The sequence below is a fragment of the Papio anubis genome, chromosome 4, assembly GCF_008728515.1.
Source record: "Papio anubis isolate 15944 chromosome 4, Panubis1.0, whole genome shotgun sequence".
NCBI classification, from domain to species: Eukaryota; Metazoa; Chordata; class Mammalia; order Primates; family Cercopithecidae; genus Papio; species Papio anubis.
This window is the reverse complement of record NC_044979.1, coordinates 116,293,301-116,437,479: the sequence shown is the minus strand read 5'-3', so window position 1 is coordinate 116,437,479 and position 144,179 is coordinate 116,293,301. Positions and strand designations below refer to the sequence as shown.

At 39.2% G+C, this 144,179-nt stretch overlaps 1 long non-coding RNA gene and 1 pseudogene across 2 annotated transcripts; one reads left to right on the top strand and one right to left on the bottom strand.

The window, feature by feature from the left end:
* The first annotated feature begins 29,876 nt into the window (after positions 1–29,876).
* On the top strand, positions 29,877–109,456 carry LOC108584995. Its single transcript, XR_002520939.2, has 3 exons — positions 29,877–33,233; positions 74,215–74,347; positions 108,903–109,456. It is a non-coding gene; the product is annotated as an uncharacterized LOC108584995 (long non-coding RNA).
* LOC101024649 lies at positions 51,505–52,482 on the bottom strand (annotated as a pseudogene). The gene has a single exon (XR_160321.5). The product of XR_160321.5 is annotated as a phosducin-like protein 3 pseudogene (transcript).
* Positions 109,457–144,179: the final 34,723 nt, after the last annotated feature.

Sequence of the window (144,179 nt, the reverse complement as noted above, 5' to 3'; positions counted from 1 at the left end):
TAAATGCTTAACAGAACTGCTAGGCTCAGTGAATGTTTGCTGCCTTGAATAAGCAGAAGAAAATAATGAACAAGGTTGACTTCTGTTAGAGGAAGGAGACATGCATTCATAAAACAAAGGCACTAGGAGACAGCAAAAATAACATAGTAATGTGGTGATAATCATGTACCAAGAACATAATGTATATCATGTACCAAGAACATAAAGTTGTGTTTTATGACATGAGAAAATGGGAAGTTCATTTAACAAACATTTATTAACCATTTGTTTTGTGCCAGACATAGTGCTAGGAATAAATCAGGTATGATCCCTGCCCTCATAGAACAAGGTAGGAGGTTAATCAGTCATTCACCTTAATCAGTAAATGCTCATTGAGCACCAAATGTTAAGGATCTCACAGGTAACATCCTCTAATCTGATGGAGTTTAGAGTCCTGTGGTTTAAATAGTCATTATATATTATTGGCAAGTCCTTCATACTAGAGGTAAGATTTTTGGTGACCTCGAGGTGTTTTGAAGTTATAAATATGGTTGTTTCTCTTTTATATATTTATTTTTTTAGACTTAGAATTAGCAAACTCAGGACTTAGAGTGGAGTTTGAGAGAAAGCAGAAGCATAACCCCTCACTCCCAGAAGGAATTGGGATTAGGACAGTTGAGTCAATATTGTTGCAAGCGTTAGAAAGCAGAGACATGTACTTGTGAAGAGCATGATATGACTACGTGGATCATCAGGGTTATTGTGGACTTTGGAATCTAGATAAGCCATGATAAAACAGTGCCTTGGGGATATTGGTTTTATGTTTCATAGAATGCGCTACATGTAAACAGTGTTCTATGCATGAAGATCAGTTGTGAAATAATGAGCCATGAGAGAATGTTTTAGACAAATAAAATAATAGTCCTTGAAAACACGTTGTAATGTATGATTATGAAATTTGAAGAGTATATTATGGAGTCTTAAAAGCTGAAGACTTAAGCAGTTTAGGGGCATAAGGCTCTGATCTCTATATGTGTGAGGTTAAGGAGGGCTTGAGGAGGAAGTGAAAGCTCCTAGCATGTCTCCATTACCAGTCCCCTGCCTGTCTCTCCTGTCTCAACTCTCATAGCAATAGAGATCAGATTTTAAATTTTGACCATGCCCAATTAGTTTAGTTTCCCAAGGTCATCGTGTGATTTCTACCATAGATTATCTGGTCACGTATCTCCTGAGATCACCTTCTCATTTAGTAACTAGAAACTCTTATTGAACATTTAGACTGTTTTGTGACTAGCACTCTCTAAATTCTTTTCTCATATTCCAGGGAATTATTGATGATGCCGAATCTGTATTCATTTTTACCCTGTATTGAATTATATCATTAACATTCTGATTACCTTATTGCAACTATTTGTTTGTATATGTTCCTTGCTCACTAGAGTATAACTATGAAGACAGGGATACTTTCACTGGATGCATTTTTATAATTTCAACAATTAGCATAGTGCCTGGACAACTGGAAATATCTCCCTTTTTGTTGTATAAAATAATAAATGAGTCACAGCTTGGATGACCAGTTTTGTTTTGGGAGGGTGGGTGTTTGGACAGTATACAAACTTCTTGGATGAGCTTGTTTGTAAAAATTCAGGGCTTATTACAGTTATGGTCTTTTGAAGAAATTCATTGTACTTTGAAAAAAAGAATTGGGCACACCATAAGACTTTCACACCTTGATAGATAATTAGTTCACTTTAGATGAATAAACAACATTTTTAAATGATATTGTTTGAATACATTGATTTCTGGAGTCACTTTTGGCTCAATAAAATTATAGATAAGTGGATAACTTTAGGGAAAGATACAATACTCAATTTTGAGGGGAGGTTTGCCAGTGATTAGTAGAAAGAGTAGCACAAAGGAAAAAAATCATAGTTATGAGACTTCTTGCCCTGTCATAAGCATCCCAGTTGTAATAATGTTCTATTGTTGCTTACAGAAAAGATATTCCATGGTGTGGCTGGATGCCCATGTGGGCCAGTGGCCAGCACATAGGGAACAAGTTGTTCTGTTCTACTTGCTTCAAGTAGCTTCTCTTACTCCAGTGGAAGAAAAAAAAAGCCAACTAGGTCAGAGTGTATAACCAGAGACAAGCTGCTTATTAGCAATACAGGGAAAAGTAATTGTGCAATAGAGTAACGACAATGAAAATTAGTGCTCATCCCCAGGATTCAAGACCATAGCCACTCAGAAATCACAGGGAGCTTCACATGCCATCTATCACAGCCAAGCATTTACAAGCCAATGTTAATATAAACAAGGTACTAAAGAAGAGTGTAAAACTGGATCTATTATATTAGATCCTGGAAAAAAGGATCTTGGGACAGAGGACAGGTGTGGACGAATAAAAAATTTGGCTTTTGGATGAGTTATATTTTTCTTTTCTTTTTTATTGGGTTTTTAATGTTGTGTGTAATGAAATAAAATACAGAAGGACTAAAGGAGTTTTGTTCATTATTAATCTATTAAGAAAAATACATGATATGTAAAAAAGATTTAACGTGTATCTTGGATACTTTTTCGAAATCTATACATTTATAGGAACCAATGAACCAAGAAGGCAGGCGGACTTGCAAGGCCTTCATTACCCTTTGCTATGAGGAGGCTTCAAGTGGGCAGCCTAGATTTTCTGATACAATTATTCTTTTTTTATCTCTTAAAACGCATACATCACAGACACACAAGAACACATAGCCACACACACACTCCTCAAAAGTAATGTGAACATTCGTTAACACGACTTACTGTCTTCTAGTTTGTCTACACCTAGAGCATAATCCTCCCTCAATATATTTGTCTCTCTGTCATCATCCTCAGATGGACTTAACGGTGGAGGAGTTAGTACCAAAAGCCTCAGGCTGCATTCTGGAATTTTCACCATTAGCCCAAGAGGGGAAAAAGAGTAACTTCTGTGTCTATCCTAGAGGCCTCCTTGTTGCAGACCAGACCTATGTGTGGATCCTGAGCATGCCTGCTGCCCCTTTGCTTCACCAGTCCTAGAGGAGTGAGCCGTCTGCCAAACAGCATCCTTTAAAAATGTCCCCCTTTACCCTTACCCAAACCCTGATCCCACCTACCAAGCTCCATGCAGCCAGCTGGAAGGCTGACTATGGGGAGAGAGAGAGAGAGAGAGAGAAAGAGAGAGGAAGGGCTGGCTTGGATTGAGCCTACCTCTTGTTTATATTGCATTACAATTCTTTCAAAAATTGGAGTTTTATGGTATTTATAAATATTTCATTTACTGATTGATTTGAGGCAAAATCAACATGTCTTTGTTTCAACAATGGTTGTGTGAAGTCAGTTGTGTCAAGTTGTATCCTCCTAGAGGCTCCCACAAGTTAACACTCTACTTCTTCAGAATGTAATTCTGAGTAAGTCAATTACTTAATGTCCACTTGTAGGCTTAATTTATTTATCTCACATTCATTTTATTACAGATGTGTTTTAAATGCAAGCTTATGAGCACCTGAGCAACTGTGAAGCTGATTTGCTGTGCGCTGGTCACCAACTTGTCTGAGTTTGGTGAGACAGAACCCTCATGCCCAGAAAGTTACATGAAATGGATTCATTAAGTACAGATTGGCAAGAAGGGCCAACAGAGGCCTAGGATCCATTGTGAGCCGGTCCCCCAAAACTTGAAAAAACTGCCCAGGGCAGATGGTGTCTCCCCTTTATGTGCCCCATTTGCACTGCAGTTTAGGGATTCTGAAAGGCAGCTCACCCTGGATTGTACACTCTGGGGGCTTGTGAACTGGGCTAAAGCATTGAATGACCTCCTATTTGGGGGAGGAGGGGCCGGAACAGAGCACAGATTGTTCTGGCCCGCTCCTTGCTAATTTTAGAATGTTGCATTCTCAGCACATCCTATAGTTATTCTTGAAAACTACAAGTAAAACAAAGGGAGAACTAGGTTGGTCCAAAATCCCCAGAAAATGGTGCTGCAGCAACCACATCCCATTTTCTAGACACCAGTCTCATTTTTCTCTCACTGTGAGTAAGCAGGATTACAAGGTCCCAGAGCTTCAAAGCTTCTCCTCAGTGTTGAGTATAGTATATTTTAGCATTCCTGGCCCTAGGATCCAGGCATCCCCAGAAATTCTGTATCCTTTCAGCCTTAATTCTGTGACTCTTATATGCTACATTTACTATGTATTACACATTTATTCATTTCCATGAAAATGAAACACAACAAAATAAAACAAAAATGTACAAAACACTTTTTGTTTATTGTGAAGTGAAGCCCATATAGAGAAAATATAAGGTAAAAAAAAAATTTCCCCAAACATCCTAAATATACTGATCAATAAATCATCACAGGAGAACACTCACATAGCCATAACAAAAGTCAAACAATCAACACATTGCCGGGGCCTAGAGTCTGCACCTCCCATTTGTGTCCTCTGGATCACTCCTCTTTTATCCTGAGTTCTATCATAGTAGTTCAGCTTTACGTGTTTCTAAACTTTATTGCGCTTGAATAATACAGGATGCATTATTTTGTATGTGAATTATTTTACTTAATATTATCTCTTTAAGTCCCATCTAAATTATCCTACATCAAGGCAGTTTGTTTTTGTGACCAAGTACTATCTTATCACACAGGATAATAAATATACCACAAGGTACTTATCTATTCTATAAATGTCTTTAGATGTTTGGGTTGGTTCCAAGATTGAGATGTTACAGATAACATTTGAATTAACATTTGTTTGTGTGTTTCTTGATGCAAATGTGCATGCATTTCTCTAGAAGTGGATTACTGAGTCTTAGGAAATGTTTGCATTCAAATTTAGTGGTTAATGCGAAACTCTTTTCTAACGATACTGTAATTAATTCTTCCCAAAGTTTCTTTGTCATCTTATTGAAAACCAGTTTTTCTCTAATTGATGTTTATTTACCACTTACAATTTATTTTAATTATAGAATCACATATTTTTAGAGTTATAAAGGAGTTTGCAAACCAAGTAGCTATACTTTTAATCCTGCATGTGAGGAAACCAAAATTCGAGGACAGAAGTAAAATTTCTAAGTATGCCTTTTAATGTAAGTAGCTTTCATCTTCCCTGCTAGATTTCATTATTCTTGGATTTCTTCATAGCCTTTAATACCTGTGTGAAATAGTATGTAAGTACATTATGTGAATTTGGAAGGAAGGCATTTTCTTTGTAGAACTTTACTCATTGTGACCTGACAAGGCTCTTCTAGTTAGAAACTAAGTAAAACATACATATACATTTATCAGTGTTTTCCTCAGATATCATCCCGACACATTCTTAACTTCAAATTTTGTATGTATAACACAGTTTGAATTGCTTAATGTGTAATTTTGTTAGGCTTTTCTGGTGGCATTTTTTCTCACTTACCCATTGTTTGTTCTCCAATGTGAAAAACCCAAACTGTGGGAAAACCAATTATAATCATTTTCTTCACATTTGTTTCTTTTCTGTACTTTGTTTTGTGGGTATCTCACTTATGGAGAAATTATATATATATATATATGTATATATATGTATAAAATATATATTTAAAAAGTGGTTTTAGGACTTAATTAAGGACTTAATTTAGGACTTAATTTAGGACTTAAGAGCAGTTAAAGTGTGGTTATAATGCTGAGAATATTTATTAATATAAGGGAAATTTAATTCAGCTTAACTATAAGCACACTCTAGATTTTAGTTTCATGTTAGAATTAGATATTATAAAAAAACTATTTATATCGCAAGGAAAGCTATTTAGAAAGACATAATTTTTGTTGTTTTCTCTTTATGACACATTTATTTGACTTCTGATCTAATAGAACTTTTAGTCCATCCCTATTGAAGACAGCAATCATTGAGTAACAAATAGAGTGATGACTATTGAAAGTGAAATGCTATAAAGAAACTCACTATTATAAACATCAAGTCCTGTAATAATGAGAGGGAAATCAAATAGTAAGAAGTTATTGATGAATTTTCACCTTGACATACACAGAGCTTGGAAGTCATCCCTCTCATCCTTACACAAGAAAAAGTGGAATAAAGTAAAAATCAATGACTTTATTTAGACCCATTAGAGACTCTAGGTACCAGGGTGAGTTGTCTCCTTGAAATCTCGAGAGATAGGTGAATAGAGAATCAAATCTGAGACAAGCTTACCTGTGTGCCACTAGACTCATAGACTGGTATATAGATGGTAATTTTGACAAACTGCTGGAGGCTGAATGTGAACTAGTATGAGAGTGGGAAATTCCTGGGGGCCACAGTCTTAGGTTGTTCTTTATACTCTCCTGGGATTCATTGTTCATGCCTCTAAGAACCCTACCATGTTCTCATGGTGAAAAGCTAATTAAAAAAATTCTCTTCTGTATCTAGCAGGGGGAGAGTTGAAGTAAATTACTGTGAATTACTCCCACATTCTATTCTGTGATACCTCTCTCCATTATGGAAAGACAAATTCTTAGCACAAAGTGCACCAAATTTGCTATAGCCTAAGACTGTCTCAGAAATCCTGTTTTTTTTTTTTTTTTTTTTTTCTATTAACCAAACACTTGCAGAGGAGAAAAACAGTGATGTTTATTGTTTATCCCCCGCCCCCACCCCCTCCCCCCCCACACACATACACAACACACACATAGAGAGAGAGAGACCAGAAACTTGGCTGGTAAGAATTTTTTACTCTTTTTGCCAGCATACCAGGTTTCCAGGTCTTCTTTCTCTCTAGCTTTTAGAAGAATGGAACAGTTTTTGTTGACCCTGTTCACCATGCCATAATTGTGGGAGGCCAAGCAACATTTCAAAAGAAAATCATCGTCCTCTCTTTTATGAAACCATAGGCAAAGGTTTCTCAATTTTGCAAGATGCTGCCCAATGGCCTGATTAGGGACCCAAATTAACATTTTCCATCCTAGCAGAAGCAAAAGTACACATAACAAAAGACATTAGTCACCTCATTTAACACCCAATATCAACTTGGCAAGGCTTAAACTTTTCCCCATTGGTTCCTGTTGTCTTTGATCTACTCAAGATTGGGAGGGGGTGACTTTAACCAGGAATTCAATGGGTGGTCTCTGGGCAAGATGAAGAGTGGTCATCTTGAATCAGTACTGTTAAACTTCTTTCAGGGATCACTGAATGTGACCTTATAAATAAGGAAGGTTCTCTGAGTTAGGCCTGCTGGACTTCCATCAAGAATTCTGTTATGCACATCCATGTGAAGAGACCACCAAACAGGCTTTGTGTGAGCAATGAAGCTTTTTAATCACCTGGGTGCAGGTGGGCTGAGTCCAAAAAAGGAGTTGGCAAAGGAAGATAGGGGCGGGGTAGTTTTATGCAATTTGGGTAGGTAGTGGAAAATTAGAGGGGGTTGTTCTCTTGTGGGCAGGGGCGGGGGTCACAAGGTGCTAAGTGGGGAGCTCCTGAGATTCATTGTCCAGGAGAAGGAACTTCACAAGGTCAATTGATCAGTTAGGGTGGGGCGGGTACAAATAATCACAATGGTGGAATGTCATCAGTTAAGGCAGGAACTGCCTATTTTCACTTCTTCTGTGGTTCTTCAGTTGCTTCAGGCCATCTGGATGTACATGTACAGGTCACAGGGGATATGATGGCTTAGCTTGGGCTCAGAGGCCTAACAAATTCCTTCAGAGATCCCCTCCACATATAGAAACACACACACAAGGACAAGATGGACAGAAGGTGATATTGTTTAGCTGTGTCCCCACCCAAATCTCATCTTGAATTATAGTTCCCATAATCCCCACATGTTGTGGGAGGGACCCAGTGGGAAAGAATTAAATCATGGGGGTAGTTACAGCATGCTTTTGTAATTGTGAATGAGTTCTCATGAAATGTGATGGTTTTACAAGGGGCTTTCCCCGCTTTGTTCAGCACTTCTTCTTCTGGCTGCCATGTGAAGAAGGACATGTTTGCTTCCCCTTCTGCCATGATTATAAGTTTCCTGAGGCCTCCCCAGCCCTGCAGAATTGTGAGTCCATTAAACCTCTTTCCTTTATAAATTGCCCAGTTTTGAGCAGTTCTTTACAGCAGTGTGAAAATGGACTAATACAGAAGGCTTTCCAAATTAAGATCCCTAACCAAGAATTCCCAGAGTATCCCTTCCAAACTCTCCTCCTATTGTCATCCTGAGAAATCTCCCTGAAATCTTCCTGATAGAGGAGAAGTCTTCTGAACCAAGACTCCTCCTACTAATTAGGGAGGGCCATCTGAGACCCCTGAAAGAGCCAAACCCAGACAGACACCCTGCAATGAGGCTACAGACAGACACTCCACCATGGGGCTACAGAGTCAATCAGGAGAAGGAAGGAGGCATTGGCAATGCCTAGGATACTCACTGAACCAGACATCCCATAATAGGGCTACAGCTATGGACATTTCATGACTGGGCTACAGACTGATACCCTAGAATAGGGCTACAATTATGGAACATATCCCCAGAACAATTTTTCTACTGGAATTAAATCCACGCACAGAGTCAGCAGCACCCCACCAGTAGAGACATTACCAGAGTCAGCCCCCAGTCCAAGAAAACTAAGCAGCCTCTTGGGCTGGCCTCTGAATCCATTACTGGAGGGAAGCTACCAAACCATGGGCAAGTTGCCACAAGGGCAATCCTGGATGAGCTCCCAAAATTTGTAACCACCCAATGGGTTCACCTTGTCTGCTGCTTAGACAGAGCCAATTTATCCAAACAGGGAAATTGCAATAGAGAAATAATAATTCACACAGAGCTGGCTGTGCACGAGACCAGAGTTTTATTGTTACTCATACCAGTCCTCTCACTTGTTATTTGTAAACTTTCTTCCTATAAAGGTTTCAGAGGCTTTTCTCTAGTGCTGTAGTCAGGTTTTATTCAAGAGCAAGTCATAAGAGTGCAGTGAAACTAGCTTTAAAAGAAAGGGACATTATTCCAAGCCTTTCTGAGAGCCTCAGTTGGTCTGTGTTGATATGAGGACATCAGGATGGCTTCTACTCAGCTGCAGGGTCTGCTATGAGATCACATGATTGTATTTTAATTCCACCTTCTGTGGTTTGTCTGATGTGGAAGCATCTGTGGAACCTGTCTAAGCCTCAATATAATTTGAAATCATAGCAGTACCTGGGTGCATGTCTACTGTGAAATCCATAGCATTCTCATGTCACTGAGGCTGATCCATCCAAACCAATGTGATCATTGAGCAGTTGCTGAGTTAAACCTTAGTGTTAGGAGAGAGATGATCATGGGCAGCAAAACAAATGAATGACCCCTGTTGTGAAGGACACATGAGTTCCTCATACTATTAATATTTATTAATATTGTTTCACTAAGTTGTATTAAGTATTAAGTTTTCTCAATGTATTTATACTGTTTAATGAATGTTACCCATTGGATCTAGTAATCAAATACAACTGCCATTTATTGTCTTTACTATATTGTTTGACAATGTGTAGAATATAAATACATGAAAAAAAATCATCTTCAGAGAGCCAAAACCTTGCTGGGTAAACAACATATTAAATAACTAGAGGCTTGAGAATTTGAACTTTTAGGAGATTTGAGCTGCCAGGAACAGGAAATCCAAATCAAAGCGGTCTAAGGGTGATGAGCTTTATGGTTGCCCACAAGCCAACACCCTGAGGTCAGGAGCCGAGTCTCACAGCTGCCCTTCTGCTTCAGGAGTGCTTCTGGTTTGGATTCTCTTTGCTGACTTTGTTCTTAAGTTGGGGGAAAATAACTATGGCAGCCTTAGAGCCCACATCTGTGTAATGCCACTTTCAGAGAGCCTATTTTTTATTTTTTTGTTCAGAGTCAGAAAATATTTCCCAGAGTGTTCAGAAACTGTCCCTTACAGCCAGACCTTATCAATATGTTCTTTCCTGCATAACCCCCACCTCAGGGGGACATCCACGCTGAGTGGCTCCAGCTTGCCATGCACAGGCCTTATAGGGGCAGTGTGCATAGAGTTGCATGGCTGGGACTGTTCAAGGAGGCAGAACTTCCTGGCATGAAGGCCTAGACTTCACGGCATGCTCAGTGTGAGGACAACCCTACTTCATACAACAGCCCACACCTCAGGATATTGGGAGACCCAGTGTTCACAGATTCATGCTCCTTCTCCTTATTGCACATGTAAAAAATCCATCTCCACAAAAAACATACTGAGTTTCTAGTCAAACAGAGAAACCCAAAGCCTCATCCAGTACTGCATCCAAAACCAAGTCCAGAATCTCTGGCTCATGTAGCTTCTGCTCTGTCATGTTCCTCCTATCACCACAAAACCCACCCTGCAACACCCAACATGTAGTGATATTGAAGGAGGAGATCACAGTATCAAAAAGTCACTCATATGAATCAACATGAAAAACACACTCTGATGACCAGTTGTTGCCAGTTCCCCTGCCCAGGTACAGAGTGGACACCTTGTTCAGCAAGTCCAGCCTCCTGGTACTGTTCATTCTGAGAATCTCCACTGCCCTGAGGCCCATGCAGCTCGAGTCTGCCCTGAGAAGGCTCACCTTGCCCACTGAATTGCAGCTGAGGTGCTGGATGTCCTTCCTGATTCTACTTTAATCACCTAAATCTTATTGCTGCAAATTGAGCTGATGGAGATGTTATGCGGGTGCTCAACTTAGAAGTACACAAGCCAAGACTTGGATTTCTTTGGCAGTCTGAATCCTTTAAATGGTTACTATCTTCTTCTAGTCAACTAATGGTCTTGTCTACCCCTTTCCTTTGAGTCTGGAAATTTCTGTCTCTTAGCAACATGCTACTGCCACTGTTCCCCTAGGATCAAGCTTAACAAACTCAGCTTCCTTCTAGCCACAGATATGGGGCATTTAGATGAAAAAAAGATCCTGGAATCAGGATACATTTGAGCTGTATCTTCTCAGAAACTGCCTTGCCCTCTGTCAGGTCAACAGTGCCTAAGAGGGGGTGCTTGGCAGGTGATATGATTTGGCTCTGTGTCCCCAACAAAATCTCATTTCTACTTGTAGTAATCCCCATGTGTTGTGGGAAGGACCTGGTGGGAGATAATTGAATCATGGTGGTGAGTTTTTCCCATGCTATTCTTGTGATAGTGAATAAGTCTCATGAGAGCTGATGGTTTAATAAAAAGGAGTTCTCCTGCACATGCTTTCTTGCCTGCTGCCATGCAAGACGTGCCTTTGGTCTTCCTTTGCCTTCCACTATGATTGTGAGGTCTCCCCAGCCATGCAGAACTGTGAGTCCATTAAACCTCTTTTTTCTTATAAATTACTTGGTCTCAGGTATGTCTTTATTAGCAGCGTGAGAACAAACTCATACAGCAGGGTTCAAATTTGTTTCATATCTCATCTATCTCCTGCTAAACTTTGCACCTACCTACCTAGTCTCCTGACACAGATTTTTACTTGGGATCAAATGGCATCTTTTTACCCCCAAGAAATGGCTTAAGTTTCTTTCTTCCTTTTGAAATGTATTCCACTGACGAAGAGGGTTTTGGTCTTTCTTGCCATTTTACTTTCAGACAGGTCATCTTCAGCCTAAAACCTTGCTGCTTCTTGACTTGTGGTTTGAGGAAGACCACAAATCAACACATGCTGATGACAATGCTGAACTTCAGCTGAGCCTTTGTGCTCCTGGAAATCCCCCTAGCCTGCCCCCACATATTGCCAAATAAGAGCCACCTCTATCCTTCCTTATGGCGCTCATAAGGCTACATTTAACTCACTTGTTTGGCTGCCTTAAAACGTCAGGCAGGACCCTCCCTTTTTTATTAATGAATATTCTCCCTTTCACAATTGCCTGAATACTGTTCTCTCCTAAATGTCTGGTTTCCTGCCATATTCCCAAATGCAGCAGTATTGTTTGGCCCATAACACAGTGCTTTAATCCATTTCCCAACCTAGCAGATAGGGATCCTTGCTGCCTCTCTCCCTAAGTTAGTTCGACATTTTAGTCTATTATGTTAGCACTCCCAATTTTAAGTTCTATGTTGACTTAAAATCTCTATTTTAAGTTCTGTATTGACTTGGAGTTTTTAAGATGAAGGTGATAGAAACAGAAAGGGAAATTGGCATTAATAATGAAAGACACTTATGAGTTTACCACTTGGGGATCTGAGACAGGGAGGCCTCAGCTTGTGCTCAGTCAGGGCCCAGTTCTGATTCTCTGGGATGCTCGAAAGTCTGCCCTCTTATGCACGTCCATTTAAGCCTGGACTGGCAGAGAGATGATCTGTTTTGTATCCATGGGAATAAATGAAGATCGCCCAATGAGAACAGGCAAAGAGGCAATTCACCCAGAGCTGCTCTAGCAAGGGGGCCAGCCACCATCACTGCATTTGGCCAAGAATCATAGGCAGGCAGAGGAGAGGGGAAGCTTCATAGTGGGAAACAGGTGAGCCCTGTTGCAGTACAGACAGCCTGCCTTGGAAAGCTGAGGTGGCGCACTAGGAGAGGGGTTGCCTACGTGATTGGTTAGGGAAGCATATTTAGCTTTCGCTGGTTGGTCCTTAGTTGAAAGCAGGGACAATATCAGGGAAGCTGCCAGTTATTAATGATGTGCTAGCCATTTGGGACTAATTATTACAGGAGTTATTGTTTAGCCTCCTGAACCAGTTGTTAGGGTGATCTGGCTTCCTATGAGTCTGACTCATAGATCTCAGGCTGGTTTCCTGGGCTGGTACTGTAGTGTGTGAGTCGGCTTCCTGAGCAGGTTGCCACAACTTTTGGGTCAGAGTGTTATTTTTATGTCTGGTCTGGCCATTGCCCATTCATATCTCTGCCAGTCATTCTCAGTCTTTCACATCTTTGTGTTAAAACATGGAGAGAGAGAGAGGAGAAGGAGAAGGAGAAGGAGGAGAAGAAGAAGGAAAAGGAGAAAGAAGAGAAGGAGGAGAAGGAGAAGAAGAAGGAAGAAGAAGAAGGAGAAGAAGAAGGAGAAGAAGAAGAAGAAGAAGAAGAAGAAGAAGAAGAAGAAGAAGAAGAAGAAGAAGAAGAAGAAGAAGAAGAAGAAGAAGAAGCAGCAGCAGCAGCAGCAGCAGAAGCAGAAGAAGAAGAAGAAGGAGAAGAAGAAGGGGAGTAGGAGGAGGACGAGGAGAAGGAAGAGGAAGAGAAAAAAGAAGTGGGGGGGGGGGAAGGGAGGAGAAAGAAGGGAAGAGAGAGGGAGGATGAGAACCAAAAGATAATTTTTCTAGAGGCCACAGGGAAATATCTTGATGCTTTTATTTGGCCTTAATTGTTCTACAAGCCCATTGCTAAGACCCACTGATGGGCGACAGGTTGTGACTGTAGTTAAATTCATTGTGCCCAGGGGTCTAAGAAAGAGTTTATGCTTTCCCAGAGGCAAACAGGTTGTCTGGGGGAATAGGTATCTGACTACAATAAAGATTCCATCAGAAGAAGAAAAAATACTGCCACAACATTTTGTCCTTCTGGATAATTGTTTTATATATCCATGTTAAACAATTCAACTTTAAATCTGTCACCAACTATCTGGAACACTTTTGGGAAGAAAAAGATTCCATGTCTAGCGTTCCATTTTCAGAGGTGCCCCCAGAGCACTGTTACACATGGAAGCATTTCAACTTCCCAGTAGAGCTGGTGCTATTATTTACACATGGTGTGACCCATGGGGACTCTGGTGCCCATAGTTGTTGTGAAACAATGGATGTTGCCTAAGGTTTCTGAATTTCATCCACATTTATTTTGTTGTTACAAAGTTAGAAAAAAGATTCCCTAAATAACCAAATCCTTTGCAAAGTGCTTCGGTAAATTTAAGATCCAGTTGTTAAATATTTTCTTATTTGTGCTACAAAACTTGTAAAAGACACCATAAATTAATCTCATTGTTAATTTTTAGATGTTTTCTATAAAAATATTTTAGTCATAAAAACAAATATTTTCTCGTTTATTTGTATATTCACTAGTCTAAAAAACTAGCTACTGAGCAACATCAGCAATGAAAATATATTGTTTTGTCTTTCGTAATATCAAAAACTACATCAACAATTATTCTCGAGAAGGGTTGGAAAATAACTTTAAATATCCATACCTGTTACAACTTTGAGATAAATAAAAATTTTTTTCTTGCTTTGTTTTGGGGAAAATCTGATTCCCACTATGAACGCTAGGCATGTGCGGAGAAAACAGGATGCAGGAACGCCATGAAGTCAACGTATTTAGGCTGCGTATACTGATCAAAATGATTTCAAAATGATCTTCAAGCTTAATGTAATTTAAAGCCGAAATATATTTGTCATTTTTCTTCTACATGGATGTATACATTCATAATATACATAAAACAGATGGAAAAGAAAAATAAACATTGAGTTGCTAGTCCTATGTGTCAGTTAGTCCCCAGATGCACACACTTGTGTTTCTTGGTTTTCCAACCTTTCTAGTACGTTAATTTGCTGTTATCAGCCACTCTCTGCTGAAGAAGGCTCCATGACATCTCCCCAGCTCTTTTTATTCATCTTGATAAGCCAAATCTCTGCCCTCCATTTTCAGGAAACACCTCTAAAATTATTTTAAAATCTGTTATCCTAATGAAGCACTAAGTTTAATATTTGTAGATCATCTATATTTTGCCAGACACTGTAGTAGCTGATGGGTTTAATGATAAACACAGCACATGTGCTCTTAGGACCTTTAAGCCAGTGAGAGAACAATGGTGGTGCACATCAGTAAGTACTAGAGGAACATAAGACATGAGCAGAAGACAGAGAAGGAACACGTGGCTCACGTGTGAAAGACAAAAAGAAATAGCCAAAGTGTGTGGTGTAGAGAAATCTATTCTATATGAGAAAACACATGTCCACAGTGGAGACCCAGAAAACAATGCAGTTCCATGATGGAATACACAGATATTTGATGTGACCCATGTGCAGAATGGACTCAGGAAGCTGGCCAGAGACCTGATAAATGAGAGCACACAGGCGATGGGAGGAGTCCTGGAGACAGACCCCTGAGTGAGGGGAGTTGCTGAAGAGTTCTAATCTGGAGAGGAGATAGAGGTGTAGTGAGGAGCCAAGTGTGTGAAGAAATGTAGGAAGTATCCACTCATTGGTTCTCACATACCTTCAACACACATTAGGTGGTAAGTACTTGTGTTGTAGTTGGAAGTCATTATGAAACTGGAAGGCTCAGAGATACCCAGGGAACTCCTGAAGACACACCCTGAGGGACATAGAGTCTTGTGTGGGAGACTTATGGCATAAGAGGCAGACATAGGTGAACTATCAAAGAGCTGTGCAGGTTAAGAGCCGTGCAAAATCCAAGGAGAGTTAAGTAATGTAAAGTAAGAGGAAGAAGATCTTAATGGAAGGAGGGTCCATGTAGGGTTAAGTACGGAGGTAATGGGTGGGGTAGATTATGGGACTGTAAGAAAATGTGCCTCCATGCAACTTGACTAAATGAAATAGGGCCTGAAAGTTTGGGATTAAAAGTAAGTTACTCAAAATAGCAAATCACATTTGAATGCTATCTTGGGGAAAAAAATAATGACCTTCCTCAGTTACTACATGTTTGGATGTATTAATGTCTTTATTTGTCCTTTATTCAATGCCCAGTATGTGCCAGACCCAGTTCTGGGCCTTGGGACACATCAGTAGATTATTTAATAGACTACCTGCTCTCAAAGAGTGTGAATTCTGGGTAGTATGCACTGCCTAGATCATAAATAGACTTTGTGATCTCCTGAATGTGTAAATTAGAGTTAGTGAATGTCTTTGTATTTGTTACTACATCTATCTGTGAGATAGAGGAATCAAAAGAAATGAATGAATGCTCATTACATGTGTAATGTATACCAAGAATTATGACTTTATACTATATATATTTCAGTTAATAATCAGAAAAAAAGTCTAAGATATAGATACTATATTTTCTAACTTTCTTAAAGAAGAAACTAAAGTTATGCTCAGAGAGGTGTTTTAATCCAGTAACCATTAAAATTAAAATGAAAGTTTATCAGAATCATTGGATATATGATCAAAGCACAAAATGAATGATGTTAGTGTAAACCAGTGAGAAGCAACCAAGAAATACAGATGCAGGAATACACCACTTGTAATGGAAATAAAACTATGGGTTCACCCAGGAATCAAGGTAACAAAGTGTTTATCAAAATATGGAGAACATATATAAAATGATATTGAAGATATTAAAGTATTAAAGAATGTTTTAATTTAAAATGACGTAGTCCATATTTAATTGTGGTAAGAATCAAAGTTATGAGGATTTTATTGATGGACAAATCAATCTATACAACTTATTTCCAAATAAATAATAAGAATTTGACACATGATTCTAGAATGCATTTGGAGTAAGAAAACTCAAATAAGAGAGCAAAGTTTATGAAAAAGTTTAACAAGTAAGGTGGACATGACCTGCTACATATTACATTTATCTTAAAGCTATAACAAGATTAACTTAGTAATGAATACGTACATCAAAGGAATAGAAGAGAGAATCAAGAAAATATGTGTATATCTCAAATGAAAATTGTTAGTAGAACATATAAAAATGTACTTTATGATTTGAAAAGGAAAGTATATATCAGAAAAAATATAAAAAGAACAACTCATAAAGAAAAAAATTAGTCTACATCAATCTAAAAACCTCATTTTGAAAAAACATGCTATAACAGAAGCTAAAATATAGAAAGCATTTGGGAAAAATATTTATAACATCTATAATAAACTGATCAGTATCCAGGATATTAAAGTAATTTATCAAAATGAGAAAGCAAACAAACAATCTGATAGATAAGTTGCCAAAATATAAACAAGAAGTTCACACAAGAGGCATGTGTGACTCATAAACATCTAAAAGATTCTCAGTCTCCCTAGTAATCAGAGTCACAGACATGCAGCCAACACTGAGAAACCTCTTCACACAAATCAGATTGGCAAAAATACAACAATGTCATAATACCAAATGCTGCTGAAGATGTGGAGAGATAGCTTGCTTGCTTGAGGGCCCACAGATTGGCATGACTTTAGAAAGCAATTTAGAAATATCTAGTAAATTTGAAAAGGGGCACAATCTAAGCCCAGCATTTCTGCTTGTGAACACATCCTCTATTCACTCTTGTGCTGACCACAACACTGTGATTAAATATGACATTGTCTGTAATAGTGCAAATGTGGGAACCATTCAAATGCCCATCTATGGAGAATGGTTGCATGTCCAATATTAAGAAAACAAAGGGCTCTTTGAAGCATCCATGAGTTTCCATCATGTGACATTTGCCTCCTTGTGACCAGGGTCATGTAGTTTATAGGAAAGTACAGCTTCCCAGGGGCAAAGAGCAGGGAGGCTGGGGTGGACTGGCTGCCTGCTGTCTCTGACTGGAAGCCACTACCTTTAGGGCAGGGACTCCCACTACTTCATTTGCCACTGGATCATCTGGGTTTTGGTAGGTGGATGGTGGGCAGGTTACAGATGAGAAAGAGTGGAGACGATGGACTCAGTGTTGGGCATGGTGCTCTAGATAGGCCCATTCATCTCGGAGGAGACTTTCAACAGACTCTTGAATATGAGGGTTTGGACTTTTGCAGAAGGGTCCAAGACAGAAATTACATGTGGAAGTCACTAGTATATGTGGGTTTACAGTTGTTACTCCTGTTGTCAGTTTGGAAGAAAGTTGCAGGTAAGTTAACTTTCATGTATGTGTACCAAGGAGAAGGCCTTGGCAGATCTTTCAGTTTTACCCTTTTGGGCACAGACTACAAAGACTCGATTTCCTTCCACTTATTTCCCTCCCACCATCCCTTGTAAATGCCTAACCACAGAAAGGCCAAGGGCTGTGACGTGTCAAGATGTACAAAATGCAAACAGCAGGGCTTTCAGAAACCAGTAACAGAACTGTACTCCCTCAAGCTCTGCTCCTTCCCCAGATCCATGTACCCCTCAGACTCAATTCCAGAGAAAGGTGTTTGATGATTTCAAGGATTGATAAGAAAGAATATAAAGGGAAATTAAACTGAAGATATTTGAAGTTAGATTTTAAGTTTTAATCAGGTACATTTATTAGGGAAAAGAAAGAAAATATTAACATGCAATTTTATTCCAAACATGAACCAGGAAGATTCAAAATTTTAGGCTTCTGAAGATGAGGGAAAATGCAAGATATTAATTTATCAATCTGTGTATTGGTGCCTGTGTGTGAATGTGTAAGGCAGTGTGTGATAAGATTCATATAAGTGAGGGCGCCAACTTGACGGGTATGTTAAGCAGTGCATGGCCATGCTCCCCACCACTTATGAAGTCTCCTAATGTTCTCAAAGTATCACCTGCTGACAGCTTCCATTGGACAGAATGTCTTGAAAATCTTCTTGTCAAAGCACATCACATATACAAATTATTATCACATGACTTGATAGTCAGTCCTTAAATTATGAACACAGTTGTCTCAAAAAGGTCATTTATCAGTTGCTTAGGTCTCAAATACCAATTTTCTAGAAAGATATTTCAAATAATAGTTAGATGCTAAAAGAAGCCTAGCTCAATACTTCATCGATTGTAATTTGAGAAAGAGGAAAGTTTCCATAGTGCTAAAAAGAAGTGAAATTCAAGAACTCTGTGTTTGAGAGCTGAAGCCAGACTCATCAGAACAGGAAGACTTGACCAATGTAATACAAAGAAGCTTCTTTGCCCAGACCCAAGGGCTCTGTCTGCAGTATTATGAAGCGGAAGTGGGGTATCCTGGAGAGGACTTGGGAAGTAGAAAGAGGCCAGGTTTGGGGACCAGGAGATTCACCTCCCAAGCTTAGCCCTGCTACCAACTGGCCAGGTGCCCATGGGTAAATAGCTTTCTCTCTCTGGGTATTTTTAGTTTGTTGTTAGTCCATAAGATCCATAAGATGAAGAGTTCAAATTACATAAATTATAAGATCTGGATCTTGTGTATCTTCCTTTTTTCTTTCCAGCAAATAGTGTTGTGCCTATCATGGGGGATGAAAACTCAACAAAGCTGTGGGCTGAGTATTTACTGGATGTGTTTATTCATGATTTAACTTAATATTTTCTCTCTCCCTCCCTTCCTCTCTTTCTTTCTCCTCTCTTTGTCTCTGTCTCTGTTTTGAAAACTTAAAAATCTTATACAGAGGAGGTACCCCATTCATAACGCTTAGATGTTGGGCTATGTGGGCTTCCAGAAGGCAGCTCATAGGACAAATACCAAGTACCTGATTCCAGGTGTCAGGCTTGCCTGAGGATGGCAAACTGAAACAAACTACAGGGCTAGGCCCCTCCTTTCCTGTCATCGCGGGAATGAGTAAGGATTAATCAGAGTAAGGATTAAGGTTAAATATTCTAAAATAATTGCTTAAAACTGTTCAAGTTTTTAGAGGTTTTTTTTTCAGGTTTAATTGTTATACAAAAATTGCACATATTTCATACATACATTTTGATGAGTTTAGACATCTGCATACACCCATGATACTGTCACCTCAATCAAGGTACTACATTTCCTTGTGCTTTTTTCTTCTTTCAACAAGAATACAACATGAGATCTACCGTCTTAACATATTCTAAAGTACACAATACGGTATTATTAACTATAGGTATTATGTTGTAGACTAGATATCTAGAACTTATTCATTTTTCCTCACTTTTTACCCCTTGAGTGACCATGTGACCTAGCAATCCCACTTCTGCATATAAATCCAAAAGAATTAGAATTAGGATCTTGAAGAAATATCTGTACTTATATGTTCATAGCAGCATTAGTCACAATAGCCAAGATATGGAGGCAATACAAATATCCAACAACAGATGAATTAGTGAAGAAAATGTAGCACATACATGCAATTGAATATTATTCAGCCTTAAAAAGAAAGAAATCCTGACATTTGAGATAACATGGATGAATCTGGAGGACATTGTGCTAAGTTATTCAAGTTCACTACCAGTAAAATCATGTCATGAAATAAGGGCATTGTGAGGGAAAGCACATTCCAGCTCAGTCTCTGAATGTGCACTGGAGGCAGACACACCCTGGGACATCAAGTGTCCCTTCTTTGTTCTTCATGGTATTGTATGAGGTGTGCATTCACACAGGCAGATTTTCATGGGAAGGCCCAGGATGGAGCACGCTTTGATGACCCTAACAAGCAAGCTTAGTTCATTGGTAAAGTAGGGCAAATTATATGATATGCATTTAGTTTATATATATTTATTTTATTTACTTATACTTCTTATGTGCTTTTCAGCAAGTTTCCTTATGAAATTGTCTCTGATTTCGCTTCATTGTTTGGTTGATACTTCTGTGTTTTCAAAAATTATTTTAATTTTTTCTTTTTTTTTTTGAGACGGAGTCTCGCTCTGTCGCCCAGGCTGGAGTGCAGTGGCACAATCTCAGCTCACTGCAAGCTCCGCCTCCCGGGTTTACGCCATTCTCCTGCCTCAGCCTCCCAAGTAGCTGAGACTACAGGCGCACGCCACCTCGCCCGGCTAGTTTTTTGTATTTTTTTTTTTTAGTAGAGACGGGGGTTCACCATGTTAGCCAGGATGGTCTAGATCTTCTGACCTCGTGATCCGCCCGTCTCGGCCTCCCAAAGTGCTGGGATTACAGGCTTGTGCCACCGTTAATTTTTTTCTTCTTTTCAACTTTTATTTTCAAATCAAGGGTACATGTGAGGTTTGGAGCATGGATGAATCCATTACCCAGGTGGTAAGCATTGTACCCAATAGGTACTATTTTAGCCCCTGCCTCCCTCCTTCTCTCCCTTCTCTAGTAGTCCCAGTGTCTATTGTTCCTGTGTTTATGTCCATATGGACCCAACGTTTAGCCCCCACTTGTAAGAGAGAACACGTGGTGTTTGGTTTTCTGTTTCTGTGTTAATTAACTTAGGATTATGGCCTCCAGCTGCATCCATGTTGTTGCAAGAGACATATTTTTTTTATGGCTGCGTAGTATTCCATGGTATGTAGGTATCACCTTTTCTTTATCAATTCACCTTTGATGGGCTCCTAGGATGATTCATGTCTTTGCTATTGTGAATACTGCTGTGATGAACATAAGGGTGTATGTGTCTTTTTGGTAGAATGAACTTTTTTCCTTTGCGTATATACCCAGTAATGGGAATACTGGGTTGAATGGTCATTCTTCTCTTAGTTCTTTGATGAATCTCCAAACTGCTCTCCATAGTGGCTAGATGAATTCACATTCCTACTAGCAGTGTATAAGCATTCCCTTTCCTCTACAGCCTTACCTGCATTATGAAATGTTTTCACTTCACATTTAATAAAAATGAATATAAATAAAGTGTGCACAGAAGTGGGGATATCCAGATTTATAACACATGATTCTTATTCAGGATGAAATTAAAGTAAAAATATTAATAGTTACTGCTTGGAGTATTTCCTACACGTCAGGCCCTCTGCTACATGATTTATCTCTAGCACTATTAATCCCCAAATGACTGTACAGGTTAATACTTTTATTCCTACTGTCAAAGATGAGTGTCTTGGTTAATGTCGTTAGATGTACAAACAAAAATAGAGACTGCCTGTCTAAAATTGAATTTTAGGTAAACAACAAGTAATTCTTATATAAGAATAGGGACATCCTCATACTAAAACATTATTTGTTGCTTGTCTGAGATCTAGGTGCCCTGTATTTTATCTAACAATCTTACACTCAAGGCCACAATTAAAGCCACTTTGCCTGATACCATCCAGCTTATTTCAGTGAAAAATCAGAATCTGACCTGTGTTTGTCTGGTTCTAAAGCTTATTTTTAAATTTTTTTTCAGCCCATTTTCCTCTAAAAAGGAAATAGGTCAATGCAAATCAGAAACATAGGTGGATAAAAAGTCCTGATTTTTATAGAACACACTTTTTTCTTTTTTTTTTTTTCCTTTTCTTCTTCTTTCTTTCTTTCTTTTTTTCTTTTTTTTTTTTTTGGACCTCAGTGATAAAAATAATGTATGTTTTCAGTGTACTGTCCTCAATGTTGAATATTGCCCAGGGGGCTTCACTCCCTTTTTTTCTCCATGTATCCTATGAGATCAGTATCTTTCTCATTCAAAGTTAATTCCAGATGTCCCTTTCTTTACTCTTAAACCATGAAATAATATTATTCTTTTCCATTAGTCTTTGATGATTACATCAAAACAGTAGACTTTCTGAAGATGAGGGATTCGGCATGAGGGTTGGTTGGCCGGGCTGTGGCAGGATTGGTGTGCTGGGAATGCTCACCCTTAAGGGGGTTGCAAGACTCCTGGCGTGAGTCTGTGGAACCCACTTCCTCACTGTCTTGCGCATGAAGTCATCCCATCCCAGCGACTCTGGTTCTGTCTTGTGGATAAAGAAAAAGCAACAACAACAACAACAATCTAGCCTTCTTCTAAATTTGACTTTTGAATCCTTTATTTATTTATTTATTTAATTTTAGTGTAATTTTATTTAACTAGATATCACCTTCTCAAGTGTAATTTCTTTCTTTTTTGCTATGCTTCTTCCATGGCTCAGCATAGATTTCAGATGTTTCCAAGAACCTTTCTTTACTGAGGACTGGGTGTGGGGGACATAGGGATTTTGCCTGGTGTGTTTTGCATAGTCCTGTCCTTTCAGCTGGCCTTGGTTTACCAGTGTAAACAGGGGCTTGGCATTTTTGTCTTATCCATGGCCTATATCCTTGCCTTACAGTCTTATCTTTAGGCTGTGTCTCTATTTAAGCCCAAATTGATGTACTTTATTCATTTGGTTTATTCATGTTTCTTTTCTTCTCCAAAAAATGTTTATTGAGCCTCTATTTGCCATTCCGTGCTATGTTTGATTATGGCTCAAGCTATGTGAAGGACTAGAAAGTGTCTTTCATGAAGCACAATCTGAGTGATGTGTTCCACAAGAGTTTATCCCTCCAAGTACCCAGAAAGAGATATGTATTGTTATTCCCTTCTAAAGGTGATAAAACCGAGGTCCACTGTCTCATGAGTAGCATTTACCAGTGCCAGAATGAAAGCCTAAGGGGAATGACTCAAAGCCCTACTGTGTCTGTGGACTGAACTCACAGCCAGACACAAAGCAGTGCTCCCAAAAGGAGAGAGAAGAAAAACAAACACCAAAAGAAGATTGATTGTTGTAATTCCTTTTTATCTTGCCAACAGAATCTTCACTGACAAGCCCAAGAGGCAGGAGGGGAGACAAAAGGATTTGTTGTGTCTTTCTCTCTATGCTGTCATGTTTCCTGCCTGAGTCCTATGAGGGGACACCACCACAGGGGCCCGGTGAGGCAAGCACCATGATGTCAAAGTCTGCCTTGCATATCTTTGCTCGTGTCACCTCTTCTTTTCTCTACCTCCAAATTCTCTCTATCCACTTCTTGAACTCTTCTTTTTAGCCCACTTTAGCCTGTCATATGCAAGTGCCTTCCCCTGTCCCCATTGCCCCAAGGATCCATTCCCTTGACTTGCAAGTGTCTTTTTGAATTTCCTGCTAATTTGAACTGACGAGATGGAAATGCATCTTAAAGATTGGGTAGGAGGCCAGCCATGACAATGCCCAATGCCCAGACTTGGGAGAGTGGTTGGGTGCTGCAGGAAAGAGGTGGTTCTCGGTCCCAATGTCAGCTTGTGTTTGGAAATGTCTGCATATTTTATGATTTCACTACATTGGACAGATTCTGACATCTGATCAACACTCCTGTGTAGTTCTGGTTGTGTCAGGGCTCCCAAGGAACTCTGTCTTTCTGTCTTCCACTGGACAGTTCGTGGTCCCAGTTGTTAATCTATAATCCCACTCTTGATAAGAGAAATAATAAATAATTTCTCTATCATTATACTCTGTAAAGAATATCAAATACCAGATAAAATTTCCTTTAATAATTTTTTATCACCTGTGCTTTATCCTCACATAATTCTTTCCATTATTTTGCCACATTGTTACATCTACATTTTTAAAGGTACAATGCAATTCCTATTTTTCAAGTGAAGAAATTGGAACTTAGAGAAAATGGGTAAAGCAGCAGCACTGCATTTTGAATCAAGACTGTCTGGTTTCAGAACCTTATATCCTAACTACAAGAAAATGTATTTACTTTGCCTTGTTTGCCTATCCGAGAAGATTCCAACTTGGAAATTTTTGGAAACTATCGTATTATAGCATTCACTGCCCTTCTCAACCAAGCAATAATTGTTTCGTTGTCACTTGTGTGTAAACCAAAGTGAGGCTCATTTTCCTAATTTGCAAAGTGGGATAAGAATACAGATCCTACAGGGTTACTTTGAGTCACAAGTTAAAAGTAAGTAAATGTGCTGTTGGAACTTTGAGTACAGACAGAGCTATGCACCCATAAAGAGTGAAATACCAGATCTTTCTGCACTCAAACATTACCCATGTTGATTTATAAAAAAGAAACAATGATTTCACCCTGCTCGATCACTGCGAGGCTTGATGGGATGGTAGATAAAAAGAAAAAAGAATGAAGTATAGGAAATATGCACTTCCTCTTTATGGTTATTAATTTGTTTTTGTTTTTTTTCTTTCTGTTCAGACTCTTCAATTGTGAGTCAGATCATAAATCACTGCTTCACTTATGGGTTTTGGTGGAGCCAAAGTGTATGACTTGAGAGTCTATTTACAACATCTTTTCCCTTTACCTGGCTCTGTTGGACTTCAAAAGGCTATTTCCATGTGCAGGATAGAATATGGAGCTGGAACACTAGGTATTCCTGGCTTATTTTTGGCATCAAGCCTCTCACTGGAAAAAATAGAAATTATTAAGAGGTTTCAGCACATTTTAAAAGCATATAAAATCAAAGTTATTCAATACTGAATCTAGGGACAACAATATATTTGGAGATTTATTAGGTCCCAACATACATCTTTTAGTTTGCCTTTTTTTATCCCAAATAAGTTTAATTTAAAATATAATCATTATAATTATATTATATAAGAATATGAACCATATTGCCTTGGATCAAGCAGTGTTTCAGCATTGGACATCTTCCAAGAGACTCTGAGTGAGGCACATTCAAGATGTTCTGCAGATGCGTCTCACAGGTTGATCCAGCATACAGAGGTGCTTTAAAAAGATAACTGAGTTGGCCAGACATAGTGGCTCACTCCTGTAATCCCAGCACTTTGGGAGGCATAGGCGGGTAGATCACGAGGTCAAGAGATCGAGACCATCCTGGCCAACATGATGAAACCCCGTCTCTACTAAAAATACAAAAATTAGCTGCGCGTGGCGGCACATGCCTGTAGTCCCAGCTACTCAGGAGGCTGAGACAGGAGAATCGCTTGAACCTAGAGGTGAAAGTTGTAGTGAGCCAAGATCGTGCCACTGCACTCGAGCCTGGCGGCAGAGCGAGATTCCATCTAAAAAAAAAAAGATAACTAAGTCATGGTGCTGTGTAGCCAACATAACCAAAATGTGGGCCTTCAGCCTGAATCCAATTGGCCTTACTCAAGCCTCAGCTTTCAACCTCTTGTCTTCACCACATGTTTTCCCACATACCAATTCACTCTCAAAACTTATTTCATCAAGCATGACTAAACTCTTTGGGACTCAGCATCTCAACAGTGTATTCCATTTCCCTTCTGTGATTTCTGTCATCATTCAGGCTTGAGTGACTTCTTATTACTGTAGGCAATGGCCCTCACTCCTGCGTGGATGTCTGTCTGTTAGATGACCAGGGTCTTAAGTAGATGACCCATGCTGACTTAGGGAATTCTAAAATCAGCTGCATGATTAACTCATGTGCTTTGACTTAGATGCAGGAGACTTTTCTCTCCAAGGGAAAGAGCAATTGCTCTAGGGAGGGTGGGAAGCCTACCTCTTCCACGGGCCAGCTGAGTGACATTGGTAACTTACTTGACATTTCTAGGACATGATTACCTGATCTGCAAAATAATATTCATTACACTTACAATCTAAGGTTGTGTAAAGATTAAATTAGCTTGCTCATACTAAGTGACAGTTCTAACAGATGCTTAACAAATTTCAACACGTCTCACTCCTTTGTAGAATATTTTGTGTCACTCTTTTGGCATTTTACATGTAATGCATCATGGTTAATTATTGGGGTTGTAAATCCTTAGAAAAAAAGAATCAGGTTTTATATTTTTTAATATACTCGAGTGTATTCCAACTTGTGTCTCATACATTACAAGTACTCAATGATTTCCAAATAGACATGTAAAGGAAATTACTGTTCTCTTTTTCTGTGCTCAGTGGAAGTATACTCTACCTGTGTCTCCTTTTCATCCCCTTTAAAACTCTTCATCGTGTGGCTGCAGATTTGCTGCAGTCTTCCAATGTATCTAGTTCACCTGGTGCTGCATGGCCTGTGCTTTCTTTCCATGCCAGCTCTGGTTCCCATCTTGACTCCTTCTTCCCTTGCGCCCACAGCCAAGTCTGATGGGCACAGGAGGAACAGCAGGAGGGAGGACGTGTTCTGGGGTGGTATTCCAGGGAGCAGGAGAATCCTGTGGACTCTCTCTGCATTATGCTACATGGATGGCCCCTTTGCTCCTCAGGTACCTGGATAAAGATTGCCATTTGTTAGGGAGCAAGTTTCTTGAGTGTTCCTGGCTGCAGTAATATTTAGCTTCAGCAATCTCCAAAACAGTACAAAGAGTGAGGCCCCCCCCACCTGCGGGAGCCCTGAAGACGCCTGTGTGAAGAGGCTGTCTTCTCAGCAGCATCAGTCAAGGCCACCGGGAGACCAGCAAGCCTCCTCTTGTTGCACAGGGTCCCTGCGCTCCTTTGGACAGATTCCTCCTCAGGAGCAAGAGTCTGTGTCTCAAAGCATGAGCCATGCAACAGTAACACAGATCATGCCCCACTGCGTCATGCATGAATGTTTTGTCTCATGCCATGTGACACAGGGGAGCATGCAGGCCTTAGCGTCAGCTCTGTAGAGTTCTGCTTTCACTCTAAAGACTGTTATTTCCCTCCTATTTTATCTCCTCGTCTGCTAAAATGAGGCCAATCGCAGTCTGTCTAATCTTCCTTCGCCTCCTCCACAAGCTACAGTCCCCTTTCTCACGTGACTTCCATTGCATTGTAAGTGTTGTTTACATATCTTTCTCCCAAGAAGACCTTATGCTCCTCTGTGGTAGAAATAGTCCTCATTCCCCTCATGGTCCCTGGGCCCAGGCCAGCTCCAGGCCCACAGCATGCAGTCAGTGTGCTAGCCCCATGCCTTTTTCCTTTCCTTGCTTCTACCCACTGAGGGAAAAACACAGCCTTTGCATGCTTATTAAAGGTTGGCTTTCCAGCATATTACCACCACAGCTGGGGATAAGAAGAAGCTGAGTTTATTGTTACCATAGGAAGGAAGACCCACTGATATAGTTTGGTATTTGTCCCCACCCAAGTCTCGTGTTGAATTATAATCCTCAATATTGGAAGTGGGACCTGGCAGCAGGTATTTGGCTCATGGGGGTGGATCCCTCATGGTCTGGTGCTGTCCTCAGATACTGAGTAAGTTCCCATGAGATCCGATTGCTGTAAGGTGTGGTGCCTTCCCTGTGAGGGATGCCTGCTCCTACTTTGCCTTCCACCTTCAGTATAAGCTGCTGGAGGCCTCCCCAGAAGCTGACCAGATGTCGGTGCCATGCTTCCTATACAGCCTGCCAAACTATGAGCCAACTGAACCTGCTATTTATAAATTACCCAGTCTCAGGTATTTATTATAGCAAGAATGGGCTAACACTCCCACTTCAACAGAGTCTTGTTCCATCTCAGAGGGAGAGGGCAAAGTCAGGATATTTACTGAGACTTTAAAGTCTCAACACATTTTTGTTGGTGTCTCCTGTTCCTTCTGCAGGGATGTCCTCAACTGGATCCTCACCCTTCTCTGCGGAGTGTGGGGTACACCCCCCTCCCACCATGTTCTTCTATTTGTTTATGTTTGGGTTGAAAAACAGGCATGAGAAATATGAGTTCCTCTTGTAGTTCAATTATGAAAAGAAGTCTTCCCCCAGACATAAATTCCTGATGGAGGGCTCCTGCCTCACCCCTGCCATCCCTACGCCTCAAAGACACTACAGTTAACCACTCAGTCATGACTTAATGTGGTAAAAACCCATAAAGACACAGATTTCAACTTGGGATGGTCAAGGAAGAGTCAGTTCTAAAACATCTTTTCCCAAAGGATGGTTCTAATTGGTTTGGCCAGCACTGTCTCCCTAATGAGATTTGATTCCTTTCTTTGAGACAGATGTATTTAGCACTCCAGGAGGGAAAATACAACAGTTGCTGCCTTCAAAGATGCAATATTCCTTCCTGTGATGAATTAATATTACCTGGGCAGCCTTTATGCCACTTTTAAACTTTTAGCTTGGATTGAAATTGTGGTAAAGGCACATGTCAATTAGAGAAACTATGACTCTCTTAGGGTTCAGAATACCGAGGACCCCATCACATTTACTTATTTAGTCATTCAAAAGACATTTGATCAATGTCAGTAATGTGCCAGGAACTGTTCTTGGGTGTAGAGGTGCAGCAAAGAATAAGAAGTCAGACAATACATTTTAAACATGGAAATGTATATATTTTCTTCAGATAACAGTGAAAGCTTTGGCAAAAAGAAAAATGGGCTTAAGTGTCGGAAGTGCTGAGCCTGAGGTGGTGGCTGTTTTTTTAGGGTGGTTAGAGGTGTTTTTATTTCTAAGTTGACATTTGAGCAGCCATCTGAGAGGAGAAGTAAACATGATTCAGGAGAAGGTAGAAGTGAGGGCAAGACTCTGAAGCAGGGGGCTCCTAAGGGGGGCTGGTACACCAACAGCAGAGAAGGTGTGTCTGGATGAGATGGAGTTGCAGAGGAAATTAGATAGTGCAGGGGGGTCTTTATGTGAGCTGGGCTCCAAATGCCAAGAATGCAAGGTAAGTAGGAGACCATAAGTTCCTCTCCATCTCTGAAATTCTAACATGCTTTATTTTTATTCATTCCTGATCATACCTAATCAACACAGTTAAACACACCAGCTCCTTTGGGATTATCCACATGGATATTAGCTTTCCAGGTTCAGTACTAAGTGTGAAAAACAAAAGCTTTCTTTAATAGAAAAGATGTCATGCAGGCATAAATTTTCCATGCAAATTCACAAAGGCTGATTGTCAATTTAGTCCTTAAAACCACAATACTGCAACATAGTTCTATTCACTTCTTCCACGGAAACCATACAAAATTGTATACAAGTACTTCTTGTCTAAATGAATGCTCTTTGTAATGAACTCCACTTTGGGAATTCAGGAAGAATCAAGCAATATTTACAAGAAAAAGATAAGAAGAGGATGGGTTACTGGTTTAATTTAAATCTTTTTAGAATTGTTTTGTTTTTCACTTGGTATGTGGGTTAACAATGTGGTTCAGACCTTTCGGGAACCATTTCTTTAAAATGATGTGTGATTGGGAAGGGTGGAATTCCAGAAAGCCACAGATGCTAACAGTAAATCACCTTGACCTTGACCTAACCAGGAAAAAAGTAAAACAAAAACTTACATAGAAAAGGAACTTTGGCAAGCCCCAACATTTCTAGCTTTTAAAGTGTCTCGATACTGAGGTAGCGTAAGTCCTGGTGTGAATGAGAGGTTTCTCCACAGGCCAAGTGTGAACACATTGCTTTCCTGTCCTTTCTCTTGGACAGAGAATCCTCCACTAAGACTGATGTGTGTGTGTGTTTGTGTGTGTGTGTGTGTGTGTGTGTGTGTGTATTGGAATCTCACTCTTGTCACTCAGGCTGGAGGGCAGTGGTACTATCTCTGCTCACTGCAACCTATGCCTCCCACGTTCAAGTGATTCTCCTACCTCAGCATCCTGAGTAGCTGGTTTTACAGGTACCTGCCACCACACCTGGCTAATTTTTGTATTTTTAGTAGAGGTGGGGTTTCACCATGTTGGCAGGCTGGTCTCGAACTCCTGACCTCAAGTGATCTGCCCACCTTGGCCTCCCAAAGTGCTGGGATTACAGGCGTGAGTCACTGCACCCAACCAAGACTGACTTTTATTGTGGTTTTCCTGGGGAGCCAGGATGGAGTTGTGAAAACAGCAGAGATAGCACAGACCCTGACCTGGCCCTGCAGGGATGAGCTCCATCATATTTAGCACATCTGTAAGCACTGACCCTCCAGAGAGTCACAGGAAGTGTATGCACCACCACAAGCACACACACATCGATTCCACTCGCCTCCGTGTGTAGTTCACAGCACATACTTGACAAGGGCCAGTTGTCAAAGAACTTTGCAGGCCAGGTGATTTTTACCCTCACTGGTGTCCAGAGGGAGGAAGGAGGGTGCAGCATGCGGTAGAGGGAGGCTCGTGTGCTCTGACACATCTCCTTGGGGAAGCGACACTTACTATATATTTTGCACCTTGTCTAGTGTGTCTCCTCACATATCACTGCTTTCTTGATAAGCTGAGTTGGCAGACATCCTTAAACACCACCACAAAGTAATGAGAGTTAAGGCTGAGACTACATCCCCGAATTCTGATATGCCTTATCCTCAATCTCATTCTGTGATGGCAAAAGGAGGGCATCTCCTTTGTAGTCAACAGAGTTTAGTTTCTGGAAGTGACCGAGTGACTACACATAGAGGTCAGTGCCACTGAAAGAAAATTTATTGTTTCTGTTTCCCAGGAGGAGGGGCACACCACACTATGCAGGGCCATGCGGGAAGCTCAGGGAGGTCAGGAGACAGAAGATAGAATGAGGAAGGGCCTAGCCAGAGCCTGTATTGAGGCTTCTGTGGGGAAGTAAAGGCAGGGATGGGTACACAGCATAGGGTGGTCTCTGGTCACCTGGTACCTGGCCCTGGGATGATTTAGGGTAGGGGCAATATTGGCTTGTTGTGAGTTAGGGAAGAAGGTGGGGACTCAGCCTTGAACCAGCAGATCTGCACATGAGAAGTGAATACTAGGCAGTGGACTTAAAGGAGAGAGGTGGACACTTTGGCTGAGAGTTGGGCCTTGTGATGAACGGATGGCAAATACACATACAGAATCTAAGAAAGCACAGAACAGAGGTGGTGGTTTTGGGGGAGATAATGTTTCCGTTTTGGAACTTTTCATTGTGGAGCTGTAGGTATCTGGTGGCCACCCAGAGGGCAGTCGGCAGGTGTTTGGACACGTCTGTCTGAAGGTCAGAGCCAGGCCCCGCTGGAAAATTGGATGGGGAAGGAGTCTGCATGCAGCATCGTCCCTGGATGGGCAGGCTTCAGAACACATGGGCAGGAGGGAAAATGTGCTGGAATAAAGACAACATCCCTCAAAATGCTTATTCTTCATTTAGGACCAACTGGACACATGCTATTTTGGACTAACTTTCAAGGTAAAATTATTAATGTTGCTACTGAGGAAATTCAGGTGGGAGGAAACTAAAGGGAATTGCACAGGTGGCCTGGTATAGCAGCACGTGCAAGGTCCAATCCAGAGTCAGCTTGTACCACACTCTGGCAGCCAGAGGTGCTATAGGATCAGGGCTCTGCTGCCTTAGACACCACTGGACACATCATGCCTCCTTCTATTCTGTTGTTCTCTCTGGTCACAAGGTGGATTCTCTTTTCTGTTTGTAGATTATGTTTCCCAAAGCTGCTGATGACCAGTTATACATGATGTTTTATATCTTGCTTGCCAGACCATGCTTCCCACTGAAAAGGTACAACAAAAAAGCTGTGAGCTCTACCCCCATTTTCCAATTTCTTGTGAATTTTCTTTCCATTTTCCTTTAGAAATAGATGTGAGTGTCAGCCTGTTCCATACCATTCCTTGAGAGCTGTTAAATCCTACATGGATTTTATTTACTATTTGATCCTCTGCCTCAAATATGCAGCAATTATTCTTCTGTATCTGGTGACTCACTAGGAAATTTACCACCACTCTTCATTTAAGATTATACTCTCTGTCAACCTCTGACTGTAGCCCATTCTTTTCTTTTACTCAAGAGAATAATCGTAAAGTATTTCTTTATATTCCTTGTAGAGGCGCAGATTTTTCCTGTAGATTATTCATTTTATCCATCAGGTTTTGACTTTTTAAAACCATGTTCAATTTTAAGAAGATACTTTTTTAACATATAACCTGTAGTTTTATACTATCTCTCAGCTAAGCATGCAATTGTCCCCTGTTTACTGAGGTTAGGTACTATTTTTAGCAGTAAAACATATTCTAAACAACCCTCAGTAAAGATGCTGAGATTATGGGTTTGAGACATGCCAAAATCAACAGAATCAGGTGTGGGAACTACCTGACAAGGGTTTTAAAACAGCTATCAAACATTCTATGACAGTCCATTAGAGGCAAATGTATTAGAGAGAATTTCAGCAAGGAAATAGAGTCATAAAAAAAGAACAGGATCAAATTATAAAACTGACAAATACAATAACAGAAAAAATTGCTGGATGTATTCAATAGTAGAGTGCAAATGAAAAAGATAAAACATGTGAAATTGAGTACAGAAAATTAGAATTCACCCAATCTGAACAACAGATAGAAAAAAAATGATACAGTGGAATAATTAATGGCTGAAGACTTGAAAAATTTTGCAAAAGATACACACTTAAAAATTCAAGACACTGAACAAACCCCCATTTCTGGATACTAAGACATATCATAATTGAAGTTCTAAAACAAATAAAAAAATTTAAAAGAAGCCAGAGAGGATCGACATGTTACCTACAAGGGAACGCCAATTAAAATGACATCAGATTTCTCATTAGAACCAAGGAAAAGAGAAGGACATGGCACAATGCCCTTTAAAGACTGAAAGAAAAGAACTGTTAACTGTGTTTATATACCCAATAAAAGTATTTTTCAGGAAAGAAAGAGAAATAAAAACATCTCAGATGTAGAGAAAATAAAGGAATCTGTCTTTAGCAGGTTTATTCTTAAAGATTGCCTAAAAGATGTTCTTCCAACAGAAAAAAATTGATGAAAGAGGGGAACTTGAAGCAGCGGGAAGGAACATGGAACAATGGAAAGAGCAAAATATAGGTACAGTCACATGCTGTATAAAGACATTTCTGTCAATGACAAACTGCTTATGTGATGGTGGTCCAATAAGATCACAATGGAGCTGAAAAATTCCTGTTGCTTAGTGACGTTATAGCTGTTGTGACACTGTAGCAAAATTATTTTTCATGAAATGCAGTGCAGCTTAAGTGTACAGTGTTTGCAGAGTCTACAGTAGTGTGCACTAATGTCCTAGATTTTCACATTTACTCACCGCTCACTGACTAACTCACCCAGAGTAACTTCCACCCTACAGGTGCCATCCATGGTAAGTGCCCTATACAAATGTACCATTTCTTTTTATCATTTATACTGTATTTTTTTCTGTACCTTGTCAATGTTTAGATATGTTTAGATACATAAATACTTGCCATTGTGTTATAATTGCCTACAGAATTCAGAACAGTAACATGCTTTACAGGTCTGTAACCTAGGAGCAATCAGCTCTACCATACAGCCCAGGTGTATAGTAGGCTGTACCATCTAGGTTTGTGCAAGTACACTCTGTGATGTTCATGCAACAATGAAATTGCCTAATAATGCATTTCTTAGAATGTGTCTTTATCATTGACCTATGACTGTAAATACAATTATCCCTTTTATTATAAATTTTATTAATTGTATTTAATTATTTAAGCAAAAGTTATAACACCATCTGATACCCAGGAAAGAAATATCAGAATTTTTTTTTAATGCATGAGGCTGAATAAAAATAAATCTGCAACAGACCAAAATTGTGGGATGGAACTAAAGCAGTACTGACAGAAAAGTGTATACCAGTAGATGCTTACATTAGAAATGAGAAAAATCTTAAATCAATGGCCTAAATATCTACCTTGAGAAAGAAGAACAAAATACAAGGTAAGCAACGAGAAGGAAATAATAAAGATAAGAGTAGAAATTAATATAAATTAAAACAGTAAAACAACAAAGAAAAATCAATGAAACAGAGCTGGTTCTATAATAAGATTAATAAAACTGATAAACCTCTAGCAAGACTGACAAATTTTTAAAAAAGATAATTACTGATAGCAGGAATGAAAGAGGGGTTATTACCAAATACTCTGAAGACATTAAAACAATAATAAAGAAATAGCATGAAGCCGACTATGATACTTCAGGTATACTTAGGCACACAAAATAGCAAAACTCACCTCAGGAGAAATAGGTTAACTGAATGTGTTTGTATCTATTAAAATTAAATCAATAATTTCTACATATTTTTAAAAAATACCAGTCCCAGATGGTTTCATTGGTGAATCTTACAAATATTTAATTAAAAATAACATGAGTTCTACACAATTTATTCTAAAATGTAGACATAAACACTTTTTAACTATTCTATAAGATCAACATTGTCTTTTTAGCAACACAAGATAGTGACATTATTAAAACAAAACTACACACCGAAATCTCTCACGAACATCAATGCAAAGTGCTGGCATCATCAGTGTTTGGGAAATCCCAGTGCCTGGTTCTCAAGCCTTTGTCTCGAGCACAAACTCATTACTTCCAAGGCCAGTGCCTCTAGCTGTGGGGGACTTCTTACGCATCTTGCCTTCCTATTAAAAACCTACGCAGCCTTCCACTGGGTTCTGGGTTTTCTCTCTGGATCTACACAGCACTATCATTGCTCTTTGGTATCTGATAAGCTATGAAAAAAACAACAATATACCTGTTCAGAGTTTTTGTTTTGTTTTGTTTTGTTTCTGTCAGGTTATACTCCTTTAAGTTCATAATCATTGTATGGACAAAATAAAAACAAAATAAAACAAAAATTAAAATGTCAGGCCTTCAGCTTTTTGACATTTATCCAAATACTACAAAATACGTTGGATTGCTTCTCACGGCTCTGGGTCCATTTCCAGGGAATTCCTGCTAAGTTACAGGAATGTCACCTTAAAACGACCTCCTTAGTGGTTAAGTAATTAAACCTTCTTGCACAGAGTCAATACAGTTTTATATTTTCCTACTTTGTTACAGCATAACCTTGAGTTCCCAGAGTTGACGTAAAGGACCATTCCTTATTCTTGTCCCTATTATGTCTTGAAAAAGCCAAACAAAACTTTAAAGATAGCATAGCCTCATTTTCTTACTTTACAAATGAGAAGTATAATTCCAGGAAGATTAAGGGTCTTGAAGTAATTAAGCCAGGGCTCTGTTAATAATTATACAGCATGTGGTCCATATCTTTCCCATCTCACTACTGAACCTCCATGAAACTAGGGAGTCACCCTCTGTTTCATATAAATATCTGAAAACAAAGTACCTCTGTACACTCACATGACATCAAAAAATCGTCAAAATGCCATTTTAAAACATCTTTGATATGTTGAGTTAGGAAATTTATAGATATATTGTACAACATCTTTAGATAAAAAGCAATGTAAAAAGCTATATAAATTATATGATTTTTGGAGACTTGCAAAGGCTGTTGAACTACCTTGCTATTTGCACTACTGCCCTTTTCATTTTAAGGTACTCTAGTTTCAGTCAAACCAAACTGAGTTTCTGTCTATCTCTTCATCCTGAAATGAAACACACTGAGCCATGAACATTACTTGCCTGTTTTTGTTTGTTTTAGTTTATTTCTTCCTGTAAGAATTGCATAGTTTGTGCCTACCTTTAAAACTCAAGCTAGGCTTGTGCTTTCATGATAAAATGTATATATGATTGAAAGGTATTGATACTGAAATTCATACTGACAAAGCCACCCAATGGAAAATGTCATGTTAATATGAAAACGCATAGAGAAATGAGCTGTTCTGAATGGTTGCATCTCCGGGGTTCACCTCTTCGCCAGTGGCTGGAAGAAATCACTGAGTCCTGCCAACATTTATCTGTGAAACAACCTGAGTGTCTCTCGTGATTTCTCAGGGTTATCACCCAGCTAAGATGTCCACATTATCTTGGCGATCCCGAGTCTTCTCCCTCCATAATCCAGGGCTGATTTGCGTGTGATGAACACTGCTCCTGCTGGCTGCTCCAGCCATCTCTAGGTGCCTATGAGTAAGAGTGTGATCGAGGTCTCTCCTCATTCCCCAAGCTATGATCAACTCAAAATTGTTGAGTATAACAAATGTGGAGATAGCACAGATGTTACTAAAAAATACAGTAAGATGAACGTAATTGTCTTAACCTTGAGGTCAGATGCCACAGTTGCTACGTTCTGTAGCCTCCCTCTCTGTAGAGGAAACCATTCTGACAACGTCCCTCTGTATCTGGGGTGTGTACATGCTCACCCTCTGCCAACAGAGAGCTCTCCCCTCTTTCTCCTCTTTACCTGCTTTCAAATATTCTTAAACTTTCTCTCTGGATGCAGCCAGATGGAATCCTCAATTGGTTCACATGATTTCTCTCAGTCTGTATCCAAAAAAGTTCTCCTTTGGCTTTCACATACATAGTATCTTAGCTTCCTGTTACAGCAGCTAAGCCTTCCTTTCTTCTATCAATTAAGTTTTTTTTTTTTTCTAAATAAAGAACATATGTCAATAAAGCTGCTATTAAAACCACAGGGCTCCAATTCGAGGCAGTTTTGGAATATCTAATGACTGCTAGATAGAGCCAGAGACTTTGTGGGTAGCAATCATTGAATGTTTAGAACTATATGCCGAAATGCCATTATCTCTTTCTAAATTGTAGAGAAAAATCACTAAAGTGTGGTCATCCAAGATGGCAGAATAATGCTAGTATATTTTAAAAGAAAGTGTCATTCATTTTGTTTGTTTCTGCACCAGATGAACCCTTTTGGAACTTACATCTTGCTGAGGGAGGCAGAGCGGTCTAAACAGGAGAGAGGAGACCCTGGGGGAGGTGTAAGGTGTCCTGAGCCAGCTCTGGCTCATATACTAATAGTGTGACCCTAAACAGTGAAGAATAACTTATTAGTCTGTGATTCTCCACTGATGAGATGTGAACACTGAGCTACATATTCTCTGGAGTCCTTTCAAACTATTAAAGTAGTGGATTGATATAATAATTTATAAAAGATACCTACTAATTTTCCAAGAATTTGCATCCCAACTTTCCAGTCCATTGTGCACTGTTAGCACTTTCTGTAGCAGTGTGACATGGCATTAATATTTTGCTGTTGACTTTTTGGTGTTAATTTTACCAAAATGTGTGGTTATAAAGCTAAACATTGCCATGCTAATCTCATGGTTAATTACTCCTTTGATTTCACTCTGTTAGAAAACAAAAAAAAGGGCAAACTTCCTGTTCCCTTTCTTTTCCATAACCCAAATTCATTCTATGTCAGACAGCAGTGAAGAGCAGCTTTGCAGTCTCATGACTTGGCCTCCTAAGAGCCAATAGCTTGGTAAAAGATAAGCAGATTTCCATTCTTAGGTATCACATTTGTGAGGAAACTAGTGACTGTAAGTTCTTTTATGGGGCATGATGTTTTCCTTATAGTGGTGGACCCAGGAGTTCTGCTCAAATATTAACACACGGGAGATGCTGACAAAATGTTCTCTGGCTTGGAACATAGAAGGGTGACAGTTTGCTTGGCTCAAGGCTCATCTGAAAAAAGTCTGTGGAAAATGTCTTCACTGCACAGCTCAACAAACGCCATCCATGTAATAGGCACTCTCTAGACCTTTTATATATGCTATCTCTGATCCTAAAACCCTGTTATTTGGGCTTTGTAAGAGATGACAAAAGCAAGACTCCAAGAAGTTGAAGAGACATGTGAGTCCGGGTGCAAAGGCCCCAAAGCCAAGTCCCTAAATGGAAGTTCCCTAGTCACAGAACGTTTCAGCAAATGGGGACAAAAACTAGATTTGCAAATAGTAACTTACAGTAACTGAACAGCATCTGTGTCCTTGACATGAAATTTCATAATATTCTTTGTAGAAATGTCAGTAACAGAATATTTTTATACTGCTTTTCTTGGAAAGCTGCAACTATAGTTTCCCGAACCTTGGGAATTCAATTCAAATCTACTTAAGCATATCAATAAATCACAAATCTTTCTTTCTTTTTTGAGAGGACAAAATATACTGTCCTGTCTTGTACTTTTAATAAGCAAACCAGAAAAAAGCCACATATTCTTGTCTTAAAATCATATTAAACTCATCGTATGATGTGAATTGTCCCATTTATTCAAGATGAGAATGACATGCCAAGTTTCTTCTAGCTCTACTTCAAAATTACTCACTTTGAAGTTATGAGACAGTGAGAATAGGTTTATTTAGCTGCAATTGAAGTTTCTTTTGAATATGTATATGCCTTTCTAGTACCGGTCTGTCCACGCCTGAGTGATCTGATGCATAAGAACCACCTGCTGAGCTTGTCCCTGTGTGGAAGTTCCCCGCTTGGCTCCAGCTCTGGTTCCTTATGAATATAGAATGGGGATGTGGAATTCATATGGCCCCCAAGTGATGCTGATGGTTGAAGCAGGACAGTATCTTATGGCTTGGATAGACTTAGAGTCACAGATGTGGATGAGTCATAGAAATTATGTGGTCGGTAAACTCCCATTCTTTCTGAAAACTTAAAAAAATCGTATTTAATATATGCAATAAATATCAGTACCTTTATTTCATTTAATAACCTTATGCTGAATTCAACTTTATTGTGGGCATGAGCAGTTCCCCATTCACAGTAGCCTTTGCACTTCATTTTGTAATTACTTGGTTTTAGCTGTTTTTTCATGTTTCCTGAATAGGAGGTTGGATTTTTCTTTATGATCCTATCATGATCTTCACCTATGAGTGTGGTCCATATCAGTTTAGTGCCTTTATTAATATGACAGGCTTATTCTTACTACTCAAGACATATTTTCCTCCTCTTCCCTTTTCTTTTCCTCAACATTATTTTACTCTAAGGTCATTATTAATGTTTTAGTTTAATGTGATTTGGAAAGTCTGAGTTTTTTCAATGATGATTTGGAAGGTCTGAGGTTTTTTTTTCTAATGATTAACTGACCACCTAGTTCTTCATACATGTATTATACTAGTGAGTCTATATTGACTCACCAGTATTAGCAATGACAGAATAAGGATATTTTCTCTCATTCTCTCTCTTATATCACCCAAACTTGAGTTTTAACTTTATACCTTGAAATCTGTGTATATCAATGTGGCTCGACCAACTTGTTTTAACTGATATATTGAGACTATCACGAAAAAGAATCCGTTTTACTACCTCTTTTCTTTCATTTACCATCCTCAATTTTTATTAAACATGGTATTTCTACATATTCATTTCCTATGATACTACCTTTCCGTTCTTCAGCCGTAATTCTTATGTTTATTTTAGCCCTGATCTCATGGATAAGAACTGAATGCTCTTGTTCAATTATTTTGTTGTGGTTTCTGCCTTTGTTACTTGGATGGCTACAGTTTACAATCTTCCATTTTCTTCGAGAAGGGCTCGGGAGTGCTGGAGTCCCTGAATTCTCTCATATGTAAAAATCAGTCAAAATACTCAACTCCATTTATCAAGTACTTCTGTAAGTATTGTTTCTCTGCCTTCCAAAGTTGAATGTATCTATAAGGAAATCTATGGCCGGTACTACTTTCCCCTTACAAATGTCTTTACCTTTTAGAATGGTTAAATTATGTCCTTATATTTGAAAAATAATTCGAGTATATATTTGGATGTTGATAAATGTAAGAGATTCTGAGAAGTGGCAGGAGATCAGATCATGTTAGTTATTATACATCAGTTTACAATAATGGCTTTCACGAAGAAAATCATAGGAAGCCCCTGAAGGGTTTTGAGCTGAGCTGTGACATCATTCAGCTGTGAAGTTTGACACCAGTTCAGCATCCCAAGGGCACATTTATTTAGGTCTTGATTCACATTAAGCTCAAATCCAGGGAGTCTATTCTACAATCCCTAGCACAACAGTAAGAAGCTACTCATTATTGTCTTAAATATACCTAAAGAGCAGAGATGGAGAATGTGAGGCACAGTGATCACCATCTGCAGAACTTGCTTTTTAAAAATAATATTATTTAAAAATTATTTGAGAGGATTATAGATTCAGAATAAATTGTTAAAAATGTACGAGGAGGTCTTGTGTACCTTTCACCTGGTTTCTATCAATGGTGTCATCTTGGATAACTACAATACAATATCAATAATACAAAATTTGCTTGATTTTCATCCAAGCTGTTGTGCGTCCTCTTTGTTGTGGGAATATATTATGGAATGGATGTACCACCACAGTGGCCACAGTTTCTTTAACTAGTCACTTGTTGAAGGACATTTGGGTTATCTCTCATTTTTGTCTATTTTGAATAAAGCTACTGTGAACATCTGTGTAGAGGTTTCAGTGTGAACGTAAGTTTTCTTTTCTCTGGAATAGGCCACTGGATTTTGTGATAGTTGCATGTCTAGTTTTATAAAAAACTGCCAAACTCTTTTCCAGGTGTTTGTCTGCAGTTTTCAAATAATAGATCTATTTCTTTCAAAGTTGTAGCATTAATGAATGCACAAATACTCATAGTATTCTCATGCTGTTTCATTGATGTAGGATCTTACGTCACTTCTGTTTTTGTGATTTGTGTCTGTTCTCTTTTTATTATCTTCAATCTTTCTAGAGATGTTTTAATTTCACCAATTTTTTTAGTAACTGTCTTTTTTCTTTCACTGATTTTCTCTATTTTTTCCAATTTTCAATTTTGTTGATATTTGCTCTTTTCCTTATTATTTCCTCCCTTCTGCTAGGTTGGGTTTATTTGATCTTCTCTTTCTAGTTTCCTAAGACAGAAACTTAGGTTACTTACTTGGATTCTTTTCTTATTTCTATTGTTAGTATTTAATGAAATTACTTTGTCTTTTCAGTACTGCTATTTTCTGTGTGTACAATTGATTGTTTTTCTATAGTATAGTTTCATTTTTACTTACTTCTATTTAGTTTTAAAGTTTCCTTGAGACTTCTTTGATCTGTAAGTTATTTAGAAGTGTGCTGCTTCATTTATAGGTTTTTAGAGGTTTTCCTTTATCTTTGTGTTGTTAATATATAGTTTGAATTCATTGTCATGAGAGAATGTACTATGTATTGTTTCAGTTCTTTTAAATTTGTTAAAGTTTGTTACATGGCCTGGGATATGGGCTATTTTAGTGAGTGTTCCAGGAGCACTTAAATTGTATTTTGCTGTTGTTAAACGCTGATGCGTTCTGTGTATGTCAGTTGGTTCCCTTTGATGGATTGTGTTGTCCAGATCTTCTGTATGCTTGTTAATGTTATATTTAGTAGTTCCATCAGTTACTGAGAAGGATGTATTGAAGTCCACAACTATAATTGCAGATTTGTCTATTTTATTCCTTAAGGATAGTTTTGCCAGATTTTAAATATGTGGTTCAGAGACTTTTTTATTCCTTCCAAAACTTGAAAAGTATTTAGCCATTTCCTTCTAATTTTCCTGGTTTCAGATGAGATATCTATTGCCAATAGAATTAGTGCATTTTTCATTTCTATTGAGACTTCCTCTTTGACCCATGGGTTATTTAGAACTGTGCTATTTAATTGCAAGTGTTTGAACATTGCTGATTTTCTGTCTATTCGTTATTGGAATTTCTAATGGTGGTGTGAAGTCCCCAAAAATAATTTTGGCTTTCTCTGTATTTTTAGCTCTATCAATTCTTCTTTATATGTTTTGAAGCTCTTGGCCAGATCTCTTTTCTGGAGAACGGGGAAAGAGCATCAGTCAAAATAACTTGGTTTGGATGTTTCTTCCACAATACTATCAACCATAGAAGTCAGGGGATTTTGAAATTTCGAAGCAAGGATCCTGTTCATTTGCTGTTTCATTCTTGTTCTCTACATTAAAAAAATGTATATGATGAGAATCATTACCAGAATAAATACTATATACTAGTCAATCAAATCTGACTCAACAGAAATGTAAAATTTACTCAAGAATAAATGGGAAAGACATGAATAAACATGGAATTATATTTTAAAATAGATATTTAACTGTCAACAATTTTAATTTATATTAAATAGTGACTGAAGATTCAAATTAATTTTGATTTTCTCTTTCATAAAGTAAGTTTTGGTAATCGTCAACTATACCAATTTTCTAAAATCTCTTTCAGAAAATAGAAACAGAAGGAATACTTTCTAACTCATTCATTGAGGCCAGCATTACCCTATTACTCAAACCAAAGACATTATAAGAAAAACAACAAACAAATAAAAGACCAATATCTGTTATCAACATAGATGCAAATATTTCCAATAAAATATTAGCAAATCAAACCCAATAATGTATAAAATGAATTATATTCCAGTTGTGCAAGGCTAACTCAACACTCAAAAATCAATTAATGTGACACATCACATCAATACACTAATGAAGAAAAATCACCTAATATCAGTAGAGCATAAAAAGCATTTGACAAAATGTAACACTGTTTCATAATAAAAACTCTCCACAAACTAGGAATAGAGTAGGACTTCATCAACCTGATAAATAATATCTGTAAGTATCTTTCAGCTAACATCACACATAACCATCACACATTAGAAACTTGATGCTTTCCCACTAAGATCAGGAACAAGACAAGGGCCGCGCATGGTGGCTCATGCCTGTAATGCCAGCACTTTGGGAGGCCAAAGCAGGCCAATTACAACATGGTGAAACCCTGTCTCTACAAAAGATTTAAAAAATTAACAGGATATGGTGGTGCACACCTGTAGTCTCAGCCACTCAGGAGGCTGAGGCAGGAGGATCATTTGAGCCCAAGAGGTGGTGGTTGGAGTGAACCAAGATGGTACCACTACACTCTAGCCGGGGTGACAGGAGGAGCCTTTCTCAAAAAGTAAAAAAAAAAAAAAAAAAAAAAAAAAAAAGGGCAAAGATGCCCCCTTTCAGTAATCATTTTTCAGATATCACTTACAGATACCATTTTTCATATCATACTGGAAGGCCTGGCTAATGGAATAAGACAAGAAAAAGAAAGAAAACATATGCAGCTTGGGAAGGAGGAAATAAAACTGTTTTTGTTTGCAGATGACAGGATTGACTAGAGAATCCAAAAGAACTGACACAAAAAATCCTTGAAACTAATAAATGATTACAGTACAGTTGCAGAATACAAGATTAATACCCACAGTCAATTGCTTTTCTATATACCAGGAATTAACAAGTGGACTTTTAAATTAAGAACACAATGCTATTTACATTAGCACACAAAAGGAAGTACTTAGGTATAAACCTAATGAAATATGTATAAGCTCAATAGGAGGAGGAGTACAAAACTCTGGTGAAAGAAATAAAAAAAGAACTAAATAGAATTTTTTTGTTTTGTTTTTTAGACAGGGTCTCACTCTGTCACTCAGGATGGAGGGCAGTAGCACAATCAGAGCTCCTGGGCTCAGGTGAACCTCCCACCTCAGCCTCCTTAGTAGCTGGGACTACGGGCACACACCATCATGCCTGGAGATATATATATATATATATATATATATATATATATGATCTATATCTCTCTATATATATCTCTATATAGATGTATATCTCTATAGATATATCTATAAAAGATCTATATCTACAAAAGATAGATAGATATAAATGATATCTTTTGTAGATATATACATATATATGTATATATCTTTTGTATATATATATATATATATCTTTTGTAGATACAGAGTTTCACCATGTTGCCCAGGCTGATCTCAAACTCCTGGGCTCAGGCAATCTGCCCATATCAGCCTCTCAAAATTCCAGGATTATAGGACTGAGCTACTGCACCTGGCTGAGAGATATTTCATGTTCATTGATAAGAAGACTCAATACAGTCAGGATATTAGGTTCTTCTCAAACTGATCTATGTATTCAGTGCAATATCAATTAAAATACCAGCAACTTATTTTATGGATATCAACAAACTAATTTTAAAGTTTATATAGAGAGGCGAAAGACCCAGAATAGCCAACATAATACTGAAGAACAACAAAATCTTAGGACTGACACTATCCAATTTCAAGAATTAGTATAATGCTATTATATGAAGGTAGTGTGATATCAGTAAAAGAATAGACAAATAGATCAATGAAACAAAATAATGAGCCCAGAAACTGATTTTTGACAGAGGAGCAAAGGTAATACAATGGAGAAAAAACAGCTTTTTCAGTAAGTGATCCTGGAACAACTGGACAGCCATAAGCAAAAATATAAATCTGGACACAGACGTTATACTCTTAATAAAATTAACTAAAAATAAATGATAGGCTGGGTGTGGTGGCTCTCACCTCTAATCCCAGCCCTTTGGGAGGCTGAGGTGGATGGATCACCTGAGGTCAGGAGTTTGAGACCAGCCTGGCCAATATGGCGAAGCTCCGTCTCTACCAAAAATACAAAAATTAGCCAGGCATGGTGGTGCATGCCTGTGGTCTCAGCTGCTTGGGAGGCTGAGGCAGGAGAATTGCTTGAACCTGGGAGGTAGAGGCTGCAGTGAGTCGAGATCATGCCACTCACTGCACTCCAGCCTGGGCGACAGAGTGAGACTCTGTCTCTAAATAAATAAACAAATGACCTAAATGTAAAACACAAAACTCTAAAGCTCCTAGAACATTACATAGGATAAAATCCAGCCAATTTGGGGTTTTGTGATGACTTTTTAGATACAGCAACAAAGGTATAATCCATAAAAGAAAGAATTGATAAGCTAGACTTCATCAAAATTAAGAACTTTTTTACCTCACAAAACATACTGTTAAGAGAGTGAAAACACAAACCACAAACCCGGAGGAAATATTTGCAAAAGACATATCTGATAAAGGACTGTTATCCAAAATATATAAAGAACACTTAATACTTAACAATAAGAAAACAAACAACTTGACTGAAAAAAAAGGGTCAAAAACATTAACAGTCCTCTCACTAGCAAAGATACACAGGAGGTAATAAGCATATAGAAAGATGCTCAATGTCATATGTCATCAGGGAAATATATAAAGTAAAAGAGTGGTGAAATACCCCTACTCTCCTATTAGAATCGCTCAAATCCAGAACACTGACAACACCAAATGCTGGCGAAGGTAGAGCAACAAATCTTGTTGCTTGCTGGTGGGAATGAAAAATGGCACAGCCACTTTGGGAGGCAATTTGGCAGTTTCTTACAAAACTAAGCATACTCTTACCGTATGATCCAGCAATCACACCTCTTGGTGTTTACCCAAAGGAGTTGAAAACTTATGTCTATACAAAAACCGGCACACTGATGTTTGTAGCAGCTTTATTCGTAATTCTGAAACTTTGAACAAACAAGACACTTTTCAGTAGGTAAAAGAATAAACTGTGGCACGTCCAGACAATGGAATATTACTCAGTGCTAAAATGAAATGAACTACTAAGTCATGAAAAATATGAGAGAAACTTGAATGCATATTACCAAGTTAAAGAAGCCAATCTGAACTAATCTATAACTAAATCAGTATGTAATTAAATAATCAGTCTGAGCTAATTTGTAATTAAATGTAATTAAAAATCATTCAATAACAAAAAATGTTCTGAAGAAAATATAGAGGCTTATATATTCATAAATCTTATTGTAGGAAAGATCTGCCCCCAAATGACTATAATCATCATAACTAAATAAGAAATGATATTCTAATTTTAAAAAACAATTAAAATGTATATGATCTAGAAGTATTTACAATTGTCAGTGAAGAGCTCTTCCAAATTACTAATTTAAAAATGTTATCAGAGGAAATTGAACAAAGTCTATGAACTGACAAATCATTTAAGGAGAAAGGGAAATGACCAATGGGGAAAAAAATCAACTCCCTAGTAATCAAAGAAGGAGAAAGTTAAGCAAATTAAGAGGATATTTTTTAATATCCTATTTGGCAGACTTCGTGCGTGTGTGTGTGTGTGTGCGTGTGCACACGTGCGTGTGTGTCTAGTATTTTGCCAGGAATGAAGATGAGCAATTTGCTACCCTGCCCATCGAGAGGGAAACTAATACAAATTTTCTAGAAAATAATTTAGACACACATTTCAACAACTTTAGTATCACACATGTAATAGACAGAGCCACTCAATTTTTGTGATTAGTGGAGAAGAACTAAATGAAGACTTATAGAGCATAATGACTAGGAAAACTTACTCTATCTGTGAGAATTTGGTGCCTCAGTCTCTTCCATCCTAAAATGGGGCCTATAATCCTTTTTTAAAAGACTTTTGTTTTAGGTTTAGGAGCAAATGTGCAGGTTTGTTATAAAGGTAAACTCGTGTCTTGGGGGTTTATTGCACAGATTATTTCATCACCCAAGTGCTAAGCCTAGTACCCAATAGTTACTTTCTCTACTCTTCTCCCTCCTCCCACCCTCCACCCTCAAGTTGGTCCCAGTGCCTGTTGTTCTCTTCTTTGTGTTCATGAGTTCCCATCATTTAGCTCCCACGTATAAGTAAGAACATACAGTATTTGGTTTTCTAGTCCCGCACTGGTTTGCTAAATATATGGCCTCCAGCTCCATCCATGTTCCTGCAAAAGACATGATCTCATTCTTTTTTATGGCTGCATAGTATTCCATGGTGTACATATACCACATTTTTAAAAATCTAATCTCATTGATGGGCATTTAGGTTGATTCCATGTCATTGCTATTGTGAATAAAACTGCAATGAACATTTGCGTACATGTATCTTTATGGTAGAATGATTTACATTCCTTTGGGTATATACTCAGTAATGTGATTGCTGGGTTGAATGGTAATCTTGCTATTAGCTCTTTAAGGAACTACCATACTGCTTTCCATAATGGTTAAATTAATTTCACTCCAACCAACAGTGTATAAGCATTCTCTTTTCTTTGCAACCTCATAGCATCTGTTGTTTTTTGACTTTTACTTTTTAAATTTTGATTTATCTAAAAATATTTTTTTCTGAGACGGAGTCTCACTCTGTCAGACTGGAGTGACAGTGGTGTGATCTTGGCTCATTACAACCTCTGCCTCCCGGGTTCAAGAGATTCTCCTGTCTCAGACTCCCGAGTAGCTAGGACTACAGGTACATGCCATCATGCCCAGCTATTTTTATTTTTTGAGCCAAAGTCTCCTTCTGTTGCTCAGTTTGGAGTGTAATGGCACTATCTCGGCTCACTGCAACCTCTGCCTCCCGAGTTCAAGTGATTCTCCTGCCTCGGCCTCTCAAGTAGCTGGGATTACAAGTTCCTGTCACTATGTCTGCCTCATTTTTGCATTTTTAGTAGAGACAGGGTTTTAGCATGTTGGCCAGGCTGGTCTCGAACTCCTGACCTCAGGTGATCCACTTGCCTCAGCCTCCCAAAGTGCTGGGATTACAGGCGTGAGCCAATGTGCCTGGCCTAATTTTTGTATTTTTAGTAGAGATAGGGTTTTGGCATATTGGGCAGGCTGATCTGAAACACTTGACCTCAGGTGATCCACCGGCCTCTGCCTCCCAAAGTGTTGGGATTACAGGCATCAGCCACTGTGCCCAGCCTTGACTTTTTATTAATAGCCATTCTGGCTGATGTGAGATGGTATCTGATTGTGCTTTTGATTTGTATTTCTCTAGTAATCAATGATATTGAGCTTTTTTTATATGCTTGTTGACTGCATGTATGTCTTCTTCAGAAAAGTGTCTGTTCATGTCCTTTGCTCACTTTTTAATGGAGTTCTTTGTTTTCTCTTGTAAATTTGTTTAAGAGATGCTGGATATTGAAACTTTGTCAGATGCATAGCTTGCGAAGCAAATATTTTCTCCCATTCTGTAGGATGTCTGCTGTGCAGAAGCTCTGAAGTTTAATTAGATTCCATTTGTCAATTTTTCTTTTTGTTGCACTTGTTTTTGGTGTCTGTAATGAAATCTTTGCCCATTTCTATGTACAGGATGGTATTGCCTAGGTTGTCTTCCAGGCAACTGGGGTTTTTAGAGTTTTGGGTTTTACATTTAAGTCTTTAATCTATCTTGAGTTGATTTTTGTATATGGTATAAGGAAGGGGTCCAGTTTTGATCTTCTGCATATAGCTAGCCAGTTATCCCAGCACCATTTATTTAACAGGGAGTCTTTTCCCCATTACTTGTTTTTGTCAGCTTCATAAAAATCAGATGGTTGTAGATGTGCAGCCTTATTGCTGGGCTCTTTATTCTGTTCCATTGGTTTATGTGTCTGTTTTTGTACCAGCACCATGCTGTTTAGGTTACTGTTGCCCTGTAGTGTAGTTTGAAGTCAGGTAACATAATCACCCCAGCTTAGGATTGCCTTGACTATTTGTGCTCTTTTTGGTTCCATATGAATTTTAAAATAGTTTTTCCTAGTTCTGTGAAGAATGTCATTAGTAGTTTATAGGAATAATATTGGATCTATAAATTGCTTTGGACATTATAGCCATTTTAATGATATTGATTCTTCCTATCCATTACCATGGGATGTTTTTCTACTTGTATCATTTCTGATTTCTTTAAGCAGTGGTTTGTAGTTCTTGTAGGTATTTTTCACCTCCCTGGTTAGCTGTATGCCTAGGTATTTTATTCTTTTTTTGGCAACTGTTAATGAGATTGCATTCATGATTTGGCATTCAGTTTGGCTGTTGTTGGTATACATGAATGCTAGTGAGTTTTGTACATTGATTTTGTATTCTGAGACTTTGCTAAAGTTGTTTATCAGCTGAATGAACTTTTGCGCTGAGATTATGGGGTTTTCTAGATTTAGAATTATGTAATCAGTGAACAGGGATAGTTTGAATTCCTCCTTCCCTATTTGGATGTCCTTCTCTTTCTCCTTCCTTATTGCTGTGGCCAGGACTTTGAATACTATATTGAATAGGAGTGATGAGAGAGGACCTCCTTGTCTTGTGCCAGTTTTCAAGGGAAATAATTCCAGCCTTTGCCCGTCCACTATGATGTTGGCTGTGAGTTAGTCATGGATGGCTCTCATTATTTTGAGATACGTTCATTCAATACCTAGTTTATTGAGAGTTTTTATCATGAAGGATGTTGAATTTTATTTAAAATCTTTTCTGCATCTATTGAGATAATCATGTGGTTTATGTCTTTAGTTCTGTTCATGTGATGAATCACGTTTATTGATTTGCATATGTTGAACCAGCCTTGCATGCTGGGGTTGAAGCCTACTTCTTCATGGTAAATAAGCTTTCTGATGTGCTACTGGACTCAGTTTGCAAGTATTTTGTTGATGGTTTTTGCATTGGTATTCATCAAGGATATTGGCCTGAAGTATTTTTGTGTGTGTGTGTGAGTGTCTGCCAGGTTTTGATAACCTTATAGAATGAGTTGAGGAGGAGTCCCTCCTCCTCAATTTTTTGGAAGAGTATCAATAAGAATGGTGCCAGAATTCAGAATGCTATTCTTTGTATCTAGTAGAATTCAGCTGTAATTCTCTCTCATCCTGGGCTTTTTTTGTTTGTTTGTTTGGTAGGCTATTTATTACTGATTCAATTTTGGAGCTCATTCTTGTTCTGTTCAGGGAATAATTTTTTTCTGGTTCAGTCCTGGGAGGGTGTTTGTGTGCAGGAATTAATCCATTTCTTCTAGGTGTTTTAGTTTCTGTGCATAGAGGTGTTCATACTAGTTTGTGATGGTTATTTTTATTTCTGTGGGATCAGTGGTAATGTTCCCCTTGTCATTTCTAACTATGCTTATTTGGATCTTCTCTTTTTTTATTAGTCTAGTTTGTGGTCTCTCATAGTATTTTTTGAAAAACAAATTCTTGGATTCATTCATCTTTTGAATTGTTTTTAGTGTATTGATTTCCTTCAATTCAGCTCTGATTTCAGTGATTTATTGTCTTCTGCTAGCTTTGGGGTTGGCTTGCTCTTGCTTCTCTTATTCTTTCCATTGTGATGTGAGGTTGTTAATTTGAGATGTTTCTAATTTTTTGATGTGGGCATTTAGTGTGATGAATTTCCCTCTTAACATGGCCTTAGCTTCATCCCACAGATTCTGGTATACTTTATCTTTGTTCTCATTAGTTTCAAAGACCTTCTTGATTTCTGCCTTAATTTTATTATTTACCTAAAAGTCATTCCGGATCAGGTTGTTCAATATCCATGTAACTGCATGGATTTGAACATTTTTGTCAGTCTTGATTTCTGTTTTTAATATGCTTTGATCTGAGAGTGTGTTTGGTATAATTTCAGTTCTTTTGCATTTGCTGAAGATTGTTTTATGTCCAATTATGTGGTTGATTTTAGAGTATGTGCTGTGCGACAATGAAAGGAATGTATATTCTGTTGTTTTTGAGTGGAGAGTTCTGTAGAAGTCTATCAGGTCCATTTGATCCAATGTTGAGCTCAGGTCCTGAATGTCTTTGTTAGTTTTCCACCTTGATAATCTGTCTAATACTGTCACTGAAGGTTGAAGTCTCCCGCTATTGTTGTGTGGGATTCTAAGTCTCTTTGTAAGTCTCTAAGAACTTGCTTTGTGAATTGGAGTGCTCCTGTGTTGGTTGCATATATATTTAGGATAGTTAAGTCTTCTTGTTGAAGTGAACCCTTTACCATTATGTGATACTCTTCTCTTTTTTGATCTTTGTTGGTTTAAAGTCTGTTTTGTCTGAAGTTAGGATTGCAACTCCTGCTTTTTCTGATTTCCATTTGCTTGGTAGATTTTCCTCCATCCCTTTATTTTGGGCCTATTGGTGTCACTACTTGTGAGATGGGTCTCGTGAAGACAGCATACCATTGAGTCTTGCTTTTTCATCTATGTTGTCACTCTGTGCTTTTTAAGTGGGGCATTTAGCCTATTTACATTCAAGGTTAGCATTGATATGTGTGGATTTGATCTTGTCATTGTGTTGTTAACTGGTTATTTTGCTGGCTTGTTTGTGTGGTTGCTTTATATTGTCACTAGTTTGTGTATTTAAGTGTTTTTTTTTTTATTATTGATTGAGGTACAGTTTATTTGTGTATGCTTATATATTTCCAAAAATTAATTCAATGTCCTCTTACAGTAATCAAAATTAGTTAACAGGGCAGGCACGGTGGTTCACACCCGTAATCCCAACACTTTGGGAAGCCAAGTTTGGGGTTAGGAGTGAGACCAGCCCAGCCAACATGATGAAACCCTACTGAAAGTACAAAATCAGCCGGGCATGGTGGTGCACGTCTGTAATCCCAGCTCCTTAGGAGGCTGAGGCAGGAAAATTGTTTGAACCTAGGAGGCGGAGGCTGCAGTGAGCTGAGATTGTGCCACTGCACTCCAGCCTCAGCAACACAGCAAAGCTCTATCTCAAAAAAAATTAGTTAACAGCCTGAGATGAACTATTTTAGCAAGGAAACACATTTAACCAAATATGGCAGTAAACTGGAACCTTTCAGTTATTGCTTCGATACGGGAATGTTTCACAAAAATTGTCTGTTTCTTCAATAAATACTAAGATTCTTTTGTCCTAGAGAGCATTCCTGTATTTTGAGTTAATAATCTCATTGCTCTCTTTATAAAATAAAAATAAACAATGTATCTATAAGGCTTAGTTTGCAATTTTCCACTGCATAATTTATTCACATTTAAAACTATATTTTTTTTATAGTTATATGTCAAAAAATAGTGACTAGGTTTTATGGCTTAAAATATAAATGAGGAAAACAGACATTTGCCATACAAATGGCTGGTTTTAATTTTTTTAGAGGAAATACTATAATTTTAAAAAAAGAGCTCCAAAATATTTAACAGAATTTCCAGCAATGATTATTTCTAAAATGTAAAGATTTGAAACATAATTTATACAAAACTAAAAAACAGAAGGATTCATTCTTGCTTTTTCCTTTTTTAAAAAATCCAGACAATTTGTCACAAGAAAGTTCGGCATGCGATAGCAGCTGTAGCCTCAGTCACCCTCGGAACCGCTGCCCCTCCTCACAGGGACAGAGCGCCGCACTGAGGACTGCAACACGTCTTCAATCGGCTTCTTAGGGTTTTCCTCCAGGTCCGTCATAATTGCGCCAGATTCAGACAGTTTCCATTCCAATTCATCTCTTGTCAGGTTCATGCCGCCAAACACCAGAGGACCAATAAACTGAGCCTTGATATCTCCTTCCAGGTAAACAAATATCGTGGGCAGATTCCTATCCGGATAATTGGGTATGCAGGTTGTTGAAATGGCTTTGATAAATTTGACATCAGGAAACTTCCTGGCAAGTCCACTGAGGTGCTGATTTATCAGGGCACAGAGGGGAATTCCTTGTTTGTAAAGGTGCAAGACGACCCACAAGCCCTCACCAGCTTTGGTAACTTCTTGAACATAATCCTTCCCTGAGATCTCTAAAACTTCTCCAAATTTATTCTTCAGTTTAGTTGCTTTCCACTCAGCCAGTCTCTGCCGTCTGTACATTTCAATAGCACGTTCATCCTCCTCATTAAACTCGTCTTCATGATCCTCCAGCTCTTCCAAAGTCATATCTTCATATGTTTTCACCACTGACTGCTGGAGGATGTGCTGCTCCTCATCTGACTCCTCTTCCAGTTCTTTCAGACTTTCCTTGGGGGGTAAGATACCCTTTTTGTGTAAGATGTCATTCCACTCAATGTCTACGTTGGGGTCCTGCATCTTGTTTCCAGTTGCTCAAGCCAGCTGTAAGTGTGTTTTTTTATTTGTCATTAGTAGTCTTTCTTTTCTATATTTAGTGCTCCTTTCAAGATCCCTTGTAAGGCAGGTCTGGTGGTAATGAGATTCCTCAACATTTGCTTATCTAAAATGGATCTTATTTTTCCTTTGCTTAGTTTGACTGGATATGAAAAAAAGCTTAGTTTGACTGGATATGAAATTCTTGGTTGAAGATATTTTTCTATAAGGATGTTGAATAAAGGCCTTCAATCTCTTCTGGCTTATAGGGGTTCAACTGAGAGGTCCACTGTTAGCCTTATGGAGTTCCCTTTGTAGGTGACCTGCCCTTTCTCTATAGCTGCTTTTAACATTCTTTCTTTTATTTTGACCTTAGAAAATCTGATGATTATGTGTCTTCAGATTGATATTCTTGGTAAAATCTCATAGGGGTTCTTTGTATATCTTGAATTTGACTGCTGGCCTCTCAACCAAGATTGGAGAAGTTTTCATGGATGATATCCTGAAATATGTTTTCCAAGTTGTTTGCTTTCTCCCTATCCCTTTCAGGGATGCCAATGATTCATAGATTTGGCCTCTTTACATAATCCCATACTTCTCAGAAGCTTTGTTCATTCCTCTTTATTATTTTTTCATTATTTTTGTCTGACTGTCTTATTTTAGAAAGTCAGTCTTCAAGTTCTGAGATCCTTTCCTCAGCTTGATCTATTCTGCTGCTAATACTTGTGATTGCATTGTGAAATTTTTGTAGTGTGTTTTTCAGCTCTGTCAGATTCATTAGGTTCTTTTTTATACTGGCTGTTTTGTCTTTCAGCTTCTGTATCATTTTGTTGTCATTCTTAGTTTCCTTGGATTGGGTTATGCCATTCTCCTGAATCTTGATAATCTTCATTCCTATCCATATTCTTAATTCTATTCCTGAATTTAATAGAATTCAGAATTCAGAATTCAGAATTCAGAATGCATAACCAGCCAGCTCATCCTGGTTAAGAATCCTTGATGGTGAACTGGTGCAGTCATTTGGAGGACATAAATACTCTTGCCATTTGAGTTACTGGAGTTCTTGTATTGGTTCTTTCTCACCTCTGTATCTGGGTGTTCCTTTAACTGCTATTAGATTTAGTAGTCAATCGACTTATTTTCTGGATGTTTTCACAGGGCCAAGTCTTTGTGTAGGGTCATTATTTGTAGCTGACTTCTTGTGTTTGTTTTCACAGGAAGGTATGCTGGTGAGGTGTTTTTGGTGTTAAAGCTTTGGAGTGTGGTCTAGTAGGTGGTACTTAGGCATACTGGTCAGTTGCTAGGCTCTTGCTTGGTCATGGGGGTCTCCTATATTTCCTCATAGTTGCAGCTGTGCTCTCTCTCAATGCTTGGAAAATGGGGACTCCTCTCCCACTTGAGTGTTGGCTATAGATCACAGCTTGGCATTCCTGGGGTGTCCACCACAGCTCTGGGGTGATGTCAGGGTTTATGTTCCTTCCCCAGCTTGGAGGCAGCTGAGAAAGGGACCTTAGTAATGGTATGGTAATGGGTCTCTTGTTTTTCTTCTGGGGACTTCACTCCAGAGAGATGTAAGTCAGTAATTGCTCAGTGCAATCAGTACTGAGGGGTCTGTTCTGTGCTCAGTGCAATCAGCACTGAGCGTGGTGGGTCTGTGCTGTGGGCCCAAGCCAGGGGTTCCCTGTCTGGTGATGAGCCAGAAGTGGGGTACCCATGGGAGATGGACTAGCCTCCTCTTCTTGGGTTGACTGCAGCTTGTCTGAGGTATAGAGAAGGCTCTTACAGTCTTTGTTCCTTCTTTAGTCTCAGGGTGGAAAGGGCAGTTCCACTGCAGAGGCAGTGGCAGAGAGGCTTTCAGTTGTCCACAAGGGCTTCACCTCCAGGAAATGTGAAGCCATTCTTAGTTGGGGTGTTCAGCCAGTGGGGTGGGATGACTGCACTGCTGGAATGAGTGGGGGTTCCACTTGTTGGGGTGTAGGGGGTCTAAGGCTCACAGGGAGGAGAAATCAATCTCCTCTTTATATGGCAGTGATAATATGCTATAAGCAGCATGACTGTAGCCTTCAGGCTCTTTGTTTCTTCCCCAGACCAAGGACAGGAGGGACAGAACTCTTACTGTGGCAGTGGCAGAAGGGCTGTTGTATGCCTCTGGGAATCTCTCCCTGGGGAAACTCTAGTCCACTACCAGTGGGTATGCTTAGCCATTGGTGGGGTAACTGTCCTATGTTCCTGAGGCCAGGGGCCCTGCCTGGTGAAGAGTGGGGCTGAGGGTTCCCCCAGAAAAGAGGAGCCGGTCTCCTCTCTGTATGGTTGCTGCAGTGTGCTGGAAGTGCCCTTTGTTCCTTCCCAGTCTAAGGGCTGTTAGGGCTCTACCACTGCAACTGTAGTGGCGGAGGGGTTCTGGGTTGACTCTGGGATTTCCTCCTCAGAGAAATTCTGGACTGTCCCTGATTGTGGTGATCAGGTGGGGGCAAGGTGGTTGTGCTGGAGTCCCAGGTCAGGTGATCCTGCCAAGTTAGGAGCAGCAAGTACCAGGATCTGTGTGGAGAATAGTCTGGCCATTTTTCTGTGAAGTAGTTGCTCTCTGCTGTGGGTCTGGACCAGCTCCTGGCCCCCATAGACTTTCCCAAGCCTGGAGACAGCAAGGGCAAGGGCTGAAAGACAGCAAAGATGGCAACCTACTTCTCCCACTGAGAGCTCTGTCTAGGGAGTTGCAGAGCTGCTCCTGGCTTGATAGCCCTAGTGGGGGTGGCTGGAGACCCAGATCTGGATGACTCACCCAGTGAGGAGATATGGAAATGGGCACCCACATAAAAGTCTGGCCACCTTTTTGTAGGACTGCTGTGGTATGATGGGGGTCCACTTCAGTCCCTAGTCACCTCTGATGTTCCAATACATGGAGGTATCAACGATGAAGCCTGCAATACAGAAAACATGGCAGCCTGTCCCTCCCTCTAGAAGCTCCATCCCAGGGAGACAGACACCTTTTGCTGGCCCAAATGCATTGTAGAAGGTGGTTGGAGACCAAGTCAGGAGGCCTGTGAGGAGGAACGGGATGGGGAGCTGCTTAAAACAGTAATCTGGCCACATTTTTGTAGAGAAGCTGTTCTGTGCTAGGAGTCTGCTCAGTCCCCGGTTGCCTCAGGCTTTTCAAAGCCCAAAGACAAGAATAGCAGAGTCAGCCAAATAGCAAAAATGGTGACCTGCCCCTGCCTCTGGGAACTCCGTCCCAGGAAGGTTCAAAACCTCTGTTGGCCAGAAAACCCTGGCAGGGGTAACTGGAGACCTGAGTTGGGAAATCGCACCCAGTGAGGAGAAACAGGGTCGAGGCCCTTTTAGAGAGCAGTCTGCCCATGTTTTCTTAGAGCAGCTGTGCTGTGCGGGGGAGTCCCGGTCACCTTGGACTCTCCAAAGACTGAAAACAAGAATAACTGAGTCAGCCAAATAGCAGCGATGGCAGCCCACCACCCTCCGGGAGCTCCATCCCAGGGAGGTTTGAAACCTGTGTTGGCCGAAAGACACTGGCGGGATGGCTGGAGACCCCATCAGAAGATTTCACCCAGTGAGGAGAAACAGAATTCAGGATCCATGTGAATAAACAATCTGGCCACTTCTCGGCAGAGCTGCTGTGCTGTGGTGGGGGACTTCTCCAGTCCCTTGTTGCCTCGGACTTGCTAGAGCCCTAAGGCAATTGTGGCTGAGGCTGTGAAACAGCAAAGATGGTGGCCCACTCTTCCCCTGGAAACTGTCTCAGAGAGGTGTAATGCTGCCACTGGAGGCTGACTAAGGTTCCAAGCCAGTGGGTTTTATCCTGGGAGGCGCCATGGAAGTGGGGTCTGCAGCTTGTTGCTGCTTATCCCGCTGGATTCAATCCCTTTCCCAGGGATATGCACAGGGTTCTAACCTCTCTCTTTGCCAGAGTTGCAGCTGCTTTTGCAGGGAAGCCCAGGTCTCTAAGGCTCCACGTCTGCCTGAGTGACTGCTCTGCTGAGACTTCAGGTAGCTCTGTATGTCAGACTGAAAGCGCTAGTAGAGTGGGTTCATGAGGGGATCTCCTGACCTGAGGGTTGCAAAGATCCATGGGAGAAGTGTGAGTCCCCAGACTGGCTCATTCACTCAGTTTCCCTGGCTCCGTGTTGCTTCTGGGTGGACAATCGTCCTGCCTTGCTTTTTCTCTGTTCTCCATGGGTCAAATTGTTTCCTTTATTAGTTCCGATGCATGTACCCGGATGTTTCAGTTGAAGGTGCTGTATTTACTTTCCCCTTCCCTTCCTCTCGGTGAGAGCCACACGTATTAGCTGCTCCTAGTCCGCCATCTTGACCAGCACCGCGGATGATAATCCTAATAGCTCCTTGGTTTGTTGTGGACAGCAAGCAAATTAATTCATGAAGTAGACTGCAGCCTGGCACAGACTAAATTAAATATAGGTCAGCTATTGTTCTGATTATTATAGCTCTTTTTACAAAGATGAGTGATTGTAAATAATGCAAATGTCCAACAATGAGAAGTAGCGCCAGAAAACCATGCAGTGGAATACTATCCAGCAAGATTCGCACATTATTGCAGAACTGCATTTAGTGACACAAAGGGATGTTGTGTTATGGTTTTGAATAAAAACATGATTCTAGTTAAGAAAAAAAATCAAGCTTGAGGTTATAAATCTGTTCTTATATTGCTCTAAAGAAACACCTAAAGCTGGGTAATTTATAAATAAAAGAGGGTAACTGCTTCACAGTTCTGCAGGCTTGTACAGGAAGCATAGTGCCAGCTTCTGCTTGGTTTCTGGTGAAGCATCAGGGAGCTTACAATCATGGCAGAAGGCAAGGGGGGAGCTGGAGTCTCACATGGCAAGAATAGAAGCAAGAGAGAGAGTGGGGGTGGAAGGTCCCACACACTTAAACAACCAGATCTCACATGAACTCACTCATCACCAAGGGGATAGCCCTAAGCCATTCATGAGGGATCCACCCGTGTGATGCAAACGCCTCCCGCCAGGCCCCACCTTCAACACTGGGGATTACAGGTCAACATGAGATTTGGCAGGGACACAGATCCAAAACATATCAGGTTATATATTGAAATACATGGTATTTCGGCTACCTCAGGATTGTAGGTTTTGTGGTAGTTTGTTTTCTTCATTAGTTTCTTCATATTTTCTACATTTTACCTGCACAAGCATAAAGATGTGCTTTATTTTTCTAAGTAAGAGATCGCATTTGATAAGATATACTTTCTTGAATCCTCAGCATGGCCCTATGGTTAGTTACCATCGTTATTCCATTTTTACTCACTGAGATTCAGAGTGTAGGAACATGCCTAGTGGTAGCCAAACTGGGATGCATTAGACCCCTGGACAGACCTTCTCCACGCTGCCCCTGATTGTGTAAATCCAGGGATGTGTCCAACAAGATCTAGTTATACTGGGAAAATACACACCAGGAAATATAAAAATATTGGTGATAGATGGCAGAAGCAATGCCTCTGACTCCAGTTATCAGAAGATATGGGCCTTGTGGCTTGGGTAAGCTCAGCATTACTAATTTCCAACTACTGGAATATTGAGCCTGGAATGACAAAAAAAATTTAGAATCATTCTTGCACATACGCATGTTATGAGTGCAAAGCACAGGCTCTCCAGTACAATTTTCTATATCAAGACTTTCTTATGATGGTTGAGCGGGTTTGACTAACTCTTATACAGTCCATTAATCTCCTGGATATCCAGTTTCTGAAATTAATTACCATTTCTTTCAATAAATGTCTATGAATTCCCTAGTCTATGTCAGGCTTTGGTGGGCCAGACACTGTGTGCATAAACAGTGTATCATTCTCTAGTCCTAAGGTGTTTGCTGTTTAGAGAGGCCCTAGGCATGTAGTGAGTTTAAATAATTACAACAGGAGGAACATATGGCAGCAGTGATGTCCCAGGTGCAATGACTGCAGAGAAGAGCATGGAAGGTAGCAGAGAAGACAGTTTGCATGCTCCAGCGTGATGTTTTCTCTTCCTGATCAATGCACAAGACCTAGCATTTTAGTGTTTCTATTAAGCACGTAACGTTATTCTCAAACTCAGCACCCTCACACCTAAACTCATGATCCTCCTCACCCTCCACCCCGGGGCTCCTCCCTGGGTCTGGGAGGAAGCCCAGGCATCCTCCCCTCTTAGCCGGCTCCTGGACCACTGCCCTGTCTCATGCCTCTCCTCAGTACAGCTCATCATGTGCCCACTGACCAGACTGAGATTCCTGAACAGGCAGCCATGGCTTATTTTCAGATACATCTTGCCTTCTGGGGCCATAAGGATATCTGCAGCAAACCACCATGGCACATGCATAGCTATGTGACACATCTGCACATTCTGTACATTTATCCCAGAACTTAAAGCAAAATAAAAATAAATAAATAATAAAATAAAATGAGGTATTAAATTTTCCAAAAAAAAAAAAAAAAAAAAAAGAAAGAAACAAAAGAAAAAGAACATCTGTAGCTTTTAGCAAGGAGACAAAGGTGTTTATTTGTAGATTCAAATCCACCTTTCCAGCTTAGGACAGAACTCTACAAATATTTGGACTTTTGGGATACTATATCCTGCCGCCGTGTTCTCTTGGGTTGAATACCCCATGCTGATGGGTGTGCTGCTGTTTGTGAAAGGCTCCCACTATCTCTTGCTGGCAAATTCCCAGTTATCCTGTAAGAAACACTCCACAATCTTGTGTTGTGTTGCTCTGTAATGTAAACCCCCTGTATTGTCACCAATTTTTTGTGTCTCCAACTCGTTTGTCAGCTATGGTCTTCCTAAGCACAAAAGCATCATCAATCTTTATGTCTTAAGTGGCTAGCATAGTTGTGTACATTTAGAAAGCACTTTAAAATTGTTTATTGGCTGAGAATTTTAAGGACATTCCAAGACTCAAGAAAAGTGTGATTTAACAATTGGCTCTGGGGAAACTGTTTGCCATTTGAAGTTAAAAAAAAAAAAAAAGGAAGAGGGGAGGGATATGATGTGGATCCTTACACAAAACTAAATGCCAGATGGATTAAAGACTTATACATAGTACTATTTTTAAAGTACAAGAACAAAGAAAACGTTAACTGACAAAAACAAAACAAAACAAAAAAACAAAAAACCTAAGCCTGGAGAAGACCTTCCTAAGCATGAAACAAAACTGGATAACATAATGGAATACATAGTTATGTATGTCTATATAATATTTCAAAACTTTGGTTCCATAAAACCTACTGTATGGAAGTCAAATGATAAACTAAGAATTGCATTTACAACACAGAAGACAGAAAAGGGTTAATAATGTCTTATATATAATTAAAGAATGAACAATTAAGACAATTTTTAGAAAAATGCATTCAAATGACCAACAACTTAAGAGATGATGCTCAATTTTATGTATAATTAGAGGAATGCAAATTCAACAATAATCCATTCTCCACCTATGCGTTTGCACATGCAATAGGGACAGTGCTTCAGTTGAATGAGTAGGAACAAGCACATTTACAAACTGTTGGTGGAAGTGTAAATTCATTCAGTCTTTTTGGAGGACAATTCAGCAATCTGTAGCAAAATTTTAAATATCAACATAATTTGATCCAATTTTTTAAAAATTATCCTCAGATACATTTACAGAAATTCCAAAAATTTTTATCATAGTAAAAACTGGAAACAATCTACATGTGCATCAATAAAGAACAGGTCCCTTATCACAGGTCCTTTCATATATTGAAGTACTATGTAACTGTCAAAAAATATTAGGAGAGGCCAGGCGCCGTGGCTCACACCTGTAATCCCAGCACTTTGGGAGGCCAAGGCGGGTGGATCTCCTGAGGTCAGGAGTTCAAGACCAGCCTAGCCAACATGGTGAAACCCTATTTCTACTAAAACTACAAAAATTAGCTGGGCATGGTGGTGGGCGCCTATAATGCCAGCCACCTGGGAGACTGAGGCAGGAGAATCTCTTGAACCCAGGAGGCAGAAGTTACAGTGAGCCAAGATCATGCCATTCAACTCCAGCCTGGGTGACAAGTGCAAAACTCTGTCTCAAAAAAAAAAAAAAAAAAAAAAATCTGGGGAATCTGTTTATACTATTATGGAAATATGTCAAAGATATGTTGTAAGGGGAAAAAGAAAACCATATAATAGTAAGACCATATTTCCTCAAAAAAAAACCCTATCATATGTATAAACCTGTATTCATATTTGTATCACAAATTCCTAAGATTCATAAGCACCTTAATAGTGGTACAGCAGAGAAGTAGGCTTTTGCTATTGACCATATACTCCTTTATGCTAGTTGATTAGTTTATGATTTTTATATGTTTTACCTGCACAAGTTAATGCTAAGAGGAGAAACATGCATTTCCTAGCACCTGGTGGAATAAATTTTTTTTTTTTTTTTGGAGACAGGGTTTTGCTCTGTCACCCAGGCTGGAGTGCAGTGGTGCAAACAAGGCTCACTGCAGCCCCAAACTCCTGTGCTCAACAGATCCTCCCACCTCAGTCTCCCAAGTAGCTGGGACCACAAGTATAAGCAGTGAACTCCGCTCATTTCTCTTTTTTTCCAGAGACAGGGTCTTGCCATATTGCTCAGGCTGGTCTTGAATGTCTGGGATCAAGAGATTCCCCCACCGCAGCCTCTCAAAGTGCTGGGATTACAGGTGTGAGCCACCACAATCTGCTGCAATGAAAATCGTTATGCACTTGGCTGTTGTACTTGCCTGTTCTGCCCATTCTCTAGAATGCTAGAACTTCTCTATCCTGTTTTCTTGATTAGTTTCAAATCATAAAACACATCCATACAATTTGTCAAAATTTTTCTCAAAACTGCTTGAAGTAATGTAAAAACAACTGTTTTATGTAAACAGTTTAGAGAAAAATTTTAGCATAACAGGAAGTAGTGATAAATCAAATCCAAAATGGTGAAAAACCGTAAGATATACCTCTTTCTGGTAAAAAAAATCATTAAAGGCACATTCAGCTAGGCATTTTTAGTTTTGCTCCTGTAAATATGTTATACCTATGACTTTTATTTTTATGTATTGGAAACACATTTTAAAGCGCTATTATCTGTGGTGATATATAATGTCCCTCAAAAATATACAAACACAATACATTCCTTTTAGAATTCAATGCTAGGAATAGTTTACTGGTCATAGAAATGGCTTCATTTTATAAAAAATAAGACAACGAGAAGTATTTGAACAAAAATGTTTTCCTTTATGTTTTGGCTGTGAAAGTACCTAAAAGTGGTCAATTTGATATCCAACTATCGTAAGGATATTTCAAGGTGACTGATATATTTATATCCCTTCCTTTACCAAAGTTTTTTATTTTCTCTTTTAACCATGTTGCATATGTATCTTAATGTAAGCCACTTCTGGTATTTTTAGAATATCTGCAGGTTATTTATGTTAAATAAATAAAGATAAGATCATGAAACCTAAAAGGGCTAATTAAATATTTTATTTCTGGAGTCTGAGATTGCAAAAGGGAAAAGGGAGCTCAATTTTATTATTCCTTTTATTTGAACTTGAAACATTATGAAAATCACTCTTATTCTTATCTTAGTATGTCTGCTTCACATTCTGGTACATTCTGGTTAAAACCAAAAAGAGAAAAAGGCAAGAATATTAAAAACATTGAAAAATAATTACACAAACATTTTCAGAAGATTACAGAAAGGTAATACATATATATATATATATAAACTTAACCAATAATTTCATAAGAGATTTATCTCAAAATAGTATCCTCAGGGATAGTATCCTAAAACTTCAGTCCAAAATAAGGTTCTGCAAAGGGGCTTGGCTGTGTTCACATAAACACACACATGTATGTTCCCTCACACTCACATGTACATACACAGTGGGATGGGAGAGAGGAAGCAAAGTCATGTGCTCAATTTGTCATGTGATAGAACAGGAAGGAAGGGAGGGAAGGGAGCTCAAGCCAAGTGCCAAATGCTTATCTTCTAGTGTTTGAAACTCTAACAGCAGAAATAGGGCATATATTTCCTCAGAGCAGAACTAAGATGAATGTGTGGCAAGTGAGAGAAAAATCTGTAACTTAAATAAAATGTAAACATAATCATTAACACTAACTCAAAACATGAATGTGATTGCCTGTCCAATTGCCATATGGATCTTCATGCTGAGCACTACAAGACCACTAAGGAGTTCTGTAGAGAAGAAAGACAATGAATAGAAAGTACATGAATTGCATGGCCTGAAGTGTCCTCACATTCTGCAATCAATTAACTTAAATGCTAACACCAGGAACATCTCCATGGCCAACATCACACCTTGTCAACTCTCCCTGGACTCAGGTCATTGTTTAACATATGAGATAGGAGATGTATGAGTATCACATTTGACAAAAGATGAGATTGATGCTCAGAATGGTGAAGGGATTTTCTCCAAAACAACCATTAATGGCAAAAATAATACTAATAGGTGGTATTTATTGGTCACTACTCAAGTACTGTTCTATGAGCGTTACATATCCTAAGAAAATCCTTTCAGAGATGGAAAAACTGAGTCCCTAATAAAAATCTTACAGATGCCATTATTATTCCTATTTTGTAGATGAGAAGGCCAAAGCCCAGACAATAGGTAGTAGAGTCTGAGGAAAGCCCAGAGAGGCTAGCCTGATGACTCACGCTCTGTGCCAGAATCTCAGTCCAGGTCCCATAAGGCTTCATAGGTGACCCTTTTCCCTACAGCCTTGTGGGTCTCTGGACTGGCTCTGAGGATTCCTTAATGAATCCATGTTCATGGCACATTCCCACTGACAACCTACTCTCAGTTGAGCTTCTCTAATCAATCAAGGGAAAAACAATAAAATCTACTTCAATCTTTTAAATTGGGGATTTAAATTTTTGTCTATGTCTAAATATTTGGATTATCCTTTATCTTTTGGTCCATGTAATGGGTAAACCTCTTTTGAAAACCAATATTTAATAATTTATAAAAGCACAAAATATTAATTTCTAAAAAACCCTTTGAAACCTCCAAATTTAAAGAAAGAAAAAAATGAAAAGCGTGATGGCATGAAAACCAAGGAGGAAAGAAGAAAGGAAGGAAATAAGGAAGGAAGGGAGAAAGGAAAAGGGAAAGAAGAAAGGAAGAACAGATGTTCAATGACTTGATTAGATAATCACTTACATTTTCCAGGAGAAGTTAAATAATGATGACGTAAGTACTTAACAAAGTTGAGATGACAGAGTTAAAAGGATCTTTACAGGATTGTGCAATTTAGTAGTTTTCAAGTTTTGGGTTATGAAAGTTCTTTCTTTAAATAAGATATAATGAGAAATCCCCAACCACTGGGACTGTGGCTGAAGGTTGACAGCAAGAACATGAAAACCCTCCTTCTTGCCCATCTCTCTTTCCCAGGGTGGCTCCTACAGCTCGTCTGAATAAAATTTATTCAGAAGGCATCTTCCTTCAGAGGACTGGTGTTCTGAAACCACTACCAACTAGGTATCAAAGCCAATTGGATGAAAGTACTTGCTTGATGCCACCTGCCCAGGTGTGAGTCGGGCTCCATTAGGGAATGCAACCTGCCCTGAATGAGGTGAAAGTTTTGAAGATCCCCTGTGCTTCAGCCATTCCTCTTCCATAGAGAGGAGTGGGTCACTTGAGTTCCTTAGAAGCGCATTGGCTGGGATATCTGGGTATGCAACCCACCCGGAGGGAGATCAGGAAGGAGCATGGAGCTCTCCTGGTGTCTACAGCCCTTGTTCTCTCTTAGCTGTGTCTCCTGGCCTTGAGGTTGAGGAAGAGGAGAAAGGTGGTTTAGGGTGAGTAGACTGGGGATGTTTTCCAGCTCCGCCCTCAGGAATCATGGAGAAAAGCAAGGGATGAAAGGGACTTCCAGGTATTGCCTAAGAGAGCTGCCAGCCACTGGCAAGAACTCACTGCCTGTGAGAACTCTAGAGGTCCAGACTCACGTCTCATGTTTCCAGCATCACTCATTTGTTTGCTCTTGTCCATAGGCTGAATATTCTACAGCAATAGAAACCTTATTCGGAAAAAAATCCTGGGCTTTATTCAGCTATAGTAAAAATAGAGAAGTGTTCAGGTCTGCATCACCCTGGAAAGCTAGAAACCCCAGGAGGATGAGTAGCCTGGAATGGTGCCTGGTGGATGGAGAAAATCAAGCTGCAGGAAAGCCAGGTCTGAATAGGGAGGTGACGCTGGACAGCCATCTCTGGGTATTTACTAGCGTGAACATCTGAAAATCAGATTTTTTTCAGCGATATCTCAAAATGAGACATCCTCACAGGGAGGCCTGCCAAATCATATATGTTTGATATTTTAAAAAGAAAAGGAAGAACTAAAATAGTATTTAAAATAACATTAATTTTATATAGACTTTTAAGCTTGGTTTCTAGGAAATCTACTTCAGCACTTATAGTAAATTTAATTTGAGGGTACATCTGAGAGTATTTGTAGAAATTAAAATTGGAACCACATTGTTTGCTTATCATTTATCTAGTCACCTGTGACCTTTGCACTTAAGCGTTTTGAGCTTCCATGTGTCACAGTAAAAGCAAGTCCATAAGTAGTGAGGTACACACATACAGAAACATGAGCATGCATTGTGAGATATGTAACAAGGGGACTGAGCTTAGCACCATGCAACTGTTATCAGCAGCTGAAGACCAGGGCCCACAGCACTTTGTGGGAGGCTACTTGGCCTCTGCCACTACTAATGGGGTCACGGATGGGGTTAGAAGTATGGTTTGTCAGTTCAGAGTTCCTAGTCCATATTTTGAGGATATAAAGATTTCCTTGGGGTCAAGGAAACCAGCTGCAGGATTGACTTTGTCATGTTTGACCTTGGAGTCAGATTCCCTGGGGCCTGCGGGAAACAAATACAGAGCAAGATAAGTTTTCTAGACACTTCTGATTTAGCTGCTAAAAAATGGCTGCTGGCCAAAGCTCACCAACCTTTAACTCTGAGCTGGGCAGTTGCAGTTTGTGGGAAAATAGCAAAGCAGCCCCTGAGCACTGAGAGGCTAAAACAAACTAGAGTTCATTCACCTGCATTAGCTGGTCTTTAACTTGGAATCAGGGGTACTGAGGGTTGAGTGACCCCTCCTTTTAAGAAGAAATTCCTTTGTCCTGTGTTTAGATACTTTGGTTTGCTCTTTTCCTCTCTCTGTGTCCTCAAAGCACTTTTAGTCTTTGCTTAGAGGTGGTGCTGAATCAAATGGCATCTCCTGGCCCACTGTGGGTGGACAACTCTGCCCGCTAGGACAAGGGTTTTCTGTCCTTTTTCTTCAGGTATGTCCTAAAAAAATTGTGACCAATAATCGATAAAGAGTAAAGCTCAAATTACTAGTATTTCAGTCTATTGAAACAAATTCAAGATGAATGTCTTGATTCTTGCTCACATTCTTTCTGAGGTGCTTAAGTGCCCCCCAACTGTATTGCCAAAGTGCAGAGTCTTCTGTCTCTGTCAGTGTGTCCCAGACTGTCTTCTGTGTAATTCTACATGCCATGCCATGTCCTCATATCCTCTGGAGCAGGGAGAGAACATAATCCTGGTGCTACATCCTGGGATAACACTGTTTAATTATATCACTCTCTTAGAGGACTCATATTGCACACTGTGTATGGAACCCTGGTGGAAATTGTTTATTGCATAATTTCCATGGGAAAATTATTTTTGTTGTAGTAGAACATCTTCTAATACCTTGTAGCAGTGTTCCACAGGGCACACAGGTGGAAACACCATTCTCTATGAGCTACAGAGGCATCTAAGATTACATCAGTCTTGCCCAAAAATGTAGAGTGGTAAGAAGAATAACTGTAACATCTTTGGAAATTTACTTTGTAATGGGTACCCCACTAGGAAATTTACATGTATTCAATATCCTATTTAAGTCTGATAATGAATTTGAGAAGAAAATAGTATTATCCTCCTTCCACTTTTTTTGTGGCTCGGGATAGCAGTTTAGGTGATTTAAAATCAGACCTGTCTGACTACAAAGCCAGCAAGGCAAACTGGATGAAATTGATGTATAAACTGTACCCAGTTCTCAGAAGGCAAACACATCATCAAATTTCAGCCCGCTCTTTCCTTTGGTTTATATTTGAAGAAACAGAGGCACCTGAAGTCATATATTTCTCTGATAAATCATTTGCCAAATTGTCCTCACATTAGCACATGAGTCAAATGCACCAAGATAGAAACCGGCCCTCGTGCATGAGAAGGTCTGGCGCCTGGCTGAGGCACAATGTGCTCAATGAAGAAATGGTGGAACAATTGGCAGTAGATCTGTGACCCTCTGTCCCTTCACACACACCCTTAGATTAAAAGAATCATGGAGTCTCAGATTCTGAAAAGAAAGCAGTAACTATGTAGCCATCCATTTCATCTACCACTCTGAAGTGCAGTCTCTTACCACAACATCCTTTGAACATGGTAGTGTTCATCTCAGCGGGCACCTCTCCAATGGTGGGAAATACACAGTCTCCCAACGCAGGCAGATATGTGTTCCAGTGACCTGGCTACATGGGAGAAACCAGTGCAGACTTTAGAGGTGAAAGGCCAGCATTTGCAATCTGGCTGTACCACCATTTGCCTTTGTATTTTGAGGCAAGTTTCTTAGTATACCTGAAACATATTAGAGGAATTATTTCTTTGATGTTCAGCTGTAACTAAAAGAAAATTATCTTTGAAATAGAAATTATGGGAAGCACTTCCATGGTTTGGGGAAGACTGAATGGTATACACAGATAGTAGCTCTCAACAAATCTATAAGGGATGTTGTGGAAGAAAGTTCTAATTACTAAGATGCATGGGGGGTAATCCTCATCAATATCCCTTCAATGTTAAGATTATTTCATTTTTAGTCATGAATGGCAGGTATAATTTCATGTGCTACCTAAGACAATTCTCTAGAAGCTTCTTAGTCACATCTATACTCAATGACAAAGTTGTGATGATTAATGGAACTATTTAAACAGATGGGAGATTTTATATTAGGAAGGTTACAAAAAACAAGGTTAAATATCTTCTGAAGTTGGTTTTCCATTTTGAGACTCTGATTCTGTGAATCCAAGGATTGCCATTAAGAAAGTTTTAAAGCAGTATCCATGTCAGAAAAAAGGCAAGCTATTTCTAATGCTGAAATAGTTTTGCACTTATTTTTGGTTAATTGGTTGCTTTTCTTCCCTTAAAATTCAGTGTAACTATCATCTCCATAGTGACATTTAAAACAATAGTAAGGAAACAAGCAGGACATTTAATATACTTTGAAATAGTTTCATGTTTTCCTGTGCCAGGGGTGGTCTTTCTCAAAAAAATTTGATGCTGCAGCAAAAATATAAAAATCTGTCAAAGGAACGGCCATCTATGCTTAAAAATATGTATCAAACAACTTATGTCCAGCGTTTTAATAGTGCCTGATGGTTGCATGTTTTAGTCTGTTAACACGAGTGATCAGTAAACAAAATAAAGTTCACAAAGTTTAATATTATTAAACTGCTCTCTAAACATTCTTATTTACAGCAAATTGCTAATCTGCCAAGCATTTATTGTACAATACACAGAGTTTAAAAATGTCTGTCACAGTGTCATCTGAAAGAAATAACTGCCTAAAATATATTAGGGGGACTTTTATTATTATTATTATTTTTGATGTTCAACTGTAACTAAAAGAATGCTGAATCACAAATGCTTAAGAAGGTTTTAGCACAATTATAGAAGTTGTCAGGACCAACACTTAAATTTTTTCCAAACATACCTTTTAATTTAGAAACATGATGTTGCTTCCTGATTCTGCTTTGTTGTTCAATTATAAATTCATAGTCCTCATTATATTATCCAAGTTGCACAATGAGCTTCTTTCCTTGAGGCTTCATTTCCAAAGGCAACTCACACATCAGTGGAAATTATCTTCCTGTCTCTGAATGTCATCCATAAATGAGAGATTTGAACAAGAAATCTCTGCGAGTTTCAACACTTCTCAAGGTCTTTCTCAGTGACACAAATTTATGAACATTTTAGCTTGGAATGAGTGTATATATTATATATATATTATAATATATATATATTATTTTTTATATATATATATATATTCTCTACCTCCCACATTCAAAGCCTTCTTAGGATGCTAACTCCAGCTCAGATTTCTTCTAATTGTACTATTTGAGGAGCCCCAAACTAGGCTTCCTGCTTTCAAGTTCAGACCCATACATCCACCCCATACTAAGCAGCTGAAGAAATTTATGCAAATTGTAAATCTGACCATTCCTTCCTGTAATGAAAAAAGCCCCAAGGCTGACCTGGTCCATAGGATCAAGGCCATGCTCTGGGAACTGGTCCACAGATAGTGTCACCTTCATTCACTATATGGTTGTCTTGCTTCTGTGTGGCCTCATTATAAAGTCATTGCTGCTTCTGCTGGATTATAAGGATAAATAAAAAGAATGGTCAAAACATGAGAATATGAGATATGATTTTTCTAGCTGCTTTACACATTACCTTTACAAAAAAGCATATGTAATAAAACCCGAATAGTTATTGCATGGTTGCAAATGAGCAGGAGGTGGTACACTGGAACTTGAGAATGCAGATTTAAATACAGACTTACCAACCTACTCGCTGTGTGGTTTTTGACAAATTGCTTATCAACCCTCAGTGTGAGTTTCTATACCCATACAGTGGTGATAACACCAGCACATATCTCCAAAGATTGGTGAAAGGATTAGATATGGGCAATGCCTGGTACAAATTGAACACTCAACAAATGTGGGCTCTCACTATGCTGCCATTTTTCTTCTGTGATTATGATTTAAAAATGCAAGCTAAGGAAAGCCTTTGAGACTAAATATAGAAGTGTTGACAATTCAAGTAGACAGCCCAAAGCAGAAGAAATAGAAGTTATGTTGTTCTTGGTGTTTAGTTGAATTTACAGGAGAAGGAGCTCTCAATAGAAAATACCCATATCAGCAGCTTTTATAGAAAATGCAGAGATGTTCTGCAAATATATCTGTTTCCTTTAATTCATGATTAAAACCTAAGACTTCATAAACTGTAGAAATGAGAAGGTGGTTTTGGGGGCTGACATAGGATGGTCTGGACAAACTAACATGCTATTGCCCCCATAGCTTTCCACTGCTTTATATTGATCCATGGATAACATTTTGAGCTATGCAAAGGAGACTAAGAAGCAATGAACATCCAATGTGTGACCTCCAACAAATGCAGGCTGCCTAACCCTGACCCACAGGAAATTTTTTTAGCATATGTTTTTCTCTAAGAGGATAATATATCTAATCTATTGCTTATTGAGATTTGCCGAGACCAGCTCAGTCGGGGAGACCCTAACCCAGCAGCGCTAGAGGAATTAAAGACACACACACAGAAATATAGAGGTGTGGAGTGGGAAATCAGGGGTCTCGTAGCCTTCAGAGCTGACAGCCTCAAACAGAGATTTACCCACGTATTTATTAGCAGCAAGCCAATGATAAGCATTGTTTCTATGGATTACAGATTAACTAAAAGTATTCCTTATGGGAAATGCAGGGATGGGCCGAAATAAAGGGATGGGTTTGGCTCCTGCAGTGGGAGCATGTCCTTAAGGCACAGATGGCTTATGCTATTGTTTGTGGTTTAAGAATGCCTTTAAGCGGTTTTCCGCCCTGGGTAGGCCGGGTATTCCTTGCCCTCATTCCAGTAAACCCACAACCTTCCAGTGTGGGTGTCATGGCCATCACGAACCTGTCACAGTGCTGCAGAGATTTTGTTTGTGGCCAGTTTTGGGGTCAGTTTATGGCCAGATTTGGGGGGGGCCTGTGTCCCCCTTCTTTGATTTGCAAAGTGATAAAAGCAAAGGCAGCTTTGTCACGGTGAGCTGTTTCTTGCAGGAGTCAGGATCTGCATCTGCAGACTATACAAAGACCAACAATACAGATTAAAAGCACAATCATCATTGAAATCACAGAGCTTCCAAGTGTTTTTATCTATTTTAATGGGTTACAAGTTGCTAATCTGTCTGCAGCTCCTTCAAGCACTCCAGTTCCTGGCATTAAGGTCAGGTGTGCCTGGGATGCTTTAAATATTTGTTCTTTTAATTTTGCAGTATCCCAAGACAAGTTTGTAGAGTGTCCTTCTAGATGCTTTTTTATTCTTTCCCAAATTTTGATGTTATTAAGAGTTATTAATAGTTTCCACAAATCCTTATGTTTAGCTCCTACGAAGGGCCATATCATTTGAGGTTGAGGTGCCACTATACCGCCACCATGGCTCCAGATAATAGGAACTCTTGCCATACTTCTTACTATTTCTACCATATGACCGTTTTGTTCAGACCAGCTGAACATAGTGTGGCGATGGCACCACAGAAAAGTGGTTTTCTGCCCTGGGTGGGCCAGGTGTTCCTTGCCCTCATTCCAGTAAACCCACAACCTTCCAGCGTGGGCATCACGGCCATCATGAAGCTGTCACAGTGCTGCAGAGATTTTGTTTATGGCCAGTTTTGGGGCCAGTTTATGGCCAGATTTTGGGGGGCCTGATCCCAACAGAGATTAAATCATTTGCCTGTAACTAATACAATGTGAGTGTGTGTGTGAGAGAGAGTGAGAGAGAATGTATAAGTGTGTATGTAACTGTGGCCAGAAATTATCCTGGCAGTCCATAATCCATCATTATAATTGCAGTTTATTTCACCATATACATTTAATTCTGCTAACATGACACCATCAAAGTGCAGCTTGAAGAAGGAAAACAGTCATGTTAGATGCAGTTGTCATGTCAGCTGCAGTTCTCATTGTCATGTCATGTTGGATGCAGTTCTCAACCTCCAAAACTTAACACTAATATCTCAACAATATTTCTGTAGCCACATATCTATAGGATTCTGCTTCCCCAAGAAAACCCTTAGACAAACCCCTGACAAATGCCCCCTGAGATGAGGCAGCCCAATCATTCTAATCAAATGCCAAACCACCTAGACATCCCCTTCAGCAGAAGACAGATGGGCTCAGTGGCTACTGAAACATTGAGAATAAATAATACAATAATTGAAAATAAATAGTGCTTTGCCAGCTATCTTGGTATCCCTTAATCAGGTCAAGTTGACACCTCAAATCATCCATCATCCCTGTTTTACAATGATACATCTTTGTGGCCATATCAGTCAAATCTCTGCCTTCTTGGTCACATTGTTCTTCTTCTTCTTTGCATAATCTTTCTCTGCATATCTCTTATATGTAGAAATAATTTATACATGGAATACGTGTATACCATACACAGATTATACACAGAAGATTACGTCTCTCTTGTAAGGGCATTCATGATTGAATTTAGTACCCGTTGGAAAATCCAGGATAACCCGAAGGTCCTTAATTTAATCACGCCTGCAAAGACTCTTTTCCTTATAAGGTAATATCTACAGATTCCAGGGATCACTACCTAATTTTGTTGGCTGGCCATTATTTTATCTTTTTACTTTCAAACTTTCATTCTTGCATCTATGGTCTGTCTCAATGTATTTCCATCTTTTTACTTTCAAACTTGCATTCTTGCTTATATGGTCTGTCTCTTGGAAATAGCATAGAGTTGAATGTTCTCATTTTTTTCACTGAGTCTGAAAATCTCTGCCTATTCCCTGTGGTTGTTAGGTTGTTCACATTCAATGTAAATGATTGGATTTACATTTTCCATTTTACTATTTGTTTTCTGTGTCTACATTTGTTTCTCTGTTTCTCCTTCTTTAGGCTTCTTTTGTGTTATATAATTTTTAATGTATAATTTTAATCTTTTCTCTTTAAAACTGTATTTCCATATGTTTAAATTATTTTCTTAGAGGTAGCTCTGGCATAACAATATGAATCCTAACATCTTATAATTGACCTCAAATTAATACTAACCTAATTCTGATAGAATATAGAAATTTTAATATAGTTCCAGTTTTGTATCTTCCTTTGTGGTATTATTATATATATTTGTGATATTATGGAGAATACATCTGGCCTTTGTCCCTGGTTCCTGACACATATCACCAAAAGTCCTTGGGAATTCTCAAGTCACAGAAGTGTCTTTGTTATGCTAATGAAGTGACTTAGCCCTGAAAAGCTTCAGGATGTGGCTGCACACCAGAAAAATCAACCACATCATTAGAGGACTGGAAATTTTGAGCCACCCCAATTTCCATGGACAAGAATGAGACTGGAGTTTGAGTTGAATTACATGACCAATGATTTAAGCAATCATGGCTACCTAGTGAAACCCCAGTAAAATATCTGGACACTGAGGCTTGGAGGAGCTTCCTGGTTGGTGAATCCATTGATATGCTGGGAGGGTGATGCACCTGGACTCCATGAGGAGAGGGCAAACAAGTTCTGTACCCTGTCTCTGTCCCCCTAAGACCTTGCCCAATGAATTTCCCTTTTTGCTGTTTCTGAATTGTATTCTTTAAATAAAATAATAAGCAAATTATCGCACTTTTCTGAGTTTTATGAGTCATTCTAACAAATTAGTGGACTTGAATTTTGTATCAAAATTTTGGAAAGTTTTTACCAGAAAAGATTTCTGTAGTTACCAAAATTTTAGAATTTGTTTGTCTTTGGTTAATATCCAGAATAACGCTGAAAGGTTTTATATATGTATTTTTAAAATTTTTTCAAGTTGAGTTTTGGAGGCTAGAGAAATCATCAGTCTCATGTAGCCATAATCAGTAGTCCTCCTTTCTTTTTGAATTTTTTTTTTTTTACTTTTAAAATTAGCCTTTCCCCTCCATCTTTTATTTCTATTAAGTCTTATGGCATTATTCAAGGGTTTATTTGTTCTATTTTCTGTATTTTATGAAATTCTGTATTTTATGAAAGATGTCTAAGACATCTTTGCTGCTTCCTCTTTTCATTAATTTCTCCTCTCCATATGTCACATTTAGAGAGGCCTTACCTAGTCAGTGTACTTAATTATTACTCCCTGCTCATTCTGTTTCCATAAGCGTCTTTCCCCCATTGTATTTATCATCACCCATTGGAATGCAAATTAAATTTAATATATAAATATAAAAATAAATCATAAAATCTCTATGAGATCAAAGATACTGTTTCATATACTTCTGTGTCAACAACATTAAGAACAGTTACTTCCATAGTGTAGATTTTAATGAAGACTGTTTATGTGAATGACTAAATGAAAGAAAACATCGTTTTTGCTTTTTCAGAGTTACTAGCCTGTATTGATAACATACCAGTGATGTTCACACCATGCATACTGAAGTCTGTCCTAATGGTCACAGAAAATTAGCATATGTGAATAGAGATTAAAATGATATTGGTCATCTCCCTCGCAGGGTTGACTGGAGAAGAGGCGTGTGTCCAAGGACCTACGATATTGCCAAAGCTCAGGTTTTATAGTGCTTTTTTTGTAAAGAAAGATGAGCCCTTTCACTTCACACCAGTGACTGATTTGGGCAGTGTAACTGGTGGTCCCATTCTTACTATCTCCTTATATCTTCCAAACTAGAGAGCAGAGTTAAGCTTGAAGCTAGGGTTCATCTAGGATGCACTTTACTTATCTTTGAACAGCAGATTTTCACACATTTCGGCAATGTGTAGTGAGTATATAAATTCAGTAATGTTAAGGGTAAAAGTGGAGGTTATTGATGTGTACCAATTGATTTAACTCAAAGCCTTAGGCAATACTGCCTGGATAACACTGGTTTCTTTTCATTTTTATTCTTTTTGCATGTCTGGTTTCCAGTACCTGTATCCATTTTCGATGGGACGTGCAGGCAATGAGCTGAGAACCCACATCTGTAAGCTGCTTCTGTGAAGATTTTCTATAAATGCCTGACATTACAGTAGCTTTGGAGTGAAACCAGAAGTTTCCTAAAGTAAATCCAAATAAGTTTAAGCAGAATACTGATGAACATTTATTTATAGTTATTATTACCGTTAGCTTTGTTTTCTCCTATAACTTTTAAAGAAAATTTAAAATTAAATACCATTTTACTCAAATTGGTATCTTCTTGTAAATTAGTTGGATTTCTTTAAACTCTTTCATTTGACCTAGAAACTGATTTACTGCTGGTCACAAGCTGTGCCTCAAAATCCCCTGGAACTGCCCCAAATGCTTAATGAACCCAAAATAAGTTATTCTTAAACTCATATTTCAACTCAAAATAAGTTATTCTTAAACTCATCCTCAGGGAACAGGTTTTCCATGAGGCACTGCTCTAATATGTTATATGTTATTCGGTAATAATTGCAAAATTAAATATCATTTAAGTTTCATTATTAGGGCAGAAAATAATGCCAGACATCCATGGTTGTTGGGGTCAGAGAAATGTCCCCAGGTTCCTAGAAAGCAAAAGTGAATGATGGCCACCACCGCAGCAACCCTGGGAAAGCAGTATCACCCATGGCAGAACGACTCTGGTTTTAAACACACTCTGCATTACAATTTTACACACATAAATGCTTATTTTTCATCAACAGTTTTTAGCTTTACCAATATATTCCAAGATTTATTTGCTTGCTAGCTGTTTTTGCATTCTGCTTTTTCACTTTAGCACTAATTTCCATCTAACTGAAGTACGTCATCTTGTAAAACTGCCTATCAACAACGTTACACTTGCTCAGTTATTTTTTTTTTTTTAAAGGAAAGTATTTATTTCGTCCTTATCCTGGAATGATTATTTAGTTGTCACCAGCTGTTTCCTCCCAGCACTTCGAAACAAGGGTTTTGTTGTCTTCTAAAATTTATTTTTGCTTGAAGAGAGATCTGCTCTCATCCTAATCATTATCTTTGGGGAGAAGGAGGAGATTATCTGCTTTTTCTCTGTACTGCTTTTTGAGTTATTGCTTTGGCTCTGATATTCTGCAGTTTACACCAACATGCACATTCATGTACAAATGTACACATATGTGCAGGCATACAGAAATAAGCACACACACATAGCACACACATATACGATGCACATGCATGTATATATGTGCATATGTATACCTGCGTATATATACACTTTTATTTAGGTTTATGTTTTTTATTGTTTATCCTGATCATGTCTTATTCATTCATTCAGATATTTTTTGATCATCTAACGTGTGCCAGATTCTATTTGCTATACCATGTGTTTATTAATTTAGAAACACATATATTTGAATAGGCAAAATTCTCAAAAATTTTCTTTACTTTCTCTTCTCCTCATTCTTTCTCATGTCTCCTACTATTTCTCCTTTTACATGTACACAAACCTTGTTCTTTAATAGTAGTAGCTATCATTTATTAAACACCAACTATGCACTTTTCCAAGTGATATATTGTATGTTACACATTATGGTGTTTTTTTGTGTGTGTTTTTTTCTTTTTTTTGGAAACAGTCTTGCTCTGTTGCCCAGGCTGGAGTGCAGTGGTGCAATCTTGGCTCACTGCAATCTCCGCCTCCCAGATTCAAGCAATTTTACTGCCTCAACCTCTGAGTAGCTGGGATTACAGGTGCCCACCACATGCCCAGTTAATTTTAGTATTTTTAGTAGAGATGAGATTTTGTCATGTGGGCTCGGCTGGTCTCGAACTCCTAACCTCAGGTGATTCACCTGTCTTGGCCTCCCAAAGTGTTGAGATTACAGGCATGAGCCACCTCGCCCTGCCTCATTATCATGTTTTTAACTGCTTTAGCAATCTCATCAACCCTGTGAAGTAGTTTCTATCATCTCTATTTATAGCTGAGGAACCTGAAGCATAGAGAGGTTGAGTCACATACCCAAGTTCACACAGCCAGCAAACAGTCACTACCGGATTTGATCTAAGTAATCTTTGAAGAATGTCTACATTCTCAACATTACAGCCTTTTATATATATAGCATTGATTTAAAAACATCTTTTTCTTTAATTTGGATTATATTTATTTTGATCTCATACACACAGTTTTTCGTCTGATTACTCTTAAATGTTCTATTCTTGGAGTCATGACCCACATGTTTGTTCCAGCCCCCAAGTCTTCTTTGCAATGTTCTGTTTCTTCATGAGTTTTTATCATTTTGGATTATGAATGCATGGTTGGAGGTACAGTTTGTTTGCAAGAAGCCTTTGTGCCCCAGGCTGTTTAAAATGTTCTGTGGAGCAAACCTGCCTTTGCTACTTCATGCCACCGAGCAGTTTTCACATCCTGGATGAGATTATTTGTTAATTCTTTGGCTTAATGGTTATATTCCAGGAGAGTTTGTGTAAATTTAAATTCCTGTCCAGGTGGTGGCACAGGCCTTGAATTTCTGCTTCTAATGTCTGATTACTTATGTTTTTACTTCCTGAGACTGTAAAGAAGTTTGGACTTCTTGTACTTTCTTTGTTCTGTGAGAGTAATTCTGTTCCACTTCTCACTGCGAGAAAGCAGGTTAAGCCTGCCTCGGGTGTGTGTTTCCCACATCTGTAGCCCTTGGCAATGTTCTCTTCCCTGAAAGGAGGAGTACACCCCGTGCAGGCCTGTCTCAGAGAAGGCCCTCTCTGTGAACTCCCGCATGAATGATGAATGCATGCTCACCTCCTGATTCTCATCCCTCTTTCTTTCTCTCTCCTATACCTGAGTTTTCATTTTGACTTATTTTAGGCTCAGTTATAAATTGATGTCTAGCTCTAATGTGGGAAGCATTTCTGTGTGCCCTACTGAGAGAAGCCATTCCCCATTAGCTTACTCACTCTGTTGCTCCAAGTTCTCAAATATGTATACCTTGCTCATTTATTATTTTCAAATGTTGTGATTTTTTTTCTATATTAAAGACACTTGGGTGGGTGTAGTGGCTCACACTGTAATCACAGCACTTTGGGAAGCCAAAGTGGGCAGATCACTTGAGGTCAGCAGTTGGAGACTAGCCTGGCCAATATAGCAAAACTCTGTCTGTAGTAAAAATACAAAAATTAGCAGGGCATGGTGGCCACGTCTGTAATCCCAGCCACTCAGGAGGCTGAGGCAGGAGAATTGCTTGAACCCAGGAGGCAGAGGTTGCAATGAGCCAAGATTGTGCCATTGCACTCCAATCTGAGCAACAGAGCAAGATTCTGTCTAAAAAAATTAAAAATTAAAAAAAAACTTTATAAATAGTAGATATTAACATATTTTTCTGTTTGTCTCCTTTATTTAAAAAAGTATGTTACATTTAAAAAATATTAATCATATCATTTGTAGAAGAGCTTTAGGTTTACAAAAAAAAATGAGCAGAAAGCTTATAGAGTTCCCATAGCTCTCCCTCCTGCACACAAAATTTCTCTATTAATAACATTTTGCATTGGTGTATTAGGGTTCCCCAGAGAAACAGCACCTATGAGATGTATATATGTATAGATAGAGATTTATGGTAAGAAATTGGCAGCCGGGTATGGTGGCTTATGCCTGTAATCCTAGCACTTTGGGAGGTCAAGGTGGGTAGATCACCTAAGATCAGGAGTTCGAGACCAGTATGGCCAACAAAGGGAAACTCCATCTCTACTAAAAAAAAATAAAAATAAAAATAAAAAATTAGCCAGGCATGGTGGCTTGTGCCTGTAATCCCAGTTACTCTGGAGCCTGAGACAGGAGAATCACTTGAACCTGGGAGGGAGAGATTACAGTGAGCTGATACCGTGCCACTGCACTCCAGCCTGAGTGACAGAGCAAGGCTCTGTCTCAACAAAAGAAAAAGAAAGAAAGAAATTGGTTTAAGTGATTATGACGATTATGGAAGTAAAGAAGTCCCAAGATATATACCAGGCAAGTTGGAGACAAAGAAAAGTGATGGTGTAATTCTAGTCTGAATCTGGCAGCCTGAACCAGGAGAGCCAATGTGGTTCTAGCCCAAGTCCAAAGGCCCGAGAACCAGAGGAGGTGAGGGTATAAGTTGTAGTCCAAAAGCCTATGACTCAAACCTAAAAAGAACCCATGTTTCAGTTTAAGTCAGGAAAAGACCAATGTCCTGGCTAAGGCAGCCAGGCAGGAGGAATCTCTTCTTGCTCAGTCTTTTTGTTCTATTCAGATCTTCAATTGATTGGATGCGGGTCATCCCCAGAGGGGAGGGCAATGTACTTTATTTGGTCTACCAACACATATGTTCTCATCTAGAGCACCTTCAGATATACACCCAGAACAACATTTGACCAAATAACTGGACACCCAGTGTCTCAGTCAGGTTGACACAAAATTGACCACCACAACTATTATAGTTTAACATTTGTTAAAATTAATGAACCAATATCATTACATTGTTATTAACTTAAGTTTGTTATTAACTTAGGTTTATAATTTATATGAGGGTTTAGTCTTCCTATTGTGCAGTCCTAAAAGTTTTGGCAAAATTATAATGACATGTACCTACCACTGTAGTATCATACACGATAATTTTACTGCCCTAAAATGGAATTGTATAGTATGTAGACTTTTCAGACTGACTTATGTCACCTAGTAATAGCCATTTAAGTTACTTCTTATTTTTTCATGACTTGCTAGCTTATTTATTCTCATCACTGAATAATATTCAATATACAGATGTAACACAGATTATTCATTCACCTACTGAAGAACATCTTGGTTGCTTTCATGTTTGGGCAATTATGAATATCCTTGTAAGGTTTCTCTGTGGACGCAGGTTTTTCACCTCATTTGGATAAATACCAAGGAGTGTAATTGCTGCATTGTGTGATAAGAATATGTTTGGTTTTTAAGAAATGGTCAAACTGTTTTCTGAAGTGGCTGGACCATCCTTCATTTCCACCAGCAATGAATGAGAGTTCCCGTTCCTTTACAACCTTGCCAGTATTTGGTGTTTGCTGTTATTTGGGTTTTTGCCATTCTCATAGGTGTGTAATGGTTTCTCATTATAGTTTTGGTTTGCAATTCTATAATGATACATGATGTTTGACATCTTTTCATATGCTTAATTGCCATCAGCATATCCTCTTTGGTTTCTGTTCATTTTTTTTTTTCATTTTTTATTGACTTGTTTGCTTTCTTACTCTTGAGTTTTAAGAACTTTTCATATATTTTGGATGCAAATTCTTTATTAATAAGTGTTTTACAAATATTTTCTCCCAGTCTGTGGCTTGTCTTCTCATTCTATTGACATTATCTTTCACAGAGTAGAGATTTTTAACTCGAATGAAGTCCACCTTGCCTTTTTGTTTTCCTTCATGAAATGTAGTGTTGTATCTAAAAAGCTGTCACCAAATCCAAGGGCACCTGCATTTTTCCTACGTTATGTTCTAGAAGTTCTATAATTTTGCATTTTACATTCAGATCTATGATACATTTTGAGTTAATTTTGAAAAAGGTGCAGTCTGTATCTAAGGTTTTTTTTTTTTGTATATAGATAACTAGTTTTTCCAGCACCATTTGTTCAATTTGTTGAATCCTCTCTGCATTGAATTACCTTTACCCTTTTGTAAAAGATTAGTTGAATGTATTTGTATAAGTCAATTCCTGAGCACTGTATTCTGTTACATTGATCTATTTGTTTACTATTTCACCAATATGACACTGCCTTGATCATCATTGTTTTTAGTTAGTCTTAAAGTTGGGGAGTGTCAGGCTTCCAATTTTGTACTTCTTCAGCATTTTATTGGTGATTCTGGGTCTTTTGCCTTTTCATATAAGCTTTAGAATCACTTTGTTAATAGACACAAAAAACCTTTTAAATTTGGTTGAAATTACAATGAATATATAGATCAAGTTGGCAAGAACTTATATATTGACAATATTAAGTTTTTCTATCTCTCAAAATGGACTATCTCTCCATTTATTTAGAGTTTTGATTTCTTTCATCAGAGCTTTATAGTATCCTCATATGGATATTATAGATAGTTCTTTAGATTAATACTCAGGGATTTCATTTATTTGTGCTAGTGTAAGTTCTGTTGTAGTTTAAAATTTTAAATATCAATTATCTTTGAAATGAATTGACTTTTGTACATTAATATTGTACCTGCAAACTTACTATAATTACTTATTAGTTCTAGGTTGGTTTTTCATTTTTTGAGATTTTGTACATAAACAATTATGTCATCTGCAAACAAAGATGGTATTATTTTTTTCTTTCCTGTTCTATATACCTTTGATTTATTTTTATTTCTTGTTTCACTAAGTAGGATTTCCAGTATGATGTTGACTAAGATCAATGAAAGGGCACATCCTTGCTTTAGCCTGATCTTACGAGGAAAGCATCTGGTGTCTCACCATTAAGTATGATGTTAGTTGTAAGTTTTTCTGAATGTTCTTTATTAAGTTGAGGCAATTTACCTCTATTTCTAACTTACTGAGTTTTTTAATCATGGATTAATATTGGATTTTGTCAAATGCTTTTTTTGCATTGTTTTTATAATGAATATATGTTTTATTATTTAGTATATTGATGTTATTAAATTGATTGATTTCCTAATGTTCAAAGGGCTTTTCAAACCAAATTCCACTTGGTTATGGTGTATAAGCTGTTGCATTCAATTTGCTAATGTTTTGTTATCTATGTTCTATCAATTTATGGGTTTTTATATTTATGCTCATGATAAATACTGGCTTATAGCTTTCCTTTTCTGTAATGTCTCTGCTTGATTTTGCTTCCAGACTAATGCTGTCTTCATAGAATTAATTACTAAGAAAATTACTCTCGTATTTTTTAAAAGAGATTGAATAGTATTGGTATAATTTATTGGTGAGTATTTCATGTGAGATTGAGAAGAGTCTGTACTATGCTGTTGTTGAAAGAAGTGTCCTATAGATATCAATTAGATTCAATTGATTGGTGGTGTTGTTCATTTAAACTCTGTCCTTACATATTTTCAGCTTGCTGGGTCTGTTAATTATAAATGGAGAGTCATTGAAGATTTAACCATAACAGTAGAGTTGTCTATTTTTTTTCTTGCAGTTCTGTTTACACTTAAAATATTTTGAGGCTATGTTCTTAGGTGCATACACATTGAGGATTGTTATGACTTGTTGGGAAATTGGCCACTATATTTGTTTTCACACTGCTATAAAAAAACTACCTGAGACCGGGTAATTTATTGATAAAAGAGATTTAATTGACTCACAGTTCCACAGGCTTAACAGGAAACATGACTGGAAGGTCTCAGGAGACTTACAATCATGGTGGAAGGTGAAGAGGAAACAAGCACATCTTACCACGGTGGAGCAGGAGGGAGAGAGAGAGAGTGAGAGGGGAACTGCCACACACTTTTAAACCATCAAATCTCATAAGAACTCACTATCATGATAACAGCATGGAGTAAACTGCCCCCATGATCCAATCACCTCCCACCAGATCCCCTTGATCCCCCACAAGTGGATATTACAGTTCAAGACGAGATTTTTGTGGGGACACAGAGTCAAACCATGTCAACTACTTTATCACTATGTAATGTCCCTCTTCATTTCTGATAATTTTCCTTACTCTGAAGTCTGCTTTGTTTGAGACTTATAGAGCTACTCATGATTTCTTTTGATTATTGTAATCATAGTATGTTTTTTCTTATGCCTTTACTTTTAACTCTTTTGTGGCTTTATATACTTATGGACAACACATAGCTGGCTTTTGTTTTTCTATTCACTTTGAAAGTTTCTGCCTTTTAGTTGGTATATTTAGTTGATATATTAGACCATTCATATTTACTATGATTAATGATATAGTTGGATTAATATCTACATTACCTGTAATTGTTTTCTATTTGTTGCCATTGTTCTCTGTTTGTTTCTTATTTTTTGGTCTTCTATTCTTTTCTTCTGCCTTTTTTGGTTTTACTTGAGTGTTTCATATGACTCCATTATTGATTCTCTTTTACCATACTAATTATAATTTAATTTAATTTATTATTTTATTTTGTTTACTTTATATTTCATTTTACTTGTTGCCTTAGCATTTGCAATGTACATTTATAATCAATGTAACTCCACTCTCAAATAATGCTATAATTTGAGAGCATGCATTATGTACTGATAATTAATGCTGCATTATCTACTGATGTTTAGATAATGCAGCTAACCTGTAACTGCATATTCCTAAATTTTTCTCCTGTTCCTTATAGTATTTCCATCACTCATTTTACTTATCTATGTGATAACTAGATAGTACATTGTTGCTAATACTATTTTGAAAAAAAAATTTCTGTTACACTAATTAAGAATAAGAAAAATAAAAGATTTTAGTTTGTCTTGTTTTTTTTTTTTTTTTTTTTTTTTTTTTTTTTGAGATAGGGTCTTACTCTATTGCCCAGGCTGGAGTGCAGTGGCACAATTTCAGCTCATTGTAACATCTGCTTTCCCAAGCTCAAGTGATTCTCCAGCCTCAGCCTCCCAAGTAGCTGGGGCTATAGACATGAGCCACCAATGCCAAGGTAATTTTTGTGTTTTTGTAGAGACATGGTTTTGCTGTGTTGCCCAGGCTGGTCTTAAACTCTTGAGCTCAAACCAGTCTGCCTGCCTTGGCCTCCCAAAGTGCTGAGATTATAGGCATGAGCCACCACACAAGGCCCTTTCTTGATTTTTTAAAAAATGCTCTTTCTTTATTAATGTAGATACAAGTTTCTTACCTGTATCATTTTCCTCCTCTGAAGACATTATTTTAACATATCATGAAAGGCAGGCCTCCTGGTGACAAATTCTGTCAATTTTTTTCTGAAAACATCTTTATTTCTTCATTTCTGAAGGATAATTTTACTGGATATGGAATTTCAAGTGGGTGTCTTTTCTTTCAATAATGTAAATATTTCACTCCACTCTTCTTTCTGCTCGCATGATTTCCAAGAAGAATTCTAACATAATACATTTCCTTGCTCCTCTCTGGGTAAGGCATTTCCCCATCTGTGGCTTCTTTCAAAATTTTCTCTTTCTCTTTGATTTTTCTGAAGTTTGAATATGACATGCTTAGATGCCTTTTTTTTTTTTTTTTTTTTTTAAATTTTAAAAAAAAGGCTTTATCCTGCTTGGTTTTCCTTGAGCTTCCTAGAAGTGTAGTTTGGTATCTGTCATTAATTTTGGAAAATTCTCCATTACTGAAGTCATTATTAATTCTACTAATTTTTTCTGTTTCTTTTTCTCTTTCTTCTTTTGCTATTCCCATTATGGATCTATTACACCTTCTGTACTTTTCCAGCGGTTATTGGATAGTCTGTTCTCTGTTTTCTTATTGTTTCTTTCTTTTTGTCTTTCTTTCTTTTGCTTATTCAGTTTGAGAAGTGTCTATTGACATGTTTCAAGCTCACTATTTTTTTCTCCAGTTGTGTCCCATCTACTGATGATCCCATCAAAGGCTTCCTTCATGTCTACGTTACTTTTTTTTCTTTTTTTCAATCTCTAGCCTTTCTTTTTTATTTTTTCTTACAGTTTCCATCTCTCTGCTTACTTTTTCCATCTGTTATTGCTCGTTGATCACTTTTCCAATAGCATCCTTAGCATATTTTCATCATGGTTAACTTACATTCCTGTACTGATAGTTTTATAATCCCTGGTGTATCTGAGTCTGATTCTGATATTTTATGTCTTTAAGGTTTTTTGTTTTTATTTTTGGTTTTGTTTTGTTTTTACTTAGTTTGTTTTGCTTTTTAATTTGTTTTTTTGCCTTTTTCATGCCTTGTAACTTTATTTTGAGAGCCAGACCTAATGTATCAGGTAAAATGAACTGAAATAAATAGGCCTTTCGTATGAGGTTTACATTTATCTGGCTCAATTGTAGGTGTGTATACTGTTTTCTCTTGCTCTAGGTGCCAGAAGCTAACATTTTCTCTAGTATTTTGGATTATCTTTTCCGTTGTCTTGGAGAATCCTCCTCATATAGGGTTTGAACCTTGTGGTCATTTTTTTTTTTTTTTTTTTTTGAGACAGAGTCTCGCTCTGTCTTCCGGGCTGGAGTACAGTGGGGCGATCTCGGCTCACTGCAAGCTCTAACTCCCGGGTACATGCCATTCTCCTGCCTCAACCTCCCGAGTAGCTGGGACTACAGGTGCCCGCCACCATGCCCAGCTAATTTTTTTTTTTTTAAATATTTTTAGTAGAGACGGGGTTTCATCGTGTTAGCCGGGATGGTCTTGATCTCTCGCCCTCGTGATCCTCCCGCCTCAGCCTCCCAAAGTGCTGGGATTACCCGGCCTAACCTTGTGGTCGTTTTATCTGTAATTCCCTGTTATTATACAAAAGGCTAACTGATGTGGAGGCGGTGAGGGGGATGTCTCCTGTGATACCATCATTCAATCTTACTCTCTTAGTGAGATCAGTGCCTCTAGGCTGTGACCTTTAGAATTACTTCCTAGTTCCCTCCCACCTCCATTTAGGTAAGAAAAGAAGGCTAGAAATGACTAGATTTTGGTATTTTCCTTTCCCCAAATCAAAAGCTAGCAGGGATTGAGATGGATATTTTTATTCCCCCATATTTGTAAGGCTAGTAAGACCCAAGTCAGTTGTTGGTCTTGAGTGAAATAGTTTGTCTGTGGGCTGGACTTTGTTAAGGAAAAAAGAATTCTTTGAGCATATTTCACAATGGTTACTTTTCCTCCCCTCTGCTGGAAGCTTGGGGGAATTTTTCTGTAATAATTCTGAGAACCTGGTGGGGCTCCTGGAGGTAAAACGCAAGAAAGTGTGTGGATTCCTCTAATATTCGGTCCCCTGGTGTTTTTAACTTTCAAGCTATTCCACTTTGGGTCGCCAGTATTTGCTAATTGCAGTTCAAGTATTAGCTCAGCTGTGAGCCTCTGCCCCAGCAGGCTGTGATTCTTGGTACCTGCCTCTCCAGTTTTTCAGGCAGTGTGCCCAATGGCCTCTATTATCTGATGGATCTAAAAAACATTATTGATTTTCAGTTTGTTCAGCTTTGTTCTAGTTGCGTGGGTATGAGTGGTGGCTTCTAAACTCCTTTCTTATTAGACTAGAAACTGAAAGTTTATATATTACTTTTTAAGTTTTATGTTAAAGTATAGAATTATTATCTTTTGTGATTTCTTCTATTTTTTAAATATAAATATCTTTTTCTATTGAAAATATTCAATATCTATAGAATATTTTTCCTTTTTAAAAATAAGATTTTTATGCTTTTATTTTTCATATTTAATTTTAAGTCATGTCGAAGATAAAGTATTAGGAGAGAGAAAATAATTTGATTTTAATTACTAATTGGAAATGCAGTTTGGGAAGAAGCTTCGTAAATTTTAAAAACATTTGTTACATTACTATATGGAAATATGATTGAAGGGGTTGATACTTAGAATTTCATTAAAAACACAACAAAGTTTGAGAAGGTTGAAAGAGGCACAATTTACTTCACTTATCTAAAAATTCTCTCCTATTATTATTCACCATTTCTGGTGCATCCCTTCCCATTCTACCTTGAGCTACTTGCTGGTGAGTATCTGTCTTTTACTTTTACTGTCTGTTGTTAATGTGGAAATTAATGGTCAGGAAAATAATTACAAATTTCTAGTGCTAAGTTAAGTTTTTGATATTGCTACGTTTCCACAAATTGTTGTTAAACATGTTAAATTTCTCTCTAAATATTTCCTTGCTTCTTAAAACTTGTATCAAAAAACTAAATGTGAGGTTTTAATACAATGACACAGAACTTTTCTCCATGAGCTTGTTTGAGATATTTGGTTTAATTCATTTGTATTTTCTGTTGTTTTAATGACCAGTTAATAAACACTAGAATGAAAGGCCCCAAACCTTGCCAGTGTGTTTGAGAAATTGTTGAAATAACTGTGCTACTTATTTGTGTTCAGTTCAGTTCTTTTGACCCTTCAAAGAGATCACGTGACCGCTGATCTTCCTCTTTACTAATCAATTTGAAATGAGGTAGAATAGAAAATGCATTGTTTTCTTTTTCTTTTTTTTTGAGACGGAGTCTTGCTCTGTCGCCCAGGCTGGAGTGCAGTGGCCGGATCTCAGCTCACTGCAAGCTCCGCATTCCGGTTTATGCCATTCTCCTGCCTCAGCCTCCTGAGTAGCTGGGACTACAGGCGCCCGCCACCTCTCCCGGCTAGTTTTTTTTGTATTTTTTTAGTAGAGATGAGGTTTCACCGTGTGAGCCAGGATGGTCTCGATCTCCTGACCTCGTGATCCGCCCGTCTTGGCCTCCCAAAGTGCTGGGATTACAGGCTTGAGCCACTGCGCCTGGCCAAAATGCGTTGTTTTCTAAAAGTAATTCTGATTTGTTCATCATAGCAAATTAAAAAAGCATAGTAGAAAAAGATTAGAATCAAAAGTGATTCCTCCTGCTTTGTCCCACCTGCCCTGGACACCTTAGTCCCCAAGCCACACACATGCAAGAGGACACACAGGCATAAACTTAGAGGTTTTAGTAAGCTCTGGGGGAACTCTAGCCTAGTCTCCTCAGCTGTAGTGTCATGTGCTGTGAGGAGTTGTTGAGATGACTTAGGTGCAATTACAGAGTTGGCCCGCAATGTTTTTTGTCTCCTCTTTCTGTCTGAGTGCTGTGCATCTAGCCTTGTGCTCATCTATTATTTAGGGAATATCTTAAAAGTGTTTCTCTGCCCAGGGAGAAGACAGAATTTCATCTGATGTCAGTAACGTCTATAAGGTTTAAATATAGCAAAGAAAATCTGCATTAAAGACTGCAAACTAAGGGCTTGCATTTTGGCAGTTATTAAGCCTAACAGAAAGAACATGACCTAGGGATTTGGTGGTCTAATTTCACGTTTTGGATCAGTCATTTTTCTGGCTGTGTATACTTGAGCTAATTTCTTAAATTGTTCACTTTAATTTCCTCATCTATAAATTCAGTTAACTTTCCTCCCTATGTTCCCACTAGAATTACAGAAAACCATACCTGCCTGGAATTGGTACAGTAAGTAGCTCATACTAAATACTGAAAATATTTGTCTTATTATTAAAGTTGCTAAAAGAAGCAATGATAATAATTATCATGTCTTTCTGATAATAAAGAAGAGCATGGAAATTACCCATCAAACTTTTTTTCTGTAAAGAACTGGAATGACAATCTTATATTTTGTAAAATTCCCAAAGCTGTATAAGAAAGACAATTTAATCATAGAGAGTCAAATTCGGCAGAAATATACTAAAATGTAAATTTTTAATCACTTTATCATGATGCATTAGAATACATTCTTTTCTATTTAAAACAATCTTACTTGCTAGAACACTTTGACAAAGTTGTTTCTACTTCTGAACACAAAGCTGCTGTGGATAGGTCTAAAGCAATACTTAGATTTTGAGTTTATAATAGAAATTTGGGTAGTCCAGTTTCTAGTCTTATCTAGACCCATGGCAAGCCATTTCAACTTTGATGGAAAAGATTTGATGTATTTACTTCATAGAAGGGCTTTAGAGAGACAAAAAGAGGAAGCATGCTATAATTCTTATGTTTTCAGACTCTGCTGTTAGGTACAGAGCAGAATTTTGAAGATGCATTAATTCTTTCAAGTCATGAAGGCAGTGTATAAAAGAGCAAGTTACAAAATGGTGGCCTGAGACCAAAAGAACTAATGAATTATCCTACAGAGACTTGCTTGCTTTGCTTCCTCTTTTCACAGTGAGCTATCTCTGTTGTCCTATTTTTAAGTTTACCGATTATTTCTTCTGTCTACTCAAATCTGCTGTTGAACCCTTCTGGTGAATTTTTCATTTCAGTCATTATACTTTTTAGTATCCAAATTTCAATTTTGTTTGTTTTTATACCGTATCTTTATTGATATCCTTGACTTGTTTATATATTATTCTCCTGGTTTTCTTCAGTTCTTTATTGTTTTTTCTTGGTGTTTGCATGTATTTCAGATGGTTGATTTAAAGTGTCTAGTAAGTTAAATGCCTGAGTTTCCTTGGATACAGTTTCTGTAAATTTCTTTTCTTTTTTTTTCTTGTGAATGAGCCATAATTTTAATTTTAATTTTAATTTTTTTGAGATGGAGTCTCGCTCTGTTGCCCAGGTTGGAGTGCAGTGGCACAATCTCGACTCACTGCAACCTCTGCCTCCTGGGTTCAAATGATTCTCCTGCCTCAGCCTCCTGAGTAGCTGGTACTACAGGTGTGTGCCACCACACCTGGCTAATTATTGTATTTTTAGTAGAGGTGGGGTTTCACCATGTTGGCCAGGCTGATCTTGAACTACTTACCTCAAGTGATCCACCTGCCTCAGTCTCCCAAAGTGCTGGGATTACAGGCATGAGCCACCATGTCCAGCCTCCAATTTTTTTATATGTCTTATAATTTTTGGTTGAAATTTGGCACTTTGAATGTAGTAATACTAGAAATTAGTCTTTCCTCCACTTCAGAATTTGCTATTGTGTATTGTTGAAGTTTGCAGTAATCTATTTGTTCAGTGACTTTTCCAGACTACTTTTGCAAATATTATATTTCTTCTCATATATTGCCACCAAAGTTTCCATTCTATTATCTCATCAGTTAGCGAGTTACCTGAGAGAGAGTTGATGAAATGCTTGGAGTCTAAAAGAAAAGAAAAGGTCTCCCAATCTTTGAAGACAGGCTCTGAGCTGAGGTAATCCTTTAGGTCAAGCCATGTGTGACTCTGCCTTAGCCTTCACTTTCTGTTTACATGAAGCCCAATATTAGACTTACAATACTAGGGTACTCTTAGATTTCTTCTGAGTGTATGACCAGTCCTGAGTATAAATAGTATACTTCATATTTCCTGTTACATCTGGAAACCCTTCAAAGTATGTTTCCCCAAAGAAGCTTCCTTCTCAGCCTCCTTCTTCCCAGGCTTGTGGTAATCTCCGTTGCTTGCCTCATCTATGATCCCATGCTCCAGAGCTCTATAAATAGCTACTATATGTCTTAAATTCTTTAATCAGATGCTTCCTGCAAAGCCACTCCAGACTGAGGGGCGCTGCCATGAGCCTAGGAATTAGGGAAAGTTAGATAGGTAAACAAAACGGACATAACTATATCTTAATGAGACTTTGAAGCCTCTTTCTTCAGTAAACACTCCCTTGGTATTGTGAGGTTTCCATGAGATCTGAGAATTTTGAAAAAGCTGATATGGTCAGTTTCTTGTCAGCTTCAAGATTGTTTCCATGGAGAAATCAATTGATGGGGCTTCTTATTTCATCATTTCCATGAAGTTACTTCCTCATTCACTTTCAACTACTAGTTTATTGCTGGGAAATCTGATTCTGCAATTAATCTAAATTATGAAATAACAGTAATTGTGATTTTCCAGGCCCTATTAAAACACATTTTATATCTTTCTATCAAGTGGTAAAAAATATATAAAGTTATAATTTATATATTAATAAAAAGTTTGAGCAGAACAGAATATTAGAATCCTTATTATCTGAATGAAGTTATTTTCAAGATGAAAAAGCAGCTAAGAACTGGAAGGAAGGTAAAGCATCTTCTTTGAGCCAATAATGATGTTAATACCCAGGCCACCTCCCTTGTGAGGTAGTGTCCTCTGCCAACTACACCAGTGGCATATAACATAGATCATGAGAAACGTTTATGACAGCATTTTACCTTACTCAGTAAATGAAGGCAAACTAAGGTAACTGATGGCATGAAAGCAGAGGAAAATAAGTAGTGTACCTCAGAAGCCCTGCAAATAATCCTGTACAGTGACGGTGACCAAAAGTGATAGCAACAGTTTTCAAAGGCTTATTAAGTTGTTCTTCTTGATTTTTCCAAATGTGGCATATTGTCACAGTAGGAGAAAACTCCTCTTGTGTTTACTCTTTGAAGCATGGGTGCATGGCTTTAATAATTGTCTATGGCAGCAATAAATCATAATTTTAAAGCAATAATTTTGAATTAATTCATTTATTTACTAAGAAATTGCTGTAACATCATACAAAAGGAAACTATAACGCAGAGGGCAAAATAAATTCCCCTTCTGCTGCTTAAATGTGGTATAATTAAAATTATTAACATCTTTTTTAAAAGAGATCTTATTTTTCTAAACAGCTGTTTCAGCCTACAGAACTATCTCTATCACTTACAGAGTGATATCACTCACAACTGTTAATTTAAAAAAAGCATGCGTGTGTGGGATGGAGATGTTTATATAGTTTTAATGATGCAAATATGAAGGCTTGTAATTAGTGATTTTGGCAAAATAACAAGGATAATATGTGGAGCTGAGGATAGACTCTAGGCCTTCTGCTATACTTTTAAGTTTGATTTATTTGTTCATTTATTGAAGATTTGCTAAGCACTATGCTGGGAATTTCAAATCAAAGAATGTCATCCCCATCCAAGGTAAGTCTACAAATCCAGTTAATAAAATTACAAAAGTCGAGATGATGTCTTTGAAGCAAAGGTGATGTGCTAAATTGCATTCTGTAGACCGGCCCTGCCACGACCGTTTCTGTATGCCAAAAACAAGTTGGGAACTGCATTGCCCAATATCCCTTCTACCCGCAGTTCCACATTTGAGTGGACCAATGAGAGGCACTCCCCCAGGTGTGAAAAGAGCAGTCATTCTCGGGAACAATATGCAGGGCTGTGTGGCTGGCCAGCATGGCTCTGAGGGCCATGTGCCTGAGGCTGTAGCTTGGGTGAACTGGTAAGAGCTCCCACCAGTTATGGGGATTCTCACAGTCCACATCCACAGAGAGCTCATGAGAACCAACTGCCTTGGTGCTTTCAGTCTGAGGCCCTCAGGTCAGCCTCCCTAACTTTTGATGGGTACTCTTCTGACCTTCCCATTCCCAGATGTCCTAGGGCTTCTGAAACCTTAAATCTTTTAGTCCTTCTGACTCAGCACTGATGATGCATTTCTGTTCATAGACAAGAAGACAGAGTTTATTAATTTTTTAAAAATTACTATTTGAGCTTTGGAGAGCCAGCCAAGGATCATGGATGTATGATATTTGACCTAGATTTTGAAGACAGTTTCTACAAAGAGAAAAGTGAGTAATGGCCACTCAAGTGAGAAGACAGTCTTCGAAAAGATGGAGAAACATAGAAACATATGACCTGCTCAAAAGTACAAGATATTTTGCGTGACTAAAAATGGTGTGGGAGGGCATCCTGGAGAAAGAAGATGCAAAGTTTAGCTGACAGCAGACCTACAAGCACCTCAAATTCCAGGACAACCAGAGGTCTTTTCTTAAGCAAGAAGCAGCCCTTGAAACATGTGATCAGAAATGCGTTTTGGATACTTTTGCAAGAGTTCATGTAAGATATATTGGTTACCAGAATTAACAAATAAAAATACAAGATACCTAGTTAAATTCGAATTTCAGTTAAAGATATATTTTTCTAGTGAAAGAGGGGTTCCATGCAATATTTATAATATAGTTATGTTAAACTTATTTGTTGTTTATTTGAAATTCAAATATTATTGGACATCCTTGCAACCCTTAGCATAATCAGGACCTTTACTTTACCTGGATTTCCTAATACCAGGGGCTAACAGAGTCTTTAAGTGTCAGCTGTCATTATATATCATGTTCAGCAGTCATTTTGGGCCTTTCCATCTTTTCTCCATAGACCTAAAGTTCAGAAAAAAGACATATTTGCAGGTTTGTGTGGAAAGCACTGGCTAGAACTGAAGCTCACTGCAATAACTTTTGAAGTAGCAGAAATGGACTTAGGGTCCATCTGCAGGCACATTGCACCTTTACCTAATCTTCAGACACTGCTTATGGCTTGGATTGCTTAGGGCATAGACTGATTATTAATCTTTAGGTAGGCCCAGTGTGGTGACTCATACCTGTAGTCCCAGCCTCTCTGGTGGCTGCCCAAGACCTTGGGACCCCACCTCCCCACACTGTTGCATCAACATCCCTGGATATGAGACCTGGAGTCAAAGGAGATTGTTTTGGAGCTTTAAGACTTAATGACTGCCCTGCTGAGTTTCGCACTTGCATGGAGCCCGTAGTCCCTTTGTTTTGGCCAATTTCTCACATTTGGAATGGGAACATTTACCCAATGCCTGTATCCCCATTGTATCTTGGAAGTAATTAACTTGTTTTTGATTTTACAGAATCATAGGCGGAAAGGACTTTCCTTATCTCAGATGAGACTTGGGACTTGGACTTTTCAGTTGACACTGGAATGAGTTAAGACTTTGGGGGACTGTTGGGAAGGCATGATTGTTTTTGAAATGTGAGAAGGGCATGAGATTTGTGAAGGGCAAGGAGTGGGATGATATGATTTGGCTCTGTGTCCCCATCCAAATCTCATGTTAAATTGTAATCCCCATGTGTCAGGGGAGGGACCTGAAGGGAGGAGATTAGATTGTGGGAGTGGATCTCCTCCATGCTGTTCTCATGATAGTGAGTGAGTTTTCACGATATCTGATGGTTTAAAAGTGTGTGGCAGTTCCCCACTTGCTTGCTCTCTCTCTTCTCTTCCACCATGGTAATATGTGCTTGCTTCTCCTTTGCCTTCCACCATGATTGTAAGTTTCCTGAGGCTTCCTAGTCATGCTTCCTGTTAAGCCCGTGGAACCGTGAATCAATTAAAAATTTTTAATTCATAAATACCCAGTATCAGATAGTTCTTTATAGCAGGATGAAAACAGACTAATACAGATGATGTAGAACAAAACTGTACATAATTAATGTATACAATTTGATGAGTTTGGACATATGCATAGACCTGTGAAGCTATCACCAAAATCAAGGAAAAAAACCTATCCAGTATCTCCAAAAATTTCCCCATGTCCTTATGATTGTTTGTATGTGTGTGCATATATGTGTGTTCATGCATATATGTGTGTGTTTGTGTCCATGTGGCAAGAACACTACATGAGATCTTCCCTCTTAGTAACATTTTAAAGTGCACAATGTTAAACGTAGGCACTATGTTGTACAGAAGATCTCTAGAATGCATTCATCTTGAATAATTGAATCTTTATACTCATTGAACAAATCCTCAATTCCCCATCTCTTCAGCCTGTGGCTTTTTCCATTTAGCATAATTCCCTCCAGGTTTTTTTTTTTTTATAGATAACAAAACATTCTTTTTTTAAGGCTGAATATTATTGCATCACATGTATATACCACATTTTCTTTTTCCATTCATCAGTCAATAAACATTTAGGTTGTTTCCATATTTTCCTGTTGTGAATAAAGCTACAATAAACATGGAAGGGCAGATATCTCTACAATATATTTATTTTAATTATTTTGGATATGTACCCAACAGCAGAATTCTTGGATTATACAGTAGTTTTATATACATATATATGTGTGTGTATATATATATATATATAGAGAGAGAGAGAGAGAGATGGAGTTTTGCTCTTGTCACCCAGGCTGGAGGGCAATGGCACGATCTCTGCTCAGTGCAACCTCCGCCTCCTGGGTTCAAGCGATTCTCCTGCCTCAGCCTCCCAAGTAGCTTGTATTACAGGCACCTGCCACCACACCTGGCTAATTTTTGTATTTTTAGTAGAGACAGTGTTTCACCATGTTGGCCAGTCTGGTCTCAAACTCCTGACCTGTCTTGGCCTCCCAAAGTGCTGGGATTATAGGCGTAAGCCACTGCACCCTGCAGTAGTTCTATTTTTAATTTTTTGAGGAGCTTCTATATTGTTTTCCATAATGGCTGTACCATTTTGCATTCCCACCAATAGTGTACAAGGTTTCCAGTTTCTCCATATCCTTGCCAACAGTTATCTATTTTTTTGATAACCATTTTAATAGATGTGAGATAATATTCATTGTTCTTTTTTAATCAAGATTGATTTGGGTATTTGTGGTCTTTTGTGGTCCCACATGAATTTTAGAATTGCTTTTGTCCTTTTTCTATAGAAAATGTTTTTGGAATTTTGATGGGGATAGCAATAATTCTGTAGAACACTTTGGGCAGTAGAGACACTTTAACAATATTAAGTCTTTCATATGTGTATATATATATGAAAAAAAATATATATTTTTATAAATGTTTTATTGTTTTCAATATACATCCTTCATCTTCTCCATTAAGTTTATCCCTAGATATTTTATTCTTTTTGGTGCTATAGAAATGGGATTGTTTTCTTAATTTCCTTTTTGGATAGTTTATTGTTAGTGTATAAAAACTCAAATGATTTTTGTATGTTGATCTTAAATCTTGCAATTTTACTCAATTTGTTTATAATTAACAGATTTTTAGTGGTGTCATTAGGGTTGCCTACATATAAGATAATTTTATTTTTTCATTTCTCAACAGATAATTTTACTTTTTCTTTCCTGATTTAGATGCCTCTTATTTATTTTTCTTATCTAATTTCCCTGGCTAGGACTTCTAATACTATGTTGAATAGAAATAGCAAGAGTGGGCATCCTTGTCTCGTTCTATCTTAAATAAAATGTTTTTCTGTTTTTCAGCATTAAAGATAATGTTAGCTGCAGGATTCTCATATATGGCCTTTATTGTATTGCAGTAAATTTCTTCTAGACCTAGTTCATTGAGTTTTTATTGTGAAAGTGTATTAAATTTTGTCAAGTGCATTTTATGTATATATTGAGATGACTGATTATGTGATTTGTATCCTTCATTCTATTAATGTGGTATATCACATTAATTGATTTGCACATGTTGAACCATCCTTGCATCCCAGGAGTAAATCTTACTTGGTAATGATGTGTGATATTTTCAATATGTTGAATTGGTGTGCTCATATTTTGTTGAAAATTTTTGTGTCTGTGTTCATGATGGATATTAACCTGTGGTTTTATTTTCTTGTAGTGTTAAATGATTATTTTAAAAACCACAAATGTATTTAAAGGCATTATTTCCAAAAAGATTCACTTAAACTTCAAATGTGTCATTTTTCCTGTTTCTAAAAAATGTTTCAAGAGGACTATATAGCATAGCTAGATATATTAAAGTTCACTTTAAATTTTAAAATCGAAGAATGAATAATACTATTTGATTATTTAAAAACTTGCTACTAAATTTCTACTATGGTCAAGGCTCTGTGCTGGCTGCTGCAGTTATCAGGTGTTTCAAAGCAGATCAACTTTGCAACACTACCTGTAATATCACAGTAAAAGGTCAGGGAATGGGTTATGTTGGAAGACTGGAGAAAAACATCTGCAGAAAATGCAGTTTTATAAATTTACATGAGAGTAGTAGTTCAGGCCATTCAGAAAATTCTAGGTTACACCTGGGGGCAAGAGACTGGACCTTTCCTTTACAAACATTTTGTTTGAGGTGTGTGGGCAGAAAACTGCTGCCCCCTAAAGACATACATGCTTTGGGAAGAGATGAGGCTATATTAGTCCCCATACAGGTGGGCACGACCAAGTCCTAGGAGAGACTTTGTACAGCATTATCTTCTTAGATTAATCACACGGGTAGATCCTGATCCATCTCAAGTTCCATGACTGGCTCTGATTACAAGAAATTATCCTGTTTAAGTTAATGAAATAGTACCTTATGCAGGCCCAAGGGCTACAACATTTTCAGTCTTTCTTTAACTTAATCGTGTTTTTCTCTCTTTAACGTAGCCTGGGAAATTATAACAAGCAACACATTCTCCTAACATGCATAACTATGGCATGCTTCCATACAATGAAAAAAAGAAACTATTTTTAAATTTCATAAAAAGACAGCACAAAATCTGTTTTAATTTTTTGGTTTGTTTTCTATAACAAGCTGAAAAAAATCAACTACAACAGAATTATTTGGTCATGTCCCAGCCTGGCACACAGTATTTACAAATGCTTGTACCCCCATCCTTCCAACCTACCCTGCCAATTTTTTTAAATGGAGGAGAGAAAGAAGAAAGGAAATAAAATTGTCCCATTCTGTTTTAATATTTAAATTACAACACAAAAACAACCTTTAGCAATTTTGAGAACACTGGAATAGTAAAGCTTTGGGGTGTTCATACCCAAATTCAAAGACAAACAGATAAGTGATTTTCAGACAGAGGCTTTACTGAAAAATCTTGAAGTGATCAAGCATGTTGGAGCATTTTACTAACGTCAAATGACTGACAATAGCAATTTTGAAGCTGATCTGTGTTTAGGAGCATTTGCATTCCCCAAGGATATTTTTGAACACTGGGCATGTGATTACTGGGATGATTGAGTTCAGGTTGAACTTGAATATTTCAGTGAATATATGAAGTATGTGGCTGACTCTATAAGACTTGAGGCTAATTAGATGTTTCTGAAGTGACTTCTTTTTTCTCCCTCTCAAATCAAAACCGGGACTCATGCTCTGAGAAAGTACTTTTGTGATAATTCTGGTTAAAAGAGGCAAGTGTAATTGAGATGCTAATATACTGGAAGTCCTGATGTGATTTGATAACGTTTAGATGCAGAGGAAACACGTGTTAAAACTATTAAAGCTAAACCTTGGAAAAGCCAGGCAGAGTTCTTGGGAGATGATTCTCCAGGGTCATTCATATTTCTGCTCATCTTGTGAGCACCGATAGCTTTGATTCTAGACTGCCTTCTCACAGAGGGTTGTATAGGCGACAGCCTCTGAAGATAGACACAGAGTATCCCTCTGAAGCAAAGGGCTGGTTTGCTTACTGTCCGGGATAATAAGTATAATGTCCTATCCCAGCACTGGGGGTAAGTTTGTTTCTAGCCCAGTTTTGAAAGTAGGGTTCCCCGAGCTTGGGACTCCTCAGCTATGATGCGAACAGGCTTGTGTTTTGCATCACAGGAACTGTTGGCCTCCACTCCATGCGACTTGTGAGGGAATGAAGGGAACAACTGCATCCCACATCACAGGGAAGATATTCCAAGCCTGGTCATAGCATCCTGAAGTTTGCAGGCTGTTAGGATGCTTGTTCCAGGAGCATCCAGGAGGAGTCAGTGCTTATGACAAAGACATGGTCTGACACATCTTCAAAGTTCTATAGGGGAGACATTTTGGAAATGAATTTTCCAGATCCCAGAAAATCCCAATACCAAAATATCATGCTGCTGAACCAAACTCCTTATCCTTTTCTCAGAGAGGCAAGCTTAGGCATACTTACCTACATCTGGTCCCCAGCCCAGCATTTGTTGGGCTGAGTAGAAAGTCTGTGGCTAATGGGTAACCTAGGGTAGTGTGATGTGGTCGAAGAGCTCTGGTCTGCAGTTTGGGGAAGCTATGACCATCTGCCACTAACACTCAGATAAAGCACATAAGTTTTGAATTTGGGGGAATCCTTTCAAATCACTGGGTTTTTGTTTCCATCTGAGAGTATCTGTGAGATCCATGGTTTTCAACACCATCTTTAGTGGCAGAATTATTTATTCAAGCTAAATTGTATGTTGCTATGTGACCACAACAGAAGTGATGAATACAACCCCTCAGGCGTGTGTGGCCCCAGCTCTCCCCTATCCTGTCTCTGCGTGGCCCTGGCGTCTCCTCATGGCACAGGCCCCAGGGAGACTGTTGGAGCACCAAAATGCAAGATCACTCAGAGCAAAGCTCAGAAGGACTGGACATCCTCAGAGGGAACTTCTTGCTCTGATAGTCTCTGATTTCTAGATGCATGAACCTCATGAGAAAATAAAAGTCACGGTCAGTCTGGCAGGCATTCGTGGTCTTTAAGACAAAAGGCCAACACCCATTAGGCTGCAAAACAGCAAGTTCAAACCATGAGTCATCTATGGGTCCAAGCTCTAATTTGGGCTCAGGCTAGTAGTCTTTCTCACTTTTGCAAGTGGTACTATTTAAAATGTTATTTTTCTGACTTTGCACGCCTCAGTAAGTTTCTTTCCTTGTACAGTAGAGCCCTTCCCCTAACCAGACACGAGGGATAATTCCTTGAGGGGGGAAATAGTCATCACAAATAAGAGGGCAGATGGAACAGATTTTAGGAATTTATACTGAAGGGTCTTGATCCATGTAAAGTTTTGAAGAATATAAGATATAATTTTTTTTCCTCTTTCCAATAAATAAAAATTTTACAAGCTAAGGGAAGGAGACAGAATAGCCGAGGCTTGTATAGACACTACTCGTTGTAGCAAGCTTGGAAGCTATCTCTGTCTCACAGACATGGTACCCATCTGTCCCCAGAGTTTGTGCTCTGTGCCTAAATTGCCCACCTTACAAGGAAATCTGGGTTCAATGGATGAATGCAATCACATGCCCTAGGAATGGTGTGTCTCTACCCTGTGCAAGAGGGAAGGTACCGCGAGAAGGTGCAGACTCTGTCCAGTAGGGGCATGGCAGAGCTGAGTAGGTGGAAGGAGCCCACACCTCCTCGCTGGCCCTCACATCGCCATGGGGCATGCCTGGCATTAGAGACTTCATTTTCCCTAGATGCTCACCATCATTATCCTGGCTGGAGAACATCCTTCTCTATCCTGCCTCTGCTCCTGTGCCAGCCCTTCCTTTGGTGCTTGCAGAGTTTGTCCTTCCAGAGTTAACAATTTCTCACTCACAAGTGATGGGGATGAAGCCAGGGAGCTGGTCCAGGGCAGTGCTGGCCAGGAAGCATCTCTCATATAGCTGTGCAGGCAGCTCCTGTAGCTCCATGCCCTCCGCTCCTGTATCCTGCTGTCCACACGCCCTCTGGTCCTGCAGTTCTCTACTCGAGAATCATCCCAGGAAGAATCAGTCCTACCTCTTTGGGGAAAATTCCATCTATGGAAAGAATAAAAGACTATCTTTACTATTGTATAATGTATTCAATAAATGCTGACTGGGAGATGGGGGAACGGGAGGAATCATCCCTGGCTGAAGAAGTCCACCTACAGGGGAGAGGTGTCAGTCACAGGCCTCACTGCATACTCACTCCTAGATATTTTTCTTCTTAAAACTAATATTTCTTTTGTTTGTATTATTTGTTTTTATTTGTGACACATAAAGGACTAGAGGAGTTGAATGTTCTCAGTTCCCTAACACTAAGTGTGAGTGCTAGGAAGAGCTATATGATCCCAGTTTTTTTTTTTTTTTAAATAATCTTTTCCTCTTTTTCTTTGTTACAGTGAAATATATACATATATCTATATTTTTTCTCTTTTCTTTTTTCTTTTCTTTCTTTTCTTTTTTTTTTTTTTTTGAGATGGAGTCTCACTCTGTAGCCCAAGCTGAAGTGCAGTGATGTCATCTCGGCTTACTGCAACCTCTACCTCCAGCATTCAAGTGATTCTCATGCCACAGCCTCCTGAGTAGCTGGGACTATAGGCGTGCGCCACCACACCTGGCTAATTTTTTGTATCTTAGTGTTGATTGGGCTTCACCATGTTGCCCAGGGTGGTCTCAAACTCCTAGCTCAGGTGATCTGCCTACCTTGGCCTCCCAAATTGCTAGGATTACAAGCAGGAGCCACCAGACCCAGCCAAAAATGAAATATGTAATGCATATAAAATAGAATATGTAGCTTGTATGCATACTTAAAAAACTAGTGACATCCCTTTATCCACGGATGGCATCTTCAAAGCCCTCTGGGTACCTCTCCCCCTAGAGTTAGCTGCTCTCTTAGATGTTGTGTTAATTATTTTTATGTTTTAAAAAATTTCTCATTTGCATGCATTTTTAAATAATATAGTGTTTCATTTTGTCTGTTTTCTACTGTTAGATAAATAATCTCATTGCATGTTTTATTTGGTGCCTGCTTCCACCCTTTAATATTCAGTGTTTTAGATTTACCTATGGTGATGCAAGTAGCTGGGTTTTTTTTTCGTGGCTTCATTTGTTTTTCAGTAACGCACTATGCAATTATATATGCATGCATTAATGTCTTATCCCCTCTACTGTCAATGGACGCTGGGGTGGTTCCCATTTTGCGAACACAGGCCATGCAGTTGGAGGCAGCCTTCACGTGTCTCTGGGCACACACATGTGACACTTTCTCTAGGGAACAACTCCAGGGTGGACTTGCACCACTTCCACCCCAGGCCTCCTTCTAAGTGATTCTAACGATTGGTGTGTGGTACATCCCATGTGCCCAGCAAAGACTCACCCACACAACTGTTTTGATGGCTGGCACCACCAACTCCCAGTACTAGGGTGCTTGATATAATCCTGCAGCTGCTGCTTCCCCCAAATCTCAGTCATCTTTCCTTTCGCAAGTCATCTGGCCCACCCTTCCCTGCTCCCACTTCCTTTGTCTCATCCCCAAACCAACCATCTCCAAATGGCACTTCTGGGTGGGTCCTGCAGGACTCAGGATTTAGTACCGCCTCAGAGCCCTGCCTGCTCCACCTGCTGCAGAAGAAAGACAAGGCTCTCTCCCACGCAGTGCTGACACAGGCCCTGCAACACTGCCACCAAGAAAAGAATGACTGCCATGCATCCACTTGTTTAGGTCAGCAGGTTTCATTTTTTTTTAAGTTTATTACTTTATTTTTAATGGTTTCAGTTTCAAAGTATCATTTCTAAATATTATTAACTAGAATCTACTTTTACAGTATTTATTTTGCACATGCTACTGTCTTTATAACATCAGGCTATATTTTTAAAAGTTACTTTAAAAATTTATTTTCCCTGGCTCTATTGAGGTGTAACTGAGAAATAAAAACTGTATATAACATATAGGAATTTTTCAAGAAAATGCTCAGTTATCAGAATGTATGGTTTTATGCTGAGGAATGTACAAACTGGGTTTTTTGTAGATGAGGGAGGGGGAAATAGAAATAAATATCTCTCCACAGCAAGTTAGACTTAAGGTATCTTTTGAATCATTAAATAAATCAAAGACAGACTCAGAGGAAACCACATGACCCATGGAAAACAAACTCCATTTATCTATCCCCTCTGGGGTTGTTTGGGATTTTCTCAGGCAAGAGTTGACCATTTGTGAAATAGCTGAACTTTGAAGTTCAAGGGTGGATGGACTCCCAGTCCAAGGTGGCATGGCTCTAGGGGAGGAGAATTGGCATATAAAGAAGGAGAAGCCTTTCCATGGCAATTTCTCCTCTTTCTTCTTCTATTGTGGGTTTTTGTAATTGTTATATACTATAGAACAGTATGTGCTCAGGTCAATCGTGCTGCAGGAGACTTGTACAGGGTCCCACATGACATGTAGAGCACAGCACAGGAACCACGGGGAAAGACGTGTCTGGAGGTCTTTTAAAAGGCCACAAAGGACTGGGGAGCAGAGAATGCTTGTCAGTAGAGGGAGGAGTGGGAGCCAGGAGAATTCTCCATAAAGATGAAGCCCACCCAAGCTTTCTTTAGCCATAACACAAAGCGGCTGGCTATTCACACTGTTGATCCCTTTGAGCTGATGGGAATGGCATGTGATTTCAGTCCTATTCAGTTTTCTGACTTTTTCAATGGCAACACTTTTTCAAATACCACTGAGAAGTGACAACCTTGCTCTTCTATGCATTTATGGATCTAAACCTTTCTCTGCAGGATAGAGTCTGTGTCCCTCCAAAGAAGATGTACAGGCTTCCAGGCTGGCCAATCTCAGGGTTGTGTGGCACTGGGGATTGTCTGATTCATAGTCAGAGAGTGGGTGCAAGGGAAGGGGCAACACCATTTAAGGGGTTTTCATAGCTGGACATGCAATAAAATAAGTTTGCCTGCGATCTTTGCCATTTTGTGGGCTCCTAAGACAAGTTTCCCCTGCACTTGAACACCAGTGTCCAGAAGCTTCCAGAAGGCACTCAGTAACCATACTTTTTGTTTTGTTTTGTTATTTTGTTTTTTCTACCTATAAAAAACTGTTAATTGCCATCTGATAAAATAACTTTTCTTTGGAGGCCAGATTTGGAAGAATTGGGTAGTTAGTGCTGGAATGACCTTAGGGATATTCATAACTTACTCAGTTTTAGTCCTTTCTAATCTTAACAGAAGAAACCAAGATGCCGTTTATTAATTCTTCCCACTAAATTAATGGAGTCACTGCATCTCCAAGACCATTAGCAGAGCAGAGACAAGAGTTTTGGCTGGAGAAGTAAGTAAATTTTTGACTTCTTTTTTTCAACTTCATCTGAGAAATTGGTTGGAATTGCCCATCTAATGGATTTTCTGGCAAACATTTTAGAATACCTATGTTTAAGGCAGGCCAAATAAAGAGATAATTTGTTTTTCTTTCCTTTCAATTACTATTACAATGGACATTTTTTCTGGACCAAATATCAGGCCATGTTGTCATAAAAGGACTACTTGCTTACAGTGAAAATGAGGCCCAATAATTAAAGGGAATGGAGAAAGGGCATGACCTTGCAATAAATAATACTGAAGAGGGAAGGGGGCAGACTTCTGAAATTCTAGTTTTTTCCTCGTCCTAATCAGTGTCCACTGGGAGACCTAGGCCTGTCTCTCCCTGTTCCCAGGACAAATTTCACACTTTGTGGAAAGAGGGTGATTTCTGGGGCTCCCTTTAGAGGTGACATTCTGTAATTCTGATAGGAAGATTAATTTCTTATTTAAAATTTTTGTCCCAACACTATCTTGAAACAATTCAATTACTGTTGAGGAGAACTTATAGTTTAAAGAGGAAAACATAACTTTATTTGACTTTAATTTTGGTTAATTTAGAGTTAAGGCATATAATATGGGTGGGCTTTGTGTCCCTACCCAAATCTCATCTTGAATTGTTGTCCCATAATTCTCACATATTGTGGGAGGGACCCAGTGGGAGGTAATTTGAATCATGGGAGTGGAGTCCTCCATACTGTTCTCATGGTGGTGAATGAGTCTCATGAGATCTGATGATTTTATCAGGGGTTTCCACCTTTGCATCTTCTTCATTTTCTCTTGCCACCACCGTGTAAGAAGTACCTTTCACTTCCCACGATGATCCTGAGGTCTCCCCAGCCATGTGGAACTGTAAGTCCAATTAAACCTCTTTTTCTTCCCAATCTTGGTATGTCTTTATCAACAGCATGAAAATGGACTAATGCAATATACCAAGTGTTATCAAGAGGCACATTAATAATGAAGGTGGTAAAACATCCCATTTCAGTCAACATTTTAGTTAAGCAAACTGTGAGCACTTACTGTGAACCAGGGGTGACACAACACTCTAGAAAAACTAGGCAGGCACTAAACATAACTCTTTAAAAAATTGTCACTCATATTCTATTCCATGAATCAAGTATGATATAGTCAGCTAAGAAATGTCTTTTCTCATTTTAAAATATTTAATTGACAAAAATTGTATATATTCAAAGTGATTTGATATACATTGTGTACTGATTACCTCAGTCTAATTAACACATCTATCACCACCCATTGTCAACACTGTGTGTATGTGTGTGTGTAGGGGAGTGAGGACACTTAACATCTCCTCTATAATTAAACTTCAAATAAACAATGCAGTATTATTAACTATACTCATCATGTTATACATTAGATCACTAGAACATATTCATCTTATAATTGAAAGTTTCAGCCCTTCGATCAACATCTCCCATTCACTCCCCCATTCCGGCACCTGTCAGCCACTGTTTTACCCTTTGCTTCTGAGATCAACTTTTTCTATTCCACATATAAGTGAGAACACACAGTATTTTTCGTTGTATGTGTATTCACATACAAGTGAAATAATTTTATTTAGTATAGTGTCCTCCAGGTTCATCTATATTATAGCAAATACAAGGATTTTCTTCTTTTCTTATGGTGGAATAATATTTCCTTTTGTATAAATACACTACAATTTCTTTATTCATTCACTGACTGATGGGCACTTAGTTTCCATATCTTGGTTATTGTGAAGGATGCTGCAATGATGGGGGTGTATCTCTTTGAGATATTGATTTCATTTTTATTTTTATTGGATATATATTCAGAAGTGAGATTGCCAGATCATATGATAGTTCTATTTTTAACTTTTTGAGGGACTTCCACACAGTTTTCCAAAGTGGCTGCACCAATTTACACTCCCACCAAAAGTGTGCAGGAATTGCCCTTGCTCCACATCCTCACCAATACTTCTTATCTCTTGCTTTTTTATAATACCACAGTGAAATATTGCCTCATACCTGATAGAATTATCTCCTTATTTGGCCTGCCTTAAACACAGATATTATAAAATGTTTGCCAGAGAATCCATTCAATGGGCAATTCCAACCAATTTCTCAGATCAAGTTAAAAAAAAGAAGTCAAATATTTACTTACTTTTACAGCCAAAACCCTTGTCTCTGCTCGCTAACGGTCTTTGAGATGCAGTGGCTCCATTAATTTAGTGGGAAGAATTAATGAAAGGTGTCTTGGATCGTGTCTATTTTATCAATTGCAAAAATGAGACTAGGGAAATAGTTTCCTCAGAATTAATAAGTGGTACCTTCTCACTCAAACTTTAGTGCTCTTTCTTCTATGAAGCTGAACATTATTTCTTGCTTGCACACATGGAGCGTGATTCAATCCCCAAAATAATTTTCTGTGATGCTCTACTTTGCAATTGAATCTTTAATTGTTAGGAGAAGTGCATATAACTTTACATAATCACCTATTCACAATCAAAATTCTTATGGAGACAAGTCAATTCAACTTGATGAAGAACAAGCAATCCTTACAGATGGCTCAGAGTTTTCAGAATTGATTGACTAAATATTAAAAGACAGCTTGCTGTCCAGATGTGAGCCAACTCTAATGTATCTTGAAGACTTGCTGTGTGCCAGGCATTCTGCTAAGCCTGACACACACTAAGCATATGAAACATTAAATTCTTGATTATTCCCATTTCACAGGTGAGGACATAGTGGAACAGATGGATTATTATCTACCTGGGCTCACACAGCTAGGAAGTGATAAAGGAAAGAAGCAGCATGTAGCCATTGGACCCAACCCCTCAGCCACTGCAGAGCCTGAGAGAGTTGGATCTCTCCAGGTTCTATCCAGCTTTTTAATTATTCGATAAAGGATAACATGAAGGATGAATTCTATCATCACTAAAAAGTCATAGTGATATTAACACATGCCCTGATAACCTGAAAAATCTGCTGTGAAACCAGAGAGCAGTTCCATAATAAGCCTGGGACATATACAAGGAAACCTGAGCTGTAGAGTGAGTGTCTGCAAAGCCCGAGAGGGCTCCCACTATGCTCATTCTCCTGGAGGTTGCATTTATCCAACTCACAGCTGCTTCTTTTGCTCTTTACTTTCTGGAGGTGTTTGGAAATCTTGAAATTCTTAAGGTTGCTTTGACCTTCTTGGATGAAAACACTGGACAAAACAAAGAAATCTGGCAGCATGCATGTTGTTGTTGATCTCCAACCTGTTTCATAAATTGACTTCCTAGAGAGATCATTTCTCTGACCATAAATTTTACTTGGTTTGTGTGGATGGATTCCTGTATCTTGGAAATTATGTTCTTGTTTCCTATACACAGTGTATTCACAGAAAAGCCTACCAATGTCTGTGTAAATAAAGCTGCACTATTGTAACGGCTAAATGTACTACTTTTCTGAAATTTGCGGTGTCTGAATTTTGTATCAGTAATGGCATTTCATGCCAAAGGTAAATTTCTGGGCTGGTCATAAACCTGGTAGAACAAAAGCGTTAGTGAAGTCTTTACTTTTGTTTTTGTTGTTGTCAAAAACAAAAGTTGCCAGTAAGAGTAAAAAGTAAAAACATCATCAAGTTAAAGAGAGGCACCTGGGGAAACTGGCTAGCACAGAACTAGCAATATAAATACAAAGGGCTGGATAGTAAATGTTGTAGGCTTTTAAGGCCGTAAGGTTGCTGTTGCAACCACTCAACTCTGCTCTTCCAATACAGGAACAGCCACAGATGATCCATGAAGGAATGAACATGGCTGTGTTCCAATAAAACTTTATTTACCAAATTGGCTGCTGTTTAGTGCCCTTCCTTAACTAAATTTTCCACTCAGGAATTCCATGTTAGAGCTTGCTGTCTCACAGGCACAGTGCTCCCAGTGTTCACTCCCTCCTAAGCCCATTCCAGATTTCTGAGAATAGTTCTCTAAATCCTTCATATTTTAAAAATTGAAACCAGAAGTCCACATTTTGCCAGCAGAATGAAACTTCTTCGGCCCACAAGTGTGAAGGAATGCCTACATTAAACAGAGTTCCTCTTTCTGTGAGTTTCATTTTATTACTCAAGAAGAGGTTAAGGGTTTGTGTTCTGGGATAAAACACAGGTAAGAGCTGAAGAAGCCCTACAGAATTAATCCAGAATAAAGGTATTTAGCCTGAAAGATGTTACATAGTTGTTTCTCTAAAAGACATTCTGTTCTAATAACCACACCTAAGTTGCTCCAAAATACATCTATCAGGACTGTCAGGCCTCTGAGCCCAAGCCAAGCCATCGCATCCCCTGTGACTTGGACATATATGCCCTGATGACCTGAAGTAACTGAAGAATCACAAAAGAAGTGAAAATGCCCTGCTCCGCCTTAACTAATGATATTCCACCACAAAAGAAGTGAAAATGGCCAGTCCTTGCCTTAAATGATAACATTACCTTGTGAAATTCCTTTTCCTGGCTCATCCTGGCTCAAAAAGCTCCCCCACTGAGCACCTTGTCATCCCCACTCCTGCCCGCCAGAGAACAACCCCCCTTTGTAATTTTCCTTTACCTACCCAAATCCTATAAAACGGCCCCACCCTTATCTCCCTTTGCTGACTCCCTTTTCGGACTCAGCCCGCCTGCACCCAGGTGATTAAAAAGCTTTATTGCTCACACAAAGCCTGTTTGGTGGTCTCTTCATACAGACACGCATGACTCTGAGCATGGTGGCTAACCCCTATAATCCCAGCACTTTGGAAGGCTGAGGCAGGCTGATCTGAACCCAGGAGTTCAGGACCAGCCTGGCAACATGGTGAGACCCTGTGATTACAAAAGATAGTAAAAAATTAGCCAGGCTTGGAGGCACGCACCTAAAATTCCCAGCTACTCTGGAGGCTGAGGTGGGAGATTTGCTTGAACCCAGGAGATCGAGGCTGCAGTGAGCTATGATTGTACCACTGCATTCCAACCTGGGTGACAGAGAGACACCCTGTGTCAAACAAAACAAAACAAAACAAACAAAAAAATCACAGAAAAAAACACAACTATTTATTAAAATATGTTATTTTTAAAAGGTGCTATTTTCTGACATTTTTTGGCAAATAACTGGATTTCCTATCATAATGAAACTGCCTACAAATTAAATGGACATGCTAGTTAAAAAATTACAACAAAAAAGGCAAATCAGGTGAAAAAGGCCTTAAAATCAATTACTGTCTTTCTTATTTAAAACATAATATTTAAACTTGGTTGATATTTTAGGAAATACATAAAAGCAGAGAGAACATAAAAATAATAACTCACCACACAGTGATTAATATTAAAATTTGTATTTATTCCCCTCCCAAGTTTTTTGACTGCCTAAATGCAATTTCATATTTTTGTTATTTTTATATATATTACATAAACCAGAAAGTATCTGAGACAAATCTCAGTTAATTTAGTTTATTTTGCCAAGGTTAAGGACATGCCTATGACACAGTCTCAGGAGGTCCTGAGAACGTGTACTTGAGGTGGTTGGGTCATAGCTTGATTGCATATATTTTAGTGGGACAAAAGTTCTAGGAAGACATCTATCATTATATGTAAGGTATACATTGGTTCAGCTGGAAAGATGGGACATCTAGAGGAGGATGAAAGACCTTCCAGGTCACAGGTGGATTCAAAGATTTCCTGACTGGCAATAGGTTGAAAGAGTTAAGTTTTGTCTAAGGAGTTGAAGTCAGCAGAAATATATGCTTGGGGTTAAGATAAGGGGGCTGTGGAATTTAAGATTCTTGTTCTGCAAGTGAAGCCTCTAGGTAGTAGGCATCAGAGATAATAGATGGCAAATGTTGTCTTAACAGACCTTAAAAGGTGCTAGACTTTCCTGAAAAGATCTAGTAAGGGAAGGAGATTCTCTACAGAACGTAAATTTCCCCCACAAGGGACACCTTTGTAGGGCCATTTAAAAATATGTCAAAGAAATATATGTTGGGATAAAATACTTCAGTTTCTTTCAGGACTTGCTATCTGTCATGTGATCTTATACCCAAGTCAGGTTGCAATTTAGTATCTTATTGCTACAGTCTGTTTTTTCAGTCTGAGGGTCTCTGCTTTAATGCTAATGCTGGTCAGTGGTGCCTGAATTCCAAAGGGTGGAGGGTATAGTGAGGAATGTCTAACCATCTCTTCCCATCATGGCTTGAATTAGTTTTTCCAGTTTACTTTGGAATGCCTTTGGCCAAGGGTGGTAGTCCATTTAGTCGGTTGCTGGGCTTAAGATTTTATTTTTGGTTTACAATTGATTAACACATTTATTGTCTTTTATTATTGAGAGCATAGAGACATTTTTTGGAGACAGTTACTTGGCCTTCATTTTGCATTTGCAGAGAAAGAAGTTTATTCAAAACTACATAGTATATTTTCTTGTTTGTTTCCTTACAGTTTGTATATTTTTCTCTTTCTTTACATAAATCTTTTTACCTGTTGGGGTCTGATGTTTCTCTTATTAACTTCTGTGAGCTCTTAAAATAATAAGGGCATCACACTTACGTAATATTTGCTGTATTTTAAAAAATCTATTTTGACTTTATTAGAATTGCTCCAAATAGATTTTAAAGCTATTTTGTCTTCATGTACTCAGAAGTAGATTTTTTTCCAAGATCTGTTCGTTGAATACCCATAAAGCTTAAAGACGATGTCTGATGTTATCTTCCAGCCCTAAGGAGCAACTGACATTTGCTCACAGGTGTCCTCCTGTCTCCTGACCCTGGCTCTTGCCCACGTTGCCTTGCCTGGCCTTCCTTACCTGGTTGCCTTCTCCATGGTCTCCGAATCTCAGCTCAGACATGACCTTCAGGTGAGTTGTCTCTGGTTCTACCAGACTGAGTCCAGCTCCCAGTCAGCCCTGTGATCATAAGGATAACAACCAACACTCTACAAGGTATCGTGTTGCCAGATTTTGCCCAATTGTAGGCTAATATAAGAGTTCTGAGCACCTTTAAAGCAGGCTGGGCTAAGCTATGATGCTCAGTGAGTTAGGTGTATTAAATGCATCTTTGACTTAAAATATTTTCAACTTAAGATGGGTTTATTAAGATGTAACCTCATCATAAGTTAAACAGCATCTTTAAGTACATATACTTATTAACATCTTATAACTCCTTATTTTGACATAAGGCAGGAGAATTTCTTAAACCTGGGAGGCATAGGCTGAAGTGAGCTAAGATCATGCCACTGCGCTCTAGCCTGGGTGACAGAGCAAGACTCCATCTCAAAAAAAAGAAAAGAAAATTCCTAACTTATTAAAAATTTTGGCTGGGTGTGGTGGCTCACACCTATAATCTCAACACTTTGGGAAGCGGAGATGGGGGAATTGCTTGAGCTCAGGAGTTCCAGACCAACCTGGGCAACATGGTGAGACCCCCATCTGTACAAAAAATGCAAAAGTTAGCTTGGCATGGTGGCACATGGCTGTTGTCCCAGCTACTTGGGAGGCTGAGGTGGGAGGATCACTTGAGCCTTGGAGGTTGAGGCTACAGTGAGCCATGATTGTGCCTCTGCACTCTAGCCTGGACTACAGAGTGAGACCCTACCTCAAAAAAAAAAAAAAAAAAAAAAAAAAAAATTCAAGAACTGTATACAATTTTTCTGCATGCCCTATGCACAGATTCACCAGTTGTTTACATTTGGTCTCATATACTGTATCTTTCACTCTCTGTCCCCGAACACATTCACATTTACTTATGTATGTATTGTTTTGTCTGAATTATCTGAAATTAGGCTGGAGTCATCAAGCCACCTGGTTCCTGAAAACTTCCATGAGAATTTCTTACAAACAAGGGCACTCTCTCAGAGAACCACAATACTGATCAAAATCAGGAAATTTAATATCCATGAAATACTCTTCTTTAATCTGCAGATCTTATTCAAATTTCAACAGTTGTCACAATTATATTGTCTAGAGTTGTCTTTCCCAGTTCTGGTGTCTGATCAAGAATCACAGTTTCCGTGTGTCTGGTCTGGTCTCCTTTCATTTGAAATGTATGGCAGCCTTTCTTTGTATTTCATGGCATGAAACATCTAGAGGCCATTTCATGGCATGAAACATCTAGAGCCCATTTATTTTATAGAATTTATCTCAGTGTGGGTCTGTCTATTGTTTCTTCATGATAGATTTCAGCTGTGCTTCTTTTTCAGAGCTGCCACTAAGGGAGGCTGTGTCCTCACTGCATCATTCCAGGTGAGTCCTGATGTCAGCTTGCTTTATGATTGGGGTGTTGCCTTCCATCACTTGATTACGATGCAGCCTGAGAAGTTTTTGCACTTTGAGTTTTTACCATTGTGATTGACAAGTTATTTGCGATGAGATGCTTTGAGACTGCAAAACTATCCTGTTCATCACCATCCCTTGCCGCCTCCTGCTTGACTCACTCCTTAATATTATCATTGCAAAGGTGTGGTTTGTATGCTCTATTATTTTTTTTCTAAATTTATGAGTTGGTCTATTCTGTAAGGAAGAGCATTTTTGTCTTCTAGCTTTTGTATGCATGTGTGTATTTGAAGATATAAAATTTATGGTCTAGTTCTATACATCTCCTCTCCCTGGGGTGCTGATGGACTTGGTCCTTGAGCTAGACTCTATGCTAATGGCTTTACGGATATCATCTCATTTCACACTCTCAGCAAGTGACATAACATTATGTTCCTCATTTTAAAGATGAGAAGATTGAGAGGTTAAGAAACTGTTTATAGTAGCAAGTTTTATAAGTAGTAGACCCAGGATTCAAGCTCAAAGGGTCTAAGTCTGGGAAAAAGCCCTCTAGTTTTATACCAGTTAGGATTCTGAGGGTTGTAAGTGACAGAAATCTATGTTGTACTAGCTTAGACAGAAAAGAGAATTCCTCAGAGAGATACTGAAGAATCTCATTACATCCAGATGAGTGTTGAAGCATCCAAATACATGGAGGGAAATAAGGCTACCAAGTCTCAGGAAGAGTGAGTAACCCAGGAACTCAACTAACACTAAGTTCCTTTCTTTCTCCCTTCTCTCTGTCTGTGCCATCATTCTCCTTCTCTGCAGCCCACATGAGGGCAAATTCTGGATGACATGTCCCCCAGTGTCTCCAGTTCATCACCCCTCACAGCATGAACATTTGCAGTAGGCCTCACTTTTGATCCCTGTTTCGGATTTTAAAACTTTGGGTCAAACTCTAAAAGAATTATTTAGTAAATGGCCAACCTTTCTTGGTCATTCAACTGTGCTCAAGGTATCAGGATCAGGAAAAAACGAAAACAAAAACAAAAACAAACACAAACAAAACAAGCCTGCTGCTTCTCCAGGAAATATGATTTGCTGTCCAGAGAGGAAACTACCTAGAGTATAGAACAAAAGCTTGCTTGGTGGGTGGGGGGCCTAGAGAGAAAACAGGAGATTCTCACTGTCTGCATAGAAACGGCAAAACCACATGCTGACTGTGCTTGTGTGTGGGGTGTTTGTTAATTGGTTGATCACAAACTGGGGAATTCACATCCATGTGTATTTATGAATCTATCTCTGTATCTATATGGTTTCGTATGCCATCAGTGAGTAACAAAATGAAAACCCACTTTCACCACTTCTATTCAACACAATACTAGAAGTCCTAGCCAGAGCAATCAGATAAGAGAAAGAAATACAGGCATCCAAATAGGTAAAGAGGAAGTGAAACTGCCGCTATTCACTGATGATATGGTTATATACCCAGAAAACCCTAAAGACTCATCCAAAAAACTCCTAGAACTGATCAATGAATTCAGTAAAGTTTCATGATACAAAATCAATATACATAAATTACAAGCACTGCTATACATCAACAGCAACCAAGCTGAGAATTAAATCAAGAGCTCAACCTCTTTTACAATAGCCGTCAAAAAAAAAAAAAAAAAAAAAAAAAGAATATACCTAACCAAGGATGTGAAAGACCTCTACAAGGAAAACTACAAAGCACTGCTGAAAGAAATCATAGATGACACAAACAAATGGAAACACATCCCAAGCTCCTGGATGGATAGAATCAATATTGTTGAAGTGACCAAAAGCAATCTGCAAATTCAATGCAATTCCCATCAAAATACCACTACCATTCATCTCATAACTAAAAAAAATCCTAAAATTCATATGAAACCACAAAAGAGCCTGCATAGCCAAAGCAAGGCTAAGCTAAAATAATAAAGCTAGAGGCATCACATGACCCAACTTCAAACAATACAATAAGGCTATAGTCACCAAAACAGCATGGTACTGGTATAAAAATAGGCACATAGACCAATGAGACAGAACAGAGAACCCATAAATAAAGCCAAATATTTACAGACAACTGATCTTTGATAAGGCAAACAAAAACATAAAATGGGGAAAGGACACCCTATTCAAAAATGGTGCTGAGATAATTGGCAAGCTACATGTAGAAGAATAAAACTGGATCCTCATCTGTTACCTTAGGCAAAAATCAACTCAAGATGGATCAAAGACTTAAATCTAAGACTTGAAACCATAAAAATTCTAGAATATAACATTGGAAAAACTCTTCCAGACATTGGCTTAGTCAAAGACTTCACAACCTAGAATCCAAAAGCAAATACAACAAAAACAAAGATAAATAGATGGGACTTAATTAAAAAGCTTCTGGCCAGGTGCGGTGGCTCAAGCCTGTAATCCCAGCACTTTGGGAGGCTGAGATGGGCAGATCACGAGGTCAGGAGATCCAGACCATCCTGGCTAACCTGGTGAAACCCCGTTTCTACTTAAAAAACACAAAAAACTAGCCGGGCCAGGTGGTGGGCGCCTGTAGTCCCAGCTACTCGGGAGGCTGAGGCAGGAGAATGGCGTAAACTCGGGAGGCGGAGCTTGTGGTGAGCTGAGATCCGGCCACTGCACTCCAGCCTGGGCAACAGAGCGAGACACCATCTCAAAAAAAAAAAAAAAGCTTCTGCACAGCAAAAGAAACAATAAGCACAATAAATAGATAATCCAAAAAGTGAGAGAAAATCCTCTCAAACTATGCATCCAACAAAGGACTAATGTCCAGAATCTACAAGGAACTCAAGTAAATCAGCAAGAAAAAAACAAACAACCCCATTAAATAGTGGGCTAAGGACATGAATAGATAATTCTCAAAAGAAGATATACAAATGGACAACAAACATATGAAAAAATGCTCAACAGCACTAGTGATTAGGGAAATGCAAATCAATACCACAGTGCAATACCATCTCACTCCTGCAGGAATGTCCAAAATCAAAAAAATAATAGATGATGGCATTGATGTGGTGAACAGAGAACACTTTTACACTGTTGGTGGGAATGTAAACTAGTACAACCACTATGGAAAACAACGTGAAGTTTCCTTAAAGAGCTAAAAGCAGATCTATTGTTTGATCCAGCAATGCCACTACTGAGTATCTACCCAGAGGGAAAGAAGTCATTATATATAAAAGATACTTGCACACACATGTTTATAACAGCACAATTTGCACTTGCAAAAAATATGCAACCAGCCCAAATGTCCATCAACCAAGTAGTGAATAAAGAAAATATAGTATATATTCCATGGAATACTGCTCATCTAAAAAAAGGAATGAAATAATGGCATTTGCAGTAACCTGGGTAGAATTGGAGATCATTATTCCAAGTGAAGCAACTCAGGAATGGAAAACTAAGCACCACATGTTCTCACTCGTAAGTGGGAGCTATGCTATGAGGATGCAAAGGCATAAGAATGATACAATGGACTTGGGGGACTCAGGGGAAATGGTGGGAAGGGGGTGAGAGATAAAAGACTACACACTGGGTGCAGTGTACACTGCTTGAGTGATGGGTGCACCAAAATCTCATAAATCACCACTAAAGAACTTACCCATGTAATCAAACACCACCTGCTTCCCCCAAACCTATTGAAATAAAAAAAAATTGAAAACTGAATTGTAAAAAGAATTATATTAAGTACTGCATATTATAGTGTGTTATTTTTATGCTTTCAGCTATTCATAGCCTTTAAAATTTTTGAGTTATAGAAAATAAACGAAATCAACCTAAAATGGCATTCGTTTTATGAAAATTCACAATATTTTCTTTTAAAAATTTTGACCAGTAAATTGTTCAAGAAAGTGTGTTCCTATTGCTTGTTTCATAAAATGTGTACATATATATATGTGTGTATATATATGTAAAACAAAATGAAAACCTGCACTGCAATTTGGAGGCGCTTAGGTGTATTCTAAAAGCTCTCAGGTACCAATCAGACATTATTTTCAAATTAGAAAAGCTCATTTATTCTGCAGTGTTACCAAGCTTTTTGAATCAACTCATGGGAAAACATTATCTAGTGAAATTGTTTCTCTACATTTTTTAATCCAAAGGCATAAGTTAAAATTTTTTATGTATTTTATAAATTTAAATTAAATTTCCTGTATCTCATAAATTTTGAATTTTTAAATTCCCCCCCAAAACAGATTAGGCATAACCTTAAAGAAAAATAGAAATTGTGATACAAAAGTTCAGTAATACTGGGACTGTATTAATATTAATTAACATATAAACAAGATAATGGCACAAAGGGAGGCAGGCAGAATCCTTGCAACGTGTTTTGAATTATTTTCTATGTGTCCCTCCTGAGCCAGGAAACTGAGGTACTCAGCCTCCGTCCCTAAGGAAACACATGTCCCAGATGACCTAGAAACACGAGAGCTTTCAGGATCTGAGAGTGGAGACCCCAGGACCACTGTCTGTTTGGGGCTCTGGGTGGAACACAGGCCTTGCAGAGCTCACTGCACCACTGAGCCCCGTATGCAGCAAGTTCATAAGGCTGCATGACAGAAACAGCTCATTTCCTAGGAGCCCAGAGTGGAGTTACTTAGTGTTTCCTGTGTGCCCCCTCCCACCAGTTCTCCATGGGATTGAGGTTCAGTAGCAGACAAGAGTGGCAGCCTGCATTAAAGATAGGATGAAAACTGGAACCTCTCTGACGATCCCCTGTGGAGGACAGTGCCAGTGGGCCAGAGGATGAGAGGCACAGGGATGATGGCTGAGGTCCATCTGACGCCTTAATTTGCATGTTCCCTGTACTGCACATCACAGTTTGAATGCCTGTGAGAGAGTGGGTGGAACAAACCCAGAATTAATGAAGGAAGCCAAAGTTAACTGAGCAAACTGAGAAGTAACTCACAGTTGGGTTTCTGCTGCCACTGAATAAAGTAAGATTTTAAAATACAAATCAAATCCCAATCCAGAAAAATTAAAGCACATGACTTCATCAGGAGACTTCGTGTTTCCTGTGCACCCTACCCCACCAGTTGTCCATGGGATTGAGTCTCAGTAGCAGAAAAGAGTGGCAGCCTGCATTAAAGATAGGATGGAAACATGAACTTGAAGATAGGTGGAAAGTGGGACCTGGGATGCTGATCTAAGGTGGGGGGTGTCATTAGAAGCCTCTGTGTACAGGGTTACCTCCTTCAGGCCTCTGCTGTGGAGTAAAGGCTTTTATCTGTGCATACCGGCCATTCTGGGTTGTGGACTTTTTCAGAGCCCAGGCTAGAACAGATAGAGGATATGACAAAATGAAAAAAAAAAAAAAGACAAAACAAATCATGTGGCTCCTCAAGTCCTCGGGTCCCTGGCCTATCTTTTCACAATCTTCTGACAGTTACCTGTTATTTTGTCCAGTGTTTATATTTGTATTTAGCAAGAAGAATTGAACTCTACGTTGTCCAGAACTGGTAGACTACTATTTTTTTAAAAAAGTTTGTATCTGCTTATAAACATACTACATGCCCTTTAGAAAACATGCAAACATGAAACAATAGGAGGAGAATTAAAACTACCCACAATTCTAGAAATGCTATAATTGTCTTCATAAGTATTATAATATTTTCCCTACACATCATTTTAATTGAGATTTTCCTCTTACCCTAGACCTAGCATAAACTGGGAGAATCATGGAGAGGAAGCTCAATGGCCCACATTATTACAAAGCAAGATCCTTGCACTGATTACCTTTTGCCAAGAATTGACGACATGACCCTGACCCAGTCAGCCCTACTCGAGGGCCCCCAAGAACTCATACCTGCTGCAGAGTGGGCCTCCGTGGCTGTCAGAAATGGCCCATGGGAAGGGAACACCAAGGCGGAGGGGAGAGGGGACTTGGGTTCCTCTTCCCTTACTCCCTCTGCTTTTCCAGTAATAAGTGGGTGAGGCCTCTAGGAAGCATGAAGAGGGCTTTGTTCTCCATCTTCATCCAAGCAAGGAGTAGGGAAGGGGAGTGGAAGAGCAGCCATCCCTCCCGTTTACATTCCTCAAGCCTAACCTTGGTGGTGAGAGAGGGGCGAGATTCAAATCAGGGATCAGCTGAATATATAAGCCCTCTGAGATTCTGTGAGACTGGACTTGTAACAGCTGGCCAACTCACTGGGTCATCAGCACCAAATGCCTTAAAAGGAAAGGGAATAGTCATTTCACAGGCCTAACTTGAAAGGAAGTGAGAGGAGGTGAGGGTATTTGCTTCATGTTTGTACCCTTCCAGGTTCACTCTGAAAAAGAATATATGTATTTGCTATAGTGAAGAATTGACAGACAAAACCTGCAAACACATTGTCAAATTGCAGACCAGGGGTCAGTAGTCAGACCTCCATGGTGGTAGAGATATCAAAACTGTGTGGTTATGAAAACCCAATGTTTTCAAGAATAATGAATAAATATACTTTATAACGTATCAAATTCAACTATCTGTATGAAAGCTGCATGGATAATGACCTCAGTTTTAAATATATTATGTAGCTATACCTACATCTACTCTATATCTATATATCTACATCAATATCTCTATATATCTTTCTATAATATATTTACACATGTATACATATATATGAATAGAAAGTAAACCAAACTGGACCCACGGAAAGACTATTCAGACTTGGTGTTTGTCTACACAGAGTAGGTCCTCTGACCCCTCTTGGTCCCTCTCACCACACGTTGGCTATTAGAAGAACCTTCCTCTCAGATCACCCCTGGGAGATAGGGCATTGCTGAGGGGCCAACATTCATGACAGGAAGTCACCGGAAGAAGCTCCAGGTGGGGCTTGGCTGACTCCCGCGGGGACTTCTTTCTCCCATTTTGCTGACAAGGGGACGAAGGCACTGCGTGCAGCTTGTGAATCTGGCCGGTTCTCTCTCTGGCTCTCCACCTGTGATTCCTTTTCTACTGTAGGGCACATTTCCCAGGTGTAATGTTCCCCTGTCAGCCCTACCCTAACAAGTTCCTACTGTAGGGACTAAGGGTCTTCAGCCCTTATACACTTTAAGCTGGGAAAGACAGAATCTGACCTGTGCACTCTTCAGATAGGCACTCTGCTGTGGCCCCAGTTCAGAATCCATGGGTAGGGGAGTGCAGCAACAGGGAGTGCAGTTGGCAGGGTGTGGGGTGTAATGTTGAAAGTGAGGGGACAGATGAGTGGGGTGGAGGAAGAGTAGAAGCGATAAGACTTTATGATTTAGGTGGTGTGACTGGTGAGGATGTGGTCAAAGATGAGAGAAAATTTGGTATGTTCTATTTTGAATGAGTTGGCTTAGGAAAATACAAATTATTATACTCAAAGTAATAATACATACTCCTTATATAGTTAAAACACCTTTTTATCCCACTACACTTGCAGACTTATGTGTGGGGGTGGGGGTAGGGTGAGGGTGCACACAAACATATATGAAATAACAGCGTGTGGCTGGGTGCAGTGGCTCACACCTGTAATCCCAGCACTTTAGGAGGCCGAGACGGGCAGATCACAAAGTCAGGAGTTCAAGACCAGCCCGGCCAACGTGGTGAAACCCTGTCTCTACTAAAAGACAAAAATTAGCCAGGCGTCGAGGCACATGCCTGTAATCCCAGCTACTAGGGAGACTGAGGCAGGAGAATCACTTGAACCCGGGAGGCGGAGGCTGCAGTAAGCTGAGATCGCGCCACTATACTCCAGCCTGGGCGAGAAGAGCAACACTCCATCTCAAAAAAAAAAAAAAAAGAAGAAGAAGAAAAAGAAAAAAGAAGGAAAGACAGAACAGGATGGACACACTGTTCCAAGTTTAGATTCCGTTTAAATGCCCAATGCCCTGCCTGTCTTTGCTTACACTGCAGGTTCATAGTAGTACGGAATAAAATGCTACTAATATTCATAAGAAGCTCTCCATGTTTCTTAAAAAGGCAAGTCATTACAAATTATGAAAGATCATTTGCAGTTTAATAAAAACCATCTTTACTTGCTAACATGGGTTTAAAAAGTAAATTAAGAACTGTGTATGATTTCATTTACCAGGAGTCAATCAAGTGATTTTCCTGAGATAATGCCAAAAAATGAAGCTGCATAAATAAAACATATCAATATGCAAATTACTCTTGGCACAGTTATGAGGCCTCTCTCCAAAGTAAGTCTTTATTTAAACTAAGCCTTAGTGCTAAAACATATGTGTGTATATACATGTTTTTTAATACACATCTATTCTAATTATCTTGACTTTTTTAAGAAAGGTAGATAAATGATCAATTCTGTCTCCTTTAAAACACTCTGCCTGCAACTCAAGATATTTTTCTTTCTCATTATTTCCCATCTTTCTAATCAGCCCCCCTCCCCTGGAAAGCTGAACTGCCATCTGTTTTCATTGATGTGCCCCAACCCAAGAGAGTCTTTAGCACTTTGAAGACCTTAAGCAATGTGTATCACCACAAAATTTATACCCTGTAGAAGAAGAGTTAGAGAAGCAGCTTGGGAAACCTTAGTGAATCAGATAAAATCACCAAGGGAGGCCTTTTTCTGTCCCTCCAAGCCAGAGTGGTGTTTGAATGCAGCTAATGGAATCTGGCAAGTAAACCAAATTACAGTGCCTTTCTGTATGGCTCAGCCAGGATTAGCTCATTGATGGCCATACAGCATCCCACCAAAGCCTTATAAAGCCTCAAAATCCTATGAACTAGTTTGTTATTCCCATTTTATGGGTTACAGACCTGTGGTTCAGTGAGAATAGCTGGGCTAAAATCACAAGTTTGATGGTCTACAGAGGAAGAAAATGACTCAAGGTTTCCAACTTCAAACCCCAAATTTTGTCATTTCTGTTAATGACTCAGGAATCAGCCCCTCAAGTGCTGATGCAGTCCATTTCACAGAATACAATTTAATGTTTTACTCCAATCATTCTGGAAAGGCACAGCATTGTTGCCTTTCAGAAAAAAAAAAAAATCATTCTTTGATATGCAGAAACATCTTACTTTTCGTGATGGGTAATTTTAATGTATCAGCTCGACTGGCCACAGGGTGCCCAGATTAAATATTATTTCTAGATGTATCTGTAAGGTTGTTTCTAGACAAGATTAGTACTTAAATCAGTAGACTCAATAGAGTAGATTTTATTCCTTCATGTAGCTGGGCATCATTTGATCCACTGAGGGCCTGCGTAGAACAAAAGGCAGGAGGAAGGAAGAATTTACATTTTTTTTTCTGCCTCACTGCTGAGCTGGGACATCTCATCTCATTTCATTTTCTATGGCCATTGGATTGGGGCTTACTCTGTTGGTTCCCCTGGTTCTCAGACCTTCAGAATCAAACTGAACAACACCTTTGGCTTTCCTGAATTTCCAGCATGCAGATGGCAGATGGTGGGACACCTAGACCCCCATAATCACATGGCCCAATTCCCATATTACCTCTCTCTCGCTCCAGATATGTATACACATATGATACAGGGAATGAGTGATTCTAGAGGAGCAGAATTAGAAGAAAAAAAAATTTAAAGATGAGTTTTCTAAATTGAGGCTGGGGTTTCTGGAACTGGCCCTCTAATCTGATTAAATAATACTAATGGCTCTATTTTTGGTAGTAAAGAGAGCACTGATAGCCCATGGTGTGAATTGTTCATAGAGATATACAAAATATATGCATTGTATACTCCCAATTAACCACTTATAATAGGCAAGAAGTGAAGTGGCTGTGTATATTATACTTTTGAACATTTCCTGAAAACTAACAAATATGAAGGCATTGTTGGCTGCATGTAATGTTGCTGAACAAAGTGGTGAAAGAAAAAAGTTGAGTTTAGGGATTGAAATTCCATCTCAAGTGTCATGTAGATAATGTAAGAACTTTCATAAGTTCTTTCATATCTTAACTCCTTTAAGATAAAGGAGTTATCTTTCATATCTAACTTTAATATCTTAACTCCTTTAAGATAAAGGTCTTAAAGGAGACCTTTATCTCCTGCAATGACAGGGCTTCTGCAATTACTGAAAATCAAACATGGAGTTCCATTCTGCCACTGGCTGAATTATAATGCTAACTGAACTCCAAGCCTTGTAGGGTGTCTACTCTTAAAAGTGAGGATGTCGACTGGGAAGGACCAGGATTCTAAAACAATTAAACGGGGATTTGTGGGAAGACTCTGTTGAAGCTGGGGACATTGAGCCTCTAAGTTCAGATGAATTTTCTTTACCAGTAGAAGTGGTCTCCCCAACCCCAGTGGCAGAGACACCTCTACCTCCAGTGGTAGCAGCCTCCTCACCTGCAGTGACATCTGCCTTTCAATCCCCATCTGAAGGGATTAACCCTGCATTGCCTGAGGAAAGTGTAATGACCTCCCTTGAGGCAGTTGCCATGAAAGACTATGCTGATTCTCCTCAGGACCTCCTCTCACCCTTCCTCTTTGCTTCTAGGCATACAAGTAGACTCCAGTGTCTGCAGACTCCTGCAGGTAAGGTACAAAGTGTGGCCCAGAAGGAGGTGTGTTACACTCCAAAAGAACTACTCAGGTTTTCTTATGGTTTCAAGTGGAAATCCTGGGAACATGTGTGGGAATAGATATATGGGATAACAATGGAAGGAACATAAAGTTGGGTTATGCTGAATTTATTGATATAAGCTCACTAAGCAGTGAGTCTGCACTTAATATGACAACTTGGGGAGTTAGAAAGGGCTCCAATAGTTTGTTTGGTTGGTTGGCTGAAACATGGACCAACAGATGGCCTGCAGTAAGTGAACTGGGAATTGCAGACACCCCTTGGTTTAACATAGAGGAAGGGACTGAAAGGCTTAGGGAGACTGGAATGCTAGGGTGGATTTGTCATGTAAGACTTACTCATACACTCTGGGAGAGTCCAGAAGATACATCTTTCACGATGATTGTGAGAAATAAGTCCATAAGGGGAGTCCTAGCACCCTAAAGTGCTTTGTAATTGTTCTTCTCTGTAGGCCAGTCCTTACAGTGGAAGCCATAGCCATAGAACTTGAAAACTTAAATGCAGTGAGAATAATTGGAACCTGGGGAGCAGGGGCCAAGAGGTGAAGTACCAAAGAAAATGTGGGCATAGTTACTGTAATAAATAGCAGAGTCAAAGCAGCAATCGGTGAAGTACCAAAGATAAATGTGGACCTGTGGTGTTGACTAGTTAATCAGAGTTCCTAGAAGAGAAATAGCTGGGAACCCTACTAAATTCTTGCTTCAGCAGTATAAAGTAAAAAGTTATAGATCAAGAGAACAAAAGTCCAACTTTAATAAAACAGAGTCATGGTCCTCAGTCAATTTTCAGACTTGAGCCAGGTTACAAACCCAGAACCGCTTGGATGAAGGGGAGGTGATCACCTTGAGGAAAGACCCCAGTGCACTGTTGAAAATGTATACTGTTGACATTTCTCCTAGCTTTCCACAAAGAAACCTATGGCCTTTCATCAGGGAGACTGTGCATTAATGAAAAGAAAATAATTAGATCTTTTTGAAACAAGAAGGCACTGGCTTTAAACTGACATTGATTCCAGGAGACACAACGTATCACTGTGGCCCTGCAGTTACAGTAGGGGCTTATGAAGGTCAGGGGATCAATGGAGTTTTAGTTCAGGTCCATCTCACAGTAGTTCCAGGGTCTCTGAACCCATTTTGTGGTTATTTCCCCTGTTCCAGATGCAAAATAGAAATAGATGTGCTCAGAAGCTGGCAGAAACCCCACACTGGTTCCCTGACTTCTGGAGTGAGGGCTATTATGGTGGGAAAAGCCAAGTGGAAGCTGCTAGAATCGCATCAACCTAGAAAAATAGTAAATCAAAAGCAATACTATATTCTTGGAGGTACTGGAAAGATTATTGCCACCATGAAAAATCATGAAAGATTCAGGGGTGGCGATTCTCACCACATTCTCATTTGTCTCTATTTGGCCTGTGTAAAAGACAGATGGATCTTAAAGAATGACAGTGGACCATTGTTAGATTAATCAAGTGGTACCTCTAATTGCAGCTGCTATACCAGATGTGACTTTATTGCTTGAGAAAATTGACAAATCACTTGATACATGGTACACAGCTATTAATCTGACCAATTATTTTTTTCTTTATACTTGTCCGGAGGCTGATCAGAAGCAGCTTTGTTTTCAACTGGTAAGGACAGCTATACACCTTAACAGTCCTACCTCAGCCTTATATTAACACTCTAGCTCTATGCCATAATTTAGTTTTCGGGGATCTTGATTGCCTTTCCCGTCTATAAGATATCATGCTGGTCCATGACATTGATGACACTCATTGGATCTGGTGAGCAAAAAGTAGCAGCTGCTTAAGACCTCTTGATAAGATACTTGTGTGTCAGAAGGTGGGAAATAAATCCAACAAAAATTTAGGGACCTTCTAACTCAATTAAATATTTAAGGGCCCAATGGTGTGGGGATGTCAAGATATCTCTTCTGAAGTTAAGGATAAATTGTTGCATCTTGCCTTTCCTTCAACTAAAAAGGCAGCACAGTGCCTAGTGGGCTTCTCGGGATTTAGGAGGCAACATATTCATTATTTTGGTGTATTTTACTGGCCCATTTACTGAATGACCTGAAAAACTGCTGGTTTTGAGTTGAGCCCAGAATAAGGGCTCTTCAAGAGGTCCAGGCTGCTGTGCAAGCTTCTCTGCCTCTTGGGCCACATGGTTCAGCAGATCCAATGGTTCTCGGAGTGTCAATAGTGGGTAGCGATGCTGTTTGGAGCTTTTGCTAGGCTCCAATATATGAATTAGAGCACAGGCCTTTAGGACTTTGGGGCAAGATCCTATTGTCATCTGCAGAAAACTGCTCTCCTTTTGAGAAATAGCTTTTTCTCTGCAACTGGCGTTTAAATGTAAGCCACAAAGTTACCATGCAACTTGAGCTGCCCATCATGAACTATTAGCTGACCCATGAAGCCATGAAGTTGGCTGCATGCAGCAACACTCCATCATCGAATGAAGGTGGTATATACATGGGTTATATGAGCAGGCCCTGAAAGCACAAATAAGTTACATGAAGAAGTGGTTCAAATTTTCATGGTCTCCATTCTTGCTTCATTACCTTCTCTCTCTCTCAGCTACACCTGTGGGCTCCTAGGCAGTTCTCAACAATCAGTTGACAGAGAAAGACGAGACTCAGTCCTGGTTTAGAAATGATTCTGCATGACATGCAGGGCAGCTGCAGCACCGCAGCCACCCTCTGGGACATTCCTGAAGGTCGTTGGTGAAGGGAAATTCTCCCGGTGGGCAGAACTTTGGGCATCCATTTAATTGTCCATTTTGTTTGGAAGGAGAAGTGGCCAGACATACAATTATATACCAATTGATGTTTAATGCTTTGGCCTAATGGTCAGAGACTTGGAAGATGCATGATTGGAAAATGGTCACAGAGAAATTTGAGAACAGAGATTTTCCCTGAATGGAGAAAAAGTGGGAGGATATTTGTGTCTCATGAGAATGCTCATCAAATGGTGACCTTAGCAGAGGAGGATTTTAATAATCAAGTGGATAGGATGACCTATTTTGGATACCAGTCAACCTCTCTTCTAAGCCAACCTTGTTATTATGCAATGAACAAAGTGTTGTTGTCATGAACAAAGTGGCCCTGTGGCAGGGATGAAGGTTATGCATGGTCTCAGCAATAGGGACTCCACTCATTAATGCTGACCTGGCTATGGGCACTGCTGATTGTCCAATCTGCCAGCAGCAGAGACCAGAACAGATTCTCAGCCCCCATCCCCATAGCACCATTCCTGGGGTCATGAGACAGCTAGGTGGTGGCAGGTTGATCATATTAGATAGTTTCCATCATGGAAGGGGTAGTGTTTTGTCCTTCCTGGAATATATACTTACTCTAGACATGGATTTGCTTTTCTTGAATGTTTCCACCAAGACTATCATTGGTGGACTCACAGAATGCCTCATCTGCCTTTAGGGCTTTAGGACTTTGGGCCAAAATCCTATCATCATGTTATTCCACCATCATGTTATTCCATACAGCAGTGCTTCTGATCAAGGAACTCACTTAATAGCTTAAGAAGTGTGGCAATGGTCTCATGTTCAGGAACTCACTGGTCTTACCCCATCCCCCACTATACTGAAGTAGCCATCTTGATAGAATGGTGGAATGGCCATTTGAAGTCTTGGTTACAGGACCAACTAGGTGATAATACCTTGAGGGTTGAGGCAATGTTCTCCAGAAAACTGTATATGTTCTGAATCAGCATCCAATATTTGGTGCTGTTTCTCTGATAACCAAAATTCATAGGTCCAGGAATCAAGGTTCAAAACTGAAGTGACACTACTCATGAATTCCCCTAGTGTCGCATTAGCAAAATGTTTTCTTCCTGTTTCCATGACTTTATGCTCTGCTGACCTAGAAGTCTTCATCCTGGAAAAGGGAATGCTCCCACCAGTAGACAAAATCATGACTTCCTTAAACTGGAAGTTAAGAGTGCCATCCACCACTTTGGGAGTCTCCCTCCTGAGTCAACAGGCCAAGAATTTACTGTGTTGGCTGTCAGGACTGATCCAGATTACCAAGGTTACACTGAACTACTACTCCACAGTGGAGGTCGAGTATGTCTGGAATACTTAGAGCATCTCTTAATATTACCATGCCCTGTAATTAAGGTCAATGGAAAACCACAACAAACTAATACATGTAGGGCATCTAATGGCCCAGACTTTTCAGGAATGAAGGTTTGGGTCATTCCACCAGGTAAAGAACCACAATTGGCTGAGGTGCTTGCTGAAGTCAAAGGGAATACAGAATGGGTAGTGGAAGAAGGTAGTTATAAATACCAGCTACAAAAACATGACCAGTTACAGAAAAATGACTCATGACTGCAATTGTCACAAGCACTTTCTCTTTACTTTGTTCTGAGTATGTTTGCATGCATATGTATGTGTGTATCTTTTTTTTTCTGTCTTATCTTGTTACCATGTAACATAAGATATATTTATTTCATACCATAGTATTTAAATATTGTTAACTTTACATTATAACATTTAAGTTATAGAATACCAAGGAGCAGAATAAACATCACTCAGGGTTTTACCTCTGCTTCTGGGGAAGGAGTTAGTGCATTACTGGTTGTACATAGGATAGGTGTATCATGTTCAGTGGCATTGTGACCTTGTTATTGTTTTTATTTGAGGATTAATTATGATTTGAGGTGAGGCATTTGTGTGCCAAGTTGACAAGGGTTGAACTTGTGATGGTTGATTCTACATGTCATCTTGACTGGATCATGAGGTGCACAGATTAAGTACTATTTCTGTATGTGTCTTTTATGTTTTTTCTGAATGGAATGAGAATTTGAACCCATGGAATCAGTGAAACAGATTGCCCACTCCAGTGTGGTTGGCCATTACCCAGTCCATGAAGGGTTGGAGTAGAATAAAAGACAAAGAAAAGAGGAGTATGCCTCTTCTTTCTTCTGCCTGCATGAACTGAAACATCCCATCTCATCTCATCTTCCCTGGCCCTCAGACTGAAATTAATACCATTGACTTCTCTGGTAATCAGGCTTTTGGGCTTGGATTAATTTGCATAACCAGCTTTCCGGGATCTACAGCTCTCAGAGTGCAGATCGTGGGATTTCCCAGCCTCTGGAGTTTCAGTAGCCACTTCCTTATAATAAATCTCCGCATATATCCTACAGGTTCTCTATTTCTGAAGAACCCTGACAAGTACGTTTTTCCCTTGTCGGACAACTGATTCTGCTTATTATTATAGATATTTGTGTATTTAACCTGTTTTTACTGAGTATTGATTTTTTGCAAGGGCAAGCATTGGATTTCCCCAATTTCTACAACATCTTTAGGTCCTGGCAATGTGTTTGGGTATTCAGAAAGTGTTGCAATGGAAATGAATAAATTAGCAAGGGTGTGTCTGTGTGCTCACTCATGCAAATATAACTTTTCTCTATTGTCTTTAACATTTCAATTTTCTAACTTACGCTTCTACATTTCAGATATTGCCACTTCATTATTAGAGAGCAGAAAGAAAATCATGTAGATGCCCCGTAAAATTCAATTCTTCAGACAATTCTCCCTCAAAAATCCACAAGTGAGGCCACACTGATGTTTGTATAGGGTTTTTCTCAGGGAGCTCTCATGTTACACTAACATCCACTTCTTGGTATTCATTCTGATTCTTTTAATACTGAAAGATTTTCAGAACTTCTTGTTAACTTGGAATCATCAAATGACTCTAGGTGGGCCCAGTAAGGTCTTTTCCCAACTCATCCAACCACCTGACACAGTATTAAAGGACTCTTGTTCAAAGCATCTATGTTATTTCTTAGCTTCCAGATATGTTTATTTTTATACTTTTTTCAATATTCTACCTCTTCTCCATTATCCCTGACCTGATCTTTTAGATGTATGTTTAACTCTTAGACCTATGGTCAATGCTTTTTTATTATTTTGTCTCATGTTTTCCAACTTTTTCTTTGAGTTTTGTTAAGTTTTCTTAATAACCAACTTAGTGTTCAAAGTAACCAGCTGGCTATTGAGCATACCCACTTGTATTTTCACGGTATTTCTTACAATGTCTAAGACTTTTTCTTCTCTTTGTTCTGCCATTCAAAGCGGCCATTCTTGTTTCATACTTGCAACATCTTCTTAAATCTGCTTAATGAATGTTCTCCTGCTCCCCAAGGTATATTAGTTTATTTCCTGAGTTCAGTGTCCCAGGAGTTCCCCCAGCCCCCTTTCTTGTGGTTGGTTTTCTCATGTGTCTGGTGAGGGCAGATGGTCCATTTGCATCACTGCTGGTAACATTTCCACAGGTTAGGCTGGTAAATATGTTCACTTAGTGCATGAACATGTAAACACCAGGGCTCACAGCAGACAGCCCAATAATTTATGGAGTGAGCAGACAAGCAGGTTTCACTTAGGGAGTATGTAGTGGCCTGGAGTGTTTCATTTTGTTTCTTCCTGGCCAACAATGCTTGTTGTTCTAAAAGAATGTTTCTTTTCCTTCTGAGCCTGGGTGAAGGTCTAGTTCCCTCAATGTCTGCTCACTTTCTTTCTCAGGTGTGTATCCCCCATCTCTAAGAACAGATTTTCAGTTTAGCCTGGGGTGGGCATCACCATTCTCCATGTGCCCAGGAAGTATGCCTCTGGAGTGCCTGTTCATTACTGATATGCTATTTCTACCTCTGCTATGAGGCTGCTGAAAAGCTAAAGTAAGATCATCTGTGAAACACTGGTATATATCTCTGCCTTCACATACCTGGTTCTTGTAAAATGAAATGCCCTGTCACTGTTTCCTTGCTGGAAAATCGCTATTCAGTTTGTAACACTCAGCAAATGAATCAGCTTTCTGCATGAATCATGCCCACACCTGAGAGAATCGAATCAAAACTATTGTTCCCATTTTGCAGATGTGGAAAATGAGGCTTGAGTAGAGCAAGTGAGACAGGCAGGTTGGACCAGGAAACATCACCTGGAATCTTTGACGCTAGAAGGCAGAGAGGGGTCACCTGGGATTTTGTTTTCTCTGGTAGCGCTCACTTTCCTTCCTCATGAATCGGTCTCTGGAGCATTTGCTTCCTGTCAACCTCAGTAGGGAAGGCGCCAGGTTCAAGAGGTCAAAGAAAGACCCAGAATCAGCAAATGAGACACGGGGTTTTATTAGGGACTTTCTTACAGGGGACAGAGTTCAGTGGCGGCAGGCTGGGCAGGAGAACCGCCTTATGGACAGAAACAATCCAGTGGCAGCAGGCTGAACAACGTAAACACGCAGCACAGTGGTGGTGGGTTGGGCAGGACAACCACAACCACTTGCGAACAGCATGCAGTTTATTTTCACTTAATACCCTCCCCGTAATGACCTCCGCCTGACAACCTTCATTTACTGACTGCCCCCCTCCAAAACTCAGAACTCAATCTTCTATACAGCCTGTGTTCCACAGGACATGCCAGGGGCTCAGATGTTCCTCATAGACAAGGAATGAATCACCAGATTGGCCACTCCTGGATTCCCTAGCTTGGAACCACACTCAGGTGTGTCTACCACACAGGGTCATTCTAAGGGTATGCTTAAGTTATTGCTGTCAGGTGCGTTTACCCAACAGTATCTAACAGTGAAAGAGACTTCCACAGGGCAACATGCTGTGTTTAGCCCTATCTTTATTCTTAGGGGGATTTATTTTTTGCTCCAATTCATATTTTGTATTTTTGCTTAAATTTTTAACTGTTGGAAACCTGGGTCTCTATTTCATTGAATTTGAATGATGACAAGTATTAAAAGGTTTGCCACAACCTTCCTTGTCTCAAAAAACATCATTAAAGTGCCATGAAAATACAAATAATTGTACTATTTGATACAGAAATAATTAATTAATTAAAACTAAAAGAAAATGTTTTCAACCTCACTTTCTCTCGAAGGAAATTTTACTTATCATATTCTCTCTTTATTTCCCCCCTTCAGTTGATTGGGTGTGTTATCTCCTTTCTGATTTCCTTCCTTCCTTCCTTCCTCCCTCCCTCCCTCCCTCCCTCCCTCCCTCCCTTCCTTCCTTCCTTCCTTCCTTCCTCTCTCTCTCTCTTTCTTTTCCTTCTATCTTCTGGAATCTTTCATTATTCTGCTCAGTTTTTTATTTAGCTATCATATTTTTAATTTTCCACAGTTCTATGTTCTCTGATTATTTATTTTTTAAAAGTAGTTTTATTGAGCCAGAAAAAAATGTTTAATAAAAAACAGAAAGCATAAATTATATGTCTATTAATAAACAGAAATATTGCTTTCCGATGGCATTGAATTAGGGGATTATTCTGTTCTGGTAAAAACCAGGCTATCTATGCATCCTCTCCTGCTGCTGCATATGTTCTGATGAAGAAGCCAATTTTTGGAATACCTTCAGCAGTGTCTGCGGGATATTTGTAGGGTGCACATCTAAGAAGAAAGTGTCTTCCTCAGTGTTGTTGGACTCTGTGCAATAACAACTTAGGAGCAGTGTAGCTAGAGCTAGGGAAGTATTTTCAGTGAAAACAGTGATGTCTGAACATTGAGCAATTGTAGACTGAATTCAAGAATTCACTATAATTAACACAAAAGTCATTGTAAAATGAAGTACTAATTTCTGGTAAGACAGATGCAATACTTAGAAAAAAATATAGACAGAGCATAACCAAATCTTAAAAGAAAAGTGTTCTGTCTCTACTACTGAACTTAGCTAAGGCTTTCACCCACTCATGGTGAGGAGGGATTGGGATTAACTTCAGAATTGCATTGTGCTTTAATCAGAGCTTTGGAAAAATACAGCCATGAGAAGCTAACTGCATCAATCGTAACTGTGCATAAGTCATTCTGCAATGTGAATTCAACACTTTCAAATATATTTCCTCTGGTCTTTATAAAGTTTCAATTATATGTTCTGCATTTACAAGCAGTCTGGTGGCCCGTGCAAGGCTGTCCTGATTCAAATAGAATTCCTAAGAGTTGGTGTCTAGAAGGATCTATTTAACAATTCAGGATATTCAGGATATTGAAAAAAGTGGTAATGTTTTGTTTGTATAACATTTTTGAATTGCAAAAGCATTTTCATATTTATCATTTCATGTGAGACTCCCATAATCTTTGAAGGTAGGGATTTTTTTTTTTTTTTGGCTTACTTTTTAGCATCCTCATTTGGCAGATGAGAAACCCAAGGCTTGCAGGTGCTGCCATCCATGCTGTCTAAGGTGGTGCTGACAAACCATTCTGGACTCCAGTCCTTAAATTCCAGAGTCATCTCTTGTTTGTTGATATGGTTTGGCTGTGTCCCCACCCAAATCTCATCTTGAATTATAGTTCCCATAGTACCCACATGTTGTGGGAAGGACCTGGTGGGAGATAATTGAACCACGGGGGTGGTTTCCCCCATACTGTTCTCATGGAAGTGAATACATCTCATGACATCTAATAGTTATACAAGGAGTTTTCCTTTTTGCTTGCCTCTCATTCTCCCTTGCCTGCTGCCACATAAGATGTACCTTTCACCTTCTGCCTTGATTGTGAGGCCTCCCCAGCCACATAAAACTGTGAGTACATTAAACCTCTTTTGCCTTATAAATTACCGAGTCTCAGGTATGTCTTTATCAGCAGCACGAAAATGGACTAATACACTAAATTGGTACCAGTAGAGTGGGGTACTGCTGTAAAGATACCCAAAAATGTGGAAGTGAGTTTGGAACTGGGTAACAGGCAGAGGTTGGAACAGTTTGGAGGGCTCAGAAGATAGGAAAATGTGGGCAAGTTTGGAACTCCCTAGAGACTTGTTGAATGGCTTTGACCAAAGTGTTGATAATGATATGGACCATGAAATCCAGGCTGAGGTGGTCTTAGATGGAGATGAGGAAATTGTTGGGAACTAGAGTAAAGGTAACTCTTGCTACATTGTAGCAAAGAGATTGGTGGCATTTTACTCTTGCCCTAGACAGTTCTGGAACTTTGAACTTGAGGGAGATGGCTTAGGGTATCCGGCAGAAGAAATTTTTAAGCAGCAAAGCATTCAAAGATGACTTAGGTACTGTTAAAAGCATTCAGTTTTAAAAGGGAAACAGAGCATAAAGGTTCATAAAATGTGCAGCCTGACAATGCAATAGAAAAGAAAAACCTATTTTCCAAGGAGAAATTCAAGCTGGCTGCAGAAATTTGCATAAGTAATGAAGAGCCAGATGGTAATCACTAAGACAAAGGTGAAAATGTCTCCAGGGCATATCAGAGACCTTTGAAGCAGCCCCTTCCATCACAGGCCCAGAGGCCTAGGAGGGATAAATGGTTCTGTGGGCCAGTCCAGGGCCTTCCTGCTGTGTGCAGCCAAGGAACTTGGTGCCCTCCATACCAACCACTCTAGCCATGGCCAAGGTACAGCTCAGACCATGGCTTCAAAGGGTACAAGCCCCAATTCTTGGCAGCTTCCACTTGGTGTTGAGGCTGCAGGTGCAAGGAAGTCAAGAACTGATGTCTGGGAACCTTTGCCTAGATTTCAGTTGATGTATGGAAATGCCTGGATGTCCAGGTAGAAGTTTGTTGCAGGGGCAGAGCCCTCATGGAGAGCTTCTGCTAGGGCAGTGCAGAAGGGAAATGTGGTGTTGAAGCCTCCACACAGAGTCCCCATGGGCACTGCCTAGTGGAGCTATAAGAAGACAGCCACCGTCCTCCAGGAACCAGAATGGTAGATCCACCAACAGCTTGCACCATGTACCTGGAAAAGCTGCAGACACTCAGTGACAGCCCATGAGAGCAGCCAGGAGGGAGGCTACACACTGCAAAGCCACAGGGCGGAGCTGCCGAAGACCGTGGGAACTCACCTCTTGCATCAGTGTGACCTGGATGTGAGACATGGAGTCAAAGGAGATTGTTTTGGAGCTTTAAGATTTTATTGCCCTGCTGGATTCTGGACTTGCATGGGGCCTTTAGCCCCTTTATTTTGGCCAATTTATCCCATTTGGAATGGGTGTATTTATCCAATGACATTGTAGATAGACCATTGTATCCCATTGTATCTAGAAAGTAATTAACTTACTTTTGATTTTACAGGCTCATAGGCAGAAGGGCCTTGCCTTGTCTCAGATGAGACTTTGGACTTTTGAGTTAATGATGAAATGAATTAAGATGTTGGGGGACTGTTGGGAAGGCCTGATTGGTTTTGAAATGTGAGGACATGAGATTTTGGAGGGACCAGGGGCAGAATAATATGGTTTGGGTGTGTCCCTACCTAAATCTCATCTTGAATTGTAGCTCCCATAATTTCCACGTGTTGTGGGAGGGGCCTGGTGGGAGATAAATGAATTATGCGGGTGGATTCCCCCATACTGTTCTCATGGTAGTGAAAAAGTCTTATGAGATCTGATGATTTTACAAGGAGTTTTTCCTTTCACTTGACTCTCATCATCTCCTGCCTGCTGCCAGGTAAGACATGCCTTTCACCTTCTGTCATGATTGTGAGGCACCCCCCCCCAAACACGTGGAACTGTGAGTTGATTAAACCTATTTTTTTTTAAATAAATTACACAGTCTTGGGTATGTCTTTATCAGCAGTGTGAAAATGGACTAATACATTTGTGTAGTCTTGTCTAGTTACCTGATGGCATGGGAAGCTATTTACAGGTGGCTAACAATCATTTAGTCTAAGGGACCTCAGATACGACCAAAGCTGATGGTTTGGTTAGGGAGGGTCAGATTAATTTCTGTAATCAGGAAATAGAATTTTCTAGAGGCAGGTTAGGGGAGCAGTGGTTCACCTGATCTCTTTGGGTCATCACAAGACCGCATCCAGGGCATGGAGCAGGAAATATAATCCAGACTAGCTAGGCAAACCCAAACTTGTTTCCTCTGTCCTTCTCCCACCCACAGCTGATGTTACTCATTGATGATGGCACTCTTTCTCCTCTGCCTGTCTCTGCTGGTGCCCTGCCATTACAACACAGTAGCCATTTCTGCTCCAGACCTTCATGATGGGTGCAGAAATAAGCTGGTTCAACAGAGCCTCAGGGCCCCAGCCAGCAAGTCTAAGGTTTTGAAGGAAGGCTACAGTTCCAACAGAAATAAGGATGCCAGGCACAAACTGAAGAAACCCTCCAATCATTCAACACAGCCTCAAAATTAGGATGTGATCAAAGCCTGGGAGCCAACAGATAACCAGCCTTCATCCCAGCTCAATTAGAGGGCTATGCCTCAAACTGATTCCATATCTAACCTGCCGTGTGTCTGACTTAGTTTCAACATTTGTCGGCACTGTTTAGAGGCTCAGAATTATGCCCAAAGTCATGAATACTCCAAAATACAGACCCTGTAAATAGGGGACTGTCATTCTAGTAGAAGAGAAAGACAAGAAAACAGTGGTAATATGATGTGTGAGTTTGATGTAGAGTAGAGGTGGAGGTGTTTGGGAAAAACTTTCTGGAGGGGCTGCACCCTGGGTTGAAGAACAGTACACTTACTCGTAGGAGGTCAGAACAAGATTTATTGCCTTGCAGCTGGATGGCTTTAGTCAACTTAGCAGCAAGGAATGGAAAAGGCAGGGAGGAGCAATGTAAGCCTACATAAAGCTGCTCATTCCTACACACAATGAAGGGCTCTCTCTCTGCGTGCGTGTGTGTGTGTGTGTGTGTGTGTGCATGCATGTAACATTTCCTGTAGCCGAAACTAGAGAAAATTTGATGAAGGTTTAATCACATAGCTCATCCTCAAGCTGAGTCCCTAGGACTGACCTAATGTGACTGTCAAGCTAACCAGAATATAGTCAAGTACAGTAGCAGGACAAAGAGACAGTAAAACTCAGAGCTGCAAGGAACTAAGTGAAGCCTGTCATTCAGCAGATGCAAGACAACAGAATCTGAGTCCAATATTAACTGAACAAGTCAGAAGTACTTCCACCTCTAGGAATATGAAGTAGACATACTTTTCCCTTCCTGCTAAGTGCAACTGAAAGCACTGAGATACATATTCTGAAGATGGAAAGAAGAAGACTGTCTAGGAAACTCAAGATACAATTACACAATGGCTGGTTTTCTGGGTTTTCTCTTAGCCACACATATCCCAGACTTGTAGCTGAAGAAGCTGGCCAGAAACACCACCAGTCACAATCGAAAAAGCTTCTCAAAAGCTGGCTCCATAGTCAAAGGGCCAGAAAGCAGTAGCCTAATAAGACAGAAATATTTTAGTCAATAACATTTGTTCTCCAGTCAAACAGAACTAAGAGTACTGTGGATACATGCTCTTCAGCAAAAGCCTAGTGAGAAGCTGAAACATCACCTTTTGGTGCTTCAACCCTCTCCTGGGGTGTCAGAGAAGGCTGAGTGGAGAGCCAGGACTCTTCCCCGCTGGGAAGCAATGAGTCCTTTCCCACCCCTTCTATCAGTGGAGATCAACTACGGAGCAGTACGAAGGCAACCTACTCCTCCCAACCAGGGTGCTCTCAGCAGAGACTACATGGGAGCCAGAACATCCCCTGACATTAGTGAGTCCATGCTACTATTTTTCCCTGCTGGAGCAGTGTCTAAGTAAGCCAAGTAAAACAGAAAATTTAAATAAGCTCCAGATCATCACAAAATAATACATACAATGTCCAGGCTGTCATTTTAAAAATACGCATTATAAGAACAAAGGAAATCCCAATTTGAATTTAAAAAGACACTGACACAAGATGACAAATGCTGCAAATATCTGACACACAAATTTTAAAGCAGCCATCATGAAGAGACTTCAAGGAATAATTACTATACTCTTGAAGCAAAATAGAAAACTCAGCAAAGAAAAAGAACCAGTTTGGATTGTAGAAATGAAAAACACTATAAATGAAATAAAAAAGCAAACTCAATGTATGGACTTATCAACAGAATGGAAAGGACAACAGAAAAGAGAATCAATGATCTGGAAGATATAGCCACAGAAATTAGCAACTCTGAGCAAGAGAGAAAAAATAGTCTAAAAAAATGAGCAGATACTCAGGTTTCTATAGGATTCTAGCAAAATATCTAAATTTCCTGTAATTGAAGTCCTGGAAAGAGAAGAAAGGGAAAATAGGATTAAAAGTGCTCAAAGAAATAATGGCTAAAAACTTACCAAATTTTGCAATATATATAAACATGCAGATTAAAGAAGCAAAGCAAAACTCTAACAGGAAAACTCAAAGAAATCTACATAAAGACATATTATAGTCACACTTCTCATAACTAAAAACAAATAAAATTTATTGAAAAGAGAGAAGGGACACCTTACTTGTAGTAAGAAAATATTTAAGTAATAAAGAATTTCTCATCAGAAACCATGGAGGCCTAAAGAAAGCAGCACATTTTTCAAGTATTAAAAGTAAAGAAACAAAAAGAAAAAATTTTACTCAATCCTATATCCAGCAGATATCCTTCAAGGATTAAGGGGAAATCAAGATATTTCAGGAAGGAAAGCTGTACATATTTGTTGCTAATAGGCCTTGTAAAGAAAGAGCTAAGGAATGTTCTGTAAACAGAAAGATGATGAAAGACAGAACTTTGAAACATCAGAAAGAAGGAAAGAACAATGAAAAGAGTAAGTATACGGGTAAACACAATACATTTTGTTTCTCCTAAGTTTTTTATACTAGGGTTGATGGTTGAAGCAAAAATTCTTGCATGGCTGATATGATTTTCAATGTATATAGAGAAACTACTTAAATAATTATAAATAGTGGAGAAATAGAGATGTATAAAGAGGTAAGTTTTCTATACTTCACTCAAAGAGTAAAATCTCAAGTCTCTGTATAGATTACAAATTAAAGCTACCGTTAAAAATTTATACAAATAAATACAATTTAACACAATTTAAATAAATCAGAATGACATATTACAAAACTAAAGACAGAAAAAAAACCAGGAAAATGTCAAAAAGGACAGAGAGTAAAAGATTTATCAATAGTTACATCAAATGCAAATAGACTAAATATGTTAATTAAGATACAGAAGTAACAAGTATATAAAAATTATGGCTCAATTATATGCCATCTACAAGGATCTAATTTCAAATACAATGATACATGTAGGTTGAAAGTTTTAGTTTGTAAAAATATGTAGAATTCAGAGCAAAGAGAATTATCAAAGAGGCACATTAGTGAATGACGAAAGGTTCAATCCACCGAAGAGACAATACCAAAAGTGTATGAAACAAAAAGACTGCAAAATATGTAAGGCAATATCTAATAGAACTGAAAGAAAAAATAGACAAATATACAATTGCAACTGGAGACTTCAATACTTCTCTCTGAACAATTGGTAGAACAATGACACAGAATATAAAACATACCTAAAATTTTCTGAAAGGGAAATTTATAGTACTAAATTCTTACAATAGAAATCAGGAAGGCTGGGCATGGTGGCTCATATCTGTAATCCCAGCACTTTGGGAGGCCAAGGTTGGGGGATCATGAGCTCAGGAGTTCAAGACTAGCCTGGGCAACATGGAGAAAACCATCTCCACAAAAAATTAGCTGGGTGTGGTGGCATGTGCCTGTGGTTCCAGCTACTTGGGAGGCTGAGGTAGGATTACTTGAGCCTAGGAAGTGGAGGTTACAGTGAGTGAATCACATACCACTGCACTCAGCCCTGGGTAATAGAGCAAGATTCTGTCTCAATAAAAAACACAAACAAACAAAAAAGAAGTTCTTGAATCAATGAATTAAATTCATACATGTAGAGGTAACTAAGAAAGGGCAGCAAATAAGCCCAAAGCAAACAGAAGAGAGAAAATAATAAAGATAAGAATAGAAATCAATAAAATTAAAAATTGAAAATTAATACAGAAAATTAATAAAACAAAGAGCAGTTTCTTTGAAAAGATTAAATTGACAAACCCCTAGCAAGAGAACCAAAGGAAAAAATAAAAACACAGTTACCAATGTGAATAATGAAATAAAGTATCACTACAGACCTTACAAACATCAAAATTATATTAAGAAAATACTGTGTACAATTCTACACTCTTAAATATAATTTTAATGAATAAATTAACTCCTTAAAAAGCACACTGAATGGGAAATAATCTAAATAGTTCAATAACTATTAACAATATTGGATTCATAATGTTAAAATACCTGAAAAATAAATCTCGGGCCCAGGCTGTTTCCCTGAAGACTTCTAACATTTAAAGAAATAGAAACTATAGACTGAATATCTTTCATAATGATAGATGCAAATGTTCTTTTTTTTTTTTTTTTTTTGATAAAGGGTCTCAGTCTGTAGCCCACGCTGGAGTGCAGTGGCGCGATCTTGGCTCACTGCAACTTCTGACTCCTGGGTTCAAACCATCCTTTCACCTCAGCTCCCAAGTAGCTGAAACTAAGAGCACATGCCACCATGCCTAACTAATTTTTGTATTTTTTGTAGAGATGTGTTTCCCCAGTTTCCCAGGCTGGTCTGGAGCTCCTGGACTCAAAAGATCCTCCTGGTTCAGCCTCCCAAAGTGCTGGTATTACAGGCATGCACCACTGTGGCTGGCTGATGCAAATATTTTTAATAAAATGATGGTAAATATTATTCAGTAGTATATAAAAAGATTATATACCTTGACCAAGTAAAATGTATTCCAGAGATGCAAGAGTAATTCAATATTTGAAAATCAATATAATCTACCATTTAACAGGTTAATTAAGAAAAATTACATACCACATCAATTGAAGCAAATAAAATATTTGACAAAACCCAACACCCTTTCATAATAAAAACTCTTAGAGAACTATGAAGAGAATGGAACTTCCTTAACTTGATAAAGAATCTCTACAAAAATCTATACCTAACGTCATACTTAAGGCAAGAATGTCTGCTCTTGACACTATTATTCATCTTAGCACTGCAAGCTGTAGGAAGTACAGCAAGACAGACAGACAGACAGACAGAAAGAAAGAAAGAAAGAAAGAAAGAAAGAAAGAAAGAAAGAAAGAAAGAAAGAAAGAGAAAGAAAGAAAGAAAGAGAAAGAAAGAAAGAAAGAGAAAGAGAAAAGAAAGAAAGAAAAAGAAAGAAAGAAAGAAAGAGTCATACAGATCTCAGAGGAAGAAATAAAACTGTATCTAAAAAAATTTTTGGAGCTAATAAGTGAATCCAGAAAGTTTACAGCATACAAGATAAACAGAAACATCAATTAAATTTCTATACATTAGCAATGAATAAGTGGACACATAAATAAATGCAATCCACTCACAATCATTAAATAAAAATACATAGGGGTGAATCTAAAAAAAATGTCAGGACTTGTATGCTAAAAAGTATAAAATGTTGGTGAAAGAAATCGAAGATCTAAATAAATAGAGATTATGTTCAAGCAGTGGGAGACCCAATATAGAAAAGATGTCAGTTTTCCCCAAATTGATATACATTTTGAATGAAATTCCTATACAAATCATAAAAACTATATTTTGTGGATGTAGACACAAGTATTTAAACATTGATATGGAAAGTCAATGGTAACAGAATCACTAAAACAACTTTTAAAATAATTAGAGTGGAAGGGATCAGTCTATTCTATTTCAACACTTATATGGCTGTAGTAATCAAGACTGTGTGGTGTTGGAGGAAGTGTAGACATACAGATCAGTGGAATACTAAGAATACTAAGTCCAGGAAAGGATCCACAGAAATACGCTCAACTTTAATAAAGGTGCATAAGCAATTCAGTAGAGGAAGCACAGCATTTTCAACAAATGGTGCTGGAGCATTTGAAAATCCATAGGCAAAATTATAAATCTGAGTCTCATACTGTCTGCAAAAATTAGCTCAAAATGGATCACTGACTTAAATGTAAAATATAAAACTTTTAGGGAAAAAAAGCACAATAGAAAACCTTTGGGATCTAAGCCTTGTGAAGTATAATTTTCAGTCTTGACACCAAAAGTGAAATTCATAAAAAGAAACATTAAAGGAAAAAATGATGTAAGATATAAGTCATGGGTAAGGTGAGGAGCCTCAGGATCTTCAACAAGAGTCAGACATACTCTGTACTCATTCATTTTCATACAAAGGCCCTCAGCTTGGTGATGACCATTCATAGCTTGCCCCATGATATGGTCTGGATTTGTGTCCCTGCCCAAATCTCATGTTGAATTGTAATCCTCAGTGTTGGAGGTGGGCCTGGTGGGAGGCAATTGGATCATGGGGGCAGATTTCCCCCATTCTATTCTTGTGTTACTGAGTTCTCACCAGATCTGGTCCTTTAAAAGTATGCAGCAACTCCCTCTTCACTCTTTTCCTGCTTCCCCAGCCATGTAAGACATGTCTGCTTTCCCTTCACCTTCCGCCATGATTGTAAGTTTCCTGAGGCCTCCTTCCCATATAGCCTGTGGAACTGTGAGTCAATTAAACCTCTTTTCTTATAAATTGCCCATTCTTAGGTAATTCTTTCCAGCAATCTGAGAATGGACTAATACACCCCACCTCCTCTCCCTTTGCCCTTCTGTGCCCTGGTTTTTGCCTCGTCGGTAGACGTGGTGAATGCACCATTCAATTCCCTTGCCTCTGGACCCTGGATGGGTCTGGTCAGTGGGAAGCATCAGCAAGACATGAGAGGGCAGAAAGAGAGAGAGAGGTCTTTTCTTCCCATTTCTCTCTTGCCCCATGCGTGGTTCTGCGGCATCTCCATTCCTCTTGACTACAGCCCTGCTGGGATAGAGTCACCTCCACAGCTCCGGCCCATGCTGACTGCAGGCACACTGCTTTCCCTGCTGGCCTGTTTAGGCCTGGGAGGCCTGATAGTGCCCCATTGTCCCATAGTGCTCATCTCTGGGCCCCTTGGCCCCACCTACACCTCTCTAAGAGGTCCTTTACCACCTAGATTTTGTAATCCCAGGTGAAGTTGATCGCTGTTTTCTGTGCACAAACTTACTAATATGACCTTCACTTGCACAGGAAGGCATTATTTTGTCTTTTTTTTTTCCTTCCTGATATATAATTGTTCTGCCTTTTTGTTTGGATGGTGGGGAGGCACTCTTCATAATCTCCGTTGAGCATGGACATCATGTTTCCTTTTTGCATTTGTCTACTTTCCTTCTCAGGGTTGCACCCATGGTCACTTACCTGCTAGGACAGGGGCAAGGTCTTCAGTTTGTCATAGGACCTTGCCACTAACAGTGTGGTCCATGGACTGAGAGCATTGGCCTCACCCAGGAGTTGGTAAAAAAATGCAGAGTCCCAAGCCCCACCCCAGGCCACTGCCTCAGAATCTGCACTTCAGGGGATGACAGCATATGAGTCAAGCATCCATTAAAGTCTAAGGACTGTTTAAGGGATTGGTTCTCCAATTAACAGGCAAAAATTATCAAACACAGGCCAACACTGGGGCCTCTACCTCCCAGAATTATTTTTAAGGTTAGATCACTACAGGGAATGTCTGAAATAGCTTCTAGCACATAGATGGAACCCAACAACTAATCATCTTAATTCTTACAACTGCCCAAGGATGCCCAGCTTGATAGGAGAAAGTCAGGATTTGAATTAACATTTTTGTTTGCTTTGTGAAATTTACTGCTTTTTCATTGTTTAAAATGAACAGCATTGAAGGTTGGTGAGAACCTTCAGTGTGGAGTTTGGATCAGAAGAGACTTAACACAGGAGGCTGCCTTTCTAGGCCTTTCCATCATCTCTGCCTTCCTGAGTTGTTGAAAAAGTCAAAGAAATGATTTAAACAGCAGCGCAAACCTCATGGTTTGTGATGCTGCCTTTTGAAGGTATGCAGGAATGCATGCTGCTACAGGTAGCACCTTCATCAGATCTTTGAGGCCCACAAAATGGGGATGGGAGGGCGTGGGGAAGAGGGAGGAGGATGTTTCCTCCTCTGAAAAAGGAAAAAAAAGTCCATTACCCATCCCTACTGGAGCAAGTGCATTCTGCACAACATCCTGAGCTGCTCTCCTCCAAGGAGCATGAGCTGGGACATGTGGTTGACACAGCCTAGAGCACTAAGGGTAGCTGTGTGGAGGGGCATATGTCATACAGAACGGGGCTGCTCCACCTGGAAGAAGGAGGGTCTCGATTTCCCTTTCTTTTCCAAGGGGAGGGGAAAGGATGGAGAGAGTAGATGCTGCAACCCAGGTCCAGCTCTTCTAGAGCAGAACTTCACTGTGGAAGGGCTCCCTTTTTCCCACCACTTATCCCTCAAGAGGGATCGTACAGAAGTGAATTCATGACCTTTCTGTGCTACTTGACTATTGCCATGCCTGACTCTCTGCTTGGCCTGTTTGGGAAAGCAGACCTGCCCCACTCAGGGTTCCTCCTCTTCCTCTCTGGAGTGGGCTTCCTGCTGTGGGCACAGGGGAGACATCTTCAGCCAGACACGAGGAACTGGGAAGAGGCCTGCTGGAGACCAGTTGCTAAGTGAGCAAGAGTTGGCTTGGTTAAGAGATGCAAAGTGGCACTGCCCAACCTATCCAGTGCGGATGTCCTAAAAGTGACATGGTGACCGAGGGGTTCAAACTTGAGAAGGGCAGATGCTATGGAAAACACGGGGCCTTCTCACATCCCACACCATAGTCATCGGTTCTGGTGCTGTTAGTCGCTGAGATTCATTAAGTGCTAAGTATGAGTCAGGAGCTGGGGATAGAGGTGAGCAAAATGGATAGCTCTCACACTGACCTGCCAGTCAGACCAGAGCATGCAGAGGAACCCCTGGGTGAATTCACCTTCCCATAAATTCTATGAAACAGAGCTGTGTTGGAGAGTAACCAGGCAAGAGCCGGACATTCATCTCTTGCTGTGACATTTGAGTTGGGACCTTGCTGCGTTCTGGGGATGCAGGTTCCCAGAGGAAGTGGCAGAACCCCCAGTGTCAGAGAAAGGAGAATCTGTAGGGTGTTGTGGCCCTGGAGAGGGGCTATGAGGATGGATGCCAGGGGGCGGAGGAGGACCACAATGGGATGGGCTAGAGAGGCAATCAGAGACTGAATCAAGGTCCTGCTGTGTCCCGTGTCCAGGCGCTGCCAAGTTTCCTGAATGTGTGATGAGTTCTCCACTGGCTTTCCCAGTTTTGCCAGAGCTCCTAGGAGAGGGTCCCCTCCCCTGACCTTGTGCTTCCGAGCTGCGGCCTTGCAGACACTGGGTCCTCTGAAGCCCGGGCCCTGCAGGCTCACTCACCCTGAAGTCAGTGTGCATTTCAGACTGGCTGTGCCCTGCATTATTGCCTTTTTCAAGGGGCTTGACACCAGCACTTCATTATCCATGCTCAGGGCCCTCTGATGATGCTTCTGCAAGCCTTGGATAGGATGTGTATAGGCTGAACAGGGATTCTGGCTTTCCTTGTATTTGAAATACAAGATTTGCCAATTTTACCATTTGTTTTATGGAAAGATCTCAGCTATTTTTGGTATTTCATTTGTTTGTCTGTTTGTTATTTTCTTTTATTTTGTTTTGCTTTTTACTATTTTGACAAAATTCTGGGGACTCTGCAGAGATTCCTCAGGGACACCACTCCTGGCAGAATATATTTGTCTTGGTAATTAAATTTATCTACATTGTACTAGTTTGCTAGGACTGCAGTAACAAATGCTCAGAAACTTCGTGGCTTAAACAACAGAAATGTATTCTCTCAAAGTCCTGGAGGTCGGAAGTATGAGATCAGGATGTCGGCAGGGCTGGTTCCTTCTGAGGCCGTGAGGGGTCTGTCCCAGCCCTCTCTCTAGCACCTGATGGCTGCTGGCCATCCTTGGAGTTCTTCGGCTCATGGCTACACCACTCCAGTCTCTGCCTCCAATTTCACATGACTCCTACTCTGTAGCTCTGTGTCTCTAACCTCCTTCTCCTTTCTTTTATGAGGAAAACATTTACTGATTTCAGGATGATTTCATCCCAAGGTCCTTAATTGAATCTGCAAAGGCTCTATTTCTAAATAAAGTCACATTTATAGGTACTGGGGTTTAGGACTTGGATGTGTCTTTTGGGAGACACTCCTCAACCACTCCACATGTTCTTAGTATGCTTGCATTAATAATAATAGGGATACTACATCAGCACTCATATTGCCTTGGAGCTGAACTTGCACTACTTTTCACGCAAGACTCAGAACAAATCAACCCAGTAGGGCTCAGTCAAGTGGATGGAGACAGAGAGGTCAGGGAAGGACAGGAGGGCCCTTTGGCTCAGTTCTTTCCTTCACAAAGGTCCTCCCATTTAAGCCTTTGAGGACATCTTCAAATTTGCCTGCACACAAAAAGTCACAGTGACATAAAATAAAAGACAAGCTGATCAATTGTTATTAGAGCCATTTTCAGATCACATGACCTGTAGGGCTCCGTGAGTTAATATTTGATAAATCCTATAATTTAATTATATTGTGACAAGAACCAGAAATTTTCTTTTTATAGAAAAAATTAAAAGAAATTAGCATTCTAACATTATTTCTGAATATTCTATTTCTGTTTTAGCTGCTTATGCTTTCTTCTTCTGTTTCTCCTTGTTCTGTTTAAGATAGGCATGGTTCAGGGCTCACTGGGTCTTTGCAACGCTCTGGGTATGACTTTATTCTCTATTTTATAGCTATAGAAGCAAAGGCTTGGAGGGTTCAATAGTTGAGCAGGACTGCAGGGCTTGAATTCAGTTCTTGCTCACTCCAAAGTAGACAATATGCCACATAGTCCTGTGTCTTGTGTACTCGGGAAGTACTAGAGTATTAGAGAAGGTTTGTCACTGGTCTTTCCAATTAAGGAAGTTTGTACCTAATGCAGACTTGTACAGAGATTTGAGGAAGCAGACGGGAGGGGGTGAAGTGGAGACGGTGGTTTCAGGGCATATGGGGCAGGGTCAAAGCCACCGTCCTTCCAGTCCTGGCCAGGTCAGCGTCTGCACACACTGGCCCCAGCGGTGGGCTATGGGCTGCTTGTAAATCTGTGGATTGAGGGGTGGAAGGTGAAGGGGGCTGTCAATAGGAGGAATGTTTAGTCCAAGCCAAAGAGAACATTAGGCCCCGGGGATACCTTCCCTTCTGGGGGAAGCAGAGTCTCACATTTAAATGCTCAAACATTCTGCATCTGGAGACTGTCACAGTTAAAAGTTCTGGGCTGGGAGATGGCTGGACGAAGGTTGGCCAGGCCTAGGGATGGGAAATCTGGTGTTTAAATGGTCTCACTGGGAAGCCCTCGATTCTGGAAGCCAGGTCAGGAGGACACAGGCTCTCACAGGGCCGGCTCCCTGTCTCACACCCACTCCAATTGGGATCATTTTGTTTTAGACCAGTTCCAGTGAAT